This window comes from Abramis brama (genome assembly GCF_963993115.1).
Source record: "Abramis brama genome assembly, chromosome: 22".
In the NCBI taxonomy this organism is placed as follows: domain Eukaryota; kingdom Metazoa; phylum Chordata; class Actinopteri; order Cypriniformes; family Leuciscidae; genus Abramis; species Abramis brama.
The window spans coordinates 1,019,589-1,163,767 of record NC_139984.1 but is presented as its reverse complement, the minus strand read 5'-3'; the positions used below and the strand labels follow the sequence as shown (position 1 = coordinate 1,163,767).

At 40.7% G+C, this 144,179-nt stretch overlaps 4 protein-coding genes and 1 long non-coding RNA gene across 13 annotated transcripts; 2 read left to right on the top strand and 3 right to left on the bottom strand.

The window, feature by feature from the left end:
- Positions 1-25,428: 25,428 nt before the first annotated feature.
- On the bottom strand, positions 25,429-58,947 carry LOC311073329 (uncharacterized protein). Of its 4 annotated transcripts, none has more exons than XM_084098978.1 (11): positions 58,714-58,947; positions 28,410-28,480; positions 28,146-28,322; positions 27,994-28,055; positions 27,825-27,911; positions 27,696-27,737; positions 27,454-27,627; positions 27,339-27,374; positions 26,504-27,240; positions 26,296-26,407; positions 25,429-26,201 (listed from the first exon to the last, which is right to left on the bottom strand). In XM_084098978.1, the coding sequence occupies exons 2-8, from the start codon at positions 28,471-28,473 to the stop codon at positions 27,339-27,341; spliced, it is 642 nt and encodes a 213-aa protein (XP_083955104.1). In that variant the 5' UTR covers positions 28,474-28,480; positions 58,714-58,947; the 3' UTR covers positions 25,429-26,201; positions 26,296-26,407; positions 26,504-27,240. The 4 variants fall into 4 exon arrangements, with proteins under 4 accessions (XP_083955104.1, XP_083955103.1, XP_083955102.1 ...); XM_084098977.1 differs by lacking the exon at positions 58,714-58,947 and adding an exon at positions 29,391-29,741 and having other exon boundaries at positions 26,186-26,201; XM_084098976.1 differs by lacking the exon at positions 58,714-58,947 and adding an exon at positions 29,391-29,741 and having other exon boundaries at positions 26,186-26,201; positions 27,339-27,627.
- On the top strand, positions 58,139-112,827 carry LOC311073327 (uncharacterized protein). 4 transcript variants are annotated; one of them, XM_084098970.1, is made up of 3 exons: positions 58,139-58,501; positions 105,783-107,258; positions 111,634-112,827. In XM_084098970.1, the coding sequence occupies exons 2-3, from the start codon at positions 105,927-105,929 to the stop codon at positions 111,952-111,954; spliced, it is 1,653 nt and encodes a 550-aa protein (XP_083955096.1). In that variant the 5' UTR covers positions 58,139-58,501; positions 105,783-105,926; the 3' UTR covers positions 111,955-112,827. The 4 variants fall into 4 exon arrangements, with proteins under 4 accessions (XP_083955096.1, XP_083955099.1, XP_083955098.1 ...); XM_084098973.1 differs by having other exon boundaries at positions 58,231-58,375; XM_084098972.1 differs by lacking the exon at positions 58,139-58,501 and adding an exon at positions 103,287-103,428.
- On the top strand, positions 82,742-86,340 carry LOC311073632. The gene is made up of 3 exons (XR_014604183.1): positions 82,742-82,917; positions 83,100-85,533; positions 85,644-86,340. It is a non-coding gene; the product is annotated as an uncharacterized lncRNA (long non-coding RNA).
- A 1,974-nt stretch (positions 112,828-114,801) lies between the features above and the next one.
- irf10 (interferon regulatory factor 10) lies at positions 114,802-137,216 on the bottom strand. Of its 3 annotated transcripts, XM_084098895.1 has the most exons (9): positions 137,100-137,216; positions 136,760-136,937; positions 136,259-136,448; positions 136,055-136,122; positions 135,871-135,919; positions 135,691-135,780; positions 134,702-135,088; positions 134,491-134,609; positions 114,802-115,147 (listed from the first exon to the last, which is right to left on the bottom strand). In XM_084098895.1, the coding sequence occupies exons 2-9, from the start codon at positions 136,931-136,933 to the stop codon at positions 115,049-115,051; spliced, it is 1,176 nt and encodes a 391-aa protein (XP_083955021.1). In that variant the 5' UTR covers positions 136,934-136,937; positions 137,100-137,216; the 3' UTR covers positions 114,802-115,048. The 3 variants fall into 3 exon arrangements, with proteins under 3 accessions (XP_083955021.1, XP_083955020.1, XP_083955019.1); XM_084098894.1 differs by lacking the exon at positions 137,100-137,216 and having other exon boundaries at positions 135,886-135,919; positions 136,760-137,081; XM_084098893.1 differs by lacking the exon at positions 137,100-137,216 and having other exon boundaries at positions 136,760-137,079.
- A 3,483-nt stretch (positions 137,217-140,699) lies between these two features.
- LOC311073653 (piggyBac transposable element-derived protein 3-like) lies at positions 140,700-143,947 on the bottom strand. The gene is made up of 2 exons (XM_084099557.1): positions 143,878-143,947; positions 140,700-143,178 (listed from the first exon to the last, which is right to left on the bottom strand). The coding sequence occupies exon 2, from the start codon at positions 142,194-142,196 to the stop codon at positions 141,462-141,464; it is 735 nt and encodes a 244-aa protein (XP_083955683.1). The 5' UTR covers positions 142,197-143,178; positions 143,878-143,947; the 3' UTR covers positions 140,700-141,461.
- Between the last annotated feature and the right edge of the window lie 232 nt (positions 143,948-144,179).

The window sequence follows — 144,179 nt, the reverse complement described above, 5'->3', positions numbered from 1 at the left end:
AAATCTGTAGATTAACACTTGAATTGTACCTTATAGTCTATAGGCAGTCAGTTGAACGTATGTTACTTGTCAGTTGAAACAGTGTTGTTGAATGTCAACTGATGCACTGTTGACAAGCTACTGAATGGCTACTAATAACTAGTAGAGTCTCAACAAACGGACTATCAAAATAAAGTGTTACTGCTTTTGTTTCCCCGTTTGAAATGGATTGTTTAGAATTAAACAATAAAAACCAATCGCCCAACTATTATAGACATTATTATTATAGATAAAGAGTTTTTTTTTTTACTTGTATGTACAATAGGTTGCTGTAAAAAGAATCGAAATACATATATCTGCATATGCCGTTGTATCTGTGACTTCGGCTCCTGCACGAGATGAAGTCATGAATCTTCGTAAGAAATACGGGGCGGGACAATGAAGATGTTGTCAGAATAAATTTCTGCATGCAATGCGTACTCATTTTTCATCAATGGAAGTTAAAGGGAAGGTTTTGCGTATAATATGAACGCGAGTTTGCCATATAATTACCACTCCAAATGAAAGTGCAAACTCGTTGTATAGGTACATCTCTTCATGCTCTCGATCTTCTCTTCTTTCAGCAGCATCACAGAAGATCTTCAATATGTGTTCTGAGTCATATTGAAAGTTTTTTAAGATATGACAGTAAAGACATTTATAATGTTACAAAAGATTTTTGTCAAATAAATACTGTTCTTCAAACTTTATGTTCAACTAAACGAATCCTGATTTAAAATGTAATGACTGTTTAACTCCAGGGTAAAATTATATAGTATTTGCTTTCGAATTCCATTTAAATGATAATACAATAATGTTTTTATTTTTAATTTGATTCAGATTATTTTATTTAAATAATTAGTTTCTGTTCTATTTATTCAGATTATTAAAAATATCAGTGCAAGGTCAACACTACAATATCATTATTTAGTAAGATAATTATATTACTAATATTTTATTAAATTAAGAAGTACTTGCACTAGCTGCTATGTCTCTGACAACTTGGTGTTTTGAATGAATGTGAGCTCTCTGCAGGAGGTTAAACTCTTTTAGGTTGCTGTGTTCAGGGGCCAGTTGTTCAAAGGTAAACTGATCGGATTTTGGTCATCGGATTGGATCAAATCTTGAAAATGGGTTGTTCAAAAGGGAAAGAAGGAATCTGAAATCAGATTAGATCACGGAATCCAATCCTAGTTTTAATCTGGATCAAACCTTCAGTTTGTGTTGTTCAAAACTTGTCAGTAGGATTTGGATAACTTTGATCCAAAAAAACAGGATCATCCTGATCCCAACAGGGGGTAGGATTTCAAGGTGGATTCCAGGAAAAAAACATAGTCAAACTTTAAAAGTGGTCAAATAATACATTTGTATCATTTAGTGTATATACTTTTATTTATATTTTGCACTTGACTTGTGTAACCATTTTAACAGTGATAAAGTAGATAAAGTAGACATAGGCTACCAATTAAGCTATTCAGTATAGTATAGTAAAGTAAAATAAAAATTAAAATGATCTTGTCCCCATGCAATAATCCCCCAAACAGATTTCAATAACAAACAAAAATAATATATTCCATTTTTCTGGCATTCACATCACCGTATATTAATTTCAAAGAAACAATCAGAGATGAAGAAGAACCCTGAACATTCTTTATTTTGTTAACTATTGGACATTTAGCCATTTTATTTTTTTTAAGACGTTTTCAAAATATCCACAATGTGTCTGTTAATGTATGTGTGTTTTATTTGTTGTGGCTCAGATGAGGGTCATAAAAGAAATTATGAATGGAAGTGGATGTTTATGTTATTTTTGTGTTTTGTCTCAAAATAAGAAACACTTACAGTGACCCGATGTTGGCTCTTCTACCTGTTCTTTACATAGCTGGTAGCCCACATTGTGATATGTTGTCCCATTTAGAGCACTGGTAATCTGGATTTGGTAATCTTGAAAACTGTGTATCTGGATCAGGGTGATCCAGTCTAATTTTGCTTTGAAAAAACGGCATAAAAGTAAGACGGATTACCTGATCCTGAATAGGAAAAAATGGGATTTCCAAATCCGGATCATTTTGATCCAGATTAAATGTTTTGAACAACTGGCCCCAGTTGACTTGATAATGTTAAGATAAAGTTATGTAATATACCACTAGGAGGCAGTACAACCTTGAATTTATCAGAACTTCATTCTCACTGCTGAGCAGACATCATTTACACAGAACCATCATCATGCTCTTTCAGCATATCGGGCCCATAAATTCAGGACTTGGACATCCTAAGGGCCGATGAATGCAGCTCTGCTCCTGGTGTAGTGCATGCACAGTGATCGGTGTTATATAAAGTTGTTTACATTGGGGTAAAGAGGGTATCAGTGTATGTGGACCAAATGTGTCCCCTTCAAAGTTACTCAAAAGCATTGTGAGCTAAGCTGATCGTAGAGATCATTGGTGGCAATAGCTCTATTATCTACTGAACTAATCTAATGACTTTTCTTGGAAACATTACCTTGAGTAGATTTTTTTTTTTTTTCTTCTTCTTCTTATTTTTTTTTTTTTTTACAATCCATGGGTAGAATTTCAGAGAAAAATTATCTTATTTAATTTCTAAATTTCCTAAATAAATGCCGTTAATTTAGCTTGTTATTCTCAGGCTTTTGCGCACAAAAAAGGGAAAACATGACTTTAACCGCAGCAGAGTAACGGTTGTGTTTAGGGGTTGGGCTAGGCTTATGGGACACAATATACAGTTTGTATAGTGTAAATCATTACAGTATAGCATTTTATAGCATTAAGTATAAATCGTATAACAGAGTATAAGTAAAAATAACATAATCATTATGTCTACGGAAAGTCCCATTAAAACATGGAAACCCAATGTGAGTACAGGTTTGACTGTGAGATGCAAAATGGCCTCACTAATATAGTAAAACTTCAGCTGAACTTCACTAGTTAAAAGGGCTTGTTTCTTTAACCCTTGTATTTTGCACAGGGTTATGTTTAGCGGTAAGGTTAGGACATAGAAAATATCATTAACCTAAGAGAAAATCAATAGTAGACTATGAGATGTCCTTACTAATAGAGTAAAACAAGCATGCGTGAATGTGTGTGTGTGTGTGTGTGTGTGTGCACGGGCCCAGTACTTGTTTTGACAACGAAGGCTGTGACTCAGAATGAAAGTATCAAGATAGGCTGATCTAAGTATCACTTTGACTAAGATACTGACCTTGATATTCTCATGGGGAAGAGTACACACAGACACACTCTCTTTTTTCAATCTCCTTCATCAAGGAACTAGGTTTCTTCCACTGCTGTGTGCTGTATGTTTTTTTTTTTCTGTCCATTAGATGTTCTCTCTTACATTTAATGCTGGAAGTAAAACAGAAAAATCACTCTGTTACCATATTTATAAATATAGCTTGTATACGCATGACTGCTTACAGCCTATTAAAACGAGAAAGGAAAACTAAAAATAGCTGTTTCCTCGGGTATGCACACTGTGGGAAAATAAACTAGTGAGAGGATGAAAAGAGCTTTTTACAGGAGTTTATTTATCTACTAGCAATGGCCAACAGTTTAAATACATATTTTATAACCCAAAATCATCAATTTTTTCTCATTAATTCTGTGAATCCCACATGGGTTGATTTTTCAAAGGGATGAAAGTGATTCACTGTTGAACATGTTAGTAGACAAATTAAAGTTGTTGTTAGTTTGAAAAAGTATTTTAAACAAATTATTTTGAAAGTATATGCCATGTGTACAAACAAGTATGTTTACAGAAACTGGATAGAATGATAAATGGACAAAAATTAAGGAACGATTAATGGATTTAATGTTTTATTCAATGTTATCTGTCAGAATGACTCATTTTTTGTAATGACATTAAGTGCGGACTCTGCAGAAAAATCATGACAAAAAGTGAAAGCAGTAAGGCTTTTATAAGACTCTTTGACTCATAAAACAGCATGAATGAAGCATAATAACAAGAAAAGTTGATAGAAAACAAGACTTGTGGTTTGACAGTCTTAAAATATGAAATATTGGATCATGCATTACAAAGATATTAATGTGACCCAGAGAGGTGAATAATGTAAAGTAAATGGGGTGGGCACAGTCTCAGTGCTGGCAGGAGCACAGTTAGTGCTGACTGAGAGGAGCGTCGTGGTTGTCATGTACTGTAGCCTCCCACAGCCTCTTCTGCACAACGCTAACCACAAGAACTAACATTACAGAAACTCTTTGAAATGCCAATAACTGAACATTAAACACTAACAGGTATTTCCCTTAAATTAAAAAAAAAACAACACATAAAATAACACTTAATTCCAACATTTACTCTCCTGGTCTATGCAAAGCATGTTGGAAACTGAAAATCCACTGCCCAGTTTCAGTTAATTCAACACAAATGGATTAAGTAAACTTCAGTTTTACGGTTTTGTCTCGTAAGCAATATGATAACTGTCTGTCTGCCTGTTCATGTTGTTGTATCCTGATTGTATATTTGTACACTCTAAAAATGCTGGGTTATTTTTTTAACCCAAGTGCTGGGTTCTACTGAAGCCTGAACCGCAACGTAAAAAAAAAAAAATCCATAAAAAAAAAAAATTCTAGCATTTCTGTCATGGCTCGAAAGGAACAGTCAAGGATTCAATAGCAAGTGAATACTGGTGTTTATTAACACAAAAGTAATAGAGGTAGTGCAGGTCCAATACGAGGCAGGCAGAAGAAATCCAGGGGCAGGCGGATTAATGTGAGAATGAAACACAGGCTTTATTTTAGACACATGAAAGACGGGATGAATCCTCCTGTACGCTGGAGGAAGGTTGAGGCGGACTGCCACCGGACTAATGATCTTGGTGACAGTAAACGGGCCAATGAATTTGGGAGCAAGTTTATTAGAAACGGAGCGGAGAGGAATGTTCCTGGTTGAAAGCCACACCTTTTGACCAACGACGTATACGGGAGGCCTAGACCGGTGGCGATCGGCTTTAGCCTTGGTGCGCGCCCCCACCTGGAGTAGAGTCTCACGGGCTCTAGTCCAAGTGCGGTGACACCTCTGGACGAAGGCGTGAGCGGAGGAGACCGCGACTTCGGATTCCAGACTGGGAAAAATTGGTGGCTGGTAACCTACACTACACTCAAACGGAGATAGGCCCGTGGATGACACTGGCAACGTATTGTGAGCGTACTCCACCATTGAAAGTTGTTGGCTCCAAGAGGAAGGATTCTTGGAGACCAAACATCGTAACACCCTTTCCAAATCTTGGTTGGCTCTCTCGGTTTGGCCATTGCTCTGGGGGTGAAACCCTGAGGACAGACTGACAGTCGCTCCCAGTAACTTACAAAACTCTCGCCAAAATTTGGACACAAACTGGGGTCCTCTGTCAGAAACCATGTCCATCGGGAGGCCATGTAAGCGAAAGACATGATCAACAACGGTCAATGCTGTCTCCTTGGCTGAGGGTAATTTGGGCAAGGGGATGAAATGAGCCGCCTTCGAGAACCGGTCCACCACAGTCAAAACGACCGTATTGCCCTGAGAGGGTGGGAGGGTGGTGCTAAAATCTAACGCTATGTGGGACCAGGGTCTCGAAGGGACAGGCAGCGGTTGAAGTAACCCATCTGGGGGTCGATTGGAAGTCTTACCAGTGGCACAAACCGAGCAAGCCAAAACAAAACTGTGAATGTCAAAAGCCATCAGTGACCACCAGAACCGTTGCTTGACTAAAAAACTAGTGCGATTAACTCCTGGATGACAAGCCACGTTGGAACAATGCCCCTACTGAATAACGTCGGACCGTAATCCCTCCGGCACAAACAAACGATTCGGTGGGCAATCGGGCGGAGGTTTTCCCCCTTCTAAGGCTGACTTGACCTTTGACTCGACCTCCCATGTGAGTGTGGAGACAATTAGGGTCTCGGGTAAAATGCACTCGGGAGTAGACCGGCATTCGGAATGGTCAAAAATACGCGATAAAGAGTCGGGTTTGATGTTTTTGGAACCCGGGCGGTACGAGAGAGAAAAATCAAAATGACCGAAAAAAAGTGCCTACCGAGCCTGCCTGGAGTTCAATCTTTTGGCGGTTCTGATATATTCCAGGTTCTTGTGATCGGTCCAGACGAAAAAAGTACCCCCGACCCCTCTAACCAATGACGCCATTCTTCCAACGTTAACTTGACTGCCAACAACTCTCTGTTACCAATGTCGTAGTTACGTTCGGCAGGCGATAAACGACGGGACAAAAACGCGCAGGGATGCATCTTGTCGTCTGTGGGAGAACGCTGGGACAGCACTGCTCCTACCCCCACCTCTGACGCATCGACCTCCACCACGAACTGACGTGATGGATCAGGGGCTATAAGGATGGGGGCTGAAACAAAGCGGCCTTTCAGTTTGGCAAACACAGCCTCAGCTGTGTCTGACCACCTGAACGCCATTCTGGGGGAGGTCAAGGCAGTCAGAGGCACGACTAGTTGGCTGAAGTTGCAAATAAAACGCCGGTAGAAGTTGGCAAACCCCAGAAACCTCTGTAGGGCCTTACGGGAATCTGGGCTTGGCCACTCCACCACAGCCTTAACCTTCTCAGGATCCATCCGTATTCCCTCAGACGAAATGTACCCTAGGAAAGGGACAGACTGTGCATGAAAAGCGCATTTCTCCGCCTTGACAAAAAGCCCATTCTCTAGCAACCTCTGAAGCACTCGTCTGACGTGTTGAACGTGTTCCTGGAGAGATGAAGAAAAAATCAATATGTCATCCAGGTAAACATATATGAACTGATCTACCATGTCTCTCAACACATCATTGACGAGTGCCTGGAAGACCGCTGGGGAGTTGGAAAGGCCGAACGGCATAACCAAATATTCAAAGTGCCCCCTGGGGGTGTTGAACGCGGTCTTCCATTCATCCCCCTTCCTGATGCGAACCAAATGATATGCATTACGTAAATCCAATTTTGTGAAGATTGATGCTCCCTGCAACCTCTCGAAGGCTGAAGACATCAACGGCAAAGGATAAGTATTCTTTACCGTGATGCTGTTCAACCCCCGGTAATCAATACAAGGTCGCAGAGAACCGTCCTTCTTCCCCACAAAAAAGAATCCCGCCCCCGCTGGAGAAGAGGAAGAGCGGATGAACTCAGTTGCTAGAAAATCAGAAATATATTTCTCCATAGTCTCCCTTTCTGGAGCAGAAAGCGAATATAACTTGCCCTTAGGCGGAGACGTACCTGGCAGTAAATCTATAGCACAGTCATAGGGACGTTGCGGAGGAAGAGAAGCAGCCCGGGACTTACTGAACACTTCCTTCAGGTCGAGATACTCCGGTGGCACGTTAGACAGATTCACTGGCTCCTCCTGCAACACAGAACAAGAAACAGACGGAACAGCAGACAAAAGACATGAGGCATAACATAGATCACCCCAACCGGATACAGAGTTCTGACCCCACTCTATCCTGGGTCCGTGTTTCACCAACCACGGATGACCCAGGACAATGGGAGCGTGAGGTGACTGGGTGAGGTAGAGTAAGGTCCTCTCAGTGTGGTTACCCGAGGTGATAAGTGTGATGAGCCCAGTGGTGTGAGTGATGCCCGGGAGTTCCTGTCCATTGAGTGCATGGATGGTGATGGTGTGTTCCAGAGCAGTGATGGGGATATGAAGTTTGTGAGCCAATGAAAAGTCCATCAGGTTACCCTCCGCTCCCGAATCCACCAGCGCCTGGTCGTTGAAGGAGCGGCCTGCCCACTGGAGTCTCACCGGGAGGAGGGTGGCGTCCGAGGGTCTGGTCATGGAAATCCCGCCCGACAGTAGCCTCTGTCCTACCGCCGGGCTTGGCCTTTTAAAGGACAGGTGGAAATGAAGTGGCCGGCTTCCCCACAGTAGAGACACAGACCTCTCGAACGGCGGTGTTCTCTCTCCTCCCGGGAGAGCCGAGCTCGACCTACCTGCATGGGTTCAGGATCGTTCGAGGGGCTGACCGTGTTCACACCTCTGAAACCGGGAAACTCAGCTAAATCAACCACTGCAGTCTGGTACGGTCGATTCTCTCTCTGTTGTAGACGTGCATCGACCCGTAGTGGAAGTTCGACCAGTTCATCAAGAGTCTTGGGTAATTCCAACGTGTAAATCTCCCTTTGAACACGGTCAGCCAACCCATACAGGAACATGTCACACTGCGCCTCCTCGTTCCATTTGCACTCGGCGGCCAACGTCCAGAACTGGATGGAATAGTCGGAAACTGCCGCCTCGCGTCCTGCGACCGTGCGGTACGCGCCTCATCTCCTGCTCGAGTGCTTGGAACGAGGAGTAGCAGGCGTGTTGATTCTGCCACACCACTGTTCCCCACAGAGCCGCGCGTCCAGACAACAGCGTCATCACTTAGTGCCACCTTACTCTCCTCGGAAGAAAACGTCACAGGCTGAAGAGAGAAGTAAATCGAACATTTGGTTAAAAAAGCTCTGCACATATTCGGTTCTCCCGAATACCTCACGGGGGTGGGGATGCGCGGCTCCGGCCGGTTGACGTTGGGAAAATCCGGGGGAACAGGCGGGGGCGGGGCTGGCGCAGTGGGACCTCTCAGACGTTGTAATTGAGAGGTGAGCTCGGTCACCTGCGTTACCAGAGCCTGTATCGCCCGACCCGAGGCTCCGATCTGATCATCCTGACAATCCATGCGGGCGTGGTTACCGGCGAACATCTGCTCGAAGTTGGTTGCACTCGCTGAATCCATGGCGTGGTCAGATGGTTCTGTCATGGCTCGAAAAGAACAGTCAAGGATTCAATAGCAAGTGAATACTGGTGTTTATTAATACAAAAGTAATAGAGGTAGTGCAGGTCCAATACGAGGCAGGCAGAAGAAATCCAGGCTCGGCAACGCAGGGACTCAGTGGGCAGACGGCAAAATGGGAGACCAGCAAACGATCCTCAGAACAGGCAGAAATCCACAGCACGGAAAACAGGAACTGGAGTGAGGAGAAAATGATGGTGAGCTGATGTCCCGAGAACCTCCACAACCATCTGACAAAGACAAGACGAGGTGACAAACAATATATAGGACATTCTCATTCAAAACAGCTGGCGCTGATCAGCTCATCAGCAGGGATAACGAGCCGTGCCCATTCATACAACGCGCACACACATAGCGAGGGCGAGTCAATGAATCCATGAACCGTGACAATTTTGAGATTAAAGTCGAAATATTTCGAGATTAAAATCAAAATATTTATATTATAAAATACTGCGACGTTATAAAATACTGCGCCGGAATAGATTTTAGCCTACAGGCGAAAACACTTTTCAGACTGGATCAAGATATCCAGCTTTATGAATTTACTGTAGGCCTACACTTAAAAGCGCTTTACAATCATTTCAGGGAATCTCTCCTCAAACACCACCAGTGGTTATTATATTTGAGGAAATCACGGGATCCGGCCAAATGATTGGATAGGATGCACTTAAAATGTATCCAGAACGTATTTACGGTGAAGAGGGAAACAGTGCGGTTACTGTTAAGTGTTCTCGACCCAGCCTATAGACGAGCACGAAAACACGTCAAAAACACTGCCACAAAGTTTGGACCAGATTGTGAACCTACTCCGGCGGAGTCTGTGTGCTCGTCTATAGGCAACGCCATGGTAATGCATGTTGGTAGATTGGCACCTGTCGAATTTTCTTTTTGTTGAAAGCCCAGATAAGAGTAAAAAGCTACTATTTTGTGTAGATCCATGTCCGAGGCAGTTCGACTTCACAAGCGCATTTCTTTACACAGACACACACACACACACACACACACAAAAATTCAGAAATGGAAACACGCCCTATGCACCAGTGGACGCGCGCTGTTATGAATGCACACAGACGCAACTTCTACAGAAGACTTTATTGTGGTAATGTTTCGACTTTATTTTCAAAATATTTCGACTTTATTCTCTAAATATTTCTACTTTAATCTCGAAATATTTCGACTTTTATCTCGAAATATTTCGACTTTTATCTTGAAATATTTCGACTTTAATCTCGAAATACTAGAATTTTTTTTTTATTTTTTTATGTTGCGTTTCAGGGCTTCCGTAGGGTTCAGCCTGCTGGGTCAATTTATTGGGTTATTTAAAAAAAATAAAATAAATGCTGGGTAGTTTTTCTGTAACTCAGTTGCTGGGTCATCACATACCTACCCTGCACTGGCCTGGGTCAGTGCAACCCAATCTTGGGTAGTCTGCCAAACCGGTTCAAACTGGATACATTTGTCATTAGTAATTTTGTGTTCTGTTCTGGGGGATTTATTTATTTATTACTCTACAAAGAGGAAAATGACTGTAGTCTCACATTTGACCTTTTTTGTTTACATCTCAGTCACAGCTAACATCTGCTTGGAACGCTAGCCGAACAACATCCCGGTGCCGCCATGGAAGTTTCACCTCCTGCAAAACAAATGTGTGACAACAGTGCTCAATTTAATCAAATAAATTTAACAAGCAGCAAATAATTTTTACAGTGTGGATCCCCAACACCACGGTAAAGGAAATCATACCTTTCCTGAGATGTTAATGTGTCTTTGCCATGTATATTAAACGATGCAATTCAGTCATATACAGCCTGTCACAGTCATGTTTAGCTTTTGTCTCGTTTAGTTTTAATTGTCTTCATTGTCTGTTTTGCCTTAGTTCTAGTTGATTGATTAGTTGCCATAGTCCCTGATTAGTGCCGCACCGGTTTCCTGTTTCTTTGATTACCTTTCTCGAGGTAAGCAGCTTCAAAAAAAGCGCAGTCTGTCTAGGAGTCACCATGGAAACTGACGCAAAGAAAAAGCGCGCCATACGACTTCTTGCTTAATTGTTTAATGACAATTTATATTCTTAGCACATATCGCCACCTACTGGATGGTTTTGTTATTATCTTTTAATCTTTCTTTAACAGTTTTTTGTTACTGTGAACGAGAATGTATATTGTTCATCTGTTGCTAAATATATACATTTTAAAAATAGAGATGGATTGACCTAAAAAAACAGTCTGTGCTTTTAAAAGGTAATACGGTTGTATGTTCTATGTTTTTTTGTTGTTTTGTATTTAGTCATTTTACTTAATTTACATTTGTTGTGAGATATATCACATGCATTTTATAATAGAAATACTTTAAGAAGTAAAGAAGAGAATAAAACAACAAATAAATTAGTGTAAAATAACATCGCTTCGTGTTATGTTATAATTTATTACTATATATTATTGTGCGAAATCTTTTATGCTCACTGGAGCCTCATCATGCGCTGAATACCCCTGGAACGTAACCTACTCTGGAGTAATTTGCTATGGCGACGTACATACCCTGAAGGTTACCTCAGTTTTTGGAACTTAGAGTTGAGGTTATCTGCTTACTCGAGTAAACTTACCCGGGTATGACGCATAACCTGCTTTCTGGAAAACCCCCCTGGTGTTAGCTCCAGTTGATCATTTCTCCACTTGAGATCCAACTTATTGAAGACCATAGATCCATTCATGCTTTGTAGAAGTTCATCTGCTGTGTGGATGGGGTATCGTTCTCTGATGATTGCTCGGTTGGCTTTTCACAATCTGATTTCAGAATTAGCTTTTGGGACGATCACAAGTAGATGAACCCATGGGGCAGGCCCATTTACTTCAATAATGGCATTTACTTCTTTCATCTTTTCCTATACAGGACCCCTTAGATTAAATGGTATTCACCTTAGAGGCTGGGCTACTGGCTGAACCTTGGGTCTATGTATAACCTGTGGTCTGTAACTGCCGTTTGTGCCAGTCTTTAGTACTCAAAGTGTTGCAGACCTCGTCCTTGAGGTCAACAGCTGAGAATTACTCTCAACTCGTTCCCCTCCATTGACGGAAACTTCCGGCTTTCCGTGTTTTCACTGTAATATGGTAGGGGGCATTATTACGCATCTTCTGAAATAGTACTGAATCTCCTGATCAAAACACAGGCGAAGAAGAAGCAGAAACAAACGATATCATGTGTAAGCAGATGCATATGTAAAAGAATGCGATCATTCTACATGGACTCGATCTTCTCCATATATGCATTTAGCGTTGTCAGGCTTTTATTTGCGCTTAATGGATAAAACATCGGAGCTGCGCTCTCGGGTTTATGGCTGCTATAATTTTAACCTGCCACAAGATGCCACTGAAACGATCATAGAAAAGCTTCAAAGCTTTAAGAGGCTTAATTTTTCCATCCCTACCTCTAGTCATCAACTACTTAGAACTCAGATCCTACACTTGTTTTGCATTCACGGAGCAATGAGAACAAGCACAATAAAGCAAAAAGATGTTGTCTTCCTTCAAGAAAATGAATAATTTACAGCAGTCTGTTTGATCTGTTCCTCGTTGCCTCCTTGGCAAACACACTACGTATCCCTCCTGTTCTTCAGTCAGGTATTTGTGGCTGAGTCAAAGACTTTTTCAGGAGTGATCAATTACTCTGACAGTGGTGTGGTATTTATAGTACTATGATACTAAGGTAGTCCAGCCATGTGCCCAGACTCTCTCACACGCCAGGTGTTCACTCATACACTAGCTCCTGTACAGTGATACTTTTATATTTTCAATTAATTGATGAATTGTTTAATCAGTTAAAAAACAAATGTTTAGCCCTATCTTTAATCAAACACACCTGCTTATAATTTTCAAGCAATCCTAAAAATTGTGATTTTAGCATCCTGACCTTGAGATTGGGATTATGAGAATGACCCAACCACACAGTTAGTTATTCCAAAATGTTGTTTACTTGTAACTTGTAACTAAAAAGTGGTATCATGTCTAACAACAATAAACACTTTATTGTTGTAAAACCATTCCTACTGGACCGCAGGTGGTGTCATCTCTACTGTACTTGACAGAAATGTAAGCTTAGCGTTAAGTTCTGCCAGGAAGACTCAATCAGCGCGTCATGAATTAACTCCTAACCAATCATGTGTTAACACTCTCAGTATAAAAGAATGGTACTTACATCCGTCTGAATTCGCAGATACTGACGCGCCAATTACACTGTTAAAAAAAAACTGTGAAATTTACGGTAAAAAACCGGCAGCTGTGGTTGCCAGTATTTTACCGTAAAAAATAAGGTAGCAACCTTTTATGTTTTACGGGATTTAAATTTACGGGCAAAAAAACACAATGTAAAAAAAACCCTGTGAAATTTACGGTAAAAAACGTCAGCTTGGTTGCCAGTATTTTACCGTAAAAAATATGGTAGCAACCTTACTTTGAAAAAAAAAAAAAAAACATTTAAAAAGGATTTAAATGTGTGGTAAAAAAAAACATCAGCTGTGGTTCCCAGTACTTTACCATAAAAAATATAATAGGAACCTTTTAGTTTTCACGGGACAACCGTTATATTACATAAACCGATAAATGTTATCATTAAATTTCACTAAAGTATTAAAGTCTGCTTTATATCTTTGTAATATACTGATAACCATCATAATAACACAAGTGGTAAAAAAGAAAAGCACACGATGATTTAAGTATACCATTAGTTTTCCACAAACTGAGGCACATGTTAATATTTAGAAGGTGCACAGTGTCATACACACAAACACAAAACACCATCATGGTGACACACACATGACTCCAAATAATGCCATAAACATTCATTAAACAATATATGATGTAATATAAACCCCAAATGTATAAAACTGATAACAAAAACCAAGAAGAAACATAATTATTTAAATGAAATAGCATCAAATGTGAAGTGTCACACAGGGAATTCTGGGAATGTCCATTTAGAGAAACAACAGGAACAGAAAAAAGAGACGAGCAGAAACACAAGAACTACAACTGACTTCAGCCACAGCCTTAGATGAAATCAACTGAAGATAAAAAAACATTAAATCTGTGAAGATCTCAGCAGAGGAGGATTAAACAACTCCACAAACAGCATTACCAGCTTCACTTATTACTAACCAGACTGACTTTATTTCTGTCAGACGTCTACAGTTCTGTTTGAGAATTAACAGAGGTTTAGATGTTGATGATTTATTGTTTCATTTGAAGTCACCATGATGGAGATCAGTGACTGCTTTAGTTGGGCTCTTGACCCTTGACTTTCTGACATTAGTTTTTCTCTGCCTGCTGTAACTCTGTTTATAAGACATGTTGATTATGGCTAGGAAATCAGAGAGAAAATGAATCATGTGATGTTGGTTGTGTATCAGTGATGGCAATCACCATGTTTGATTCACTGAGCTCTTATAGAGTCTTATCTTTGATTATATGTGTTATTAATTTTACATTATTGATTGTAGTAGCCCTATGATTCTACAGCATGCGATCCATCATTGCTGTGATAATCAGAAGCATTTTTAAAACATTGTGTACAATAAAGGTTTGAACTGCTGTATCTTTTAGACACACACAGACATCAAGAGTCAGTGTATGAGTCTCAACAATGGTGATGATAAAAGTGCAGTGCACTTGATGGAGCCTCCAATCAAAACTCATCAGTATCTCCCAGCATGCATTGCAGCAGGAATACATTATGCTGAATTGCCTTAGTATTTTCTTTTATTATTATATCTGCTTTTATTTTTGATGTTGTTTTTGTTGCAGCTTTTTAGTAGCTTATTTTGTGATGTTCAGAGTTTTATCTGATTATTGTGTTGATTGTCACCGTTGTTGAGATTCATACGCTGAATCTTGATGTCTGTGTTGGTTTAAATTGAGCAATTGTTCAAAACCTTTTTTCTACACCATGTATTTTTAAAGTTCTTCAGATTATCTGTTGCTCACTTACAGAGATATTATATTCAATAATATGAAATATTTATTTTTAATATTATAATTAATATTATCACTTTGCTCATAAAGTGAGAGATAAGACTCTTTATGAGATCAGTGAATCAGGCCACAATATGACGATTACGTCATCATTAACCTGCCATCATCACCATAACGTTTGTGTTATTGTTTGTGTAACTGTTACCACACAGTTAAGGCAGTCAGAGTAAATCTAAAGTTAAAAAGTCAAGGGTCAAGAGCCCAACTAAAGCAAACACTCATCTCCATATTGGTAACTTCAAACTTTATTATTGTCAATAAAACATCAACGTCTGAACCTCTGGTAATTCTCAATAATTAGATTACAGGAAACCACAGCTGGCAGGTTTTTATTTTTTATTTTTTATATAAAAGTTCAGTTCAATGTTCAATGCCATAAAACCTAAAATATTACTACCGTATTTTTTACGGTAAAGCACTTGCAAGCTGCTAGTTTTTTACCGTAAACTTTAGTTCAGTGCCGTAAAAGCAAAAAAAATTCTACCGTATTTTTTACGGTAAAGTACTGGCAACCACAGCTGCCAGTTTTTTTCCGTAATATTTAGATCACTGCCGTAAAACCTAAAATATTACTACCATATTTTTTACGGTAAATCGCCTGCAACCAGCTGCCAGTTTTTTACCGTAAACTTTAGTTCAATGCCGTAAAACATAAATATTTATACCGTATTTTTTACGGTAAAGTACTGGCAACCAGCTGCCAGTTTTTCACCGTAATTTTTAGTTCGATGATGTAAAACTTTGTAAAATTAGTAAACATTTGCTACCGTATTTTTTACGGTAAGGTACGGTAAATGCAACGGTAAGTTTTTTTTTTACAGTGTACTTTTTTTACAGAAGGTAAATTCTCACACATTTCTCAGTCCCCTCTTAAGTTCAGGCGGCTGGAAATATTACTATTGCAGTAAACAAGCCTGTTTTAATACACGCACGCCTGCAAACAAACATGAGGTCGCTCTCTCTTATGCTCGCGCTAACCAAAAGCTAATGTGTTCTCCCCTGTGGTACAGTGGCAGAATCATAGGCTTTCGCGCCAGAGACCCGTGTTCGATCCTGGCTCTCGCGGCAGATAAAAATTTATGCTGCTCGCTTCTCCGAGCTCGCGGCCAGTTTTTCTTACATACAGAAAGCGAACCCGCCTCTCGCACCACTCCTACTCATGGTGCTCGAGTATTTATGAGCGTCTAAACATGAGGGAAGAAAAGACGGTTAAGTCCCGCTGCGGCTGGACCACCGTCAAAGCTTCACGCTCTGTCAGTCCCCGTTGCCACGGCTACTGCAGAAATAGCGACACTCCTGTGCAAAGGGACTATAGAACCGGTACCCCCTTCTATGAGCGAGTCGGGCTTTTACAGCCGTTATTTCCTCGTTCCCAAGAAGGACGGAGCTCTCAGACCGATTTTGGATCTGAGACATTTGAACAAAGCTCTTATGAGAAGACCTTTCAAAATGCTCACAACCAGGCAGATCCTCGCGCAGATTCGCCCGAGGGACTGGTTTATCTCTCTCGATCTAAAAGATGCGTACTTTCAGATCCAGATAATACCCCGTCACAGGCCATTCTTGAGATTCGCCTTCGACGGTCAGGTATATCAGTACACCGTCCTGCCGTTCGGCCTGTCTTTAGCACCCTGCACATTCACGAAGTGCATGGACACGGCTCTCGCTCCCCTGAGAGGTCAGGGAATGCGAATTTTGAACTATTTCGACGATTGGCTAATTCTAGCACAGTCAGAGGCAGAGCTTATCGCCCACAGAACAGTGCTTCTCAGCCACCTGGAAAGCCTGAGTGTGACTCAGAGCTGCGTTTCAGCACTGAAGCCCTGGTTAGCGGCCGACTGGTACCAGCGGGGAGTGACAATGGGAGCCGTCTCGCACCGCAAAGTTATCTCGACAGATGCTTCCACCTTAGGTTGGGGCGCTCTGTTTGAGGGCAAACCTGTCTTTGGCCTGTGGTCAGACCAGGAGAAATCCCTCCACATAAACTGTTTGGAGATGATAGTGGTCGAGAACGCGCTCAAGCGTTTCCTGACACTCATACGGGATCACCATGTGCTAGTCCGCTCGGACAACATGTCCGTGGTGTCCTATGTGAACCGACAGGGCGGTGTCAGGTCCAGGAACCTGTGCAACCTGACAGAACGCCTTCTCGTGTGGGTTCATCGCTTGTTGCGCTCGCTGAGAGCCGCGCACGTGCCGGGCCACCTGAATGTCGGCCCAGACAGACTGTCCAGTGACATCATTCCCCCGGGAGAATGGTCCCTGCACCCCCAGACAGTCCAGTTGCTCTGGCGCCTATTCGGCAGAGCGGAAGTCGACCTCTTTGCGTCGAAAGACAACGCTCACTACCCGATGTTCTTGTCAAGGAGCGAGGACGCGCTGGCCCAGACCTGGCCCAGCCTCCCGCTGTACGCTTTCCCTCCGATCTCCCTGTTACCACAGGTTATCACGAGGATCAGGGAAATGCACCACCCAGTGCTTCTTATAGCCCCGCGTTGGGAGAACCAAATCTGGTACCCAGAGCTAGTGAGGCTGTCGCACTTATCCCCATGGCCGATCCCGGTGAGAAAGGATCTCCTCTCTCAAGCCGGTGGATCGATCTGGCATCCCCATCCAGAGCGCTGGTCTCTGCATGCGTGGATAATCAACGGATACCCGTTGACCTACCAGAAGGGGTCGTAAACACGATCACGCAGTCTAGAGCTCCCTCTACGAGAAGGCTCTATGCGTCTAAATGGTCTGTGTTCGCTAAATGGTGCGCTACTAAGAGCTTTGATCCACGCACATGTGAGGTCCCGCGGGTGCTCTCCTTCCTACAGGAGCTGCTGGACAAGGGCAGGTCCCCTTCCACGCTCAAAGTGTATGTGGCGACTATTGCAGCGTTTGCTGAGACGACGCGCATAGGAAGGAACAAGCTTATTATCCGTTTCCTCAGAGGAGCCAGACGGATGAATCCCCCGTGGCCCCCCCTCGGTTCCTATTTGGGATCTGTCCTTGGTCCTGGAGGCCCTGAAGGCTTTCCCTTTGAACCACTTGAACCCGTGGATTTGAAGTACCTTTCGCTCAAAACCGTTTTTCTGATAGCTCTGTCTTCAGTAAAATGCGTGGGGGATCTGCACGCGCTATCCGTTAGCCCTGCATGTCTTGAGTTCGGACCAAATGACTCTAAAGTCATTCTCAGACCGAGACACGGTTACATCCCCAAAGCGATTGGTACCCCCTTTAGGGCGCAAATCATCTCCCTTTCGGCTCTGCCAGCATCTGATAGTGGGGACAGTGATAACCTCCTATGCCCCGTCAGGGCGCTGAGAGTTTACATTACGCGCTCCGCCGCTTTCAGGCGTTCCGAACAGCTCTTTGTCTCTTTCGGCGGACGCACCAAAGGTCTCGCCGCCTCGAAACAGAGCCTGTCCAGGTGGATAGTGGACGCGGTTGCAGCAGCTTACGCCTCCAAAAACCTGCAGTGCCCTTTGGGTATCAGAGCCCACTCCACTAGAGGCATCGCCTCTTCGTGGGTCTGGTCCAGCGGAATTTCTATCCACGATATTTGTATGGCGGCGGGTTGGGCCTCCCCAGCGACATTCGTGAGGTTTTATAACCTGGAAGTTCCCTACGCGCTTGTGTACCGGTGCTGGCCCGCGCCGCTGGCCGCCTGTCCTACACTCGGTTGCGCTGGGGATTATTCTCTCCACACATAGACCGGTGAGACCGCTCTATTTTTCCCCTAATATGTGCTTATGTACTATACCCGTGCTACTGGCCGCATTGTTTACATTGATATATATGGACCGGCTGTGCCGCTCTATTTTATATATGAAGTGAAGTGCTTTGTACATGTGCTGGCCCGTTTCTCCGACCGGCCACCTGTTTCAGCATGTTGTTTTACCCGGTCTCCCTGGGACTCATGTGCTGGATGCTCGGCGCGCACGGCGTTGACAAGGGGTTCCTGTAGCGTAAGCAACTTACGCAATACGAGAGAACCTCTCGTAAGAGAACGTACTCGGTTACCTAATGTAACCTCGGTTCTCTCTAGAAGAGGGAACGAGTATTGCGTAACCTGCCGTGACGCGCCACGAGCTTTTGCGCTTCAGACTATGAAAACCAGATTCTCAGCCCGCGAGCCCTCCTTATATACACACTGGCCACACCCATCTTGACGGTTAGAAGGGTGTGGAGGGCGCGAAGCGCCCTCATAGGGTGTGACGTCACACAGGGCTCACTGGTAGGCTGCAGCAGTTGCCGCCGGGCAACCAATGAGCACGCTTATACAGCCTGTCATGGTCTGCCGGCTGCCGCACTGCGTTGACAATGAATACAAAATTAAGGATAATTTTTTGGCTTCAGATCTCGAAGAAAGAGAACTTTCCCGTAGCGTAAGCAACTTACGCAATACTCGTTCCCTCTTCTAGAGAGAACCGAGGTTACATTAGGTAACCGAGTACGTTTTCTTGTTGTGTATGAATAATATTTTCTTTCTTTTTATCAATTGTCACTGCGAGTGATACTCGGCTTGTCCAAGGAAAGAGGGGTTGTGATTTGTAACCGGCCTGTGAAGCCTGGACAGGTTGGTGACCGTGGACTATTCACAATCACTGAATCACTAGTTACGTTGGTTATTTCGTGTTTTTGTAAACTGGGTACCCACATTTAAAGGTGCTATAAGCGATGTCGGGACACGTACATTCTTGTTGACATTCGAATTGTTGTCAAACAAAACGGAGGCTAGCTAGACCCTCCCACCTTAATCTCATCCCTAATGTCAGTCAGCAGTCACCACAAATGGAAACCAATAGTTATTTCACTGCTCACTATACATTGTTATCACATATAACTAGACCCACTGTCATTATTTAAACGTTTGTGATCATTAATTTCAATCATTTTGGATAAATAATGATTTTTAGATGATGTTGCTATCATTAGATAATTTACAGTTTCCCATAGACTATAAGGCTATATATAAAATGATAGAATATTAGGGCCACAGAGGGAAAAAAAAGACAAGTCATAATATTGTAACCAGTTGTTTTAAAGGAGGACAGTTGTTAAAATGTACTTCAGTATGGTTTCATAAACAAAGACATGCTGATGTGCCAGAATATTAAGTATCACATTGTCATAAGTATCAAAACTGTAAAAAGAATATGTAGCTTTTCTGCAGAAAGAACCAGCCTCATAAATTTATGACTATCCTTTTTCCTCAGTGTGGCCCTAGTTCCCTTTCGAAAGCTACAATCGATGCTGCGCTGCTCAGCGCATTGGGAACATATTTTATCGTGACCAGCTGTGAATAGTGTGTATAACACGTCGATGGAATTGACCCGGAGGTAATATAGCCTCGGTCGGTGACGTCATCGGCGCGCCCCCGCGACACGAGGCTATAAGTAGTTGAGCCACAGGTGCATCGTCAGGTCTTTTGTCTTCAGACCATTACTGTGCAGTGTGTGCGTTGAAACTCTCTCTACCTTCGTTCTGATACAGATCTGTTGCTAGGAGTTAGTTTACTACAGGCAGTGTGCAGAATTTTCATCTCTCTCATTTCAAAAATCTTTTTCTCTCTCGCTACATCATAGAGTTTAAAAAGTAAAAAAAGAAGTGAAATGAGTCAACAAAGCAATAAGCGCTGTGTTCCTCCATGCTCCCGCCCCATGTCTGAGCTGGATACACACGATTATTGCTTTGTTTGTTTGGGGGAAGAGCACGCGGTACTGGCGATAGAGAAGGGCGGGTGCGAGCATTGTGATCAGCTCACAGTTAAGATGCTCCGCTCCCGTCTGAACTATTTCCAGTCCGCACCCGCATTACCATCGTGGGGCTCTCGTATGGATCTGCATGACGAGCAAGAGACGGGTCCGTCCCTTTCGCTTGCTGCGTCACCAGATCCTAACATCCCTTCCCGTGATCTCGAAGCGCGCTCCGGTGCTTCTTCGGTTCACGAGGGGGATGATATATCTCTTGGTTCGTCAGATCATAACGAGCAGCCAGCCTCTGAGCATTCCTCCCGTGAAAAAAGATCTGTCGAGGAATTGCTAGAGGTGGTGACTCGCGCGGTGGCCAGGTTACAGCTTGACTGGCCACGCGACCAAGAGACCCCCAAACCCAGTAAGCTTGAGGATAGGTTTCTGTCCGGTGGCAGGGGGGAGAGAACATTACATCAGTCTCTCCCCTTTTTCGAGGACCTCCATGACGAGCTGTCTAAGTCATGGAGTAAACCATATACTTCTCGCGTTTTTGTGCCCTCGACGTCGACTTTTTCGACTATCGTGGGTGCGAAAGCGCGAGGGTATACGGAGATGCCTCGGGTTGAAGAGACGCTCGCGGGCTATCTCTCACCCGAATCGGCATCTTCAATAAAGAAACCTACCCTCCCCACTAAACCCTGTCGTATAACATCATCATTAGTGGGGAAAGCTTATCAAGCTGCAGGTCAGGCTGGTGCTGCGCTGCACACTATGGCAGTGTTACAGGCGTACCAGGCTGACCTGTTGAAGGATTTGAGTGTGGGCAGTACGATCGACGAGGAAGCGTTCACGGAGCTTCGTCGTGCCACAGATCTGTCTCTCCGTGCGACCAAGCAGACGGCCCGTGCTATCGGCCGTTCTATGTCTGCTTTAGTCAGCACGGAGAGGCATCTGTGGCTTAATCTGACAGGGATTAAGGAAAAAGATCGTTTGTTTCTTATTGACTCTCCCGTATCTCCATCTGGGCTGTTTGGTGACGCGGTTAACACCGTTGTCACACGCTTTAAGGAAGTCAAGAAACACGAGGAAGCGTTTGTGCAGTTTCTTCCTCGCCGCACTCAAGGGGAGGGGCCGTCTGCCACCCAGCCCCGCCCCGGTCCTTCAAAAGTCAGGGAGGTAAAAAAGCAGAGCGTGGCGAGTCGCGCTCCCCCTCAGAGAGACTGGAGGCAGACTCGCCAGGCTCAGCAACCTCCCAAGCCAGACCTCAGGACTATCATCAATAGAAAGAGGAAGTCCTGATGGTCTGGCGCCCAATCTAGTGGGGGTAGTCCCCCGCGGGATGGGGCGCGTTCAAAATCTATTCGTCCCTTCCCGCTACCCTCACAAAACCTCTCCATCCCCGCCACCTCTCGTGCTTCGGGGGGCAGCGGTTTCCAGCGAAATATTAGATGTTCCGTTGTTTCCGGCTATCATTCCGGACACGGAACATCTAATATCCCCTCAAAAGGAAGTATTAAAATTAATACCACTCTCAGAAAGTCTGGCAGCGTGGGAACTTCTGCCGGGCGTTTCTGCGTGGGTATTAAGCACAGTACAGTTAGGATACAGAATCCAATTTATTCGTCGTCCTCCGCGTTTCAACGGCGTGATTTTCACTACCGTGAAACCGGAGCAGATGCATGTACTGTCGCAAGAGCTGCAAACTCTTCTGAGCAAAGAGGCCATAGAACGTGTTCCTCTCCCAGAGAGGGAGTCAGGTTATTACAGCAGATACTTCCTAGTACCCAAAAAGGATGGGGGGTTGCGTCCAATCTTAGATCTTCGAGGCTTAAACCGCACAGTCAAAGCACTCAAGTTCAAGATGTTAACCGTCAAGACGGTCGTGTCGCAAATACAACATCACGATTGGTTCGTCACGATCGATCTGAAGGACGCATATTTTCACATAGAAATATTGCCACAACACAGGAAGTTCCTGAGGTTCGCTTTCGGGGGCGAAGCGTACCAATTTCGGGTTCTTCCATTCGGTCTAGCACTGTCACCCCGCACATACACAAAATGCATGGATGCAGCACTGGCTCCATTACGACTCCAGGGCATTCGCATTTTGAATTACATAGACGATTGGTTAATACTAGCACAATCACGAGAGATGGCGCTCCAACACAGAGACATCGTGTTAGCTCATCTAGTTTCTCTAGGGCTGAAACTCAACACCAAGAAAAGTGTTCTTTCTCCTGCTCAGAGAACGAATTATCTCGGGATCGTTTGGGATTCGGTTACGATGCGGGCACAAATGTCTCCCGCTCGAATCGAGACCATTCGGCAGACCATGACCAAAGTCAAGCTAGACCAAGATCGTACTGTTCGACAGTATCAAAGAATGTTAGGTCTCATGGCATCAGCCTCCACGGTGATTCCTCTGGGGCTGTTGCACATGAGACCGTTTCAGTTGTGGCTAAAAGCCAGAGGTTTTCATCCAAGAGCCAATCCTCAAAGGCTAATAAAAGTGACGCGCCGCGGGCTTCGTACACTATCTCTGTGGCTCAGACCCCGGTTCCTCGCCTTGGGTCCCACTTTAGGGGCGCCGTGTCGTCGCAAACTGCTAACGACGGACGCCTCCCTGACAGGCTGGGGAGCGGTCTTGGATGGCCGTCCAGCTCAAGGGGAATGGGAGGGTCATCAGCTCGATTGGCACATCAATTGCCTCGAGCTGATGGCCATATTTCTGGCTCTGAAATATTTTCTCCATCAATTGAGGGGCTGTCATGTCCTAGTGCGGGTGGACAACACAGCAGCAGTCTCGTATATAAATCACCAGGGAGGTCTGCGCTCACGCAATCTGAACAGAATAGCGAGGCAGATTTTTCTCTGGGCCCAGGGCAAGTTCCTGTCACTCAGGGCAGTATACATCCCAGGGCATTTGAATGTGGGAGCAGATCTATTGTCCAGACAGACACTACCGACGGGGGAGTGGAAGCTCCACCCAGAAGTAGTGAAACAGATTTGGACCAAATTTTACGAAGCGGAGGTGGACCTCTTCGCCTCACAACAGACAGCGCAATGTCCCCTTTACTTCTCTCTGAGTCACCCAGCTCCACTGGGTCTGGATGCGATGGCGCACACATGGCCCAAAATGCGCCTGTATGCGTTTCCTCCAGTTTCTCTGCTCCCGGGAGTTCTAGCCAGAGTTCGCCAACAAGGGTCTTGCCTCTTGCTGATAGCGCCACGTTGGCCGAACAGAGTGTGGTTCTCGGAGATAATAGCTCTCCTCAACGGCTCGCCGTGGGCGATTCCGGAGAGGAGGGACCTTCTGTCTCAGGCGGAGGGCACGATATTCCATCCCAGGCCCGACCTGTGGAATCTTTATGTTTGGCCCCTGATGGGAACCAATTAAGAGACACTGGGCTTTCATCGGATGTTATTGAGACCATTCTGAGTGCTAGGGCTTCCTCTACTAGAAGAAGTTATGCTATTAAGTGGGGTGTTTTTGAAAGGTGGTGCGTTGAACACAATGTAGATCCAGTTAACTGCCAGATTGCTTCAGTGCTGGACTTCATGCAAGAGAAATTATCAACAGGCACATGTCCTGCCACTCTTAAGGTTTACGTGGCCGCTCTTTCGGCTTGCCACGCCTTAGTTGACGGGGCGCCACTTGGGAGACACCCTCTGCTCTCACGCTTCCTTCGGGGAGCCAGGCGACTGAGGCCTCCAGTAAGAACCAAGGTCCCTTCATGGGATTTAGCTATAGTTCTTGAGGGTCTGGTTGACACCCCCTTTGAACCAATAGAATCAGCGTCTGATAAACTTCTGACTCTAAAAATGGTTTTTCTGATGGCAATAACTTCCTTGAAGAGAATTGGGGATATGCAGGCTCTGTCTATCTCGCCATCCTGCTTAGACTTTGCCCCAGGTATGGTGAAAGTGATTTTGCATCCACATCCTGATTACCTGCCTAAGGTTCCGTTTTCGGCTGTACATCCTGTCACTCTTGAGGCTTTCTGCTCCCCGCCGTTCTCAACGCCGGAGCAGGAGAGATCTCATAGGCTGTGTCCAGTCCGTGCTCTTCAGGCTTACGTCCACCGCACTAGCCAGTGGCGTAAGTCGGAGCAATTGTTCGTCTGTTATGGGGGCAGCAACAGAGGAGGAGCTGCTACCAAGCAGACTATGTCTCATTGGGTCAGGGATGCTATCGCTCTTGCTTATGAGGCGCGTGGGCAAACTTCGCCTATAGGTCTTAGAGCTCACTCCACCAGGGGGGTCGCCTCTTCTAGTGCTCTGGCAAGGGGGGCCCCTTTGCAACATGTTTGTGATGCGGCAGGTTGGTCCTCTCCGCACACATTCATAAGATTTTATAGTTTGGATGTTCATTCCACTCCGGGCTCTCATGTCCTTGAGTCAACATCGCAAGCTAATGTCTAGGCCTTCTTACGTTCTTGTGAAACACACCTGCACAACCGTGGGAGTCCAGACATGTTCAAGCACGGCGGCGTGGGTATTCTCGTTCCCAATGCGCTGAGCAGCGCAGCATCGATTGTAGCTTTCGAAAGGGAACGTCTCCGGTTACTTATTGTAACCTTGTTCCCTGAGAAAGCGGAACGAGATGCTGCGCTACTTTGCCGTGCTGAAGATGTCCCGGGACTGCTCTTCAGACAAAATATCCTGACGATGCACCTGTGGCTCATCTACTTATAGCCTCGTGTCGCGGGGGCGCGCCTATGACGTCACCGACCGAGGCTATATTACCTCCGGGTCAATTCCATCGACGTGTTATACACACTATTCACAGCTGGTCACGATAAAATATGTTCCCAATGCGCTGAGCAGCGCAGCATCTCGTTCCGCTTTCTCAGGGAACAAGGTTACAATAAGTAACCGGAGACGTACTCTGTCATATAAACAAATACACAAATACACATTCCATATGAATATAAAAACACAATGTGTAACATTATGTTCCTTTATTGAATAAGGACAAAACAAAGCAGGTAAACCATCAGCTCCTTTCGAAACTGAAGTCACAGTGACTCTACAAGATGGAAAGCACAGAATCAAAGCATATTATACAAAATGATACATACACATTCAAAGGTCTGTATATAACACACCCTGCATGTCTGCACACTAAAATAAATGCAGGACAAATCCATACACATCAACTGAACAGACAAATGAATGGATGCAGTAGCCTCCCTGCAGCCTTGTATTACACACAGTATACCGCACAAACATCATAAGAGGCCAAATTCGTAAAAAAACGAACCCAAAAAAACCCAAATTCCTCTGCCACCGCAGGACATATTTAACCAAAATTGAAAGCACACATACTAACTAAAATAATTCAACACATATTGGTCCCTCAGCAGCCGACCACTGTCGTCATCAGGGAAGATTGCCGGATTGTCCCAGTCCATGGCTGGTGGCACTCTGGGGGCCCTCTCCTTCCTCAGGCAGGCCACATTGTGGAGGACAGCACAAGCCACAGTAATATCACATGCCCTAACAGGGCTGACCCTTAATTTGTGAAGGCAGTGAAAGCGTGCCTTCAGGAGGCCAAAGGTCATTTCAACTCTGGCCCTGGTCCTGGCATGGGCATGGTTGTAGGCCTGCTGTGCTTCCTGGGGGTCTGTGAAAGGTGTCAGGAGAAAAGGCTGGCAGCCATACCCCCTGTCTCCCAGCAACACACCAGAGAATTCACCTGTCAACACAAAATCTCATCATTACTACCTCATAAACACAGTGATATTCTTGACACAGCCATGATGGTTATAAATAGGGGTTGTGTGGCTTACCTTGTGATAGGCACTGATAGATTTCAGAGGCCCGAAAGATTCTGGAGTCATGGACTGAGCCAGGCCATTTTGCCACAACATTGCTGATCACACAGTCAGCATTGCAGACCATCTGAAATCATAAGATGAGGAATATTACACCAATCAATGCACATCACTGGCAATGCAGAGTGTTCGTCAATGGACAATATCAAAAAGTTATGTTCACCTGAACATTAATGTTGTGAAAGGATTTCCTATTCACAAAATCGGCCTCATGGGCACCTGAGGGGGCTTTTATCCTTATGTGTGTGCAGTCCACTGCACCAATGACATTGGGGAAACCTGTCACACAAAGTAATGAAAGAATACTATGTGTTAACAGTTGTCCTGTAATTTGTAGATCCTCTTACCTGCAATCCTATAGAACTCCTTTGATGTCACAGAGTCTTCTGTGGCCAGGGAAGGAGATGAAGACATCTGCTAATGCTTTGATAGCCAGACACATACTCCTTATTGTGCGGCAAATTGTGGCCTTGTTCAGCTGTTCTGCATCCCCCACTGAGTACAGGAAGGCTCCACTAGCAAAAAAGCGCAAGGCCACACAAACCATTTGCTCCACACTCAGTGCATGGCTCCGTGCAGTGCGGTGCTTAATCCTGGGACCCAGTAGTCTGCATAGATACCTGATGCCATCTGCAGAAAACCTGTATCTTTCATATAGATGGTCATCAGGGAAGGCCAGTGGGTCCAACCAGTCCCTGAAGACCCTTTCTCGCCTGAAGGCTCTCCTCAGCACAAGTGCTTCTTCATCCACCACATCTCGCAAGAATGGGCATGCCATTGTCAGAGCAGAAAGGAACACACAATTTTGGCCCTTCATATAGGCTAGTGGCCACACCTGGTGCTGGGGGGGTGGGCAAAAGAGGCCGGTGCCTTATAACGATGACTTGGTTGTACTGATTGCTGGGAAAATAAAAAAAACCTTAGAAAGATGCCACCGTCCTGTGTGCTCACAATAAGAGCTCATATGTCATGGCTCACTTGACTTTACGAGAATATACCTAATTTTTATTTTGAGCTGTGTCATCTTCTTGGAGCTGGGGGAGGAAAGAAAAATAATGATTAATACATTTGTGTTACAGTTAGCATACAGTGTACATTGAAGGCATATCTCACCTCCCTCTCAAGTTTTTTTATTTCAAGGTCCAGTTTCCTAATTGTCCTCTTTTTTATTTCGGACTCCAGTGCAAGATTTTCCATCTTTTTCTTCTTGTACTGAATGTCTATGTCTGCCAGTTCTATTTGGCGCCGGAGGTGGTTGCCATACAACTTTCTGATAGCTTGTGAGCTCTGTGAACACAATACAATTAGCGCAGCTGGAATTTGGCAGGATGTGGTGTCCTTTTATTAATACGCACTATGTTGCCAGGCTGGTTTTCCCACTGTATAGCATCTGGGTCCTGTAAAAGAAATTAGATTTTTTGATTTTGATGAGGACTCCTCACCATTGTAGAGTAAATAGTACTTTCACAGTCTTAACATGATACCTCATGCCTTCTGGAATCCAGAGAGATGGTCTCCTCCTCATCATCGTCTCCATCATGTGCTGTTGCTGCTGCACTGGGGCTTTCACCCTATCACATTTAATCGGATTCATATTGAAGCTAGTAGACAAGACATGCCAGGCCTACAGTATGCCTTTGATGGAGTACTCACTGGATCAGCATCGTCTGGTGCTTGTGCTGGTGGCTCTAACAGGAACACAGTGCTGCCAGACACTGCAAGGCAATAGGTAAACCAAAGTCAGGCAGTCCAAATTGATTCAATATGAATGTGGTTGTATCCCATGTAGAGATGGAAGGACATACCTTGAATGAAGCGGGTGGCATCTTGGGAGGAATCTATGCTCGTCTCTTTCCCCCCAGGGATCCCCTCTAAGACGGGCCTGCCTTTATTTAGCTCCAAGGCCATGTCCTCTGCTGGGGTAAGGTCAGCCTTTGGTGACCCACCACCCGTGCCTTGTCTGTGGGTATTCTTTTTCACTGCTAAAACAGTACAGACAATGTGTGAGCAGGCACCTTCTGGGTACAATATATGCTTGTGCTTTGTTAAATATTAGTCAGGGACCATACCATTCTGCAGAATGTTCTTGTATTTGATTTTGACCTGCTGCCATGTCCGTTTTGGCCCGTTCATGTTTAATCTACATCACACGCACACACACACACACACACACACACATTCTTTATCACAAGAACATTTAATGGAGTCACACTGCAAAAAATGACTTGGTATTTTTGTCTTGTTTTCAGTAAAAATATCAACAAAAAAAAAATCTTAAATAAAGATGTATTTTCTTGATTTGCTAAATGACCTAGCAAAATAAGTATAGTTTAGACAAAAAATATAAACTTTAAGTAAATGTGTGCTTAAAACAAGCAAAAAAATAAAAAATCTGTCAATATAATAAGAAAAATTCTCTTGAAATAAGTTTACTTTTTCCATAAACACTTAATTTTAGAAAAGTTCTCTTGTTTCACTGGCAGATTTTTTTGCTTATTTTCCTAGGTAATTTTGCTCAAGAAAATGTTTAAGATTTTTTTTTTACTGAAAACAAGACAAAAATACTAAGTAAGAAAGACATTTTTGCAGTGCAGTGAGCAACCGACCTTGGGTCCTTTGAAAGGCGCTATATAAATTAAAGTGATTATTATTATAGCTCATCTATTTATTCAATTAAATTTTATTTATATAGCACTTTTCACAATTGTTTCATTCTGTCAAAGCAGCTTTACATTAATAAAAGCAGGAGAAACACACAAAAAAACGGTGGACAACATAAGAAGCAGAGTACAACGGCTAAGATTAAACCGTACTGAGCGTAGTAACGTTAAATAATAATGTAAGGCTTTAATAATAATTTATCATAGCTTTATACAGTGTGATGGAGTTACTTTACAAAATTTCACTCATATCTGCAGTGCATTTCAATTAAAAATTTAACCGTTTCATAATTACAGTACAACTGCGTTTTTGGAGATGTGAATTAAATATTTGAATTGTAATTGTGATGTTTCAGCGGAGCGGTGAGTGTGTAATTGTGCACTACTTACGCATTCAGGCGGTCTGCAATACTTTGCCACGCTTTTTCTCTTTGCTTTATCACTGTGGCGGTGTTGCCTTTCTTCTTAATTATATCTTTTACCTCCTCGTATGCCTCCATGAGGATTTGTGCTTCCGACGGGGAAAAGTACGCGGCTCTAGTTGCCATGGTAAATCAGTTAATCTGTGATCTGTGGCGGGGTCTATTTGAGTGAGCCGTGAGCGCGCACCTATCCAGGATTGGTTTCACCTGGCTTAATGAATCCGTGTCTGCTCATCCTGGCTTGGTCTTTGTGCAACCAATTAAGCCTGGACGCACATGTTTTGGCTTCATTGAGCTCAGCTGAGTCATTTATCCCGGATGTCTTAGGCCATGTCCACACTAATACGTTTTCGTTTGAAAACGCATCTTTTTCTCTCCGTTTTGGCCTTCCGTCCACACTGAGACGGCGTTTTTATTAATGAAAACGAAGCTTTTTGAAAACGCACTCCAAAGCGTATACATTTGAAAACGCCGTTTTCGCGTTGTAGTGTGGACTGTGAAACCGGAGGGATTTAAAAACGATGACGTAAATTTAGTCATGTGACGCATATTGTACCAATAGATATTCATGTTTATACCAGTATTGTGCCTGTTATGTGCTATTCACTTTCACACTGTTGCTAAAAATATTCTACATTGCACACTCTTCATATCACAGTCCTGCAAAGATGACAGAATTTACTCACATTTGCTGTCCTGCGGCGAGACATGAGAACAGTCGCGTTTTAGACCAAACATGTGGTGACTGCGTGCGACCTGGACGCATCAGTGAATGGTGAGATATTTTACTAAATAAAATTATCCTGTCAGAAGAATTGCGCGATAACTTCATTATTTATTTTTCCATCTGAATCATATCAGTGAGCTTTTGTGGGGTTTTACACATGCGCAGTAAATGTGAATTTAGCGTTTTCAGGCGTTTTTCAAAAGTTTCTCATCCACACTGAAACGTCCGAAAACGCTTGAAAACGCTAGTGTGGACGGAGAGCGTTTATAAACGAAAACGCCGTTTTCAAATGTATCCGGATTAATGTAGACGTAGCCTTAATTCTACTTTTGTGCAACAGGCCTCAGAATGCAGAAAAAGAGAAACATTATCTTAAAATCGTTTCGCCACCTATTTAGTCAAAGTTGTCAATAGCCTATAAATGAACATTCAAATTCATAACAAACAGTGGGTGAAAACAATCATTCACACAAATTGTCGCCCTACTGTGAATTTGCTTGACCATTTACAATAGAGATTGATCGCTAGCTGCTAGAAACATACATGTTGTATTCACCAAAGTTAACGCTGACTGCATAGTTCTAGCTAATTACATCCTTGAGTTGGTTTGGCGAACATGAACGTCAATTTAGAAAGAAAAATGGATTTACCTTGTCCCTCTTCTTTGCAATTTGTTCATCGGAACGTCGTCTCTTTGGTCGTGTGTCGGCCATAATTCAAACTTCCCTCTTCATGCTTCTCTCTCCTCCACACCCCCTTCATGTGTACGCGCACTAACCCCCCAAACCCCACCTTGCCAGTTATTGGCTGGAACACTGTTTGTTATGTTTCGTGGTGCGGGTGAGCCCAGTTTGTTTTTGTTGCCGTTTGTGGAGCCTGTGGTGTCTACAGAGACCGCGTTTTTTTACAGTGTGTTCAGGTGACAGGCAGCTAGCGGATAGTGAGGAGATGTTTGCTGTATGTGACAAAAAATGTTTTGGCCTAAAAAACGTGTGACATCGCTTATAGCACCTTAACCCCTTAGCTGTCACCCCCCTTTTTGAGAATGGACATTAAAATGCACTATTCAAGCTTAAATGGATGTAATTCAAGAATGCTTTGGAGTATAGACCCAAGTTCGGTTTTGTTTTAAAGGGAAAAAAAATGCAGATTTAAGATGCAAAAATTTAAGTATGAAAAAGTAATGGAAGTTTAAATTTACATTAATTATTACAATTATTTTTCTTTTCAATATGTATTTCTTGTGTTTCAGGTGCTGTGAGTCCGGAGCAGGAGGGCTAGTTGCTCTGTTTTTATGGTGGTCCTGATGAGCCACAGTGTGTGGTCTACAACCCATAGTGATTGATCTTTGGTTGACGTAAGTGTGCGTGTGAAGTGTAGTGCACGTGTGGGTGCTCCTTGACCATCGCTGACGTTACGAAGTCTGGCACTAGCTCGTCCTGCTTCTGGTAATCACGAGCCCTGTGAGTTTGTTTATTGTTACTGTGTTGTGGTTATGTTAGTGCGATTGAGCCTTTGTATGCTCGAACCTAATTGACTTGCTCTCCAGCATTTTATCTTTGTTCAATAAAGAATCTTTTTTTACTTTGTCATATCCATGTCTCCGAGTCTCTGTGTAGGGGAAAATCGAACCTGTGTGTCCTCACTAGGATATTTACCTGGCTTAGTGGCCAGGGTGGCGTAGTCGACTCTTTCTCCTTTGCTCTCTCTCTCTTCTCGCTTTGTCTCCCTCTCTTTGCCAATTTCTCTCTCTGTCATCAAACTTACCACTCGCCACACGTTCAATAACAGTGTTGATGTTGCAGATTCAGCTATAAATCAGCTTAACAGAAGACAAAAGTGTCATCAGTCAGATCAATCCATTTAGTGTTAATGTGCTCGTTCCACTTTTGTTCACCCTTCACACATATTACTGTGCTGCCCTGCACAGCTCAAATCAGATCAAACTTGCGGATGATACAACAATGGTTGGTCTTATCAGCAACAAAGATGAGACCACATACAGAGTAGAGGTCAACTGAGCTGGTGGACTGGTGCAGCGACAACAAAATGTGCTTTTAAATGTCAACAAAATTAAAGACATGTTTGACTTCAGGAGAACCTGTGTCATCCACACTTCTGGTGTGAGAATGCTAAGTGCGCTTGTGCTGCCACTTCACGCTGGTACCTGTCTGTCTGTTATTGTTGACTGTTACGTTTGTTTTTGGATATGTTTTTTCTGGGATTCGACATTCTTGGATTATTTCCTGGACTACTTTACACACTCAAAAAGTTTTGGATAACTGACCCAGCAGTCTCCGTGATCCTGTCACACAGATCGGCTGCGAGCCCTCTCCATTCCTATCCTTATATCCCTCTCAACGTCTGATACAGTGAGCCTCCACTCTCTTTATCTTTTTATGGTGTCAATCCTTGGTATGGTTGGGTAGCCTCCCCTTCTGTGGATTGTGATAAAGCATCAGTGTTGAATGACATAATCATTGACACAAACCTGGACATGCTACTTTTGACGGAAACCTGGCAGGTGCCTAATGACCTTTTCAACCTTAACCTCTTAACTCCACCTGGGTACATCTATTTCTCTCAACCGCGTCTCCATCGTAGAGGTGGAGGGCTGGCTGTAGTTTGCCGTGAGACTATTAAAATATCCAAGATCGAGTTTCATAATGTTGCAGCATTTGAATACCTAGCGCTGAAAATGACTGGCCATACGTCACTGGCTGTAATCTTAACCTGTTACCGACCTCCAAAATTTCCCTCTGACTTTTTGTCTGAGATTAGGGAGTTACTCACTCTTGTCTGTGGTAGTCATTCATCTGTTATTTTGCTTGATGATTTTAATATACATGAAAACACTGCACATGCATTGAATTGATGTCTGTGCTGGACTGTTTCAACTTAACTCAACATGTAACTTCTGCTACTCACTCCAGGGGTCATATACTGGATCTCATATGTACAATCTGGCTTGTATAATATTCTTGTTAGTGGCTCTGATTTTGCTTTCTCTTATCACAAACTCATAAACTTCAGTTTTAGTTTTCCAATATCTATATCACCACTGAAGAAAATACTCACCTATCGTAATATCAATTCTCTGAATCCATCTTCTTTCTCTGTTTCAATAAGGGCTTCAATCTTGTCAGAATGTCTACTATCTAACTGTCCGTCAGAAATCTGCTGTATTTACAATAATGCTTTTTCTCAAATACTTGAGAGGCATGCTCCTGTTAAAACTAGACTGGCTCCATCTATTCGTGCTTCACCCTGCTTCACTCCTGATCTACGAATGATGAACACTGAGGGTTGCCGCCTAGAAAGACTATACAGGAAAACTGGATTCATTGTGCCCTCTCTGGCCTTTAAAGAACATTTGCTCAACTACCGTACAGCCCTCAACGATGCAAGATCCTCTTATTTCTCCTCTACCATTAGGCATTCCACGTGCAGACCCAAATCACTCTTTGCTATGGTTAACAAACTCACTAATCCACCACAACATGTTATGGGGCTCTGGGGTGCCTGTGAATAGCTTTTCCCAATTCTTTTCAGACAAATTGAAATCAATCACTGAATCCATCACCAAAGACACCCCTCATACAAGTAACTCAAATGTTCATTTGATGTTATCTGATTCAGGTCACTCAACAAACTCTCTCTCTGCTTTTACTCTGACTACTCCTGCTGCCATAAGTGATCTAATTGTGAAGTCTGATATTGGTGATTGGCTCTGCTGCCTCAGTCAAAAGGATGGACCTGTCCTTTGATATTGATGGAGTTCATGTTAAGCCTCCGTCATCTATTCATAACCTTGGTGTCTTAATCGACTCAACTCTATATTTTGGCTCTCATATTTCTTCTCTTGTTAAAAACTATTTTTTTCCATCTTCGTAATATTGCACGTCTTTGATCTTCTCTCACTTTAGCTGATGCTGAAACCTTAACCCCCTGGGGTTGACAATCGCGCCGGCGCGATAGACTCGCTTTTTTTCTTATCAGTGCAAAAGAGACTCAAAATACTCTGTTGACTTTGATCTTGCATACAAGTTCATACATCAATCGATCTTGTTAAGTGTGTATTTTTTTTGTGTATACTCACAATAAAAACAAAGTGTTGTGCTTTTTGCCAAATAAAGAAAAATAAACATGATGTGAGTTCTGCTTTCTCTCTGTCAGTGAAGTCCATTCTGAAACGCGTCCGAAAATTAACTATAACTCAGCGAATACTCAGTCAAACAGTCACACAGGCACACAGGCATGAAGCTTGAATTTTCTTCTTTTAAATGAAGTATTTTTTATTTAAAAAAAAAAAATATTCTCAGTTTATGTAATATGTATGAAAAGAGAGAGATGTCAGTCGTTCTCATCTCAGCTCATTATGTTTTAATGTGACCCCGCCCACGGAGAGCGCGCGCTATTCAAACGCAAATGATCTGAGGCATCCACGCAAACCTGTGAACGCGCACAATCAGCTGGATAAAACACACCGCGAGTTTACTTTCAGAATCATTGTACCTTACGACGCTGTGAGGAATAATACTGTCTTAATAATAATCCTGGAAAATTTACCTCAGAAGTGCTGGAAGTTTCATTTCAAGGAGCAACGGATCCGGCTGAGGAATAGGTCAGTTCTATATTTGCTTTGTTCTAATCGCAAGTGTCTGTACACGCAAAAAGACTGTTTAAATGTGAATCGCGTTTCTGTGTGTGAATGAATGAACGCACAGATGCGCGCTGTTGTGTAGCTTCTACAGCTGGCAAAAATACTGTTTCAAAATGAATCTCGTTTCTGTGTGTGAATGAATGAACAGCTTTTAGCAAACTCTATTGCTATACTGAGATGAGTAAAAATCTTTTACTTTAAAAGTTTTTACTGTAAAATACTGCCACATCAAATAAGCTTATAATGTTGCCAATTTCTGCTCATATGTTAAATATATATATACTATGTTTTGTCAAAAATAAAGTCATCAGCTAAGATGTTATTATAGTGTTTGTTCCAATGTATGCTATATTCAAACTAATGAATCCTTAACTTTGAAATACGTATGATAAAATGTATACTTTAGTTTTTACAAAGAAAGATTACACTGGAAATATTGTTACACAATTTTAATTGTTGTTGTAATTGTATAACCTTTTTAATAAAATAGCACAAAAAAAAAAAATATATATATATATATATATATACACAAGGATAGATGTAAACAAAATCTTAAAAGGTCAATATAAGCCTTCTCTTTAAATAATTTTTATTGTGTTTTATTAGTGACACATTTGGGTAGAGAATATATTCCAAATCTGAAAATACAGTATGAGAACAATTAACTGCACAATTACTAGAAATGTTTACCTTGGATATTATACAATTTGCAAGCACAATTTGTGGGAAAAAAAACAACAACTGTGTTTCTAACTGTGAACCAATTATATATATATATATATATATATATATATATATATATATATATATATATATATATATATATATATATTTTATTTTTTTTTGTCCTTGCATTCTTTCTTGTGGCTCAGTCACACACCTGAATGAAAGGCTCATTATGTATGCAGCCCCATTATGCGGGCCATTGTCTTCTCAGGTGTGAACCACTTATTATTCATGATGGTGTTGGATCGTTCACGCCCCTGCGCATATTGCCTTTCCAAACAAAAAGTGTCTTACAAAATTTAAATCAATGTATTGTTTTATGTGAACAATTAGGCAGGATGATTTTCACATCATTTTGAAGAAAAAACTCTAGGCGACAAAATGCATTATTCAGAAGTCTTGTGGACACATATTTAGTATGTGTTTTGTGGCCTTATTTCACAAACTTTCATTTTTAGTTTTTTTCAATAACCATGCATAAACATTATTTTCTCAAAAATACAAACATGTACATACATGTTGCTCACATATTATGGTAGCCCTGTTTGTGCTAAATAGAGTGTAATTATACCTTTGCCATTAATATGTTTATAAGCAACTCAAAAGCATGTCACAACATCTCAAGGACCCCAAAAACACCTTAGGCCCCAGAGGGTTAATTCATGCATTAATCACATCACATCTGGATTATTGCAATGCTCTATTTCTAGGTCTGCCCAAAAAACTGATTGCAAGATTACAGTATTTTCAAAACTCAAAACTGGCTACCCGTGGCATCACGTATTCACTTTAAGGTATTACTTATAATGTTTAAAGCATTAAATGGTTTTGCACCCCCATATCTGTCTGATCTACTTTACTCTTACCGCCGGACTGGCCCTTAGATCAGCTGAATTTGGTTTATTATCCATCCCTCGTTTCCGGTTGTCTACTGTAGGTGGAAGGTAATTTAGTGTTAATGCTCCTAAATTATGGAATTCACTCCCCCTTACAATTTGTAATATCTCATCTGTGGTTACGTTCAAGACTCAGCTAAAAACATATCTATTTAACATGTATTTTGGATAATGTGACTATATGTGTCCTTGTGTGTAAATGTTTTGTAATGTACAATGTAAAGTGACCTTGAGCTACGGAAAGGCGCTATATAAATAAAACAACTTCTTCTTCACACTCCCTTGAACATAAACAGTTCTGTTGTGGAGAGCGTTCACAGTCTAGCCCCTTTCACACAGAGATTCCGGAAAATACACGGATAATGTGTCTCGGGATTTGTCCCGGGATCGTTTGATTTTGGTTCATTCACTGCCAGTGATTTTCCGGAATCTGTGAGTGTGTTCACACACATCTCGTAAAGATCCTGTAAAGACACGTAACGTCAGGATGTGTTGTAGAAAGGCTAGTCTAATCTTCCGCTACCGCTCTTAACATTGTAGTCGTGCACTTGGTGGATTTTTTTACGCAGCGTCTTAAATGCTGCACAAGAAACTGAAAAAGCAGGTGAGATGCTGTAGCACGCCCGCCGTCCGACTGGCGGTCCTGCAGTAAAGTTTCTGTTTGAACAAACAATGAGTCAATATAATATCAATACCAGGCCTAGCACACGACATCCGCGAATGAAACGGCATTCTCATAAACATAACACTGTCTTGTTTTGACATCTTAACGTTACTCAGGAATGGTATATTATCCTCCTCAGACAACATAAACATGTTATTAACATATTGTTTCATGTTTTAAGTCCTTGGTGATCGATTTCACCCACCTGTTTGAACAAACAATGAGTCAGACAAGATCGTGCTGCTTTCAATAACAGAGTCGCTCTCGTAATGGCGGCTTCTTCGCAGCGACTCATAGTTACCCACATAGTCTCTGATCAGCACCTTGTCTCCCCCTACTGTCCACATGAGGGTATTACGCATAACAAATGCAGCATAATGACACTAATTGAAACAATATCATCAACACAATAAAACAATCAAATACATTGAAAAAGGAAAAAAAAATTATTATTCCTGTGACTTTACATACAGGGTGTCACAATGCAACTGATGAGGAGGTTAATATTAATCGTTATTTCTAATGTACCTGAGTGTGCAATTGACTCCTCCCACATTAAACTATTTTTTATAGGCACATTTACAACATTTATTAACCCTTATTTTATTTCAGAAAGACGTGATCTCTAGTGGACTTTGTTTTCAAGCGCTAAAGTCACTTATACATGCGCTGTTGTACGTGCACCGTTTGCGCAGACACAAACATTCAAGTGCACCTGGCTGCAGCCTGCAGATCGGGGAGGGGCTGCACGTATCGACCCACCCCACACTAACTCTGATTGGCTCATTCATCTTCAATAGGCATACATCAGCCAATCAGAGTAATGTGGGGCGATCTGCAGGCAGCAGCCAGGTCCTTCTCCAAAACTTGGGCTGCACACAGAAAAAGTGCGCGTGGACCCTCCTGATGACAAAAATGATGTCACTAAGTATACTTTGGGCTTTAGAAAAACAGTATTTAACCCCCTCTATACTTGTATAAGGCTGGTGGGCTTAACTTGACAACTTTGTCTCTATTTTTATTGTATTTTATTCTTTGGATAGTGGGTTTTCTTGGTGTGATGAATTTGTGTCAGAATCTTCAGCACACCAAGAACATTTCTTTTGTTGGTTTTGAACAGTTATATTATAATAGAAACTGTACTTGAAGGGCCGGTACGGCACTTCTCTATTTTAAGCTGCAGTGTACCCTCATTTTTTCTTGCGTACCGGCACTTCTCACATTTTGCCGGTACCAGGGGCGTCACTAGGCCATTTTTCAACTTGTACATGAATTTGTGATCGCCTCATATGAAAACAGCGGCAGGATTTGGCTCCTCCCCGTCTTTCGCAGTGCATGTCCAATGTCGCGAAGCAAAGCAAGCGTTTTCATTACTATGGAAGTTGAGCTTCACACTGACGTGTGTCGGCACTATTCAGTCCATTCAGTTCAGAAGCAGAGAACAAGGTGTGTGTTTATCGATAGATTGTCATGATATCTGCATCTACAGTTCTTTGTCGAAGATGCCGTTTACATGATGCAGGAGCGATACTGTAAAGTAGGGATGTAGTACTCGAGTCCAGTCTTTTTTAGAAAAACGGTCTCGGACTTGTCTCAGACTTGTCTCAGACTCGCTGGTATTCGGACTCAGACTTGTCTCGGTCTTGGCCAATGGTCTTGCCAAATATGGCTTCTGCTCTCGACCGAGTCCAGGTGTCTTTATTATGTTCCCAGTAAGCACACATACGTTGCCGCTTGATGAAACTTTTTTCATTTGATTGGTTCAATCGCCACCCGCCCGAATTGAATTAAAATATTATTTTTCGTCACGTCATCCGCCCAATCCGCGGTTTATTCGCATCTCTAGAGTGTGTGTGTGTGTGTGTGTGTGTGTGTTGGCTCGGCCCTCCCTCATGCAGTTTAATTGGTTGACATTGCGTGTATGATTGACAGGAACAGAATGTGATGCTGATCAGACAGTCGAAACGAATGTGTGTGCGCCTTTAGGCCTATATAATTATTTTTTTTTGTTCTTTGAATTAGTCAATTATTTTCAATAAAATTAAAATCATTCATTATTTCATTATTACATAATGATTTAATTTCTATAGGCTATATTTTTAAAAATAGAGTCTTATTTGACACTGTTTTTGCTTTTAGATCAACAAATAATAGCCCAAAATGATTGTCTTGATAATGTCATGCATAATACTTTTTTTTCCTGTCCTGGACTCGGTCTTGACTCGGACTTGAACCTTTTTGGACTCGGTCTTGTCTTGGACTCAAACCTCTTTGGTCTTGGACTTGTCTTGGACTCGACAAAGGTGGTCTTGACTACAGCCCTACTGTAAAGATACTGTAAAGTTTGCTGTGTTTCCTCACCACACTAGTTTTCCTCCAGCGATAACCGAACGTGAAGACACTTTAGAAAATATTTTCATTGAAAAGTTTTATTTTTAAATTAAAACGTATTATTGTAGCCTGGGAAAACCCAGACAACTTCCGGCAAATTCAGATTTGCTCGAGTAGTAGTCTGGCAAAGAGCTCATTCAAGCCCATTTCCATGCCGTCGAAATCGCGGCACCAATCAGAAACGTTGAGGCGGGCTTTACACAATGACGATCGCTCTGATTGGTTTTAGGTCTATCCTATTGCGCCCAGAGGCATTTGAGCGACGTCCGTTCAACTTTTAAATGCATTATTATATTCAAATTGCAAACACATGAGGACAGTCTCCATAAAAGACCCACTGGCAGATGAACGTGCTACTACATTTCTCTCCGAAACGGTAGGGAATTAAATTAGATTTAATAGAGGATTTTAACTGTGACAAGATGATTGACAGGGCAGTTTAAATGACAGGATGCACGCGACAGATCCGTCCGATAAAGATGACGAAGTAGCATGTCCTAAAGCTTGCCTACTTTTTTGCTACACATTCAAAAGTAAATATCTTTTCTTCACAAAAAGAGTACATACTTTTATGGCGTAGTGTAACTTAGGCGAATTGGGAAGCAGCATATGGCTTTACACGATGACGGTCGGTCGCTCTGATTGGTTTTAGGTCTATCCAACTGCGCCCAGAGGCATTTGAGCGACGTCCGTTGGTCCCTTTGGAAATGATTTGTCTATGGAGCTTTGCCAGACCATAACTCAGTTACTACTGAGAATGGTCTGGTTTTAACCAGGCTAGTATTATTGTGAATGTGGCATTAGATTAACATCATGCACAGAAATTAAAAACATAATCACACTATAAAAATGATTTGTTGGTTTAACATAAAGTTGCCTAACCTGGTTGGGTTAAAACAAATGTGAGTTGATACAAAGAACGAGATAAGTTTATTCAACAGAAACAAATATTGTGTTTTCTGAACGTTTGTGAACCTAAGCTGAACTGACAAAAGATTTGTGAAAAATTGTGATAGCAAAGCATTACAATATTTTTATTTTTACAGTGCAATGGCAAACAGCACTCAGACAATGCACTGATTTAAACTGCTTATCAGAGAAACATCATGTAGTTATTTTGTTGTTCTAAATAATGACCCAGCAGCTGATTGTGACATTAATAGCCTTAGTGTAAAGGGTTTTGTGTTTTTTGATGTCACTTTGAATTATAGAAGTGGCGAATTGATAGATTCATGAACTGTTCTTTCTTTTTCTTTTTTCTTTTTATAGAAAACCCACCAAAAAGGGATGTTTTAATATAGGGCAGATTAAACATATTGCCAATTTAGACAATTACACTAATATAAGGTTTGTCTATATTCTAAATTAATTTGAATGAATATGACAATATATTAAATGTTTTTAAATCATTCAAGCACTAGCATCTCAGTATAATAGACATCTTAATGTACGTCTCAAATCCATGTTTCTAGTCGATTCTAGTAAATTATTGCTGAATCACACCATCTCTTTCTCTCTCTTTTTCCCCCCAGGATGAAGTGTTTTTTCTGCTATCACACAGATCATGCTGAACACGCTGTGTAACACTAGGAGCCATGAGACTGTGTCAGCACTAACACAGGTGCATTTCACATTCAACACTGTCTGCCTTTCTCAAACTCAGCATCACTGAATATAACACTGAACACATGGGTAGCTAATTATCCTTTAATTACATTTGACCATAGGAAGACATACAAACAGATTATGCACATATACTCATATCAAATCTCATTTTTTAAATATTTGCATGCATCTGTGTTTGTTTAGTTCTCTTTACAGTGTTTGTAATGTTTGAGCTTATTGAGATTTTCTTCCTCCTTCTTGCAGACTTTATCTGGGCAAGCATGAGCACACAGATATTGTTTGAATATCCTCTCAAACTCTGATGCAACACTGTTTTTTTGTTTTGTTTTTTTTGTCAGGAAAAACATCTGATGAGCTCCAATTGCTCTTTATTTAATGTCATTGCTTGCTTGGAGAAGCAATTTAAATATTTAATTGATCAGTTGTGTTTGAACTTCAGGATGTGTATAATTTATATGTGTCACCTATATCTGTACCCATACATTTGTGTGCTAATATTTCATATTCAGTGTTGTGAATGTGTTGGGATGTCTGTATGCTTCCAACAACTTGTTTTTCTCGCTCTCTTTCAGCTTGTTATCAGAGTGACATTTGTGTGCTTGCTGGAGGAGCCATCTGGAAGCTGCCCACACACATGTGAGAGCCGCTCTGAGCTTCGCTTCTGACTCACACACACACTCAGACGCACTGCCCACACATTTGCACACGCTGCAAATATTTTAGCCCCCAGGCTTCCAGAAACAGCTAATATCTGACATTTAACATGAGTTTATGTGTGTGAAGACAGTCATCATTTCTCTGTCATAAGAAGCTGAAAACATACCTCACAGTGATACTTGCACCTGCTGACTGAATCCACACACACACCATTTGATGGACTACTGCAGTCAACATAGGTATATGAGCAGATAGACAACTTTGCTATGTGTCAAAGTAACAGACAGTCAAAAAACGCCCCACCTTTGTTTATCTTTGCAAGGACTGGAATCAGGATGTAGAATCTTTAGTATTTGCAGTAAAGCTGTTTCCTGTGTTGTCAGTATTGGTGTAATAACTTAACCCAAAATGTATTGCTAACATGTGCTGTAATGAACGCAATAAAAAGGTCAGTGAATATAAAAGATGTGGGGACAGCCCCATGTGCTGCACATTTCAAAAGTGAAACATAAGTAAATTCACCCACACACGGTTTTAGACTGCTGAAAAGCTCATGATGCACTATAAAAATTAAGACAAATATGTTAGCTTAATATTACATAAATGTACATATGAGATATGAGATTATAAAGATAATAAGAAAATGGTTTAGCATGATATTTTTTTTTTGCCTAATAGCTTTCAAAAAGTTGTTATTGTCACCAAGTCAAATTCATCAATTTACACAACTTTCATGAAGCCCTATTTCATAATCAACTTTTTTTTTTTTTTTTGGCAAGCAATCAGGTTGTATGTGTAGTTTCCTGCAAAAAAAAAAAAAAAAAAAAAAAAAAAAAAATATATATATATATATATATATATAATAAAAATAAAGGCAACTGGAAAGCTTCTAAAGCTTGCATTTTTACACATGCAACACACCATTTCTGTTTGTTTGTGTCAGGGCACTTGTGAAATCCCCGCTCAGTCAGACACAAGAGATTTCCTGCCTTACCACAAACTTTTCTTTTGCTCTTATGATTCATTCATGTTCTTTCATTTTTGATTCAGTGTTTGTGTGTGTGCATGTGAGGCCTAGTGTGACATTTACGACAAATGGAGGAAATACTGCGGTGTTTGTACTACTGTATGCTGTAGCACACACACACACACACACACACACCTGCAGTATCACTGAGGAAGTTTGTTTAATTTTGCAACTAATAAAACTATGTACTGTAGAAAAGACAATGCAAAAGTAGCTTGAAGGGTTAGTTCACCCAAAAATGAAAATTCTGTCAGTAATTACTCACCCTCATGTTGTTCCAACCATGTAAGACCTTCGTTCAACTTCGGATCACAAATTAAGATATTTTTGATGATATCTGACAGCTTTCTGACTCCTCCATAGGCTTTCAGAGGGACCCAAACTCGCCGGCCCAGAATAGTTATTAAAAACATCATTAAAATAGTCCAAGTGACTACAGTGGCTCTACATTAAGTTTATCATGCGACGACAATACTTTTTGTGCGGAAAAACAACAAAAATAACGACTTTATACAACTATTAGTGTTCCTCAATGTGGGCCTCTGACGAGAGTTCACGGGAGCGCCAGGACGCATGTGCGAGAACTGAGATTACGGCATTCTTCTTCTACTCCTACTTGTTACTGGCTGCTCACTCCTATTACCGCCATCTACTGTACAAGATGACGCCCCGACATTGCCGGAAGCGCAAAACGGTCTGTTTATAAGCAGAGGAAGACGCGCGCTGTATGTAAGCTATTGAATTCGACACTTATTGTGATTTACGTCTCGATGAACATGTCGGGACTGTCAATTTCTGGTTAATATTGCGATTTTAAAATTCACTATCTATCTATCTATCTGTATATATATACACACACACACAGGTGCTGGTCATAAAATTTGAATATCATCAAAAAGTTGATTTATTTCAAGAATTCAACTTAAAGGGACAATATGTAACTTTTTTGCTTTAAAAATAGCAAAAAACACTATATCTATGTTATATATTTTTTTTAGTTGTGTACTTACATTATCCCGACTGTTTCCAACAACTTTCAAACCAGGAGAAATTTGTAATTTAATTCGAGAAACGTCCCGTTTCTTTATTTCCGTTTTGTCGCCGTCAATGGCGTCATATCCGCGTTGTCCCTGGTTTCCGCTCGTACTGTCATAGCAACCAGAGCCCTCTGATAGTAACCAAAGCGACTGACGCGGACAACTTTGTAGTTCGCAGTGTCTATTTGCACGCTGTTGTTGTTTCGTTCAAAAATTATGGACCATGGCAAGCAGACTTTGGATAAAAAAAGGAGAACTAAAACGAGAATCAATATCAGCGCGGTGTTTTCGAGATGCCGAGAGCTCCCATAGACAGTATATAAACGAGAGCTCCACGTCCGAGACTTCGACCGCTCCTACATGTACTTTATTAAACAGGTGAGCACATTTACATAAAACTAATCAATGTTATATAGTTCAACAACGATAAAATGTCATAATATGATCTATGTTATTCTAATGTTGATCTAGCTTACTGCTAGTCTCATACATTCAAATGCAGTTTAGTGTGCTAGTGTAATGTTAGACCAAGTGAAACAGCGCTGCGTTACCTCACAAGTTTAATTTGTCTAATAAACTGACCTGTGAGTAGTAATTCTGCGTGTAGTTCGGTAGAATGAAATGTCCATATTCCCTTTATATCCGCGGGACTCGCGTCGCGTGTGGAGCTGATAGCTGTCTCTTAGCAATCCCGAACTGCTTCATATCACAGTCATGATAAAAGCATCGATGTATTCAGTCATCCATAAACATTATTAGATCGGTCAGCTTGACGTTGACGACAAGATCCATAATTCTTAGCAAATGTTGCGTCATCAAACTACGCCTTTGTTTAACAGGTGAAACTAATATATTATATAGACTAATTACATGCAAAGTGAGATATTTCAAGCCTTTATTTGTTATAATTTTGATGATTATGGCTTACAGCTTATAAAAACCCACAAAATCAAAATCTCAGAAAATTAGAATATTACATGAAATCACACAGTAATACCATGGTGATTGAACCAGGTTTTGGTTCTTTTGGCAGTGTGGGCAGGTGCAAATCCTGCTTGAAAATTAAGGATATAACTGAAATAACTTCAGTGGGACCGCACTCTTACCCATGAATTGACTCAGGCAATTCAGCAGAGACTGCGCGTACTCGGCGACCGAGTCGATTTCCATACCGAGAAAAGAGATCCTCTGCACGGGGGAGAGTTTGGTCTTTTCCCAATTGACCCGAAGGCCCAGAAGGGCGAGGTGCCGGAGCACCAGGTCCCTGTGTTCGTAAACCTGCTCTCGAGAGTGCGCTAGAATCAGCCAGTCATTGAGATAGTTCAGGATGCGAACCCCATGTTGCACAGTGGCACAAGGGCTGCCTCGATGACTTTCATGAAGACGCGAGGAGACAGGGCTAACCCGAATTTGAGTACTGTGTACTGGTATGCCTGCCCCTCGAAAGCAAACTGTAGAAACGGTGTGTGTTGAGGAAGAATGGAGACATGAAAGTACACATCCTTCAGGTCAATCGCTGCAAACCAATCCGACTGACGAACGCATTCGAAAATACTTTTGGCTGTCAACATCTTGAATGGAAGCCTGTGAAGAATTCAGTTCAAGACGCGTAAGTCCAGGATTGGTCGTAACCCACTGCTCTTCTTGGGTACAATGAAGTAGGGGCTGTAGAAGCCGGACTTCATCTCGGCTGGAGGGACGGCCTCGATCGCACCCGCAAGTTATGTTATTCTATGTGTTAGTTTGTCTGTATGAGAAGCTAGATCAACATTAGAATAACATGCTGATCATATTCTAACACTTCATCATGTTGAGCTATATAACATTGATTAGTTTTATGTACATTTGCGTACATAGATAGATTTGCGCAATCATAGATTGCGTCTGTCAAGTCGAGGACACTAGCTCTTGGCATCTCGAAAACGCCACGCTGATGTTGATCCTCGTTTTAGTTCTCCTTTTGTCCTACTCTGCTTGCCATGGTCCATAATGTTTGAACGAAACAACAACAGCGCGAGCGTGCCACTAGACGTAACGCAGTTGTCCACGTCTGTCGCCATGGTTACTATGGCAGTACGAGCAGAAACCAGGGATAATACGGATATTACGTCATTGACTGGCGTCAAGTGAACAGGGACGAGCCATTATTTAAAACTGGAATTTCTCAGAAATTAAAAATCTTTGTGAACTTTTGGGATATTGTAAGTACACAACTGCAGGAAATATATCACACTGTGCAAGTGATTTTTGGATATTTTATTACAAAAATCTTTCATATTGTAGCTTTAATAATATAAGGAAACAGAACAACAAACTAGAATTCCATATAATGAAGCATAGAACCATTACAAAAGTGAAATTTATAAGCGATCCAAACTAAGAGTAAAATGTTTACTGTGGTTAAATGTTTACCAAGCTACACAAAACATTTTATTATGGGCCACTTCTTCACTTTGAAATGCGCAGCACAACTTCAATGGGTGAGGAACAGCCTTAAACACACTTGTGCTGCCACCATGAAATAATCTTACCATTACTTGTTGACATTATGGACTTTAAGATCATACAAAACTTCTGTTTAGAGTTGTCTAGTGACTCATGAAAACAATCTGTGAAGCAAAAGTGAGCATCCTCTATGGAAGAATACGCAAAGCATAATGGATAATTTGGTCTCTGTGAAAATCTTGAAAAAATAATCAATAATAATACTCTACTGGGAGAATAAGAAATACCATTCCCCCAATTAATACAAACTCTGACTATTAGTGTGGCACGTGAGTGTCGAGCAAATCACCTTTTCCATTTTGATTAGAATGCTGCTTTCGAGTTTACAGTAGATGACTTTGTGGATAGTGGACAGTGAGCACTTCACTAGGGTTTGAAACAGACCTTCTCTTATTCTTTCTCAATTAGTTGACCAGAGAATGTCCTTAAGGAACATCTATTGATGTGTCAGAGACACCGCAACCATGTCCTCTGTTCCGTTCAAATTGACCACTTCCTCACTAAGTGTGTGTATGCATAATTACAAGCTGGAAACCTTCATGATTGTCTGACTGCTGACAAGGAGTGTGTGCGTGTGTTGTGATAGCGGTCAGATAATGTCACAGTGTGACAGAAGTGAGAGTGTTAGAGACAGAGAGGAAATGAGAATAAGGCCTCAGTCTTCTGTTCTTTACTCCACAGCTCACAAGGGAACACTCACACACACACACACACACACACACACACACACACACACACACACACACACACACTCACACACACACACAGCATGTGACTGGATGACCATGTGCTAGTCACACTGAACGTGTATTTTCTCTTCCAGTGAGGTTGCATAAATCACTGAAAACTAGGTGCTACTGTCACTTAAAACTGAAAAAAAAATGTGTGTGCATGAGATAAAAAAAACTGTAAATAATATATTTATATATATGCATTGTGAAAGTATTTAGACCCCTTCATAACATATTTTGGTAAAAGGCTTAATCTTTTTTCATATCAATCAACACTCTATACCCCATAATGACAAAGCAAAAAATAGATTTGTGATAACTTTGATTTATGATTTATCCATTCAGTCAAAGCAGACTTTCAGTTTCAATTCTGGGTATGTTCATGACTGCTTTGATCAGCACCATGTTTGAAAACATTTGGTTGTGCTCCATAAAATACTTTGGCAAAGATAGTGGAGTAGTTTGCCATTGCTTTCTCCACTCCTCCTTCCCCATTCATCCAGGCTTGGGACCGACATGTAGCCATTTCCAAATACACAGCTGGGTTGGGATAACTTTGCAAATGTATAAAACAACAGAACAGAAGGATCACTTTGCATAAGTATCCAGAACCTTAAATCAGTCCTTAGTTGAAACACCTCTGGCAGCGATTACAGCCTCAAGTCTTTTGGGGTTTGATGTGACAGACTTTACACACCGGGATTTGTGGATTTTTTTGCCATTCTTCTCTGCAGATGCTCTCAACCTCTGTCAGGTTGAATGGGGACTGTCAGTGGACAACCCTTTTCAGGTCTCTCCAGAGATATTAAGCATAAGTGCAGGCTGGATCACAGCATGATGAGCAGTGCCTGGTGTCCTTCAGATATGATGCTTGAGGTTCATCAGGCCAATATTGCTTCTCACAGTCTGAGAGTCCTTTAGGTGCTTTTTTGCTCTTTTCACGCTGAGGAGAGGCTTCCATCTGGCTACTCTTCCATAAAGCTCAGATCCATGGAGTGTTGCAGTGATGGTCGTCCTTCTGTAAGTTTCTCCCCTCTCCACAAATTATCTCTGAAGCTCAACTAGAGTGGCCATTGGGATCTTGGTCATCTCTCTTGATCCCCTCCCCAAGTTGATAAGTTTGGCCTTAGTTGTTCCAAACTTCTTCCATTTAAGAATTATGAACGTATGTGCTCTTGTGAACCTTTAAAAGGGACCTATTATACAAAATTCACTTTTATATTGTTTTTGAACGTGTCTGCAGTGTGTGTACACAACCACCCTAAAAATCCAATCACCCCGTTTGTTATTTTCCCCACAAATCTGAAACAGTGTCTCAAAATGAGCCGTTCAGGAATGTACTTGCCCGCCACGACTGGCGACGAACTACACCCTATTAGCTTAGCTCCTCCCCTGAGTGAGCCGTACGCAGTCTGACATGTTTATCTCATAGTCAGAGCATTTCACAGCAGCATTCAAGTAAAAAATGTATTCTTATTAAACAGTTTAAGTGCAATAAGACGTGAAAGAGAACTTTCTTTTATAATAATATATAATATATAACTTTCTGTATTTTTATAACCGTGACTTTTTTTACGCGGTTCGGCCGTTCGTCCACACGGAAACGCAGTATCGGGTCACTGAAACCGTACATTTTTGAAAACCCCTGCCAGGGTGAGGATTTTCAGAAACGCCGGTTGTTGTCGTGTAGACAGTAAAATCTGGGTTTTTGCCTTGCGACGTCAGAGTGTGCGCTGTTATCCGCGGCTTCTGATTGGCCAACATGGCTTTACGATTAGGGTTATATCGCTGCCTGCTGGTGTGGCATGCTCTTGACAGCGCTTGATAGCGTGTTTTTGCGTTTTCATGTAGACGTAAACTGAGCATGTGTGGAGAAAAACTCCGGTTATAAAAATACCCGTGTCCGTGTGGACTAGGCCTAAGTTTAATACTCACGGGACGCTCTGTCTGACATCCAGCTTTCTGTGTGAGTGCTTCAGATGTGTGCGCTCAGAAGTTTAAACTGATATAGTGCTGCCACTAACGACTACATTTTCTAACGACTAATCTTTCAACTAGTTTTTCGATTAGTCAATTAATCTAAACGACTAATTAAAAAAAAAATCTAGTGTTTGTTATTTCGTTGTGTCCATTTTATACAGTTTTATAACTGAAGGGCCAAAATATAAAATGTCACCTGTGCCATAAACAATATAAATAACTTAAATGTTACCAAATAAAAAATTACAAGTGTAAACAATATAAATAACTTAAATATTACCAAATAAAAAAATAGGAAGTGGGATGTTTTTACACTGGTTTAAACATTACACTGTCCCAAGTGTTATTTTCCATTATATTCCAACATGTTTGGAATTGGAAGGTGCTGACATCCATGAAATAAGTCTTGCCTGACCGTCTTAGAATAAACTCAACTGTGTCTTAAACTTACAACTCTACCAACATGACAGTCACAGAATGAAGAAATAAAATGGTTTCACTCTATCACAGTGACAGAATAAATGGGTTTATTTAGCAATACACCTACAACTGAAATTCAGAGTTCAATAACTGATAACTAAGTGCAAGCATGTCGAGTGCAAGTGAGTATATTGCCCAACTGTGGCAAATTGATTCAAATCAAAATGTTGTGTTGTAGTGCAAAAATGTCAACATAAAGTGTAGATGTGGCCGGTACACATAAAAAAAGACTTTGCAAGAGATGCCAGGCAAGGAAACCTGGACTGATTGGACTTCCACCACTGCAAAGGATTTGTGTTTTTGGGTGAAGGCTGTTTCCCAATATATCTGAAAAATTATTCTCGCACTGAATGCATGTCATCAGTTTCATCATCCTCACTGTCCATTCGAGTCTGACCCCAGCAATGTCTCTGACATTGACACAGGGGCTTTTTCACTTGTGTCAGCAGAACTGCTGGATGTGACGTGCTGCTGTACAACATCAGACTTCTGCTTTTCTTCAAGTGCAAGATGTTGAATCTTCCCCTGAATTCTCAAGATGTCATCTGCAGATAAGACTTTCAGCCTGCGGAATCTGGGATCGAGAGCAGAAGCAATTAGGCTGGTATTTGGAGTGTCTTCAGTGAATTCAAGCTCATTTTGCCACTTTCAGTTATTTCATTTTCTGCAGCTTTCTGAAATGCCAGTATGTGGGGATTCTCAAATGAAGAAGTGGTCAGTGCACTTTTAAGAAGCCCTTTAATGAGTATACGCTAGAGAGTGTCACATATGACACCCCACTCAGGTACACTGCAGCACATTCGAAGGGTTTTAGAGCTCTCTCAAGCTCTTCCAGGAGGCTCCATTGTTCTAGCTTGAGGTCAAGGTAATGCTTTGATCTATTTGTGACCCCTGGGTCAGACAGACATGCCGTTACAGGTCATCTTTGCTCCAGCAGACATCAGATCATATAATACGTGCTGTTTCACCTCACCTCACACTTACATCTTGAATGAGGCTGTTTTCTGGCTGTCCCATTTGTTTTTGCTTTACCTTCAGGCTATTGTTGGCAACCTCACTCTTGTCAAAGTGCTCCACCAGGGACCTTGCAGCGCCAATGGCCTTTTGAATATGGGTATTCTTCTTCATAGCATGGTTCACAATTAGCTGCAGAGTGACCAGAGCAGTGGACGGAAGAGATCCCATGACTTTCTTCTTGGATTTTGAGGGCACATACAACGTTTGATGCATTGTCATGAACTGTGGATTTTATGCAGAGGGATTTCAAATTTGGCAACTGCAGTTTCAATCCATGTTGTGAAATTTACGGCTGTGTGCCTCTCTTCAAGTGGCATGGTGGTCAAATTAAAGATCATGAGCTCCCAGTCATCATTTATGAAGTGGCAGGTTAAGCCCAAGTATGCCTCTGTGGCCATACTTGTCCACACATCTGTTGTCAGACCTATCATGGAGCTGCAGGACAAGGCTTCTTTGGTTCGCTGAAATTCCACATCATATTTCCTCTCCATCATTTTGGTGAAACGTGCGTTTGGGTAGAATGTAGCCAGGTTGGAATGTTGCCACCATGTTCTGGAATCCTTCACCTTCAACGATGGACAGTGGTCTCATATCTCTCACAATCATTTTCAGGACTCTGTCAGTGAGTACTGCTGCAAGTTATGGCGTGCAGTCCTTCAGTCAGACTACTTTGCCTAAAACTGACAAAAAGTGGAGAAAAATACACAATTAGCCTACTGATGTAGAGAGCCCATTCCTAATATCCTGTCTGGGCGTTCACCTTAACCTTCACATCAATATCAGCCTACTTTTGTTAGAAGCTCATTAAGTAAACTGTTCAAAAACATTATGTATTAACAATCTAAGCATAAGTATCTGCATTTCCATTAGGCTATACCATATTAGTCATGAGTCCTAATCTAATCCTCTATTAACAAACATGTATGTATTCATTACTTAAATTAGCTTTTTGTTCTGCCTTAAATTAATACATTATTAGCTAACTGTAAATTTTGATATGTACATTTCTGAAATGCATAACTGATAACATCACTCTGAATTGTAAAGTAGATGCATGCATTTTCTGTAAAGCTGCTTTGAAACGATATGTATTGTGAAAAGCGCTATACAAATAAATTTGAATTGAATTTGAATTGAAAGAGTCTGGACTAGCCTACTATGCTTAGCTTAGCTCCCCCCGCTTAGCTCTGCCTAATAATGAATCGCGCTGAAAGCAGGCAGGCGTTTACACTTGCATGCATGGCGGGGTTTAAAACATAAACATTACTGCCAAAGTCTAAGTAGCCTGTTTAACATCCAAAGACAGTCATCGTACTTCTCAAGAGTTAATAAACAGTACAGACTAGCTCGCCGTTTCATTAATAATCATATACTTACGTTGTCTTTTCCTTTTCTGTGTGGGCATCTTCAACAACTCCTATGCCTTTCCTTTTTAGGTGCTCCTGCATCGTGGTTGTGCTCCCGTGATAAGCAAGTGAAGTTTGACAGAGTGTACAGACCACTCTTTTGTTACCAGTTGGCCTGAAATACTCCCATACTTTGGAAGCTTTTGGTCTAGTGCTAATTCTTGGACTTGATTCAGAGGACCTGCCATCACCATTTTTTATATCAAAGCAGTGAAGGCGGGGGGAGGGGGAAGAAAGAGGAGAGCAGATTAACCAGCAGGGCGCGCACAGCACACAGACTGGTGTGTGGAGGTGAATTACAGTGAGCCGTTTGAGGCGGGAGACCAAAAATAAATAGGCGGTCAATAGTAAAACGACATGTCGACTAAAAAAATTGCCGTCGACTAATTTTCATGGTCGATTACGTCGACTAAAGCCCTATTCGGACGGGACTAGTTTAACATGGAGAGGTGGGGTAAAGTAATTACCAGAGCTTCTCAGTGATTTTAGCCCCGTCCGAATGTGCATCGTAATCATGACGGACAATGTCAGTAAAGTTTACGGCAACCTTTACCTTCAGTAAAAAGGTCCGGAAAAACTACCTCAGGTAATACTAATCCCGTGCGAATAGACCCGCTGTAAATATGTACGTAAATATTTCGTCATTTAGTGTTTAAAAGTAGTTTCCCGCTGTTTTTCAAGCATGGATACGCTTGAAAAAGCATTCAGTTGCGTTCTAGACGCTGGGAGAAGTCTCTGGCAAAACTCAAATGTTTTCCAAATACCATTCAGATCAGAAAGAAGATCGAATGCACTTGTTAGAGGCACGAAACATCTCTTAGCGTTAGGTAAGTGCCTATTGCCAACACAATCCAATCTGAAGTTAATTAATACATAGTTCGATCGGACATAACTGTTATATATATATAAATATAAGTTACATGTGTTTGTGCACGTGAAATCAGGAAGCAACGTAATACACACATGACGACATGAGGGTGACGGCGATGCGCAAATCAAGTCTCCATTGCCAAGCAACTTCTGCTAGTTTTACTGAGATCTCTTATCCCGTGCGAAATGGCCATTAATATTACAGACGTCCTGTGGTAAAATTACATTACTCCATCTACCCTTGTAAAGTTAATCCTGGCAGCACTAAACTGATATGGCTTTAAAACGCATGCAGATAATACACTTTCATGATGATGTAGAACTGCAATGTCAAATGAGCATGATCACAATAGAGATGATAATCAAAGCCAAACATGTTCTAGTTTGTGGCAGAGTATCTGAGGCACGAGCTGTAAAGGCTCAGGAGCAGCAGTCATTTGCATTTAAAGATACATCCTCGAAAACAGCATGTTTATGCTTCCACTCAAAAATGGGCATTTACAAAATGGTGAAATAAATGATCTGTGGGGTATTTTGAGCTGAAACTTCAGACACATTCTGGGGACACCTGAGACTTGTATTACATATCGTAAAAAGCACTTTGGTTTTCTAATTAAAATATCTGGACCCTTGAAATATAATACATTTACCTGAGAATCAAAATTGTGAAAGTTAAGATTTTAAAGATTACATTTTTCCGTATACCCCATCTGATTGCCGCCTAGCATGGATTAGAGCAGGGAGAGCAGCAATAACCCCCCTTAGGGTAAACAGAACAGAACCAACATGAATGTATTGCAGATATCATTAATTCAAGATTTTAAAGTACAACATAATTCGAGAATTTATTCTGATTGAAGGGGAATCAGAATGCCAAATCCTGACTGGGCGAGAGGTGGAGCTGGGGATGGAGGAGGGTAATTAGCTCTTGAGAAACGCGATAGCTGCTGATAATACTGAGGATCTTATATATGTATACAGTGATGGGCGTCATATGCCTATAGGTAGACGTGGATAAGCTGAGAGTTAGCTGATGCGAGCGTGACTAATGGGACCTGCCAGAACTGACGCTACGCTTAATTTCTGTCAGGACCACTATTGTTCAGGATTGGTGGTATGGTTCTCTTCTGGGCAAGAACTCCCTGCGCATCCATTTTTTTTTTAAGTCCACATGAAATCAAAATTGACCATATTTACTTTGTTTGCCTAAATTGATCGTTTTGTGGTGAACAATTCATCCATGCAAGTCAATCCACACAAAAAAATTTTTTGGCTTCGTAATCTTTAATCAAAATCTGAAAATGCCCCTCCCCTCTGCATTGGAGGACCTTCCCTGATGACGTAGGTTTGAGGAGAAACCCTGCTAGAAAGCGCTAGAGTAAAACCCTGCCCTCTGTTCAATATTCCTTTTCACTGGGAAATACGTCACAACACTGGAGAAAAGTCGTTTGCAACTTCCGGTTCACGCGGACTTTAAACCTGAAAAGCTTGAGCAACAGCATGCTACCAACAATACTGGAAAGCCTTAAGCAACAAGTATGTTGCCCTTACCTGGATGACCTAAACAAGTATGTTGTCAATACCTGCATAAGCCATAGCAACAAGCATGTTGTCAATACCCGAAATGCTTAGCAGTAAACATGCATATTGCAATGAATGACATGCCGCCTGAAATGAAAATTGAGAAATGAGAATGAAACTGTGAAAATTGAGATATCAAAATGAATCAGCTGCTTGCTTGTTATATATCCGCAGTCCAGTTCCAGTTTCTTTGGTCTCGTTTACACTGTCAGTGAAATGTGAACCAATTCCGATTTTTTACTCATATGTGACACAGATCGGATGTGTTCTATGACAGTGTAAACAGGAAAAAAATGCATGCATTCGGATATTTTGAAATCGGTTTCAGGCCTCGTTCATAAGTGGAAATAAATCAGATATAAACCAGATATGTGCCACTGCGACTGTCATGTAAACAGGCAGATCGGATTTTCTGAGGCATCAAGAGCTAGCATCAAGCATATTTCGCGTTCGTCCATCAGTGCAAGAACCCCCAGTGGGACAGGTGACCCACTGTCACCTGTCAATGACGTCATAACCTTGTTATACTTGGTTGTAGTTTACTTCTGTAGAAACCAAGAAAATATATATTTTTTTAAATTGACACACTACCCCGACCACAACTGAGGCTGATAGAATGGTTACATCCTGATGTTAGCGTCATATGTTGAGCACTATAGTCCAATCTTATGGGGGAAGCATCACCCCAAGCTGGAGCAAGCAAGGACACATTGCAACAAGCGTGTTGCTGTAGCCAATTTAACAACTGTATGGGATATATTGGGGGAAGCTTAATCTAATACAACAAGCATGTTGTATAAATCACAGAACTATTGCTAAAACTAGTGTGGTTTGGCAGGGGAAGCATACACCCTACAGCAATAGCTCTGACTAGCGGCAACAAAACTGATACAACTAGCATGTTTGTATAACCATAGGACTAGTATTAAAACTAGTGTAGTCCGGTCGGAGAAGCGGCTGTGGAGGTGAAGATGACGACTCCCATGATTCCACACTCCTTCACAGGAACATCAAGCTACGATGTTGTAATACCAGACCTCTGCGGTGAATGTACTGTGTATTTTGCACAAGTATGTTTCCGATATCTAGATAGCTTTAGCCACAAGCATATGGTAACTTTAACACAGCATGTTGCAATAATCGGATAGAATAAAAAACAAGCATTTTTCCAATGCAACCAGATAGCATAACAACGCTTGATTACTACAGCATGTTGCTGAGGACAGTATGCACAAAAATACTAGAAGCCGAAGTAACAAGCATATATTCGATAACATTGCACTAGCAACCACCATACGGTACTGACAGCAATGTTGCTGAATGACAGCATATTACTGATGCCTGATAAGCTTAGCACCGCATGTGACAATGACACCAGGTATAAGCCTAAAACACAGCCATGTTCCAAATAACGAATGTTCCAAATTGCTAAATAACCTTAAAAGTAAAACAACCATGTTTTCAATAGCCACTAGATAGCCTTAGAACAAGCAGTGTTTCAATAACGTAGGTTTTTTTTTTTTTTTTTTTTTTTTAAATATACACAGCTTAAATATACAACCATGTTGAATTTCAGCTGATAAAAATGCAAGAACCTTAAAAAACAATGCATTAAAATGCAAACACGGTATACAATACACTACAGCTTTAAAAACGCAGTGTTTCCAAGAACTAGATAGACCAAGCGTGTCTGATAACGCTGAAGTGACTCAACTGAACTGTGACTGTTTACTATGTTTTTTAAAGCTGTGCCACAACAGAATTATTCCGTTTGCATCATGAATTGTTAATTCATATCAAACAGCTGCTTGAATCTGTGCTGCATAGCGCTAAAAGCACAGCGTGTGCAACGCGATCAGTTGCCAATGACAACAGATAGTAACGCACATAGACAATATGATCGTATAAGCCTAACGAGAGCATTTTAATGAAAACGACTAAGTTAGATAGTCACAGTCATAGACAGTAAAATAAATAGACACAGCGACCCCATTGGATTCAACGGAGAAAAGTGAAGTCAATTAGAAGCGCTCACTTCCTGATGGCTGAGCGACTGCGCAGACTCAAACTGAGCTTGACGACGTAGATGTGACGTGAGCAACCCGTCTGTCTTCTAGTAGCTGTGCCAAGAGAAATCTGAATCATTCCCTTCCGAAACTTGCAGAGACGGAGAGTGTGAGTAGGAGCTGTCCATGAGCTAGGAGCAGGAGCAACTTTATGACTCTCTATGGGCTTCTCCCTTGACTTTATGCCTCTACGTCCCCCCGATTGCCCGCGAGCTTCTCCTCCTGTCCATACGGTAATCTCTCTACTGTGCGACAGAGAGTCGCGTGGTTATGACACAATCGTTAGCCTATTTTTACAAAAATGGCTTCTACGGGGCCATAGCGTAAGATACAAGGTAATGGAGGCTTTTATACAGTTTCTTTAGAAATAAATAATGGACAAATGGAGTCTTTAAACGCCTCAGATGTAAAGTTATTCGCTGTCAAAGTGACGCCAAAACGAATGGGAGTCAATGGAATGCTAACAGCAGGTGATGGCTTGTTAGCCAATGGATGCCCCCATAAAAGGTACGCTTTCCGGGTGCTGGATTACCCCCTTGGATAAGCCCAAGCCACACAGATAGCATTAGCAACAAGCATGTTGCCGATACCCTGATAGCTTTTAGCATTAAAAAGGAACTTGGCTTCGTGAAGACTTTCAGAGATGAATGGAGAGATAATGCAGCGATGCGAGCAGCAATGCAGACTGAGGTCACTTCCAAATCAGGCAGCTTATAATCAATGCGGCGAATCTCATGTTCAAGTTCACGAATTTGAATGAATCTGAGGTGAAATCCTTGTGAGGAACGGATTCCTCTTGCTAAATTCCCGATTGCACGATTCCTTGTGAGATGATGTGGTTTGCCTGCCAAATTTCGCCATTTAATGAGCTCCTGAGAAACGCGATAGCTGCTGATAATACTGAAGGAGCTTATATATGTATACAGTGATGGGCGTCATATTCCTATAGGTAGACGTGGATCAACTGAGAGTTAGCTGATGCGAGCTTGACTAACGTGACCTGCCAGAACTGACGCTACGCTTGATCACAATGCTTAAAATAAAGAGGAACTAGCCTATTTGCCAATGGGGTTATTTTTTTATTTTTATTTTTTAGATTTTCTGTATTTTATAGATATAGCAACCACATAAACAAGCAGCTGTGTAGCAAAGAAACCAGTCAGAACACACTCTAGCATTGTGGTGGTACTCACATCAAAAATATATATTTTTTAAGTACTTATTGATTTGTATGATTTTTAACATGATTACATATTTCAAGCATCTTCATCTGTGGGATTAACTAAATGTCTTACCTGCTAGACAACACTTCACCATGAGCAATCAATTAAACAACGCTTTAAATAGTGGATCACAACAAAACTAGAATGTTTTTTTAACTTGTAAATGTAGTCAGATAAGTATATAAATAGTTGCTGGTTAAATGTAAAACAGAGCATGCAGACAAGCTGCAAGCTGGTGCATGTGGCACTGTAGCCAATGGTGTGAGCTGCTGGATGGAAGCATGTGGTTCAGCAGCCAATTAAAGCAGCCCTTGGCTGGGATGAGAAGGGGAAGTGGCCAATGGGGCACGGGCAGTGTCGGTACATTCCCCAGCTCTTAAGAGGTTAATGAGCAAAGCTGCTCGGCTTCCTGCCAGCACGTCCAGCAGCTCAGAGACGTTCCCACAATGAGTGAAAGCTGTATCACGACAGGACTGAGTCTAATTATACACCCACAGAGAGAGGGAGAAATAGGAGGGGGTCACAAAGGGCGAGCTGAAGTGTGTGAGTCTGTGCGTGTGTGCGTGAAGCCGAAAGAAAGCAGAGCGAGCTTTAGAGAGAGAGAGAGAGAGAGAGAGAGAGAGAGCGCTCACAGCGGGCGAGACAGAAATATACAGAAGATACAGCAAAAGAGTGACTAGGTGAGGACAAGATAAGGAAAAAGACATAGTTTACAGCATCATGCTGGATATTCCCTTCTGCTGTGCTACTGCTCCTTTCCCATGATCACTCAGTGTATTTCTCACCATAAAAAGACACCCAAAGAGGTAGGACACTTTTGCATGTGTGTGCTCGTGTTGACAAGTGTGATAGAATAAGCGTTATTGAGTGCCTTCGAGACATACGGGAGTGTGTGAGGTATGTTGTGTGGGTGTTGTGTGGATATTCAAGCAATGACAAGACAATGTGTGACTCAAAGTGTGTTCTTCAAAGTCACCAGCTTTACGTGAAACGTGCAAAGACAGGGTTTGTAACTTACCACATTTAGAGGATAGCGTTGAAACTGTTGGAAAGAGGCAGATAAAGGAAGCTGATAGGGCCTCAGCTGCTGTCAAACAAGACATGACTGATCGTCTGTTGTGTTTTACACTTCTGAACTGTCAAAGTGAAACATGCAGTTGTTATATTATGAAGCAATATCTAGCGATTTCTGACCTTTTAAATGCCTGTTATAACTTCATGTAGTAGGGCTGATTCAGACATATTTTTGATTTAAAGTCCAGAACCAACCTTTGTCAGGTATTAAAAAAAGAAACTGACAAAACATTTTTTTTTTTTTTTTACAGTAACAGCTGTTTGTAGTCATGTTTTAATTTTTTTATTACACTTGTAAGACTTTTATTGGAGATTATTTAATTGCATGGTATAACATGAATAAACATTTTTGATAGTGAATGTTTGATAGTGAAAGCCATGTGTATAGTATATATCATCAGATCTTCAAATCAGATTTTTTAAATAAAATATTCTATATATTTATATTGAGATTGTATAGTTTTGAGATATAGTAATATGAAATGCAAACCCATATTCATGATAATATATTTATGGTTTAAGATCTTCTCTGTCACTGTCAGTGATTCTCAGATGGCTGCTGCCTCTTTAAGATGTCTATTTTTACAGTAGCATTCACACACGTGTGTGTGCGTGTGTGTGTGTGTGTGTGTGTGTGTGTGTGTGTGACTGTGAGGTGGAGGCAGAGAGCAGGAGTGAGTCTGTGGGTGTGTGAATAGAGTAATTTTGCTGGTTTGTGCTTCTCCATGACAGACTTAGGCTGAGAAATGTCGGCTGGTTAGTTAATCGCTCATTCTGCTTGTTAGTTCAGTCTCTTGACTAATGTCTCACTCACAAAAGAATGCACAATGTTATTTTAATAAGTGTTTTGTCTTGTTTTCCTGTAAAAATATATAGAAACATCCTTAAAATTAGACTGTATAAAATTTGTTGATAGAGAATCTTGAATTAAATTAAAATTCAATTAAAATTAAGTTTAATTTAGTTTTGATAACTCAGTAGACTTTAAGCACAAATTTAATTCAGTTAGTAAGCTGATGAATGCAGGAATCGTATGCAATTAATCCCATATTTTTATTTTATACTGTACGTAGCTTGTTTTGAGATAATAGTCTTATCATCAGATGGACAAATGCTCTTATACAAACAAGTGTGATTGTTTTAGAATAGTGACTCATTTATCACTGATGTGAATCCTCCATATTGTTTTATTTATTTTTACTCATCCGTTCACCCGTTCATTTATTCATTCATTACCCACACATGCATTACAAGTCTACCTAATATTCACAGATTATATTAAACATGTTTTATGTATGAACAAAATGTGACGAGATTTCTCGTCGAGTGAAAAGCTGTCTCGCGATATAGCCATGACGAAGCGTGAAGGTGAAATCAGCAAATGCCACCGCTACATTCACATTACATTGGGCACCGCCTCCACTGTCATTTTGCTGTGTTTATAAATATAAAAACCATTGTAAACTATTGTAAACGTCTGCTCTGCTCATCCAGCACGAGTTGCAGTCGCTCACAGACCCAGTGCAGCAGGAATCACAGTTCACCGATTCGTTGCACAACAGCATCTGATAAACGTCTTGTTCACACAGAACGCGTTTTTCCCATTCAGTTGGCTACTTTCCTATTGTTCGCGCTAGAAGGGTGTGTATAATGTTGCACTCGTGTCTTGCATCTTTTGCAGCGTCTCTCGCATGACAGCATTCTAAAAAACGCGACGCTCAAGTTAAAATCAGTTCAACTTTTAAAAGACGCGTCTCGAGACCATGCGTTTTCTCCATTCCACTGCCGGCGTCTCGCATTAAACTACACAGCAAAAACACGTCCTGTGTGAACGGCCCCTTATCTTGTAAAGCGATCTCAGCACCGCCACTATGCAGTACACCCAATCACGAATTTGAAAGTGAAAGTAAAACCATACCTGTGAACATTGGGATTGGTGAAAATAAGGGAAATTTTCACGTTTCCCCCCCCAAACTACTTCAGCGGAAATCTGCCCTGCAGCCGATTCTAAAGATTGTATTGGTCATGTGAATCACAGTACTGATTGCCTACACCAAACACTGATCCCTAAACCTACCCGTCATTGTAACCTTAACCTTAACCAATGAAATTAGCTGCAGGGCTAAGTTGCAGTTTCCACTTAACTGGTTTGCGCCCAGTGGGATTATTATTATTTTTTTATAGCAAGGTAAAATACGGGAGAATCCCGGGAAAAACGGGAGGGTTGACAGGTATGAGTAAAACACGAGCTCCTGACGTGCGCAAATTAGGCTGCATACAATCCCTGTATCAAACCTGTCTCTGGACTGTGTAGTTGTTGCTCTGCTCTCTGTTTGCACTTACTGAGAGAGTACTTTTAATCATGGTTGCACTTATTGTTTGCACTTAGTAAGACTAAGAAAAAACTGTTACTTATTTTTGTTATTTATACTGTTTTTATTTCTGTTCAATTTGTGGAAAATAGTTCCATTAGGAGGTCCCACACAGCCTCAATCGCTCATAATTCATGAACAGTAATAGAGTATAAATATTATTGAACGGGGACGTCGACTGTAGACGAGACCCAGAGAAACTAACGTCGACTGTAGACGAGACCCAGGTAGACTTAGGTCAGGTGCGAAATAGAGAAACATCTACCACAGGTCTGAAGAGACTCATGTGAAATCATACTTGAGAGAAGCCAGTCAGTTGAGTTTGTGGCAAAACCTTTTACAGTGCTTTTATATTGTTATCTTTCAATGCGTTTGATAATTCATACTTATAAAGAAGAACTGAAATGACATTAATTAGAAGATTATTAGTTAAAACATTTCAAAATGCACCTGCAGACTGTTTTTCCAGTCATGAATTTTGTCATTGAGGATTTCTATAAACTATTTTGCAAAAATCTTGTCGTCTCGTTCTCGTGAACCCAATCTCGTGTCTCGTCTTGTGAGATAAGTGTCTCGTCACACCTCTAAAAACAACAACTAAAAGTTTTATATGAATGAAACTGTAAATAAAGTACCATATGTTGAACTACCATGTCATCAGGAGAGAATTCAAAATCACAGTAGACAAGGAAAACATTTAATCTAAAAAACAAATGAATGAATTCAGTTCATTCCAATCCAGTGGGTGCATGCAGGCAAAGGCACAAGTCTGTCTGTCTGTAATCATGTGTTCCACATGTAGCAATGCACATTATGTGTTCATCATGTTAAGAGTGTGACAGCAGCAAGGCCACAATGGCATCATGTTCCACTCTAATGTACTCATTTTGGCTAATCAAGACAGGATGTTGTGTGTGTGTGTGTGTGTGTGTGTGTGTGTGTGTGTTTAAGGCACGTGCTAGCCTCAATGATGAAGATCTGCAGAGATCAGGATTTCTGTAAGAGCATCACTGATCTTATACAGCACTGCCCAGTAATCCTGTTTGACCTGAACTTCCAGAGGTTTACACACTAAAACTCTATTCAATAATCTCACCTATATTTTACAATTTCAGTAAAAAAAAAAAGAAGAGGAAAATCCTCCACGTCACAATTAATTATACCCAATTGTTGAAAAAGTGCATCATCCATTCATCATTTAAGTACTCCATACGGCTCCAGGGGGTTAATAAAGACTTCTGAAGCAAAGCAATGAGTTTAAGAAAAATATCCATATCTAAAACTTTACAAACTAAAATAACTAGCTTCCGGCAGACGGCCTACGCAAGTCGACTTACGCCAAAAAAAGAGTAACCCTTGACCCAATGTTGGAGTAACGTAACTTTGCCGTCTCTCGCGGTTCAAGCAAATAGGGCTGTGCAACAAACTCAAGCTCCTCTTCTCTTACATCGAAATCCTTCGACATTTCTCTTAAAAAATTCTTGTTTTAAACTTCTAATTCGTGACCGGTGTTTTGTTTTGCTCAATGCGTCGGGGTCAAGGGTTACTCTGTCAGGCCTTTATTAACCCCCCGCAGAGCCGTGAGGATATCTTTTATGATGGATGGATGCACTTTCTTGGGCTTCAAAATCTCATCCTCCATTCATTCCCATTATAAAGCTTGGAAGAGCCAGGACTTTTTTTTTTATAATTTTCATTTTTGAGTGAACTATCCCTTTAAGTTTTTCATTTGCTGTCTTTCTCGTCTTTAACCAGTCGGGTTAGGGTTAGGGTTAGGGTTAGGGTTAACCCTAACCAGATACGTGTTACACATCTTTGGACATTCATAGCCGTCTTACTATCATCAGCTAATCAGATGCTGTATTACTCGTCTTCAGCTAGTTAGATGCTGTTTTACTGGTGTTCAGCCAGTCAGATGCTTGTTGCTTATCTTCACCTGCTCACCAACTATCTCGCCAGATGATGTTTTAATCAGCCAATTAGAAGCTATATTACCCGTCTTCTGCCCATCTATTTGCACATAATAAATTAAAGTTTAACATTAGAAATGAATATTTTTTTTAAATAATAAGGTCCCACACACTACTGTTACCCTGCTGCTTATTTGTTTGTTCATCTTAGTATTACAATCTCTGCTATGTGGTGATGTTGTGCTGAAAGTGTGAGTTTAAAAGCTTGGCCTTCCTCCATGTGTATGATTCCACTCGTGTGTAATCAATTCTCAACATACAGTATAAGCAACTGAAATTATCATAGCCTTCTTTTAAAAGCATCAGGAATGATGCGTGTGTGTAACCACCTCCAATTGCTGTGTTCGAAATGTCTCCCCATCTCTTATATAGTGCACTATGCAGGGTGTCGGCCATTTTGTAGTGGTGTCCAAATTGGTGTCTGAGTGAACAGCTTAGTTCCCCACATTCGTCACATCGTTTATACCCATAATACACTCGGATTATGATTGCATATGGGATGTAAACTCACTGAAGTACGATTTCCCAAAATCCAATGCTGAGAGGACTGGCGAGTTGGAAGAGAAAGCGTAGTTTAAACGAGATGATGTTTCTTATTCTTACTTTTAACATTTACTGTATCTCATGCTGGCTCCAGTTTATCTTTTTTTTTCATGAATCATTACTTGATTTTACTTAAACTTATTAATATAGAGAGAGACAATATTAAATAGATTAATTTCTAATTTAAATTAAATTATACGGATAAGGTTATAATGATTAATTTTTTTAAGGCATTATTAAACTCAGATTAATAATAATAATAATAATAATACATTTTATTTATTTGGCGCCTTTCTGGACACTCAAGGTCGCCTTACAAGAAGGTGCATTAAAACAAACTAAAAAGTAACTAGGGTAAAAACTAGTATAAAAACAGGTTAAAATACATCAGTTAAAAGCAGTACAGGAGGATAATGTAGTAGTGGTCAGAGTAAGTAGGCTTGTCTAAACAGATGAGTTTTGAGTGTGGATTTGAAGTGTGGCAGTGAGTCAGAGTTACGGAGGTCAGGGGGGAGAGTGTTCCAGAGCTGGGGAGCAGAGCGGCTGAAGGCCCTACTCCCCATGGTGACGAGGCGGGCTGGCGGGACAATGAGATGGAGAGAGGAGGAGGAGCGGAGAGAGCGGGCAGGTGTGGCAATATGAATGAGGTCAGTCAGGTATGGAGGGGCGAGGTTATGGATGGCTTTGAAAGTGAGGAGCAGGATTTTGTAGTGGATACGGTATGTGATGGGTAGCCAGTGTAGCTGTTGGAGGACTGGGGTGATGTGCTTGATGGAGGGTGTATGAGTGATGATGCGTGCAGCAGAATTCTGAACAAGTTGGAGTTTATGGAGGGTTTTTTGAGGGAGACCAAACAGGAGAGAGTTACAGTAATCGATTCGGGAAGTGACAAGGCTATGGACAAGAACGGCAGTGGAAAGAGGAGTGAGAGAAGGGCGTAGGCGGTGAATGTTCCTAAGGTGAAAGTAGGCTGAGCGGGTGATGTTACTGATGTGTGCAGTGAAGCTGAGGGTGCTGTCCAGGATGACACCCAGACTCTTTACCTGAGGGGAGGGGGAAATGGAGGAGCCGTCAATGAAAATTGAGAGATTGTTTATTTTACTTAAGGTGGATTTTGTGCCAGTGAGTAGAAGTTCAGTTTTATTGCTGTTAAGTTTGAGGAAGTTTGAGGTGAACCAGGACTTTATTTCATGAAGGCAGTTGGTTAGGGAGGAGGGTGGGAGTGTGCTGTTGGGTTTACTGGAGATGTAGAGCTGGGTGTCATCCGCATAGCAATGAAAATTAATGTTGTGTTTCCTGAAGATGTGACCAAGGGGGAGAAGATAGATCAGAAAAAGCAAGGGGCCAAGGACAGAACCCTGAGGAACACCAGAAGTGAGAGGGAAGGGATGAGAGGTGAAGGACTTTAGCTGAATAAACTGGGAGCGGTCGGAAAGGTAGGAGCGGAACCAGGTGAGGGGAATGCCAGTGATGCCGATGGAGGAGAGTCTGTCCAGAAGGATGGAATGTGAAATGGTGTCAAAGGCTGCACTGAGATCAAGCAGAAGGAGGATGGATAGTGAACCGGAGTCAGCAGAAAGGAGGAGGTCATTGGTGATTTTGATAAGAGCCGTTTCAGTACTATGGAGGGAGCGAAAGCCAGATTGAAATTGTTCATAAAGGTTATTGGAGGAAAGGTGGGTTTGGAGTTGAGCAGCGACAGTTTTTTCAAGAAGTTTGGAGATGAATGGAAGGTTTGAGATGGGGCGGAAGTTATTGAGGTCAGTGGGATCGGAACCGGGTTTCTTGAGTATGGGAGTGACAGCAGCAGTTTTCAGAGAGGGGGGTACAGTACCAGAGGTGAGGGAGGCATGAATAATATTAGTGATGAGGGGGGAAAGAGCAGGAGTGGAAGCTTTAACAAGAGAAGTGGGGAGAGGGTCTAGTTGACAGGAGGAGGTATTTGATTTCTGGATAAGAGTGGAAATTTGATTAACAGAGGGAGGGGTAAATGTTGAAAATGGATGGGTTGGAGTGAATGAGGGTGGAATGGATGGGCTTAAGACTGACGGAGTAAGTTCCTGGTGAATGTGTTGGATTTTTGTGGTGAAAAAATATGACAGTTTATTGCAAAAGTCAGAAGAATAGAGATGGGATGGAAGTGAATCAGGGGGTTTTGTGATGTTCGAGATGAGGGAGAAAAGAGCCTTGGAATTGCCTTCATTGGAGCTGATTAACCGGGAGTAGTAGGTGGATTTGGCTTTGGAGATGGAGTCTTTGTATTGGAGGATGTGAGTTGTGTACATGTCTTTGTGTATGGTGAGTCCAGTTTTCCTATGGAGTCTTTCCAGCCGGCGGCCTATTGCTTTTTGTTTTCTGAGTGTGGGAGTAAACCAGGGTGCTGTGTTAGTGAAGGTGACAGATCGAGTTTTGAGTGGAGCCAGAGTGTTGAGAGTGTTTTGGAGGTGTGTGTTGTAATGTGTGAGAAACTCATCTGTTGTAGAAAGGCTATCTGCACTGGGAAGGTTATTGATATGAGTTATGAGATTGTTCAGGTTGATGTCCTTGATTTTACGGAAATGAATAGTACGTGGTAGGTTGGATTTACTGAAAGACAGATTGACATTAAATGAAAGAAGCAGATGATCAGTATAAGGGAGGTAGTCAGTTTTGCAGTCCGTAGGTGTTATTCCTGAGCAACAGATTAAGTCCAGAATATGTCCTTTATTGTGTGTGGGAAAGTTGACAAACTGTTGAAATCCAAGGCTATCTATACAAGAGGTAAAATCTTTTGTGAAAGTGTTGTTGAGGTTGTCCATGTGGATATTGAAATCTCCCAGTAGTATGACATTAGATGAAAGTGTGGTCAGATGAGACAGAAATGCAGAAAAGTCAGAGATGAAATCCTTGTTTGGTTTTGGTGGTCTATAGAGAGTCGCAATAACAGTGGGAGTAGGTCCAGAGAGCTGACAGACAGTGGCCTCAAAGGAGAGGCAGGCAGGCACATTCACGGGAACAACTTTCCAGTTCTCACGGTATATTACCGCGAGACCGCCCCCTCTCCCAGACACAGAGGTGCAGATTGGTAAACAAACCCCGGTGGAGTGGTTTCATTTAGGGGAGCGAAGTCGTTTGGCTGCTGCCAGGTCTCAGTCAGACAAAAGATGTCAAACTTACGGTCCGTCAGGAGATCCTGGACGAGGTGGCCCTTGCCCGTGAGAGAGCGGATGTTTAAAAGGCCGATGTTGACCGCAATGCTGCAGAGACTGACAGCCGCGTTAGCATTAGCCGAGCTCGGGACACGGGCTAACAGCGAATGATCAGCACGGCGTCCTGTGTTCTTCCGAGGCCGGCGAGTGGTAGACCAGAACGACTTGATGGAGGTGGAGTTGTCGTATTGGAAATGTTGTGATCCCCGGTGAGTGCCTCTCTGCTTCTGATGTTCCTCCCAGAAACTCTCTGTGGTCTCGTCAGACATGGTCTCGTCCGCCCGGTATGTTTTTGTGCGTCGTCTGGTTTTACTGGTTTACAAGCTACAGTTGCGTCTCTAGTGTTGAACAATGAGCTGTTCTTTCTTGTTTGTAGGTTGAGGACTGATCAACAGTAAACACTCACACTGACCTGATATAAATGTGGCATGATTAATGTGTAAAGTGTTTCCTTTAATTCAGTGCAATGGCATTATTATTCATTCACAAGACTGCATTTTTTTGAGGATACAAGCATATTCGTATCTCAATTATTCTAATGTATTCATATAATCATAACAGTTGTCTGAGGGCGCTGTGCCCTTTATCATATATTACCTGAGTACAATACACTGCTTGGACAGGAGAGTTAAACATGAAATACATGCAATGTAGATGTTACCATTCAGTTCAGCTTAGTTTTTAGACTTTTTAGTTTGTTCTCATTTGTCATACGTCGTCTTTGTTCAGATTCCCACCATTTGTTTGTCTCCTTGACTCCTGTCATTATTAGTTTGTTTGTTTCATCTGTGTTTGATTAATTATCTTGTTCGAGTTTGCTATTTATAAAACACCTTCTCCTGCACTCATTGTCCGGTCACCGCTATACCTATGCGTGTGTATTCTACTACCAGTATGGATCGCTGACAGTTTGTATTATAAGTAAACTGTGTTGGAACCTTTATCTTCTGTGTCTTCGTCTGCCTGCACGCACTAGTAAAAGATGACCGGAGCACAACAATTTATTGCAGTGGCTCAGGAGAGCCGCGATTTTCTATCCTTCACTGCTGTGTTTTTCGTCTTGCTGTCACCAGCCCACTTGACGACGAGACCCTGAAGGCCTTGTTCTGGATCGGGGCGAACTTTCACCACCGCATAGACCTCCCAGACACCATAGGGTCTGGGAGGTCGTCGTTAGGTGTCTGGAGAGTGTCCGGCCCCGAATCAGAGCATAGCCAAACCCAGAGCCAGATTTACCACCTTAGACCACAGAGAATTTGTGAGAGCCCACCACAGACGTCGAGGGACCACCCGCCGCGATGAGTGAGCCAGAGCCAGAGGACAGCGCTCCCCATCGCCCCGGAAGTGAAGCCCCAGAGCGAATCTGACCAGGGGTGTGAGCCCGCGACACCAGCGGCCGAGGGATGAACTTCAGAGAGATCAACTCCCACCCTAGCCCACCCAGCATCTAATTCTTCATCGCTGTTTAACCCTCTGGGGTCTAAGGTGTTTTTGGGGTCCTTGAAGATGTTCTGACATGCCCTGACATTTGTGCTTTTTTCAGTTGCTTATAAACATATTAATGGCAAAGGTGTAATTACACTCTATTCAGCACAAACAGGGCAATCATAATATGTGAGCAACATGTGTGTACATGTTTGTATTTTTGAGAGAATAATGTTTATGCATGGTTATTCAAAAAAATAAAAATAAAAGTTTCTGAAATAAAGCCACAAAACACATACTAAATATGTGTCCACAAGGCTTCTGAATAATGGATGTTGTAGCCTAGAGTTTTCAAAATGTTCTGAAAATCATCCTGCCTAATCATTCACATAAAACAATACATTGATTTAAACTTTGTTAGACACTTTTTGTTTGGAGAGGCAATATGCGTGGGGGCGTGAATGATCATGAATAATGCTGTGATTCACACCTGAGAAGACAATGACCCGCATAATGAGCTGCATAATGAGCCTTTCATTCAGGTGTGTCACTGAGAGGGAACTACTAGAAAGAATGTGAGGACAAAAGAAATAATATATATATATTGCTTTTAATTTATTTAGAAAATAGTTAACAATATAATCCAAATCCAAATTAAATCAAAAGCACATTTTTAGTACATTGTCATACCTGGAAACAAATCCTGTTCAAATAGGCTATATGGGCAATTCTACAGAATTGGTTCAAAGTTAGATTTGGAAACATCTTTTTTTGTCTTTTTCCACAAATTTTGTATGCATGCAAATTGTATAATATCCAAGGTAAACATTTCTAGTAATTGTGCAGTTAATTCTGTCATACTGTATTTTCAGAAAGTTTTGGAATAAATCCTCTCCCCAAATGTGCCACTAATAAAAAACAATAATAAATAATTCAATGAGAAGCTATTTTTGCTATTTTATTAAAAAGTTTTCATGTCAATCAACAACAATTCCAACAATATTTCAAGTGTAATCTTTCTTTTTGAAAAGTATACATTTTATCATACGCATTTCAAAGTTAAGGATTCATTAGTTTGAATATAGCCTACATTTGAACAAACACTATAATAACATCTTAGTTGATTACTTTATTTTTGACAAAACATACTATATATGAAACATATGAGCAGAAATTCACAAAAGCTTGAGCACAAAAGCTTATTTGATGTGGCAGTAGTCTATTTTACAGTAAAAACTTTAGAATCTATCCAAAACTAGTCAACGAAATGTTGTCTTTTATATTTCGTCTGTAACATATCGTTTTTATGATATATTAGGGCATATAAATGTTAATTTGCAGTTTAATACGTTGCTTATACAAAGACATTTTATTTCAACATATTTCAGCCGATTTTTACTCATCTCAGTATAGCAATATAGTTTGGTAAAAGCTAAACTAGTAGATGTGTTCATGTAAAAATAACATGTTTACTAATGTAAGTGTGAGTGTGAATGAACGGGACAGATGCGCGCTGTTGTTTAGCCTACTACGATTCATATAAAAACAGTCTTTTTGTGGTTTACAGACACTATTCCACATCGCGATTAGAACAAAGCACTTAAGAATAAAGAACTTACTCTCTAGCACTATCCTCCGCTGGATCCATTGCTCCTCGAAGTGAAACTAAACCGCACTTCTGAGGTAAATTTTCCAGGATTATTATTGATAGTATTATTCCTCACAGCGTCGCAAGACGACGTAAAGTACATGTATCGGACTAAACTTGATGAGTTTTATCGAGCTGATGTGGGCGTTGACAGGTTTGCATGGATCGCCTCAGATCATTTGCGTTTGCCCGCGCTCTCAGTAGGCGTGTTCACATTAGCAGATAACGAGCTGTAATGAGCTGGAATGAGAATGACTGACATCTCTCTCTTTTCATACAGATTACATAAATAGAGAATATTTGTTTTCGTTTTGAATTAAATAATTTAAAAGTACACACTTTAATGATTATAAAGATATATAGCCCATGCCTGGGTGAATAGTATTCGCTGAGTTTTGTTTAAGTTTATAGACGTGCTCCAGAAAAAAAGTTCACAGAGACGGAGAGGCAGAACGCACACCCTGTTTATTTTCTTTATTTTACAAAAGCACAATGTTTTGTTTCGATTGTAAGTGGACACATAGATTAGCAAAAGTCAAGGCGCGAAATTTGAAATTGCAGTGACAGATTTGAGAAGTTGCAAGTGCCGAATTGAGGTTGCACTGTGAATATGAAGATTAAATGCAAATATATATTACAAGTTTATGTCTGTCATTGTATTTCTGTGAATGGCATTTTACACATTTGTTACTACTTATCTGCAGCTTCAAATTCAGAATACAGGTTTGTGACTACTGAAATTTGTCTGCGAGTGCAAATTTCAACATTCAACTTCAGATTTTTATTTTACAGGTTTTTACATTGGCGCTGTGAGTGTAAATGTTTGCGTAAAAGTACGAATATTTATTGTACAAGTTCTCAAATTCACATCTACGTGCTCTCGAGTTTTGCTACTCTTTTACCTTCATAGACCTCCAACAAAGCACAATATTTAGCAAAATATGCAAAAAAACCTGTTAAAGGTGGAAACACAACAAGCAAAAACACACCGTCGAGTACAACCAAACTTTCTCCGAAACGCAATTTCACAAAAAGCTTGAGTGTTCAGCGGTGTTGCCGCGTCTTCTCTCTCTCGTCTCTCAAAATGTGTTGCACAAGGCAAGCGTCAAGCTCTGCAGGCGATACCACACTCTCACTGAATTGTCACTTGCACAATCGGGCCATCAGTGCATCGTAACTGCCCAGTAAACAATTACTGTCTTTCAACATTGATATATGGTTGAAAATAAGTCAGAACTACAAGACTGTGGTGTTATTTTTAAGTAATTTAAAAAAACTTTTTTCTTTATTTGTATCTTTATTATTTTGTATACATTTTTGCTAATTTTTTTCAATTTAATTCAAAGATTGAAATCAAGCTTCCTTGTGTTGTGTAAAATCTTAACAACAAAATTTCCCCATTGTAAAAACACAAACAGTGAGCAAACATTTAAGTGAGAAATGTAATAAAAATGTGATATAATTTTGAGGCTATGTCGCCCACCCCCAAATCAAACTAATTTGATGGAATGAATACGTGAAGCCACAAGGCTGGCAAAGAGGTATGTATGATTACAATATGAAGTAATTATAATAATTATGAATATTCATTACTAAAATAAGGTACATGTAAGAAAAATGTACATTTAATGAAGCTGTTTCTGCGACATCTACAGATCTCGGATAGAATACGCCAGCGTCCAAATTCACTTCATTCACTTATTTCCCATACAGTGGACTCAAATGTAATTTGCTGTTTAGGGAATAGTGAATAAGTGAATGAGTGAGTGATTTCGGAGACAGTATATGTTTGCATGAACAGTTACTCAGAGCTCCACTTTCAGTGAATAAATAATAATAAAAAAATTCCATAAAGGCTTTTGTGTCTTAAAATGTCAGTCTTAAACATCAAACCTTAATCAGCAGCAGTCCAGGATGAAATTAGGCAACTCGTGAAAGTGGCTTAGATGCGGCAGCCCTATTTATACCATCAGGACTCAGCCAGTGCTTTGAAGAGAGCTTTACACCCAGAACTCAACTAATCCTGCTTTGGCCTCGACCATCAGAGGATTAGCAATGCTATCTCTCTCTCTATCTCTTTTCCCCTCAATGGATCATTGATTGTTTCAGTGTAGTTGGCACTCAAGTCAATTTGTTTAATACCTTACTTGTTTAAACATACTAGCAATACATTAAAATGCTCTGCCTGTACGATATTTTTCTAAGTAGTTCTTGTAAGCCAGTGGCACCTTAAAATGATCATGTTCAAAATGAAGAGCTCCAACCCATGTTCAGTGTATGCATTTACTTGTACCTGAACTTTGAAGGGGACTTGCATCTCTTTTTAGTTGTGATACGGTGTCTCAGTCTACATTACAGTCTCACTTGTGTGTTAAGAAGCCAAACAATTAAAATATAATAATAATCCTAATAATACTAATTATTATTATTCCTCCTATGACAGTAATAGCCATATATTGTAAAACAAATACACTGTAATCTAAATGAATGTTTCATAATAATTTAATGCTACAGTTAGGGCTGGGCGATATGGCCAAAAAATCATATCTCTGTATTTTTTGGTTGAATGGCGGTATTTTCTCAGGATTTTCTAAGTTTTCTACTTGGATAAAAAAAAAAAAAAAAAAAATCTGTATTTAATTTTTCATTTTTTAAATTTCACATCCTGCCCAATGTTGTCCTACAAACAATGTTCATATTGAAGGCTATGAAAACAAACATAGTGAACGTGACCATGTAGGCTCTGGTATATTATGTGCAAACTTTGTAACATTGCAATCTAAAAACAAAAATAATGATTTTATTTTGATATTCACTACACTAAAAATAAAAATAAATACAATCAAAAGCACAGACTAATTAAATACATTTGATTACATTACAGTAGTCACTTTACAGTTACTGCTGTCATAAAAATATACTTACTTGTAGGTTTAAAATTCTACATATGGCACATTTATTGTCCAGCAACAAATATTTTAGCAATATGTATATTTTAGTCCGAATTATTGAGCTCCTATTCTATTGCGCGCCGTTTCGGAGCTCATTCACGGAAATCTGTGAAGTTTAACAGAGATTCACTCACTTCCTTAAGCTTCTAACATTTACAAATGAAGAATATACCGGTGAAATGGAAGTTATGCACTGAGGAACAAGCCGCTTTAAACTATATGTGTTATATAATACCAGTTATTTTAAAGCACTTAATATAATATAATATAATATAATATAATATAATATAATTCTCATCACAAATCTAGTGAAATGTTGGAAACTATGCAAATGTGAAAATAATGCACAACTTCTGCCCACTACGTCCCCAAATGCAAACTAAACTTTCACAGTACATGCAGAGATGGATGGAGTTCACTCTGCATTCATTCACTGTGAACCGACAACCGAGACATGGAGAACATGGATCAGCTGATCAAGTGAGCACTTCATTTTGATACACTCAGAGCAAATAGACTGCATGTTTTATTAAATCACAGTCTTTTGCGATTTGATAAGGACTAAAGCCTTATCGCGCATTCTATTTTGGTTCGTTTGACAGCAATGGCGCAAAACACAACATTAAAGAGTTGTATGTTATTATGACTGGCGGGTGCCACCATGTAGGTAACGCTGCGGTAAATAAAACATATGTAGCCTCTCCAGTCCTACTCGAACCTGTGGCTCTGGCATGGGTCAGGGGACTGAGGCTTACCTGCACCGCTCTTACTAGCTGGTCACAGATCAGTCTCTCTAAAGCTGTGTCCCAATTCAGGGTCTGCATCCTCCGAAGGCCGCATTTGAAGGCCGATTCCGTCACAGCGGCGCGACGAAGGCTGTCCCAAGTTTAAGGAAGGATCCTTCTAATGCGGCCTACCGTCATTGTTGCCAAGTCCGAGGTTATCCCGCGGAATTGGAATACATTTACATTTAGTCATTTAGCAGACGCTTTTATCCAAAGCGACTTACAAATTAGGACTAAATTAAGCGAGTCATCATGAAGAGGCAGAAACAACAACAACGCAAGAAGTGCTCAAAATACGAAGTTCAGGCATTATTCAGAGTGGCATAAGCCCGATAAGTGAGGTTTTAAAGGGAAAGGGTTTTTTTTTTTTTTTAATGAGGTTAAGTACTCACAGAAGCACTTATTAAGTATTTTTAAGTTGTAGCCACGGGTAAAAAAAAATCTGCGGGTTGATTTCCACCCCCGTAAGTACGATTTCGGCGCTCCAACAGCCCCAAAACATCCCTTAGACACAAAAATCCAGTGGAGAATTCGGCCGCCCGATGGAGAAGAGCCGATGGGCTTTTTGGGCTACTTTTGTTGCACAGACCTGGCAACCCACCGTCCTTCTTTCCCCGGCCGCGAAGGACAGAACGAGGAACAGCAGCAGCAGCCGAGAGAAACGAGACCGAGAGGAGGAGCTGATCCAGATAATCAGGGAGGACATGAAGTTTCAGAGAGACAGAGATCACAGGAGATCACAGGAGATCACAGGACATCACAGGACATCACAGGAGATCACAGGACATCACAGGACATCACAGGACATCACAGGAGATCACAGGACATCACAGGACATCACAGGACATCACAGGAGATCACAGGACATCACATGAGATCACAGGACATCACAGGACATCACAGGAGATCACAGGACATCACAGGAGATCACAGGACATCACAGGACATCACAGGAGATCACAGGACATCACAGGAGATCACAGGACATCACAGGAGATCACAGGACATCACAGGACATCACAGGAGATCACAGGACATCACAGGAGATCACAGGACATCACAGGACATCACAGGAGATCACAGGAGATCACAGGACATCACAGGACATCACAGGACATCACAGGAGATCACAGGACATCACAGGACATCACAGGACATCACAGGAGATCACAGGACATCACAGGAGATCACAGGACATCACAGGAGATCACAGGAGATCACAGGACATCACAGGAGATCACAGGACATCACAGGAGATCACAGGAGATCACAGGACATCACAGGACATCACAGGAGATCACAGGACATCACAGGACATCACAGGAGATCACAGGAGATCACAGGACATCACAGGAGATCACAGGACATCACAGGACATCACAGGAGATCACAGGACATCACAGGACATCACAGGACATCACAGGAGATCACAGGAGATCACAGGAGATCACAGGACATCACAGGAGATCACAGGAGATCACAGGAGATCACAGGAGATCACAGGAGATCACAGGACATCACAGGAGATCACAGGAGATCACAGGACATCACAGGACATCACAGGACATCACAGGACATCACAGGAGATCACAGGACATCACAGGACATCACAGGACATCACAGGAGATCACAGGACATCACAGGAGATCACAGGAGATCACAGGACATCACAGGAGATCACAGGACATCACAGGAGATCACAGGAGATCACAGGACATCACAGGACATCACAGGAGATCACAGGACATCACAGGACATCACAGGAGATCACAGGACATCACAGGAGATCACAGGACATCACAGGACATCACAGGAGATCACAGGACATCACAGGAGATCACAGGAGATCACAGGACATCACAGGAGAGCAGGGAGAGAATGGACAGATTGTTTTCTCTTCTTGACAGATTAGTAGAGAAATAAACTTTTGGTTATGTGAATTAAAATTTGTAAATTAAACAATCGTATACATTATTTTTATGTAGGCCCAGATATAATTTGTAAATGAAACAAAAATAATTTCTGTGCATTGTTTATTTTTGTAATGCAAGTTATAACTTATTATTCTGTTATAAATGATTCTGTACATTTATTTTTGTCATGTCAATTAATTTGTACATTTGATACTAAATAAATTGTTCTATACATTTTCACTTACAGTAGCCTACTTTTTACAGCTATTTACAAGATAAGTTACGTTTAAGAACGATAAGAAAAACTAAATAAAAGTTCAAATTAACAGTATACATAATAATAACATTGGAATAAAACATTTTTCTGTAGACTGTTATTGAGCGGAGCAGGAGAGCCTGGATGAGACGCTGGTAAGGCCTCTGCCGGCGGGACATCATCTGGGATCAGTGCATATTTCCACTGTCCACCAACAGGTTTGCAGCGCTGACTCGGGCGTGGGCTGCCAGTCACTGAGATGTTCTCAGAAAGAGGGAAGAATAAAAGAAATTAACTCCCATAGGCTACTCAAAAATCAAACCATAAAATATTTTAACATGCAAAACTGTCCTATGAGCTAAACTCTGCAGGACAGCGGCCCTCCAGGACCAAACGTTGCCTATCCCTGATCTATAAGACATATTTTTAGTGTTTCTATTATATACTGCTCATATTTTTTTAAACAATATCTAATATCATTATTTAATATCCATGTGTAAAAAGTCATTTTTTCATAAAAAGTACAACATTTGCCTCTGAGATGAAGTGGAGTTGAATAACAATCTAAAGTACTTCAAAATTATACTTTAATCCAGAGTAAATGTATGTCGTTACATTCCAACACTGGTTATTTGGAAAATGAAACTAACAAATTGTTGCTAGCTGTGTCTCGGGAGTTGCTTAATGGGACGGTCTGGTTTTGTCGCCTAGCAACTGTGACAGCCGTTGTGACGAGCGGCAGTTACATTTGTACTGGACTTTATATAAGTTATAACTAACAAAACGGGATTCTAAAAATGTTCACCATGCTCTGATTGGTGATTAGTCTACTCTGCTCTGATTGGACAGATGGCCCAGTCTATTGTGATTAGTCTACTCTGCTCTGATTGGTCAGATGACTCAGTCTATTGTGATTAGTCTACTCTGCTCTGATTGGACAGATGGCCCAGTCTATTGTAATTAGTCTACTCTGCTCTGATTGGACAGATGACTCAGTCTATTGTGATTAGTCTACTCTGCTCTGATTGGACAGATAACCCAGTCTATTGTAATTAGTCTACTCTGCTCTGATTGGACAGATGACTCAGTCTATTGTGATTAGTCTACTCTGCTCTGATTGGACAGATGGCCCAGTCTATTGTAATTAGTCTACTCTGCTCTGATTGGACAGATGACTCAGTCTATTGTGATTAGTCTACTCTGCTCTGATTGGACAGATAACCCAGTCTATTGTGATTAGTCTACTCTGCTCTGATTGGACAGATGGCCCAGTCTATTGTGATTAGTCTACTCTGCTCTGATTGGACAGATGGCCCAGTCTATTGTGATTGGTCTACTCTGCTCTGATTGGTCAGATGACCCAGTCTATTGTGATTTGTCTACTCTGCTCTGATTGGACAGATGGCCCAGTCTATTGTGATTAGTCTACTCTGCTCTGATTGGACAGATGGCCCAGTCTATTGTGATTAGTCTACTCTGCTCTGATTGGACAGATGGCCCAGTCTATTGTGATTAGTCTACTCTGCTCTGATTGGACAGATGGCCCAGTCTATTGTGATTAGTCTACTCTGCTCTGATTGGACAGATGGCCCAGTCTATTGTGATTGGTCTACTCTGCTCTGACTGGTCAGATGACCCAGTCTATTGTGATTTGTCTACTCTGCTCTGATTGGTCAGATGACCCAGTCTATTGTGATTTGTCTACTCTGCTCTGATTGGACAGATGGCCCAGTCTATTGCACGCCATTTTGGATTTTGGATCAGCGAGTGTGCGGGTAGACACTTCCGGTTTCGCATTACGCCCGGTGCAGGGAGCCAGAGAAAGCCGAAAATTATCTTTTATAGTTGTTTATAGAATCACTTATCACTTAAAATACTACTAAGATCCATATTACTATCACACGAGCCAATGGCAATTAAGTGCACGGATGCATAGTCAGATTAATGAATGAAATACAACTGTTCACGAACAGAAGATTGTATTTGACTCATGCTGCATACACATACGCAATGACAATTATGCCTACTGTAAATATAGAGTTACAACTACGATTAAAGTTGTTTGCATGAAATGCACCATGAACATTCACATGTTTGCCCTGTGATAGGCTACAATTTATCTCCATAAATACTATTTTCTCAATTCTGCGCATATATTTTTACTTACTTACATCAATTGCTCGATCAATATTATCATCACATATTTTACATAACTGTAGGTACCACATACAATTTAATATAGGTAAGTTTGTGTATATTTTACACGTAGTACAATACTGCATGTGCTGCTTATAAACACCAGACAGATAATGATTTATGAAACAGATCTTTACTCATCTCACTTGCACAAAATAAATGCAGTAATAGAAAGCATATAAACGCACAGGTGAAATACACTGAAAATGATATGCATTTAAAAATGTGGTCGGGTTGAAGTCATCTTCTGCATCCACTCAGCCCGTACCGCAGCGTCAACGGGGAATGCATGAAAGCTGACTTCTCTGTTGTAACGTGACGAAACGGTACATAACGGCACACAACGATGTTCTGAGGCTGTCACCCCTGAAAGGCAAGTCGCCTCTCTTGAATCCTAAAATCACTCATTGTGAAAAAATATCTCTGTGGTAATGGAACTTGGTCGCTGTTGTCTCCCGCTCTCGCTGTCAGATCACCGGAAGTACTGGCCCACACACTGAAGTTCGAACGTCAACGGTCGCCATATTGTGCACAGAGCAAATTGTGATTTGTCTACTCTGCTCTGATTGGTCAGATGACCCAGTCTACTGTGATTTGTCTACTCTGCTCTGATTGGACAGATGACCCAGTCTATTGTGATTTGTCTACTCTGCTCTGATTGGACAGATGACCCAGTCTATTGTGATTTGTCTACTCTGCTCTGATTGGTCACATGATTCATGCAAGTCAGCCTTTCAATACTGCCCATCTTTTCTTTCAAATCCTTGATTTCTGCGTGTGTAGCTTTAACCATCTCTTCTAGTGCTTCGCTTCGGGTGTTAATGAGATTAGCCAGTTTAACCACAATTTAGTCAGACTTCAAATTGTCCGTACTGGTTTGGGAGAGAGTGGGTTTCCCGGCAATTGGAGGCTTACTTATGGGAAGTGGAGGAAATTCCTCTTCGTTGCCCAGGTCATGAATCATTCCGTCTTCGTAATTATGATCGGCATTATCCAACATGCCATCATTGTTCGCTGCTTTGCTAACAGCAATTTGACGTTTATGTGCAGATGTGGGCATTTTACATCGACGTTATGATGCAAGGGATTATGCCAAAATGCTGTACACTTTTGTTCAACTCGAAAAATCATTCTAAATTCTGGTCTATCCTATTTAACAAAATTTGGTGCTGAGAGCTCGAAAGTTCTGTCTGTTCACACTGCTATCTTGGTCGGGCCCCCTGCTTTCTACACCGTAAACCAAAGACAGTAACGAACAATGACGTCGATTTTACCATATCAATGCGAGCGTGAGTCCGATGATGAAACATTGGCAAGTTATTCAACCCGAACCTCCATCGCAAGGACGACTCGAGCAGGACTCAGTGTTTCTAAGTGATACACTATTCAGTTTGAGGGACATTATGAGATGTTGCAACTGTAATTCCTCACCATCAGCAAGTACATATCCATCAACAAACCCATTATTTTACTTGTACTCATTTATTTACTGAGTATTTTTCTAATATACTGCGGTGAACGTGGAAACTGTATCAATAACAGTACATGCATGCAATACATTAGCCGAGCTCTAGCGTGAATGATCTGATGTAACATAAACGTTGGTAAAAAAAAATCTTGCTCTATGCTTAATCTTTCCTCAAAGTAGTGAGAACGACAGACAATCTGCGTTAATAGACACAGTTTTAGGTAATAGTGGCCCACAGCTGATTAGCAGAAGTATTTCAGTAAGACAGTGATAACGTGAGTTAGCAGGAGATCTACACAATATAAAACTCAAATCTAAGTATTTTGAACACCATCTTTCAAGAGCAAGCGTTTTGTGAATCCTGCACTGAACTGAGATTTGAGAAGCAGTCGTCAGTGAAATAAAGGGAACACAGCAAAAGTTTAGGATTATACTGCTGTGATACCGTGGTAAAGATGAACTTTAACCTCTGATTGTCCACATGCTTGTCCTTGGGCAGTGAATAAAAACTGGCTTTACCTTCACATTGTAGAGCACAGCGTCTCCTGGACATGATGCTCTCCAGTGTCCACAGGGTTCAGCTGCTGGTTTGAGGTTCGAGTTTCCCCTGGTGTCTGCGCGCGCAATAAGTGGGCGGGCAATATGCTAATGTTTCGTCTTGACGTCACAATGAAATGGCTTATGACTCGTTTGAAAAACTATTAATTTCATTGACTCAGTCAACTCTTACTTTTGGAAGACAATAACTTTATATACGGCGCACTTTCAGATTTAAAACTTTGCAGGATGTTTTCATTCACTAGAGCTGTGTTACACACTACATGAATACACATTACATCGGCCATATTGGCGGCACTGAACGTAAACAATGCCACTGAACTGAACCGAACTCACAAATTTGGCTGATTAATGCTGCTGAAAATGGTCAATTATTGTCGTGTTTTGGGCTGTACTAATCGGTCGCACCGGGAAAAACATTTGGAGTTCTACAGACTGCCAAAAGTTATAAAAAATTAAGGAGAAGAGTGCAAAAAACTGAGGAAAGAAGGCGTTTGTGGTTAAGAAAGGCACAGCCTCAGCTCATCAACCACATGTGTAAAATGAAGTAGTTGACTGGCTAAAATGGGGTGGGGCATATCTTGTGTATATGGCCGAATTGAGTCTGGCAGTACAGCGGAGCTGCCGACCGGAGGGGGGATCCGCCCCGAGTCTATTGCTATCATGGTACTGTTGTTCTGTCACGCAATGCAGTTTTAAGAGATTATCAGGTGAGAATGTAGTTGTTTAAACCTCAAAACTGTGGTTTATTATTAAAGATAGCAGCTATTTGAAAATTTGCTGCAACTTTTTCAGTGTCACGATCCCTATCTCGTGGTCCTTTGTTGTATTTATGCACTTTTATTTTGAAGTGTATTTTCTGTTCCCTTTGTTGCAATGTTTCCCCTTTCCTGTTTGCCTTTTTTTCTGTAGATACATTAGGCTCTGGGATATATGATTTTCATATTTCAAAAAATATATAAAAGCATGTCTGTATTAAAGTAAAAATGATTGATAACCACATCTTTTGAATAGAATTAAATAACAAGGACTTTGGGTATCATTTATTTTCATATAAAAGCAACATAACTAAATTTCATCCATTTTATTAGCAACACAGCGCATGAGTGTGAATCCTGCGATATCCTTTTGATCTTGTAGGTGTCTGATCCACTACGAGAAGAGAGAACTGTTCAGCTTGCCTGCACTTTTCTCACTCCTCCCCTCACTGTAGCCGCCTGCTCTCGCCTATATTTCAGGCGCGGCGCATCTCAAACAAGCCTCTTGTTTGTTTCCATAGTGATTAATCAGTCTCAGGTGTTCCTCGTTACTGTCATGGATGCCAATCCTGAAAATCCTTCCATTCGCCACCAGAGGTCTCTCTCGCCTGAATATTAATTTTGGACTACATTTCCCAGCAACCCACATACCTGGAATGATTACACACACACCTGAAATACATTTTGCAGACTATTTAAGCTCTGAGCACCCCAAGCTCAGTGCAAATACCTCATGTGATTCTTGAATGTATCAAGAATGAACAAGAAAGAAACAATATGATAAGAGAAATGAAGAAAAATGGAATTCAAGAATTCATTTTTAAGGTTTTAATAAAATGGTCAAGTGAAATAAATAGTAAAGCATTCTTTGATTTTATTAGGGAGACAGGGATGATACATAGAATATAAAACTCTGTTCCATACTCTGGTTGCCAGCCGCCGTTAAAAAACAAGAAGAAGAAGAAGAAGCACCTCTTGTTTTGCCATGGCTTACATTTCTGAGCGTATTTCTCTTGTACTTTATCTTGCCTGGTTTTGACCATTGCCGTTTTTGGACTTGTAATGACCCTTACTGCCTGTCTTTGACTCTGCTCTGTTTTGGATTGCTGTGATTGTTTGCTGCCTGCCCTGACCGCCTGCCTGTTATGACCATGTTTGCTGCTTTATTAACGTTGCTGTTAATCCTGGTGCTTCGACCTACTCATGTTTGTTTGTTAACACTCCAGTTATATAATAAATGAGTCTCAGTTACAGAAGACTTTACCAACTACAGATCCAGCAGTCATCGTGCAATTATTCAACGAAGTGTCAGCTTAAGCTAACCTGCTCGCTGTACATCAACAACTTGCTAACGGAGGAAATGGTAAAGACATTGCAGAGCCTACGATTGACCGCCCCAGATCCCACACCTCAGACGCCTCCACCGAGTCAGGTAACCAGTCCCATACCTCTGAGCAATATAACCGTTAACCCTCGCTTGGCCTTCCCCAAATATTTGACGGAACACTAGTAAAATGTAAAGGATTTGTTTATTCAATGTTCGTAGCACATCAATCCATGTTATACCCAAATGATGAAAGCAAGATCTCCCTTGTATGCTCATTGCTCACCAGGAAGGCTTTAGAGTGGGCCACAGCGGTCTGGTCTTAACAGGGTCTGCTTACTTCATTTAGCGGTTACGGGATGTTTTCGAACACCCCGAGAGAGGAAAGAGTGCAGAAATACCGCAGCGGACTATGCTCTGACTTTTTGGACTTAAGCTGCACAGTGTTTGGGTTGATGACACTTTAAAACTCCTGTTCCACAATGGACTAAATATCGAGGTACAATCCGAGCTGGCCTATCGGGATGAGGGGAGAACATTGGATCAATTCATTGATTTAGCGATCTGTATTGACAATCTTGTTTGCTCTCGACAACCCAACAGAAACCTTACGTCGCTGCATCAAACTAGCATCTCCTCAGATGATTCTGAACCAATGCAAATCGGACGTACTCATCTTTCTATGGAGGAACGTGAATGCTGTATAAGGGAACATCTCTGTCTGTATTGTGGCCAAGCCGGTCACCTGAGAGCTAATTGTCCCACTCGACAATCACAACAGTCTGCTCAGAGGGTGAGTACTTCCTTTTTTCCCAAGTCAGTGCACATCATGCATTGAGATACCTATAACGATAAAGTTTGCCACAAATAGCTTTACTACAAAAGCCTTGATAGATTCTGGTGCAGCAGGAAACTTTATTGATGAGGAGCTAGCTCAACGATATGAGATAATTCCATGCAATTCTCCCTGGGCAGTAGCAGCGCTAGATGGACGTCCCCTAGGAACCGGATGCGTCCACTTCACCACCATCGACATTACACTGAAAGTGGGGATTCTACACTCAGAAATGACTAAGCTTTTCCTCATTCGTTCCCTTCACAACCCCATCTTTCTCAGATTACCTGGCTTCAGAAGCACAATCCTTTGATTTTTTGGCAGGAGAAACAAATCACTTCTTGGGAGACCTATTGTCACTCCAGCTGTCTGAGACCCGTAGCTCCATGTCTTATTAGAAGTGCTACCATCCATGATGACACTCACGTGCCTGACCTGCCCAACGAATATTCTGACCTTGCTGAAGTCTTTAGCAAGACCAAAGCCACACAACTACCTCCTCATCGCTCCAGTGATTGCTCCATTGAACTGTTACCTGGTATCACACCACCTAGAGGAATAATCTTTCCCCTATCTGAGCCAGAGGCCAAAGTAATAAAGGAATACATCGAAGAGGAACTGGCCAAGGGCTTCATTTGACCATTGACCTCACCAGCCTCGGCCAGATTCTTCTTTGTGAGTAAGAAAGATGGCAGCATCCGCCCTTGTATTGATTACTGGCGTCTCAATGATATAACTGTAAATTTACGATACCCATTACCGCTAGTGCTGGCAGCATTAGAACAATTAAGAACAGCCAAGTATTTCACTAAGCTCGAACTTCGCAGTGCCTTTAACCTGATCCGCATCCATAAGAGCAACGGATGAAAAAATGCTTTTTCAACCAGTATTGGGCACTATGAATACCAGGTCATGCCGTTCGGATTTTCCAACAGTCCAGCAGTCTTCCAGTCTTTCATGAATGATGTATTCAGGGACATGTTAAACCAATGGCTAATCTTTTACATTGAGGATATCTTAATTTATTCCAACACGCTGGAGGAACACATCCAGCATATCAGAACGGTCCTGAAACATCTAATCAAAAATCAATTGTATGCAAAAGAGGAAAAGTGAATTCCATCAGACATCCATTTCCTTTTTGGGTTACATCATCAGTTCTGAGGGGGTAGCCATGGATGACAATAAGATACAAGCAGTTCTGAATTGGCCACAACCCACCACAATGAAGGAACTACAGCGATTTCTGGGGTTCGCAAACTTTTACAGAAGATTCATCAGGAAATTTTAGCTCCATCGCTGCTCCTCTCACGTCCATGTTGAAGGGAAAACACCACACTGTTAGTCAACCGCATCTATCCAGTCCTTCAATGAAGCGCTTTGCCTCTGCACCCATATTACATCACCCTGATCCTTGCCTACCATTCGTGGTCGAAGTGGACGCCTCTAACACAGGAATCGGCACTATTCTGTCTCAGCTTCAAGGTACATCTCCCAAACTTTACCAGTGTGCTTTTTATTCTTGCAAACTCATGCCTGCTGAACGAAATTATGATGTTGGCAATCGTGAACTATTGGCCATGAAGGCAGATTTTGAGGAGTGGTGACACCGGTTAGTACGATGGATGTTTGGTCCCCTCTAAACAATCACCGAAAACTTGAATATCTTCAGCTAAGAGGTTAAACCCCAGGCAGGCTAGGAGGGCATTATTTTTTACTCGCTTTGATTTCACCATCACATATAACCCAAGAACATCAAAGCTGACTCACTCTCTCGCCAGCATGACACAGACATTCAAACCCTACCCCAGAACCCATCATTTCTACAGCTCTAATCCTGGCCCCAGTACAATGGAACATTATGACAGAAATCACACAGGCTCACACTCAGGACACACCTCACCCAGAATGCCCTCCGGATTTGACCTATGTGCCACGAAATCTACGAGACCCTGGTCTCATATTGCCATTGACTTCATCACAGACCTGCCAGTGTCCCTGGTTAACACAGTTATATTAACGGTTATTGACCGATTTTCCAAGGCCTGTCATCTGATACCACTACCTAAGCTTCCTACAGCCTTTGAAACAGCAGAACATCTGTGCCACTATGTGTTTGGACTGCCTTTTTTCGCCAGCTCAATGTCAATGTAAGCCTCATGTCTGGGTATCATCCACAGTCTAATTGTCAAACTGAACACTTAAATCAAGAACTTACACAATTCTTGAGAAGAACCAATCGGACTGGCATTGCTTCCTTCCCTGGGCAGATTATGCTCAAAATTCACTTCAGAAGCCCTCTACCGGCATGACCGTTCCAGTGCGTCCTGGGATTCCAACCGCCCCTTATTTCCCTGGTCAGGGGAACCTTCTGATGTACCAGTTTGTCAACAACTGGCTTCAAAGAAGTGAGAGGGTATGGGACCAAGCTCACGTCCATCTTCATCGTGCCATCAACAGACAGAAGGTACAAGCTGACCTGCGTCCCAGCCCCAATTACACTCCAGGACAATGGGTATAGCTGTCAATGCGGGAACTTTGCCTCTGCTTGCCATGCAAAAAGCTCAGTCCCAGGTATGTGGGTTCTTTCAGAATCTTGAGACAAATATCCCATGTATCTTATTGTCTTCAACTGGCCTCTATTTACCGCATCTCTCCCACTTTCCATGTATCCTTGCTGAAAGGGGGGAGGAAGTGGGCAGTCCCCTGAGCCCCCGACTAATCGTGGAAGGCGAAGAGGCATATCAAGTGCGGGAGCTTCTGGACCCCAGACGTCGGGGTCACAGATGCCAATCCTGAAAATCCTTCCATTCGCCACCGGAGGTCTCTCTCGCCTAAGTATTAGTTTCGGACTACATTTCCCAACAACATACACACCTGAACTCTATTTTGCAGACTATTTAAGCCCTGAGCACATCAAGCTCAGTGCAAAGTCTTGTTTTGCCACGGCTGAAATTTCTGACTGTTTTTCCTCTTGTACTTTATCTTGCCTGGTTTTGACCCTTACTGGTTTTGGACTTCCTGCCTTTTGACTCTGCCTTGTTTTGGATTACTCTGTGATTGTTTGCTGCCTGCCTTTGACTCTGCTCTGTTTTGGATTGCCATGATTGTTTGCTGCCTGCCCTGACTGCCTGCCTGTTATGACCACATTTGCTGCTTTATCTACGCTGCTGTTAAACCTGCTGCTTCGACCCACTCATGTTTGTTTGTTGACACTCCAGTTACATAATAAACTGCACATGGATCTCAACCCGAGTTCGTCTGAGTCTCCGTCACAATTATCCTCTTGTTATCCTGTGTTTTAGTCTTTATTTTAGTTTGTAAAGCTGTTATGTTCCTGCTTTTTGAATCATGTTTCATGGTCCTGCTCCTGGTTCTGATTTAGGCCTCAGTTTGAATACTTTGCTTTTGGTTTTTAATAAACTTTCCTACAAATGGATTCTCGCCTCTCTTCGTCCTTGCACAAATGTAACATTCAGAGTTGTGAGGTCCAGACAGTCAACGCTCATGTACCTTGGCATCAACAGCCTTATCTAGGAAAGCCCTTCTAACATTTAACACTGGCTCTGATGCCTCTGTGGTTAAGCTTTGGATGTTTAAATATACTTTAAGTGGAGCAAATTGTAACACTCCTAATGAACAAGTTTTATTTTTACTTATTCTATTTATTTTGTACTTTTATGACACAAGATGCTTTTCAGTTTAATAGCTGATTGTGAACAAATACCTTTTGTTTTTTATCAGCCCTGCAAATAAAAGCCCTGTTGTTTTCTGCTTAGTGCTTAATACACTAAAGGAGGCTGTAATGTAGCAACTACCTCAATAGTTCTAAGCATCCAAGTTAGCTAACTGGTTTCCTAATTTCTGAATACACAGGATATGGATAAACCTTCACTGAATTGGCAGTGTCGTCTTTAAAGGAATCGAAAGCAATCAAAATAATAACTCGCCTAAAAAAGACGCATATACGTGCTCTAATGTTCACAAACAGACTTTATGGCGCTGAAGCTGTATTCCTCCACTTTCTTAAAAGCTGTAAAGTTATGCAGTCTGAAACTTATGTATTTTTAAAATGCAATACGAGTGTTGTGGCCAGGTGTCAGGGACCAGTCAGGCTCCACCATCACCCAATCACAGAGATCACTATCACCTGAATACTAATCACCCGCACGTCATTCATGATCACCTGCACATCATCATCTCATCAGCACAGGCAGCATATAAGCACACACATCACTCTGTCACATTGTCTGGTCCCGTTTGAGTAAAGACTCTCATTTAACCCTCTGGAGTCTGAGCTGTTTTCTGGGCCCTGGAGGTGTTCTGACATGCTCTGACATTTGTGCTTTTTTCAGTTATTTATAAACATGTTAATGGCAAAGGTGTAAATTCACTCTATATAGCACAAACAGGGCTACCAAAATATGTGATCACCATGCATGTATATTTTTGAATTTTTAAGAGAATAATGTTTATGCGTGGTTATTGAAAAAAATAAAAATGAAAGTTGCTGAAATAAGACCACAAAACTCATAATAAATATGTGTCAATAAGACTTTTGACTAATGGATGTTGTCGCTTCGAGTTCTGGCTTCAAAATTATGTGAAAATAGTCTTGCTTTATCGTTCACATAAAACAATACATTGATTTAAATTGATGTAAAACAGGTTTTGCTTGGAAAGCCAATATGCGAGGGGGGCGTGAACGAGGAGTGGTTTACACCTGAGAATACAATGTCCCACCCACTCTGCATAATGAGCCATTCATTCAGGTGTGACACTGACTGAGCCACAATGCAAGGACAAAAGATATATTTAGAAGAAGACTTATATTGACCATTTAAGATTTTGCTTACATCTCTCTTGTAAATATGTTTTGCTATTTTATTAAAAAGGTTACAATTACAACAATAATTACAATTTCAACAATATTTCAAGTGTACTCTTTCTTTGTAAAAAAAAAAAAAATTATTATAGGCCTACATTTATCTATGTATTTATTAGTTTGAATATAGCCAACATTGGAACAGCTAACATATTAGTTGATGACTTTATTTTTGACAAAAATAGTATTTTATATAGAAATTGCTAAACAAAAGCTTATCTGATGTGGCAGTATATTCTACAGTAAAAACTGTACCCAAATCTAGTCAACAAAATGTTGTCTTTCATATTTCGCCTGACTGTAACGTTGTTTTTATGAAATATTAGGGCATATAAATATACCCGCACTTCTGAGGAATATTTTTCATTATTATTATTCCTCACAGCGCGTTTGAATAGCGCGCGCTCTCCGTGGGCGTGTCACATTACATTTGAATGAGCTGTAATGAGCTCGACTGGAATCGCTCTCTTTTAATACAGATTTCACAAGATGAGAATATTTGTTTTTTATATAAATTACTTCATTTAAAAGAAGAGAATTCAAGCTTCATGCCTGTGTGTCTGTATGCCTGTTTGACTGAGTATTCGCTGAGTTACAGTTCATTTTCGGACGCGTTTCAGAATGGACTTCACTGACAGAGAGAAGGCAGAACTCGCTTCGTGTTTATTTTTCTTTATTTGGCAAAAAGCACAACACTTTGTTTTTATTGTGAGTATACACAAAAATAATACACATTTAACAGAATCGATTGATGTATGAAACTTGTTTGTAAAATCAAAGTCAAAAGAGTATTTCGGGCCTCAATTCAACTGATAAGGAAAAAAGCGAGCAGATCACGCCGGCGTGATTGCCGACCTCAGAGGGTTAAGTTCATAACTTACCTCCAGTATAGTGTATGTTACGTTTACTGTTTCGTCTACCTGCATCCTCCGTGTCTTCATCGTCTCCCCTCTCGTACAATGGTTACTTACCCCCCTCCCATCTTCTGTGTGCACCAGCTGCCATAATCCACCTCATCCACAACCTCCTCATCCATCTACAACACAAAGGAACTGTCAGTATCTCATTCTTCATTCCTGTTTATCAACATCAGTGATACATGCCTGTTTTATGTCCGTATACCCGCCAATCTCAAATAAACTGTTTATTAACCTTATCATCCTTGTTGTGAGTCTCTGTTCCGTAACACCGGGGGGATGGCAGGGATTTGTCCATGGTGGTCACGGCCAAATTTATTTCTTCTGCTGAACACAAAAGATGATATTTAAGAATGTTGTTAACCAAACAGTTGATGGGCACCATTGACTGCCATAGTAATTTTTTTTCCATACTATGGAAGTCAATGGGGCCCATCAACAAATGGAATATCTCTTTTTGTGTTCAGCAGAAGAAAGAAATTCATACAGGTTTGGAACAACTTGAGGGTGAGTAAATGATGACTAAGTGGAGGTTACACTGGCTACGTTTATATGCAACCAAATAATCCGTTAGTAATCGGATTGGCTCAATCAGACTGAGAAGCCTTCATGTAAACACCTTAATCGATCCGATTGAGCTCGATCTGAACAAAATTTCGATCCGATTGAAAGGGGTGTTTTATTCCTTTTCTGATTCCGATCAAGAGAACACTTGACTGGATTGAAAACGGAAACTGAAAGGACTGCGCATGTGCGATGACATTGAAATAGCATAATGACCATAGACTGTAAAAAAAAAATGGACGTAGTGTCGGTGACGTCACCCATAGGTTTCTGAACAGCATTTTTGAAGCCTAAAGTGGGCGGAGCTGGCCATCGCCATCTTGGAAGCGCGTCACTCCCAGATAACAGAAAATGGGCAGAGGCGGGACGTGGGTGGAGCTGAGGTGCCCGTTGCTGAAACCACACCCCCTAGATCAACGCAATGGTGTTAGCTCAGGCTAAGGAGCTAAAGCTATATGCTACTGGCAGTACCGTTAAGTGCTGTGCCAAGTGAGCGACCACAGGGCCTTGCGCTAAAGTGACAGACTTGATGATGTAAAGCCAATAGTTAAAGTTCATGTTTTTGCCCTTAGAAATACTTTAATAGTTAAAAGACATAGCTAAAAGTGAGACTTTATTTGTCGTGATGCTGTATTATTCAGCTGGTTAAAAATGTATTATGCAGTAACTTACAATATTGATCAGAGCGTGTGTGTGTGTGTGTGTGTTACTGATTCATGCACATACATGTCAGTCAGTGCCACATCGCACGTCTTTTCGTAGAAAGCTTTATTCATATTCAGTCCATTTTAAATTCTGATTTTGTCCGCCTCTCAAATGGGTCAAACCAAAGATATTACCTCAGAAGTTCAAGTAAATGCGCTAGAAATGCGCGCTCATTCAAGGATGTGCATTTATTGCATGGACGGAGAGAAAGCACTGACACCTGCAGGATTTCATCTGACCATACTTTTTATTTAACACTAAAAAGTAATAAGCATATATAGCATATATCTGTTCAGTGAGAGCAACGGTACCGCAGAACGAGTGCAGCCTCTGTATCTATAGACGTTTTTAAATCTGAAAACTCCAAAAAGCAACGAAATTGTCAGACATACAAGACATGAGTACATGTACACAGAGGAAAACAACTGAAATACAGCGCTGGTTGTTCTCTCGATATTTGACAACGACGGAATTTAACGACGTGGGCGAAGTTATAATGCCTGTACTAAATTGTATGAAATAATCCCGAAAAAAGCACAAACAAGGCAGAGATGCCAAGTTCAGCAGCTGGAATTAGCTGAGGTGAAGTGACAGCTAACAGACAGCAGACAACGTCCCACCAGTCCTTGTTTCGGATTCTCATCCACAGACGACACGGGGAGGGGCATTTTTACTGCGTGATAAATACGGGTCATATACTCATTGTCTCCAAATTATGACCAGAAATGGATAAATATTAAGTCTGCTGTTTAAAACAAATAAATAACCAATGTATATATATATATATTTTCCAACAGTTTTGGAGGGATGCCTTGATCTTAATAGTCACTATTGTGCCATACTTTCTGTACTTGTTGATGACTGCCTTCACTGTGTTCCATGGTAAATCTAATGCCTTTTTTTAACAGGGTTGTGTAGACTGTTTATATCTAATATATTCACAGGACTCTTGATTTGGGTTTCACCTAAATTATATTCATGATGATGTTACGTGCTGTTTTAATAGCAGAAACATGTCATGAAAGTGGAGTATTGAGAAAGAAGACTGACTTGTACAACCATGGGAACAGTAAGAGTGCCTTTATAATGTGTCATGCAACTATCACAACAGGGCCAACAAGGAAAATGCATGGACCCAAATTACTGCCAGGTTGAAACAAGTGAGTAGGCTAATGCTAACAAACGTAGATCGCCCTCCATATTTTTCATTCTTAAGTTAAGTTAATTGTTACTACAAACTGAAATCGTTACTACAGTCGGCAGGTATGAGATCTGGCGGAATCTAGATTGTGCAGTTTTAAAATCGGTTAAGATAGTGTATCCCCAGGCCTTAGCTGTCGCTAGAGACCTATGTCTACCCCTGCCAAACCATAAACTGAGTCTGAGATCTATGGATGAGATCTGACGAATCAATAGTGTCATGCATCTAGGTTAGTGTTTACAAACTCTGGTCCTAGAGAATTTCCAAAACTGCGCATGTATCCGTAATCTAACATCTCAGTCACATCTCAGATGACCCTTAAGATTCCCTTAAACTTCTGCGATGTTTGGGAGCCAGGGCTGGGAAAAACGGACACAATTTGCCAAATAACTATCAGATCTCCCCTTCTTCTCATGTTTCCATCTTGCCCATCCACGTCGCTGGTCTTCTAGACAACTTGAATGAACGAGAGTCGCACCAGGATGTTTATGGAGGTTGGGGGATACAGAGCAGGAGAGATTTGCAAATTTGCGCCTTCCTGTTTCAGCAGTGCAATTGGCTGTTGGGATCTGGTGTAGATCTTATTTGCATAGTTCACAGTTTGAACAGTGTATATAAAGTTTTACCTAAGCAGTATTTAATTATAAGTTTAATTGTATGCATAGAGTACAAACATGAGTCTTGTAAGTGAAACAGGTCAATTTAGCTCAAAGGGAATTAATATTTAAAGGAATTTTGACAATCACTTTTTTTTACAGTTTGGTCAAATTAATTGTAACTATTAACTCTGTGATGGATATTAATATCCAAAGTATAGTGAAAACACAATTTATTAACACGGTAACAAGATTAAAAGACATTAACTTGTGAGCACATAACACAAGACACTTCTCTTTAAATACAAACAAGACTTTATTTAACTATTCTAATACACAAAAACGAATCTAACTCAAACACACACTCATTCACACGAGCTGCAGAAATAAAGAAAGTGAGAAAAGAATACATTTTAAGAGAGTGAAATAATGAAATCCCAAGTTTCTAGCAATGTATGCAATTTATAAGACTCTTTCTGAGGACTTTATAAAACATTTGTGTATATTTCATCCTTACAGTGTACAAAAAGATTTTGCGAAAGCACAAGTCCACTTACGCCAAAATCTATGCAAAATTCCCTTTAGAAATTCTAATCAGCGGAAGATTGTGCATACATGCATCCCCTCCCCGTCTCCTCCCCAAACTATATGGAGTTTACAATGCCTAATTTTACTAAGCATATCTTCATCTGCATACCATTTCCATATGCATATTTCCATCCATAGTCTACTGTTACGGTGTGCTGGCAGTTGGCACATAGAGAGCAAAGACTTGTATCCAGAGTAGCAATATTACTTTTATTGTACAAAACTAAACTTTTCAATAAAACAAAGGCAACGACTGAGGAAAAACTTGCGGTGCAGCCGGAGAGACCGAGGACAACGGTGGAACTCCAAGCAGGAAGGGCTCACGGAGAGCGCCTGCAGATCTCCCACTCGCTTAACTGATGCCAGAGCCAGCAGCAGAGCAGTTTTCAGCAGAAGTGGCTTAAGATCGTCCGACTGTAGCGGCTCAAATGGGGGACCCTTCAGGGCCCCAAGGACCGTGGAGAGGTCCCAAGCCGGTATAGAGGGGGGCCTGGGGGAATTCAACCTCCTGGCTCCTTTGAGAAAACGAACGACAAGGTTGTTTCTTCTCAGTGATTGTACTTTGAGCGTGGATGGAGAGCGACCCGCATCCAACAGGAAGAGCAGGGAGAGCGGTGTCGCCGTCTTTAAAGAGAACTAACCGCGTCCGCAGCGTCGAGATCGGAAAGCTCTCGCAGTGAGAGCAACCTCCGGCAGAGAGTGCAGCTTCAGCGTGGACGGCTCCCAGGCACGCGCCGCACTCTGTGTGCCCATCGGGCTCGTGCAGATGGGATCCACACGAGGTGCATGAAGAGCGAGGCATTTTGCAACAACGCCTCGCAAATTTGCTCTGTTAGAAACTGTAGTGTCGCAGCGGCGAGCACACAGTAGCAGTGAAAGGATATAGCGTTGTTCGCCGGATGGCCACAGGAGAACGGCGACAGAAGAGAAGCGGCTTCTAGGTGAGTCAAGAAGGCGCTGTCCGCTGTACGCAAGGCTCATTCTGGCTGTAAAAGACTTGTTTCCACGGCGAAGGCTTCAGAGGAGACAGAGATGTGAAGTGTCACTGAAGGAGATAAAATCTGATATTTGGTGAAATCGGAGCCTATGTATAGACATAGGTCCCGCCCATTCTGACAGGCTCTGACGCGCTGGGCACGAAGTCACCTGATTGGCCGCGCGTCAGAGGCGCTTTGCCATAGGGTGTGCAGTTGCCGCAGCACAGCCAATGGGCGAGCAAGACGCTCTGCTGTGTTCGCTGTGCAGCTGCACTGTGTTTTAAATATAGGCTTCAATATTTCTTGAGGAAAGGAGTTTCCCCACTGCGTATTAGCTACGCAATACAAAGTGACCGTTCTCAAAAGGGAACCCAACAACACAAGTAAACCGCGTTTACAAGACTTTATTCATAAATCGGGTTATTTCCCGGTGGTGATGTCAAAAAGTAATAATTTGCATATCTGACTCAGAGTATTTCATTTATGTTGGTTGTGATGTAAAATTAAGCATACATGTCAGCAGGAAACTTACGGCTCATATATTCTCCTCTCATGCAGTCACAGATGTAGCGTTTTGACTGAACCACTTCTTCTGCTTCTGCACGAGATTAGGGCACTTTTATAATTTTTTGAGTCAAGAAAGAGTCTGAGTTTGCGATATATTTCCTCTTCCCTTACTGCAAAACTCTTGCTCTGTCTGGATGACAGGCTTAAATCCATAGTAAGGACGTGTATCTGTCACATATCACATGTGCACATCATTAAGCCGACAGAAAGCAGGTTAATGCATTTACTTGCTGGGAGATATCGTGTGTAAGGGGCAGAAATCTAGCTGTGACGATCGGTTTATGCTTAAGCCGTTTATTATGACCTTACTCTGATAAAGGAAAACGGGTTAACGCGTTTACATGATCACGTGCGTTGTCGGCTTAAGGAGAACCAGGTTAAGAACATACATGCAAACATAGTTTCTGACTCCTTCACATTATCAACAGTTGTCTTCTTAGACACATGGTTCCTAATTTTCCCACTATTAAAGACTATAATTTAGTTATGATTTCTATAATGGTAATATGATATATTTTACCCAGACTTGGCTAATATCAACATTTTGGAAATTAATTATCATTCACACCCATACCAAATGTTTTAATATTGCATTAAAGGTAGAAAAATATAATATATAAATATATCATATCATGTGTAGACTTTTCATATCCACTATATTTGGTGATGTGTGTCACTGCCACTGTTAAATGACACACATAATTGACAGGGTTTTAGATTTTGGTAACATCGCCCTCCCCTAAGCAGTTTACAAGTTAATTAGTCATTAGTCAATAGTCTATTACTTACATATAACATAGTACATAATACAAAGTATATGTAGCAGTAGTGTGCATTCAGTTGAATCCATAGAATGGACTTGCATTTACTATCTTCCAAGTATCTTGCATGTAGAATTTTTTTTTTTTTTTTTTGAGTGAATTAATTCAATTGTCCTTAATAGCTGTGATAAAAAAGAAAATAGAAAACACTTTTGACACAGATTCCTTTCAATGATATCATGAAGATACATCAGATTCTGCCGCTGATACATTAGAGAGTGCAAGATTCGAAACATCATCTCTTAGTTCTCTCTCACTATGATAAAGATTAAACACACACTCACATGTAACTATTCCATACTCACCTCATCTGAGATCCCGCTCTCTCCTCCTCCTCACCTTCACCTCCTCTGGTCTTCCGGAGAGTTCTGCAGCGTCATAGAGATTTCAGAGACCAGAAACATGATCAGCCCAAAGAAGTGCTGCACACAGGAAAAATGATTCACAGCAAAGAAATGTAGCTGGACCACTAAACATTTGAAGTCATAAAACACGTCTTTCCTTTAATACGCTATTTGTTTAATTGTATTTCTCTGTATTTTATGTGCACATGTTCACAGTGAATTGTTATTTTCATTCATTGTGGGTGTGAGTGTGTACAAGAGTTATTCAAAACTTATGTTCAGTTCATTGTAAAATAATATCACATGGAAGCTTTGAGCTAAATGTAATAAAGACATAAACAAATTAAATAAAATATATTTGTCTTTTGGCAAAAATGAACCCAAGGTAATCTTGCACTTATGTTTGGCGACTGTGTGTTCCAAAAGCCTCCCACTCAAACCTGTGGTTCATTAAACTTGCACATGGCTTGGCTTGGAAATGAACATGAAATTGAACTCACAAACAGCCGTGAAAGAGAGAAAAAAGCTAGACAACCTGGACACAATGAAACAATGAACCAATGAGAAAACAGACCTGAGAAACACGTCTAAAACAACCAATCAGAACATGACACATAGACAAGGGAAGCACACGGCAAGATCACATGAGGAGCAAGACAATCACATGACAAACAGGAAACATAACTGTGAGCATACAAAATAAAAGACATGAAATCCTAAACGTGATGCCAAACCTAAAGCCAAACACGACAATATCTGATCATCATGGATTCTATCAGACATGAAGCAGTATTTTTAACTAGTATTTTTTTACTTCAGCCCAATAGCTGGGTTGTCAAGTATTCAGTGCTTTAATGTGTCTTTCTGTACAGACTTAAAACATTTGCATATGCTTCTGGGGTTTCTGAGCCCCTTGGCTAACTTCTCAGGGAGAAGGTGGGGGTTTGGAGCAGCAAATCTCCCTGTCAGTGGGGTGTGTGTGTGCTAAATATTGACATTAAAAAGTGATTGCATTTCAACATCATTTGTTTTATTTAAGGGCTAGGACAATGGAGAGAGACATTAAAGATGAACCCTGGTTTCTACTACCTTTTTTTACTTCTAAAAAGTACTTTTTTGTAACATCTAAAATTTTACAAATTAATGTAATACATGTAATCAGAAGAAACACAGCAGATCTGTTTCAGTAATTTGCAATTCAATCTTGTCCCATCCAAACAAGTGTCTATTTAAAGAGTGTGGCAGTATTCTCCTTCAGATACATGTCTTCAAAGAGAACGCTGACGCTGCATCTGCTGGACAGGAGCTGTGTGTGTGTGTGTGTGTGTGTGTGTGTGTGTGCGTGTGTGTGTGCGTGTGTGTGTGTGTAGAGAAAGAGAGATGTAGTACACAGTTTTGGTTTGACTCAGAGGTTTCTATGACACCATGGACTCTCAGAGTTAGAGGTTTTGTGTAGGATGAGTCTTCTATAATATTTTCTCTCCTACTGCTGTCTCTTTCTTTTTCTGCCCTGCCCTTTTGACATGACATATTTTTTTCTATCTTCAATCTCTTCTACTCTTTCTCTCTCTCAACAGATTCATATCTCAGTTTCTCCCACTCGTATCACTGTAAAAACTTCAGTGTGAATTTACAGTTGATTTAGCTACTAGTTGTTCTTTACAATTACTCATTAATTGCCACAGATGTAGTTCATTACGACTGTATGCTATGATATTACAGTAAACAAGGACGTGAAATGACAATATTATAGTAATGTTGTAGAATCACAATGACTAAATATGATATTCTTTTCTATATTTACAAATCACTTTTTGATTTCAACTAAATTAGTTCATCAAAATATTCCATTTTACATGCCATATAAACAACATTAAAAACTTGATTTTCAACAGAGGGGGACTTTAACAACTCTCAGTCAAACCTTTGCAGCTTTCAAAGGTACAGTATGGCCTTTGAATTGGGACAAAGCCAGAGAATGCAAAAGAGGTCTGCACTCTAAAAACATTTAGTAAGTTAAAGCAGGAGATAAAAACCAATACAAAGTTCTGATTACTGCTGCCTTCAGTGTAACAATTCACTGTTTCTCAGAGATTATATAGAAATGTATAAATATCATCAGGTGATCATAATCAAACAATCAATAATTAAAAATAACAAAAACTACACAGGTCTGGACTTCAGTGACTCCATAGCTGGCTATGGTCATGATTGAGTATTAACTTGATAGTCAGCAAGAGCGCACTAGCCACCGAGTGGAAAGGGGAGAGAATTACAGTTACAAGGTACAATCACCCTCAGTGTAATCCAGTGGCGGCTGGTGACAAACATCTTCGGTGGGGCTGTGTCATATTCAGTCGGTTTCGTCTGGTGACCATGACCATTTCGTCTGGAGTGTTTTAGCGTAGTGGCTCCGAGGTTGTGGAGTGCTCTTCCTCAAGACATCCGTCAAACATCCACCCTTCTCTCCTTCAAAAACACATTTTTTATCTGGATATAACTCTTCAGCTCACAGTCTGTAAATTCTACATTGTTACTGATATGCTATTTGTTTGAATCCCTCTTTGTTTGTATCTTTAACCTAACTTTGTAAGTGACCTCTGTATATTAGGCCTACTTTCTGCCCTTGGTGTGTGTATTGTGTTTTGATGTTGATGTTTATTTTGTTCTATTCCTCAACCCAGTCCCAGCGGTTCTCAAACGTTTTAGAGTTGTACCCCATGAGGCTTTAACATCCTTCTGCGTACCCCCACTCTTCAGTCACACCTTTCTCAGTAAGGGACAATATTTGCCCCCTTAAATCGATTTTTCCAGTGCATTTTTACCTTTACAAATACGTTTGTAAAATAAATAATGCTTTAAATAAAAAAATGTTCGATAGAGAAATATGCAATGATGGTAAAAACGAAGTGATGCTTTTAAATATTAAAACCACCAGTAGGTGGAGAGTCATCGAATCATTCATTCACTCAGTAATGAAGCAAGTGGCTGTATTTATGAATTAATCATTGAATCATTGACTCTAATGATTCGTTCACAAACACTGCTGTGCTGCAGTTCTGCTGTGGCTTTCATTAGAGCTATTAGTTTGTTGTAAAAAAATACTGACAACTGTGTTGAAAATGAACATCACTTAATATTAATATTTCGTTTGTTGAACTGTTGTATAAAATCAATGTCACATTCGCAATCGTGTGGATCTTCATATAATGTGATCATCATTAAACACAGGAACTCACACTGGGTATGTGTTTGTATCGAAGAGAGTTTGAATCTTATATCGATCTCCATGCACAGCCTGTGTCTATATTTGTTCTTCATGCTAGTAAGTGCTAAATCCCTACTTTTACAAAGGTAACGTACATTGTCGAGAACGGCAGTATAGCGTGATCTGCCGAGGCAGCAGTCTGCACGAGATCTGTCATATAGCCTATACACGCTGCTTAAATGCAGACAGTTTTGACCGCAAAAGATGAGGTAATTTGATCGGATGTCATGTATTTACAGCATTTTACCTGATAGAAATGCATGCTCAGTTTAAATCTTATTTTAAGGTGAGGTAGTATTAAATGAATGGCAAAATTCAGCATTTTGTTCCCGCACCCCCATCTGTCACCTCATGTACCCCAGTTTGAGAACCACTGCCTTTTACATATCTTTGTAAAGCGACCTTGGGTGTTGGAAAGGCACTATATAAAAATAAATAAATAAATAAATATTATTATTATTATTATTAACCACCCAAACACAATTTAACACAAACTGCATGATACCAGTGCTCTGTGAAAAAGTCTACAAATTATTTAATGCCATTTTACAATGCTGAGGCATTCTTACACAAAAACAAACAAATTGTACAAACTTTCCATTTGCATTTGAAATTGAACTCAAACTGTTTAGTTTCTTTCTCAGACAGTTGCTGCTTCCCTCACTCCGGTAACTGTCCATGCTGGATCTGTCCCTGTTGTTTTAAAAAGTAATCATGGAAAGCAAAACAAGGCATTAGCATGACCGCATCCAGCTAGCCAGACCGATAGACGCTGTCTGATAGAGATGGGCACTGAAAGAATCGCCCATAGCTGACTAGATTTGAGCTCGCTGATTGGCTACATTTTATGTCAAACATTTATATCTTAAATCAGCAATTGGCTAAGCTGCTCCACAGACCCGCCTCTCTGGGCGATTTCTCCAGCGCTGATGAGACGTGCACACAGGTGGAGGACACGTGTAGAAAAAGCAGACATTTTTAATTTCTATCATATTTTTCCACATATACTGGGTGCATTTAATATCTCAAACACACAAATACTGACAATTTGTATGATTTATGTATATATTTTCTTATTTATTTAATGAGTGTGGCTCATAAACTGTGGTCTGGCTCATGGGGGAAGAAAGGCTACAAATGAAATAAACAGTGTTTTTAGAGTTTTTCGGGTAGATCTAACAGGTACAGAGATTTGAATAAAGTAATCAAATGTGAAAAAAACATTGCATATTCTTTACTGTATAAATTAAATATAGATGGATATTTTTTAAAGGGTAGCCTATTTAGTCAAGAGCAGTGAGTAATTTCTTTGTCCTTTGTTTGATTAAAGGTGCAGTGTGTAATTTTTAGCGGCATCTAGTGGTGAGGTTTGCGAATTGCAAACAGCCAGTCACTCACGGCCTATCCCTCCCTTTGCAAACTCGAAGGAGAAGCTACGGTGGCCGACGTCAGATAAAAGATGTCGTCGTCTGAGTCTGAGTCAGCTGAGAGTAGCAAGTCAAGCAATGAGGTTTCTTTATATTATATTTTATATTAAATTATATTTACTTAATTATTCAGTAAAACCACATGTGTTACATCTTGGTAGGGTTTGCTCATCTGGCCTAATAAACTGAACATCCCAAAAACTATCACATCAAGTATGATCACCGACAGACAACATGGAAAACGTAAGCGTAACTTCGTCACTGTTTCTGTACCACAGTCCATTATAAACCACATCATGGATAAAGTTTACAAAGCCATAGTTAGGTGGATCAAGGGTCTTAATATGTAATATAATAATACTAATCAGCTGATTGTCTCACGAACGTAACCAGCATTTCTCCCCACATAGCAAACCCACAACAAATTTTTTCTAACAGGGTAGTAAAAGTTTAGCTGGCTAATATGAGCTGTTATGCTGTAGGCTAACGTTAGTGTTTTACGGTCAGTAGTACTAATCAGCTGATTGTCTCACGAACGTAACCAGCACATTTATCCCCACATAGCAAAGCCATAACACAGCGAGGGAGAAGAACTAAGTTACATGAAACAATCTAACTACATATTTTACACCACTGACAAGGGAAAAGTCACTTCTCACTGTGTCTATGGCTAGCTTCTAGGTAATGCTAACATTATGAAACAACAGTTTTCATTTGCATTGTTAAAGTTGGAATACCTTACCTGTCCAGCAGAAAACAGGCAACTTCGGCGTCGTTTTGAAAGCCTTTTTCCCTCATAATAAGACCCTTCCATCGGTGAAAAGCCACACCGATGTTGACCCGTGATTTTTGCCTACGTTTCTCCCTTATTTTTTGGCTTCATCATACTTTCTCTTCTTCGAAGAAGATTTACCCTCCGTCGGCTCTTGTCCTAAACAATACCTGTGGTCATTCATTTTCCAGAAATTCTGCTGCTTCTCATTCAAGTTAGTGACGAAGCGCGCTCTGTAGTGCTGTTTGTTCGCTGTCGGCTACGGTAGAAACATGACGTCACAATATGTCGACCTTCATAGAAGGGGGTGCCCGCGGTTATGTAGATATAAATGACTCATTCTAAGGTAATAAAAACATAACGGTTCATTAAGTAAGGTCTTTATACACCACTGAAAACATAGTTATGGATCTTATATTGCATTGCTGTCAATAGATCCTCAGAAATATCACACATTGCACCTTTAACATTAAAACACAGCAGCAGGTTTATTAGACTGCTGTCCCTTTAAGACCGAACGCACGGACCCATGTGAATAGATTGTCTACTTCACTTGAGATAACTGACTTTATTTACTGGGATACTCGCCAAGATGGGCGTTTTTACATAAACTTGTGTGAATTCATCCTTACAAGCGCAAGACGTGAATGACAATTCAATTCAGTATCCGCGCGCTGTCTATCAAGACGTTGGTTTTCGGAGCGGTCGCTTTGGATGTTTCGTTCATGGAACTTCTTGACCTGCAAACATCCTGTAAAAATGTAGGGAACCAGCCATTATACATAAAACAGGTAACAGTTCATGTTTTACTTACATATACGATTTCATTTTAATCCAAATGACACGTGTACTGAGTGAACGATCAGCAATCAACAGAAGTGCTCTCTCTCTCTCTCTCTCTCTCTCTCTCTCTCTCTCTCTCTCTCTCTCTCTCTCTCTCTCTCTCTCTCTCTCTCTCTCTGTCTCTCTCTCTCTCTCTCTCTCTCTCTCTCTCTCTCTCTGTCTCTCTCTCTCTCTCTCTCTCTCTCTCTCTCTCTCTCTCTCTCTGTCTCTCTCTCTCTCTCTCTCTCTCTCTCTCTCTACATGCCTTTTTTTTTTTACGAGTATGAGTACATGAGCTCAGTAACGGCCGATACTGGTATCGGTATTGGTGCATCCATACTTTTTATATTTGCATCTGCCCACCGCACAGCATTTATTTTCTGCGGGTATGACATTAGAAGTGTGTAGCTTAGAAGGAGCAGTGGGCGTAAGTCAGACGGGCTTTTTGTATGCTTTGGTGGTCAAAACAGAGGTTATGCGGTCTTCAGGCAGAGGATGTCTCATCGGTTGGCCTATGAGGCGTTTGGGTTGTCTTCAGTATTTACTCTTATTCTACAAGTAACGTGGCGTCTTCATTGGCGTTGGTTAAAGGTGCTTGCTTGGAAGACATTGGCTTGAGGCTGGTCCTCTCCAAACACTTTTGTCAGATTTGTATGAAGCTTTTGATTCTGGCATCATAGGTTCTTTCTGTGGGATGGAAGTAATTCATATGTGTATATATATTTTTGTTTGGCATGTTTGGTGCATCAGTGTTTGCTTGACACACAGGTTTAGTAATTTGGCTGCAACAGTTCATATGCCTTAATGTTAAATTGTTCACACAGCATTGAATTGTTACTAAAGGGAACGTTCCCTGACTGAAAATGAGACGCTGCATATCTGGCCATATTTCCCTGTTGCTGCATGGGCTCACAATCTGAGGTGATGAAGCCAAGCAGAAATGTATAAGAAGTATCACCTCAGTGGCATCGCTTTAGCACCATCAGCCAATGAACTGGTGTAATTATATAGGGCTTCAGACCATGTGAACACTGATGTGTTTCTGTCACGCAAATCTCTCATTAACACTCAGGAAACTAGGATTACATAGTAACCTAGACTTTTCTCAGCTTCTACAATCCAGTTCAATCCAGGATTTTAATTCAGTAGGTTTTGAGTGTGTGAGGCTACCCAGTATAATGCCACACACACAGAAAACCAAGCAACTAACACAACCAAATGTCTCTCACTGTTTGAAAGAAACTCATGTTAACATGCAAGAGATAGTATGTTTCTGTGGCACACCTGGTTATTAAACTTCAGTTGTGTAGTGTGGAGGCAATGCAACCAGATGTGTTCTATGGTCAGAACACACATATAAAGAAATGAACAGTAAATATATCCACATTCTCAGCCAAAAGGAACTAATCACCACAATGGTGAGTTTATGAAACAGCTAGTGATTTCACAGTGTAATGTAATTTATTTATGGTCAGAAAGTCTTCTAAAATCCTGGTAATTGTTTACAGTGTAGTGATGTGCTTGAAACCAGAGCGTATATCACTATCTATCTACATTCTTATCACGTATGTAAATGCATATGCTCAGAGCTGAGAGTGTGTGTTTGAGAGCGATAGGATGAGTAGGAGTGTGTGTAATTACCCGTCTGTTACTGCATGTGTGTGTGTTTATCCCTTTCACAGTGAGTAAGGCGAGTGGGCGACAGCAGCAACTGGTCTGCCTGTGTGTTGTTGCACAGCAGACATGCCTCACACTGCACGATATTACTCATTTCCTCAGCCTTGTGTACATGCACACACACACACACACACACACACACACACACACGCACAAACTATCGCACTTTTTCACAGTCAGCCTTGCAGCCCTTTCGACATGGTGTGACACCACAATTTGCCTGTAGATTTGTACACACCGCTGCCTGAGTGGTGTGTGTGTGTGGAAGAGATGCAGGTGTGATGGACTGCAGGAGTAAGTGGCGTCACACGGATATCTGCTCCGCACACCCCATCAAGGTCAGTCGCTTCAGGTCAGCAGTGCTTTTCATTTTGATCTCCATCTAAGTCATTAACACCATTTAGGTGTGCTCGTGACATGCTTAGTTGGTTTTTCTGTAATCTGTGGTTTTCATTCTGTTTCATTTTGTTTTGTTTTTTTGCTTTACTTAAAGTTAATAGTTTATTTTGTAATTATTTTAGGTTAGGTTTAGGTGTATTTTTTAGGTTCCCCTGGATTTTTTAGGTTTAGGTGTATTTTTTAGGTTGTTTTTAGTCAGTCATCGAAGATCACTGGTTCTCAGTTTTTCCACTAGCTTGTACTGCACAAATTACTTGCACTAGAACAGCAGAACATGAGTTAACATGAAAAGTAGTGAGACTTAAACTAGTGAAAATTAATATACTGTGACACTTCAAACATAATCAGTGTTGAGCCTCAATGTTATTTGTGACAGTGCAGTGTAATAAATGTCAGTCGCCATAAATCCAGTCTGATAAATGAGAAAGATGTCTTTGCTGTGCTGTCTGTAAGGATTGTGTATTACGCTGGCTGTTAATTAATGAAATGCTATTAGAATGCTCCTCTTAAAGACTATTTGTGTTCGTCAATTTGATTCTGTCAGTGCTTGTCCTGTTTTCTACTGTGTGATTTTTTTTTTTTTTTTCTACTGTGAAGCTTTCAAAAAAACTTTCTAAATGTATAAATTGCAGAGCATTGTACTTGATCCAAAACCATCATGTTAGAGAGAATTAATCTAACTCAACAAGCAGGGATATAAGGTGTAAAATGTATTTGTACCTGCCTTTCAAAAACTGAATGTTTATGGTAATAATCATGGCATGTTTCAGGCATGTTACAGCTGTCAACATTTATGTAATATTTATATTTTATTTTTCAACACTCCACCTAGAGATAATAAAGTTCAAGCTCGCAGAAATATCAGTTCACAGAATTCTTCTATGTCTAAGTCTTCTATTTTCCAACCTTTCCAGTTCTGTTTTGAATTAAAAGAATTGCCACAAAAATGCTTCTCAACTTTTATTATTTATTATTATATTATATTATTTATATTTAAATATCTGCTGGAGTAATATGATTATGTTTAATCCAGGATTTCTCTTCTTCATCATGAAAATGTGTTCATATGTGCAGCATTCAGAGATATAACAAATATTATGTGCGGTTTAATTGCTTTACACACTACAGTATATGACCATTGATGCACAAAACAATGTGTAAACACTATAAAAAACATAAAGCATTTGTAAGCACTTGACAGCTCAACATTTTGTCGTATGAGAAACTTACTAACACTCAGCTCTCCATTTATTATTCAAGTAAATATTTTCTCCACAAATTGCACTAGAACTTGAGAGTTCATATAAAAAAAAGTAACTTGTGACAAAAATTAGAAATGGTCTCCATCCAGTGTGAAAGCTCAGACAAACAAACTGTTCTTAAACTTGTTTTAGCAGCTTGCTCCTATGTGATGAGTTCTGAACAGTTTGGCGGCCTACATTTTCCGACAGAATCCCTATATAGTCCTCTTAGCCTTCTTTGGTCACTGAGGATGTATGGACTCAGTTTCCATGGGAACAGCAGCAGGGTATCGGGTTCAGTGCATGCAGACAGTGTGGTAGACAGAGGCGTTGAGAAAGAGACCAGATGTGCTGGCAGCGCGGCGCAGTGGAAGTGTGTGAGGAGTGCTGGACTGACTTTAGAGACACTGCCCCACAGGAAGGTGTGAATGAAACAAGCAGATTTGTCTTCTTTAAGGAGCCTGGTTTTGTGTGTGTGTCTGTGTGTATGTTCTTGTTGTTTTTTCAAATGCTGTATATCCCAAAGTGAACTTCAATAGTGAGGTAGCTTTTCCTATCACTACAGTAGCAGTTATTGAAAAATTCTGGAATAAGTCTGGAGATTCCCATCACAGTTTAATGAGCAGAGGCAACCTATTAAGAACTGGCATGTAGTCTCTTGCCATATCTGTATGTGTGTGGGTGAGAAAATGTTTCTTGAGTGTTTGTGTATCCGTATAGGTTTTGTTTGTTTGTTGGGACCACATCAGCAATATGGTGATAATCACATGGATGTTATATTTAGGTCTCAGTTGTCCAATTATTGCTCCCACTAAAAAGCCCACAAAACCGAAGTTCTACAGAATAGAAGATAGTCATATATAAAGGCCCCAGCAAGTGTATGGACAACACTTTAAACTAAATTTGAGGTTAATCTGCTAGGATATAGATTTTATACTTAAAAAATACTGTATTTAGGGCCTGCACTGATGTTTTTGTTGTGTGCATATACTGTTGTGGGCCAAGCAAGAGGTCAGTAACGTGTTTTTTTTTCTTGCACTTTCTCCTCTCAGGTGAGTGGGAGTTCTGAACGTGGCCGTGAGTGACACGTCGTGTGCGTGATGCTGATCAGCAGAAGAACATTTATCTCTCCTAGCCCCTTGTTTTCCCCAGCCCATGTAACCTAGTGTGGCCCAGAAGGCCCGGGGGATTGTCCCATGAATCCAAGCCCAGACCGCAGCAAGGAGTGTCTCCCCCCAAAAAAGCGGGAGTCCCGTCAGGGCTCATCCGATCAACCAGCTCCAGAGGATGACTTCAAACCCCCCGCCCCTTTCCGAAGCCGACGGCAGCATCACTCCACCGAGGGTCACAGAGAGAGTGGGGATCTTCTACCACCCGCTCCCCCCATGCTGCCCCCTTATCCTCTGTCCTTGCCTTGGCAGGTGTCCTATACGCCCGGCATGCACCACTCGTACCTGCCGGTCCAGGTGGGAGAGCGGCGAGGCTCATCTTCGGCGTCCTGGAGAGAAACATTGTGTGGACGGGGTATGGATGGAGGACTGGAGCCTTCCATTCCCCACCACTCTCGCTGGCTGAGCAGTGACATCCCCCCCATTAGTGTGCAACCGCTCATCTCTGTGCCCACGTTCAAGAGTGTCTACACAGCCGAGTCCAGGGAAATGTGGTCCTACGGCCCCAGTCGGCGAGACTACAGCTCGTCTCTCTTCTCCCCCAATCTCTTTCCACAGCCTACGGCTTATCCCCACGACACCCTCCCTGACAGCAGACTCAGGTACCATGGCAGACGGCCAAATGGTGTTGATAGCCCAGACAGCAGGCCTAGCAGAAGAATGCCCTCTTGCGATGACTGCGGGAACGACAATGTGAGCAGGTTGGATGGTCCACATGCCAATGGTAGAAGAAGACAGGAGAATACAACAAGACAGACCCTCGGGAGAGGCCTTCTGCCACGAGAGAACACAAGTGCACATTCCTCATGGGACAGGGACCGCCGGGGAACACCCAAAGCTCCAGTGCCCCCCTCGTCAGACACAAAGACAGGAAAGGCCATCACTTCTCAGGACCATTTTGGTGTTAGTGCCTCTCAGGCTGGAGCTCAGATCTACTATGCTCTGGGGTCCCTTTGCCCTTCTGCTCACCAGAACCCTCAAGCATATCCACAACTTAGTCCTTCTGTGTCCTGTTCCCAGAGGAATTCCCAGTACTCCCTGCAAAGCCAACAGAACAGCCATGGGTTTGAGACAGAATGGGATCCCTCTGCAGGGTCCTACCGCCCTCCCGTCGCTGTGCTCACGGGCCCCGACCCGCCCCCTTCTGCAGTCCTACCTCATTTTGCCAAAGGTTCCCTGATCGAGCTGGCCGGTGGCCATCTGAAGAGGGTGGAGGAGCTGAAGACTGAGGACTTCCTGCGCAGTGCTGACACCTTGCCTGAGTTTCACCTGAGCACCTGCACTATTCTGCTAATCTCGCCAGGACCCACTTATGGCTTCAACCACTTGCAGGTCTTACTCACAGACCGCAACACTCAGGTGAGTCACAACAAACATGTATACAGAAACCAAACGATGATGCCAAGTCAAGTGATGTTATGCTGAAATGAAAAGCGCAAAATGACAAGGAAGGGAATTTTAAAAACTACAACTAAATTAAAACTGAAAACAAAAGCACAAGTAAAACATGACAATTGTCTTGGAAGCTCTTTGCACAACTGACGAAGTATCACTATATTGCACAAACTAAATTAAAGCATGGGCCACTTTTTTCAGATCCTTTATGACAAAATTTGTTTGCGTCGTTGAAATTCGTTGATGGATGAAAAACATAAAACCAATTGTGCATGTTGAAGCAGCAACATGCCTTCCAATACTTGATGTCTTCCAGGCAACTGAAAAGGTTACTTAGAATCCTAATGAAGTCCCTTGAAAGGCACACGGTTACGATTGAATGTGTCGATGTCATTTCCACTGAAATACGAGTTCAGAGCAGGACATATCGAGCCTCTGCATCTAATAATGTAGGGAGCGGGATATTTCAGATTCTACAGAGCGTTTGATTGGACAGAAAATGTGATGAGAATCTGTGTGGTATTCCAGAAAAAAAAGGTTCGCTTACCATCACATATACCCCTGCGCTCTCGGGTGATAAGCCCAAACCTTGCTCACTCATGGTATGCAGTTTCCAACTCTGCGTTCTGGAGTACTGTAAGTTCGGTCAGCCCGGAGTGTGAAACTCAGAGTTAGCAGTGACCACACAATGACATTCACCATGGAGTCGCCATGGAAACAGATGCTAAAAAGAAGCACGCCATGCCTCTTCTTTCTTCTTTTGTTTAATGCCTTAGTGCATACCGCCACCTACTGTGCAATCATTATTTATAGTGTAATTATATTGTTTGTTTGATGCTAATTAAATTAAAGAAAGATTGAAAAAAACCTAAAAAACAGTCTGTGCTTTAATATATAATATGGTTGTATAAATTGATTTTTTTGTTTAGCCATTTTGCGTCCACATTTCTTGTAAGATGACATTTGTATTTTTATTAGAAATACATTATATAAAAAAACATCCCGTTGCAAAAAAAAGCCTTTTGAGTGAAGATTCATGATGTGTGAGATGAGAATAAAATAAAATAAATATATCAGAGTAACGTAAACATAAAATATATAACGATTTTGTCATTGTTTTGGAGCACACTATCTTATAGATAACCTTAAGGCTATCATATTCATACTAAGAGCCCAAAAAACTATGAAAATCTTTATTTAGGACTTCATTGTTCACAGGTCTCAAGGGTGGCAAGAGGATAAACACTAGCAATAGGATTTCTGAAGAGAATATATTTAGATTTTTTTTCCTTAATGATTATCCCTTAAACATAATGTTGATAACACCAAATCATTTCATAAGGAACCTTGTGTCTGTCTTTTTTCCCAGCTGCCTCTACTCTTTGCTAAGCCATTGCTCACATTCAGCCAAGGCTCAGGATCAGCAAAAAAAGTCTTTCATGAGAGGTTCAGAAGAACAGCAAATTTGGATGTTAAAATATCCCCAGAAGAAGCCAGAAATGTACAAGAATAAAAAACAAACAAACAAAACAAAAAACAAAAACGGCAGTATTAACGTTGCAAAATTTGAATACACTTTCAGCTGTAAAACAGCTCCTCAGAAGACAATAGTGCCATTTATGAGATTGAGTCTGTTCAGTGGTGAAATTAATTTGATTAATCTATAAAGCAGTTCAACAGAAAGCAGTGATGTCTTTTCTCATCCAATAGTGTCAATGCGGTCAAATCGATAATATTGCTGAATATGAAGTGTCTTTTAAACCCCAGCTAAGACAGTGAAGACAGTTCACTAAACTCAAAACATTAACAATTCTGGTTACGTAAAATGTGTCAGTTTCATAAGCTAAAAAAAGTTAGAAATACTCACCAAGGTTCAACTAATTTGAATACTTAAACTTTCCCCTGCTCAGTGCAGTTGAATACTTTGAGCATTAGAGTCTACAGTGTATGCTGGGGTATAATTCTGATATTTCGGATCATTATCATCCACCTTTGGAGTGAGAACAGTTTGGCCTTTTTAAATGGCTGTCAATTGAAGAAAATAAAGTAAGCTCACTTTATGAACTGACAGCCTGTCTGCTAATGTTAAACATTAATTTTGGCTATTGGAGTTTACAACAAAATATATGTTGTTTTATCAGAGAAGTCCCAAGAATGTTGTTTTGCAACAGGAGAGATTCAGTTTGTGGCTCCACTCTTTCCTTTTTTCTGGCATCTGCAAAACAATGATTGACTGTCGAAAAAAAGCGATTCAGTCATTGAGAATTATATTTTACAATAAACATATTTCAGTCTAATCTTTGATTTAGATAACCTTGCTTATTTCAGATGTTTTTCGTTTTGGCTAGTAGAAGTTCTTTAGCAAAGTTTTCTGTTTATTTTGATTAATTCATACATTCATTTTTGTACAATAAATATACTGTCATTAAATATGTTCATATTAAAAATACAGAAATAAAATTATTTTATAAATTAGCTCCCATAATTAGATCCCATAATAATTTAATATAGCTTTACAGTTAACAATAAATATAACATTTTATTATATTATATAATTAATATCATATTTTTTTACATATGATAGTTGCATTATAAGTGGTGATTATCTCTAAGGTGGACACCCAACTTATGTATGTTAATTATCATTTGAATCTAACCATGTCATGTCAACAAATTAAAAAGTCAGACAGCTGTTTCTTATCATGTTAATTATTGTCTGTCACCCCAAATACCATACTTTACATATTCTTCTCTTATTGAAAAACTGTAGCTTTATTTACCTTGAACAAAACAGAAAAACATTAAGGAGACTTTTGTCTCAAAACATAGACAATAATTTTATTTATTCTCATGTTGTACATAAAAAAGAAAAGAAAAAGAAAACATAAAAAAAATATCAATTTATTAGTTTAAATTAGCGTAGAATCAACTTCCGAGATCGTGTCAAGGATCAGCCAAATTCCATGTGTGTCATTGAAAGCGGTTGTCAAGAAAAGTTCTGAGCTGAATTTGAGTGCCATCTAGTGGTGTAAAGGAGCATTCACCCCTATGGGTGCAAACAACACTTCTTTCTCAAAGAGCATTTGAGCACTGGAGCTCCTGCTAGAGGTTTTGGTGCCAAATTCTGTTGTCTTTGGTTGCCAAGCGACCACACTGTTTGAGTCGGTGTGATTCAACACAGCGGCAACGTCCCGGTCTCTCTCTTGAAACCGACACGGAAGTGAATTAAACGGCAATTCATCGACTGGCCGCTTGAGGCTGGATGCAGAAGTGAGTCAAATCTGTATCTCCCCCATGTTAAAATGCTCAGCTTCACAGCAGAAAGAAACATGTTTGTTTGTGAGGGGGGTGATTTTTTTTTTATAACTCATCCGTTTAAATTATATTAAGCATTACATTTCTGCATAATTAAGGGTGTGTCCACTTTTGAGTGACCGGTGGATTCCCGCTGCTGTGGTCATTAGTCATCATTAGCCGTTTGTCTGCTGTCTGTTAGCCGTCACGTTACCTCAGCTCATTGTCTGACAGTAAAAATAAATAAATTCGTGAGTGACGCGCTGCCAAGATGGCGACGGTCGGCCACGCCCACTTTAGGCTTCAGAAACGGTCTTCAGAAACCTACGGGTGACGTCACGGACACTACGCCCATATTTTTTTACAGTATATGGTCCTAACCAGACGCGATGCGACTGCGAGATGCGTCAAAATCAATCAAAACCCACAGCCATTCAGATCAGCGTGTGGGCGGAGTCAGCCAATCAGAACAGCGTGTGGGCGGAGTCTCGCGGCACCAGACAGTAATCTTGACGGCACTCGCAAGAAAATGGATAAGCAGCTACACAATCAAATTCACAAATATTACACCATTTAAACATTATTAAAAATACACAGGCTACCGAGTAACTAAAACAATCGTTGTCAAAGAATACACTTGTTTGTTCACAGTTTGAACGTTCTTGTTTCCATTTGTTTAATTTCAAGATCTGAGGTGAATTATCCACTGTTGCTTTTACAGCCTCAAAGCTGGAGCACTAAATGATATTCAGAGTTACATGACACGCTTTTAACATTAAATAAAGCACATAAACAGTACCTGAGATTATCATTGACACACTTTGTGTTTGTTGTTCCAGCGCGACGTCGCAGAAAAATAGAAAACAAACACTCTTAACATGGAAAAGAACCTTTATCGCGCGCTGGTTGTAGTTAGCACACGGTGTTACTTAATAACAACAAATTATGTTTTCTAACAAAGAGTTTTCTTGGCAGGAATTCTCTCAAGTGTCTTTGTCTGTGAAGTGTTGTCCTCTTACCGAAGTGTGCTTTCTTGTCCCGGCAGGAGCTTCTCACAGTGTTAGCGGAGTATCCGTTCTTCGTGCGGGACCGCGGCTGGTCTTCCTGCAGTCCCCAGCGGAGCGCGCGGCTGTACGGGCTGCAGTGCCGTCAGCTCAGCACCGGGGACGTGTGTCTGGCTCTGACTCCCACACCTGCTCCGAGCGGGCCGGCGGAGATGCCCCCCCCCCGCGCACCCGTCCCAGCGCCGCAGCCGCCAGAGCCGCCGCGCACACGCAAGAGACGCTGGTCTGCCCCTGAGCTGCCGCCCGGAAGCAAGACTAGCACCCATTTACCTCAAGGCTCGAAGCTCGAGAGACGGCAGTGATGTCTCCAGTGGACTTCACTCCGCGGGAAGGTTTAGCAAATGATTATTGGTAACCTCATAGATACAGCTGAACAGCTATTACGGTCCTCTCATATTAAACGTGATTTCAGAATGTAGAACAACACATGCTAGCGAATCCCAAAATGCACAATGAGACAATCAAAAAATCACTTACTCGTGATGCCATGCACCTTTTAGTTATGCTAATCTCAAGCCTCTTTCTGCAGGGTATGTCGTTTCAATCAGTATTATAACAAGCCAATGCTACGGGATGGGAAAAAAAAGTACACAATTATAATATGAGAATATATCATTACAAGTGATCTGTGAATATGCTAAACGAAATAGTCTACTGTTATTTTGGTAATGCAGTCTTGTTTCATGCTTATGAACTGCGTTTGTACCTTCAGTCCAGCAGGCAAGCTGAATGTAAAGCAGCCTTCAGCCAAGCTTTCAGTGTGGGGACAATATGCTAGTTCACTTTAGCATTACACAGTCCAGCCTGTCTTACCCAGGGAAGAGACACTAATGATGGACTGAAACCAAACTCACACACGACCCTGGGCCTGGTGTTTTTAAAGAGCGATGGTGCTAATGACACATCAGAGAAGTCCTGTGGGGATTTGTGGGGGAAATGACAGAAATCTAGTGTTTTGAACTCAGATACGGGTATATCTACTCTTGATTAAGCACACTCTATCACTTTATTTTTCTCTGATTTATTTTTTGTTGTTGTGGTTTCTCAAATAATATTTGCTGTTAGATTTTTTTCTTTATAAATGTTCTAAATGCTCTAAAATTGTATATTTTTAAAGTTGTGAGACAGTAATACAATGTTGGCTAGAAATAAAAGAACGGCTTTCTAGATTCATATCGAAAGGATCCAATTCCATTTTTAGCATCGCAATGAAACGACAAATGAAAACAGTACCATCGACGGAATATTCTGAATTCTGAATATTCTGGTTTCATGAGGTCAGAGAGTCGAGACCTTCAGAAGCATCATACACACGTCCAATGCTACTCTATGTCAATGGAAAAGTTAAAATGTTAAATTCAAAACTCTGGCTTGGAGCAGAAATCAGGCCACAGTGAAAAGCAATACCTGGATTTGGTTTTAACCCCCCCCCCAAAAAAAAGGTTTTAAGTCAGTTATTTATATCTTTTGCTGTAGTGTGTCAGTAGGACATATCAGTTTACATGTCCAAACATTCTTTTTGCCATTAATTGTAATAATCCAGTGAGATTTGTGTATGCACAAGGAGTCTGACAACAGCCGGTATGATCTGATCTCACCATCACTGAGTCCGTCTGTGATTGCATGAAGAAACAGAAAAAGCATGTCTATGTTCCCACAGCCCTATGTTCCCACATCCCTATGTTCCCACAGCCTTATGTTCCCACAGCCCTATGTTCCATCATTTCCAAGGTTTTTTGTTATCTTTCCAAAATTAGGCCCTGTGTTCCCACATTTCCTTTATCATCAATTTGCATCAGATTTTATCCCCATTTCTCCCAATTTGGTAGTCACTTACACTAACCCTAACCCTAACCCTAACATACCTAAACCTACCCCTCACAGGAGGGAGACTTGTCTGGGATGTAATTGGGCTATCCCTGTACCAGCACAAGCACTAAAACCTACCCTTCATAGGGGACATAGTTAAATGAGAGAACATAGGACTGTGGGAACATAGGGCTGTGGGAACATATGGTTGTGGGAACATAGGGCTGTGGGAACATAGGGCTGACCCCGTGAAGGGAACTGGAACTTGTGTTAAAATGCTGTAAAGTGAGAATGCTTTATGATTTAACTTCTATTAACTAATTCAAATCAATATATGGTGTAACGACCCTTTGCGTTTAAAACGGCTTTTGTCCAGGTACACTTGCGCATAGTTTTTCAGGTTGCTTTGCAGGAATGTTTCTTCAAGCATCTCAGAGACGTTCCCGCAGTTCTTCTGGATTTAGTCTGTCTCAGTTTTTTCTGTTTACTTTTGCACAGTACTGTATATCATATGTCTTATTTAAAATAAGTGCCTCCTCAAGAGAGTACGGGATTTCGGAGCAGCCACAGTCTCTGTAAACCCCTTCTTCCCGCGAGCCTGCTCTGCTCTGATTGGTCAGATGGCCTAGTGTGTTATGATTGGTCGACTGCTTACAACGTGTGTCAGAAACATTTCAGCTCTTCCTCAGCGATTGATACACAGTGATACAAACGGTAACAATGGCACCAGTTTCTCTGTATCAATCCCAGCACAAGTCCTCATCCTTTTGTAGCACATCTAACCTGGATCTGCAGTGCAGAACACATCGTCTTCTCGACATGAACAACGACACCAAACTCCAGTCTCAGATACAACTACAGTGTTCGAGGGTCGAAGCAGACGTCGTTCGCCGGCAGCCAATGAAGATCATAGGCTTGCATTATGCAAATTTGTTTCACTGTTACTGTTTGAACAGGAAGTGAAACTGGAATTGCTGACGACTCGTTCCGGCAGTTCAGAATCAATCCTTTCTTTTAGGAAACAAAAACTTAATTTGTTGTGCACTTTGATCTTTAAAACTTTGCAGACATTTTACATTCACAAACAGCTACATTCCACACTGGATGAAAGGGAATATCTGAAAAAGCATAAAAGGGGCATTTCAAATAAAAAACAAATTCTCATTGAAAGGGTAAAATAAAGATTCTTAACTTTTATTCTTGCTGTCCTTCCTCTGACCTGTTCTCTGAAGGGTTTCAGGGTCAGACTGATAAACATTGCCCATACATGTATGTAATGTGACTACATTCTCTTCACTACAAGCTGTCTCATTTTCCTTCTGAAATAACCAAATGATACAGAAGATTAACAAAACTCTTTATTTTAATTTAATTTTCCACACATAATTTTACAAAAAGATAAATCATAATCTAATTGCATCAGTATCATGATTATTAGTAAAAAAATAAAGATTACACTAAAGATATAGAGCTTCATAATAAGAGAAAAAAGCATTTCATTCAGTTAGAGAAATATGAATGTTATCATTATTTGCAGAAATCCACCAGAGGGATGCTGAAGTGTGTGCTGCTGTGATCGAGGTGTGTCTAATCATTGGTTTTCGTGTGTGGGGGGGATTGCTTCATCTCCACATCATTAGTTGCCTGATGCCTGCGGAGACACTCCACAGCGAACAGAGGAATCACCTACACAGAGAAGGAGAGAATATTCATGTGATTACTCCACAACGCCCTCTGCTGGCAGTCAAAGAACTGCTGCTTTTACAGAACACTGCATGATTTACACTGGAACAACAACAAAAACCATCTAGATTTTAGGGGATAAACTTAAATATCAGGACATTCTATATTGTATACTTAAATAAGTCTATAAAATAGATGATAAAATAATGAATAGGTAAATTAATAAGTTAAATAGCATAAAATTATGTTTTGTTCCTGACCACAGCTCTGCCCCTTGGAAATGTTTTTGTCTCAGAATAATGAGAACATATCTCATAATTATGACTTTGTATCTCATAAGTAAAAGATACAATGTCATAATTAAGATTCATTATATCATAATACTGACTTCATAATAATGAGAACATTTCCTATAATTAAGTTCTAATGATAATGACTTATGATTTTGTTCAGTCATTGTGAGGCTGTTGAAATTCATATCTATGAGAAAATTGTGTAATTGTTATGCAATTATGTAAATTAAGTGGTGGAAACTGGTGCCCATATGTTTTGACCCACATAGCAACATTGTTTCGGCCCAGATCCGGCACATGTGGAAAGATGATCTGGCCCACATCTGGCACATGTGGAAAGATGATCTGGCCCACATCTGGCACATGTGGAAAGATGATCTGGCCCACATCTGGCACATGTGGAAAGATGATCTGGCCCTCATGCAGCGTGGAATGACGGCCCTTGGGCGGCTCACTCCTGTTTGCCAGATCTGGGCCACAAGCAGGCCATAGCAATGCCACATGTCAGCCAAGAGCAAAGAAATAAACCACAACTGGACCTGATCTGAGCCACAAAACCTGTGTAGACCCAAGTTTGGTTTGAAGATGAAAAAGGCATCAAGCACAAAGTTCTCTCATCATTCCTGATTTCTAACACACACTCACAGTGTTCGGCTGGTCTTGCTGCTGTCAGAGCAGAAAGGAAAGCTGATGATGATGTGTTTTTCCGTCGCCTCCAGTCGCATTCATATGTAACTTATTTTGTCCATTAGATCTAAAAAAGCCCATACATTTACCCGCCCATAGACCTTCCTCTCGGAGAGATCAGGACAGAAGTGGTTGAAAGTGGACAAAAGAGACGGATTAAAACACCAGTTACAAGGGGAATGTGTCTCCCTCATCCACAAGTGATCCGACCAACCAAAACACATCTCATACCAGGTGTAAACAGAGCCTTGCTCCCTCGCCAGCCCGTCCCACACTGGTTAGTCTGGAAGTGTGTGTGGACTGCATACAGGGATCCCACATAGCAACATTGTGACGGCCCAGATCCGGCCCACATCTGGCACTTGTGGAATGTGGATCTGGCCCACATGCAGTGTGGAATGATGGCACTTGGGCGGACCGCTCCTGTTTGCCAGATCTGGGCCACAAGCAGGCCATAGCAATGCCACATGTCAGCCAAGAGCAAAGAAATAAACCACAACTGGACCTGATCTGAGCCACAAAATCTGTGTATATTAAATATGGAGTCATCTCAGCCTTAATAAGCCTGTTAACAAGCAGAATCACTGAAGGAAAGAAGACAACAGAAAAAGAGACGAGCAGAAACACAAGAGCTACAACTGACACACCTAGAAATGATATACCTTTAGTTAAGTTATACCTTTAGAGTTTTTTTTGAGCGCTAAGAGTCAACATTATCAGGAAACCCAGCCCTGACTGGTTCCCTGAGAACCAAACGTTCCCCTAGGGCCATTTTCCTGGTTTATTTATTGTGGAGTAAACTGTGTTTTTTAAATGGCGGGTGCTGTTTCGAATGGCATGCGTTCGGCTAATCAGTGTACACTTAGGTCACTGGAAGTTCCTATTGTGCTGGTTTAGACCCTACTCTGAAATAGGAGCTAATTTAGTTCCCGACCAAATGCATTCCTAGAACTAAATTCATTCCCAGTTCCTGCGGTGTAAACACGCCAAAAAGTTGGTACTTCCGTTATTAGTTCTAGGAACTATGAAAAGGTTCCACCGGTGCGAAAGCACCTATTGAGACAAAGGTTGGAAACCTCTAAAACTTCAGAAATCCTTTCAGTGAACAGTTCTTAAAAGAACTGTTTTTTTCTTAGTGTGAAGAGTATTTTCTCCTTTAAACTGCAATCACTGGTGTTTCTGACGTCACAAACTACCTTGTAACCAATCAGGTCAACGTGTGATCATCAACGAGTGGATCTCTGAGCTGAGTGAGTGAGTGGAGGCGGGGCAAAAAAAAGAAAGAAAGGTACACAGCAAAAACTCCAGTGTTAAATTAACTCTCCTGGGAGTTTATTTGAGTCCACACTCATGAGTGTTAAATAAACACTGAGGAGTGTTAAAGTTAATGAGATAATTAAGTGATTAATTGAGTGATGATTGAGCATTATTGAAGACACCTGATGTTAACAAGCAGAATCACTGAAGGGGAAAAACACAAATTTTAAGTCACCATTGTGGAGATCAGTGTTTGCTCTAGTTGGGCTCATGACCCTTAAACTATTAACTTTAGATTTTGTTTGGCTTCTGTAACTGAGTTATGACTGCCAGATGAACAAAGAGAAAAAGTGATCTGGTGGTTTTGATTTGACATAATCATTATTTGACCTGAATCACTAAACTCATGTAGAGCCGTATCTCTGATTTAGATTTATATTGTTGATTACATAATCACAGATTTTTTATTTAAAAAAAATATATATATATATTTCATTTAGGCACACACAGATATCAAGAATCAGTGTATGAATCTTAACAATGTTGACAAACAGAATATTCAGTTAGGAAAAGGAAAATACTAAGACGATTCAGATCATAATTTATTCATACCGCAATGCATGATGGGAGCCATAAATGAGTTTTGATTGGTGGCACCCAGAATGCACTGCAACATGCTTTATTATTGTCACCATTGTTGAGATTCACAGGCTGATTATTGATGTCTGTGTTCATAAGAAAATACTTTTTCAAAGTCTTTTGATCAGAACAACTTTTAAGAAATATTTTTTGATTATATTGAAAATGCTGAAAATCATATGCGTTAGAATCACAGGCTGCTGAAATCAACAAGGTAAACCTAACTCTCTAAATTAGTTCAGGTCAAACGATGATTATGTCAAAACAACCAACATCATCTGATCACCTTTTATCTTTGTTCATCTGGCAGTCATAACTCAGTTAACAACAGCAATAAAAAATCTAAAGTTAATAGTTTAAGGGCCAAGAGTCCAACTAGAACAAACACTGATCACCATAATGGTGACTTACATTTGTGTGTTTTCTCCTTCAGTGATTCTGTTTGTTAACATCAGGTGTCTTCAATAATGGTCAATCATCACTCAATTAATCACTTAATTATCTCATTAACTTTAACACTCTTACTCTTAACACTCATATTTTAACACTTTAACACTCTTGAGTGTGGAGCCAAATAAACTCTAAGGAGAGTTAATTTTAACACTTGAGTTTTGCTGTGTAATTTTTAGCTGTTATCACTCAAGCAACAAGTGACAGATCTACAAGATCGCAGTAATTTCTGGCTGTTAGGGTTACCTGAAGGGGCCCGAGAAAGATGACCCAACTGGCTTTCTGAAATGGTCACTGCCGACCTGGATCCCATCACTATCGAACGTGCGCACCGAGTTTACCCCAGAGCTTCAACTGATCAGTCCAAACCGTGAGTGTTTCTTTTCAAACTGCTACGCTACAACACAGGAATCTTATTCTAAACGAAGTAAGACGCCACGGTCCTGTAAAAACAAACGAGGTTGCAATGCTGAGCTTTTTCCCTGACTTCTCTCCCGCGACGGCAAAGAACCGGAGCTCCTTCACTATAGTAAGGGAAGAACTAAAAGAGGCAGGTCTGCATAACTTTCTTCTGTTTCCAGCCACGCTGAAGACTGTCATGCAACACGGCGAGTCCAAACTACTGTACTCTCCAGAGGAAATTCCTAAGCTTGATTTCCCGACCTCACTTTTCAAGGATGAACATGGCAGACGCAGAAGAGATTAGTACTGAGGAACTCCAGACTTGATCATCTAAATCTACATGTAATGGTCATCAGGACAAGGTATCACTAATTTACAATTTCGTACGTACACAATGCAATTATTTAAGTTTGCTTCCTCTCTAAGGAGAACATAATTTTTTTAATTTTCTTCACCCCACTTCATTACTGATGTGAATTTAAAGGTTATTCTATTCTCTTATAATAGGGCTAATGGCAGTGTACTAATGTTGTACAGGCTGTCATGTTGCTGTCGCTGACAATGACAGGGGAGGGTGGCAGCCTGGGGTGTGTTCTTACCCAGACTGCAGTAGGTGGGCTCTGCTTTGTTGGGCTCTGCTTTGTTGGGCTCTGCTTTGTTGGGCTCTGCTTTGTGCTACAGGGTTGTTCGGTGAGTGAGGGATGGGTTAAAGGTAGACTTAAGATGATTATTAAGTTGCAGTGGTATTACATGTAGACCGATCCAACTTTTTTCTCTGAATTATCTACCTATCTCACTGATCTAACAGACTTTGAGATAGTAATGGGAACAGATATGAACGCTGTAATGTCCTATGACCTTGATAGGTCTGGTGGCAATTTTTCTTATTCACAGTCTGTTTCTACTGAGCAACTCAATCAATGCATAGCCTCTTTTTCATTAGTAGATACATGGCGGTTATTTAACCCTTCGCAAAATTTGTAAACAAATTTGTCACAAATCATATTCACGGATTGATTACATTTTCGCTCTCTCTACCTTGACCTCATTGATACTTGAAGTCGACCTTTCTCGCCTATCTCTTTCAGACCATAGTAGTAATTTTCTGAAACTGTCAATTACCCAGTGCCCTCCACGAGCACATAGGTGGCGTTTTAATACTAATTTATTAAAAGATGAGTTTTTTTGTGATCAATTTAGAACAAAACTATGTGGCTTAATTGGGATCAATAAAGACTCGGTAGATGACCTACGAATACTGTGCAGGGTTCTCAAGTCTCACGCATTGGCCGTGAGACACGCAATTCAACCAGTTCACACGGTCACACACCACACCGTGTATTTCTCACGCTGAAAAGGCAAAGCCAACCAAGTTGTCCTGCAAGCTTTATATATAGCGTTGTATACGAGGCGCAGGCACACAAAGTGAAGTTTCCTGCCGCCAGCACGTATCTCAGCCAGATTGCGTTCGTTACTAGGCAACATAGATGCGCGAACACACGGAAGTTGCTGGAACATTCTCGGCCACCGTACGTTCATTACTAGGTAACCAACAACATCGTGCGAACACACGTCGTGATGGAGAAGGTAAGTTGGAAGAAAGCTCATCTAACATTTTTAGGCTAGAACATTTAATATATAGCCCATCGTATACATTATTATTGATGCAGTCAAAAACTCTACAACTACTTTGCAACCAGGCCAGAAGCTTTGGCTCAGTTTGGCTAGCTTACGTTATCTGAAACTAAGGGAAATGTTAGTGGAAAACTAGAAACAGGCTGGCTCTGGACGGAACACTGTCATCCATTATGACAGTGAAAATGTCTGGCATCGAGCCACAGTGCTTCAAGTGGGAGCCCCCTACCCCTGTTATCAAGGCATCAAAATATGCAACAAACACTTACAACGCAAAAGACATTTCATAAGCTGGAGTGTGTACATACACACACACACACACACACACACTAAAGAGTATATTTGATGTGATGAATTGCTCTGTCATTTATCAGATTTACCAATTGTTATAATTTCAATTTGTGCTGGTTAATTATGAACAATGGGTAAAATTGGGGGGAGGGGGCGGGGGCGGGGCGGGGGCGGGGCTCCATTAGGGCTCCTCCCCTAACCGCATGTGATCTCACTCCAAGCTTTTGATAAAACTTGAGAACCCTGTACTATGGGAGGCGACAAAGGGCTTTATCAGGAATTTTTCAATTTCATATGCTTCTTTTTCGCCAAAAAAACTAATTGTAAGAACATTTCTGACCTGGAATCCAAACTTCGGTCTCTAGAACAGGCAAACCAACACTCTTTTTCTGATAATAATACATCTAAAATTGAAACTGTTAGGAAATAACTTAATTTATTATATAGATACAGAGCTGAATTTCTTATACAAAGATCCAGACAAAACTATTATTTTCATGGTAGCAGAACTAGCCATTTACTGGCTTTAAGATAATAGCAAAAAATTAGCAGTGAAATCTCAAGCCGGTGAGGTTCTGACTGACCAGAGGAGTATAAACGACACTTTTCGTTCCTTTTATTGTGAATTATACAGCTCTAACTCTAAATGCGACCCTAAATCCTATACTTCCTTTTTATCTACTCTTACTCTTCCGCATCTGTCAGAATCAGACTCTGAGCTCTTAGCTAGACCTATCATCGGTCAGAGGAATGAGCAAGGGTAAATCCCCAGGCCTAGATGGCATACCAGTCAAATTCTATTGAAATTGATGACAAAGGGCTCAAATCATTTCACAATATTAAGGCTCTCTTTAATTTACCAGGAACTTCCTTTTTCATGTATCTTCGCATTAGATCATATGGATTTCCCTGGGATTCACAATTACCTGAACATCCCTTGCAAAAGACAATTCTTCCAACTGATAATTCTGTTACTTCTGCCTCAGCTATTTACTCTTTTCTCCTCAAAAACTCATACACACCACTTTCCATATCAACTGTTTGGACTAAGGATATCAGTGAGGACATACATACTTTATTCACTGAGCAAATTTGGGAGACAATCTCATGATCCTCAAAAAACCCAAATCACCAGATGATCCACTGGAAACTTCTGCACAGACTCTACCTATCCCCTTTAAAACCTTTCTATATGCATTTTTCTCCTTCCCCGAATTGTAATTTATGTCCACAGAGAACACTTGGTATATATTTACATTTTTTCTGGGAATGCCCTGCACTTTTTCCTTTCTGGTCTCAGCTTGCTCATGACATATCATTCCTGTTAGATAAGGATGTGGTTTTGACTCCAGAACTTTTCTTTCTAAACAACTTCTCTGAATTGGCATTGTCTCCGCAACAGAGAAACTTACTTGTAACTGCTTTCACTGATGCAAAGAAAATGTTAGTCAGTCATTGTATTCCTCCACATACGATGAGCAGGCGTGTATGGGGCTCATCTCTGCTGGAGCTATCAACAGTTCGCATTCATGGAGCAAAGGCAAAGACTTTAAAGAATTGGAGTGCAATTTCTGACATTGTTAAATCCTTTGTTTCTTCTTTTTGATGTAAAATTTATTTTAGTGTTTATGTAAATTTTCTATTTATCTATTGATTAGGTATTTTATTTTTTACCTTTTCCACTGCAATGTCTTACATTTCCTTAGCACAGAATAAGTCTACCTAATTGGTGGTGGGTGGGGGGTATGGGTTTCACTTTAATATGTTGTATATTTTTTCTTATATTGAACTGACTGCTCAATAAAAACAATTATTCACAAAAAAGAAATGAGCTGTTTACATACAAACACATTGTACTCTGTATTTTACTTTTGTATTGCAGTTGAGTTAGGGAGATTAGGCAAGCAGCTACGCACAGAATCCAGGGAGAAACAAGAAGAAACAAGATATGCTTGCAGAATCTCTAGAAAGCATCCAGCACAAAATAAAGATAGTCTGATTAGCACTGGTGAGCAAAAACTGCTCTCGCAAATCTTGTTATCTTATCACCCACCCCAGTCCTGTTATTAAAAACCTAGAAACACCCCTGGTTAAGACTGTCAATATATATACATTTTTCTGATTTTTTAACAAAAAAATGTAAGAGATATAACCATTTAAACTAAATTGTTACACCTTTTGCGTTCGGATCCGTTTTGATCCTGAAGGTAACTGTGGCTTTACACATGATATTATGCTGTTTTTTGTTGCTGTTGTTTACATCTTTTTGTAAGATTTGTCTCAAATTACTTTTTCCTTCCCACTGGGGCTACATTTTGTTTATAAACATGCTCATTCATACACACACAATAATTCTGAAATTAAAATAAAATGACAAAAACAAATGAGTGTCTTTATGTTGTGGCAGTGCAGAATATCTGTGCCACAACATTGTTTCTGTTTTACTTTTACTTTCACTTTCCCTTTGCGTGAATGGGTGGAGTGATTCAATTAAAGGTGGGGTAAGTCGTTTTTGAAATATGCTGTTGGCCAAAATCAACCCAAACAAACACACCCCTTCTTCATTGCTCCGCCTCCAAAACTCACAACACAATCCTAACAGCCCTTCTCTGAGTCTGTCTCGAATCCGGATTCCCCCTGCAAGCGAGTCGAGTGTACTAACAATGACCCCACACACCGCATTCTAGGAGTGTGAATCTCTAGGCACCTCACGATTCGATTCGATTATGATTCAGAGGGCTGTTGATGCGATGCTAAAACGATTATCGATGCATCTTTTTTGTGTGTGACTACTTGGTACTTTTAAAGCAACTAAATAATAAAGAGTCTAAGACTTATGACCAGAGGCGGACAGAGTACACAGCTTCATTACTTGAGTAAAAGTACAGATACCCCTTGCTAAATTTTACTCAAGTACAAGTAAAAGTACTACAGTCAGATGTCTACTTAAGTAAAAGTACTGAAGTACTTGTTTTTAAAAGTACTTGAGTATCAAGAGTACAAGAGTGCATTTTCTAAATATTGCATTTCTACTGCCACAGTGCTTACATTGGTAAACACAGCAAACACTTGAAGCGAAAACTATCATTAACTTGTTCAGAAAATTGAAATAGTCTGGCGAGGTGGGGCCATGGCACATTCCCGGGAGCGATATTTTTTTTCCCAGGATGGTAGGGGAAGACTCATGAATATTCATTAGGGAAGTCATCCCTGATTGGTCTGATGACCTACCCCTAACCCCACCCCTAAACCTACCCATCACTGGGGGTCTTATGACCTCCCTAACCCCGCCCCTAAACCTACCCGTCACTGGGGTTAAGACCAATCAGGGATGACTTCCTAATGAATATTCATGAGTCTTCCCCTACCATCCTGGAAAAAAAAATATCGCTTCCCGGGATGGACCTGCTTCATCCATTGTTTCATCCATGGTTTCGTCTCTTATCTAAATCTGACCATGGAGCTGATTTTGGCGGAAAGCTGAAGGTGATTGCTGATAGGCTGTCCCAATCAGTGGTGCCTGCACAATCCAATCACGTTTGAGAGGGAAACAACAAATTGAGGGTTTCCGAGATTTTTCTTTTTTCCTTTTTTTTTTTTAGAAGAAGTAACGGGTACTCACGGTTATGGATAGAAATGTAGTGGAGTAAAGAGTACAATATTTGCCTCTCAAATGTACTTGAGTAAAGTCATGAGTACTCCCCAAAAATGATACTCGAGTAAAGTACAGATGCCTCAAAATTGTACTTAAGTACTGTACTCAAGTAAATGTACTCCGTTACTGTCCGGCTCTAATTATGACTTGAAATTGTTGCTGTATACCACATTCAAAAACAGCTTATACAAAAAAAGTAAATGAACATCTGCAGAGAGCAGTTAAAATGTAACTTTTTGTGACTGGCATTGCACTGATACACACTGTGCCTGTGGAGGGCAGTACAGTAAACCTGCGTATAACGTACGTATAACAGATCTGTTTACAGCATACTGATGTGAAAACAAAACAATACAGAAAGCAGCTCAAAAATAGAAAAGAGGCCACAATGAAATTAAGCCAATTTTCCATATGTTACCTTTTAACGAAGAAGGTGCCATTTGGATTTCGCGCTCAGCCATCATGCGTCTCTGTTCCGCGCTTCAGACTTCCACCTTTTGCGTTTCGTCAATATTACGTTATTATTATTTTATTTTTTTGAAAATTCATCATTTGTGAATCGATTCAGAATTGATTCGTCCATGTCCGCATCGCGATGCATCTAGGAATCAAATTTCCCCCCCACCCGCATTCACCAGCAGTCGTCTGCGTGACTCGCACTAGCTGTCCTCCATTACACACGCAATCCAAGAGTGGATGTCTGTTTATCATAGCAGAAGCGCAACAAAATAATGCTTCACGGAAAATAAAGTGCAGATGATGAACAAGTGATAAGGAAGCACAAAAAAATGAACGTACACTATACAATAGTCATTACAAACAAGAATTAGTTGTTAGTTGCTGTAAGACTGGAAAAACTGGAAGAACTGGAAGAGAGAGCTACTCTCTGAGAGAACAAAGGAAATTAACATTTGAACTCAGTCTTGTGAAGGTAGCATTACCATTCGAGACGCAAGTCTCGCCTCAGATTCATCCTAATGTCTTTCCCACTTCCCCCACTCTCTCTCTTTCATACTGAGATCACCTGAAATTTACCCAAAAATCTATATGGTTTAATGTGAATAATTATCATACAGTATTATACATGTTTTGTATCATTTGAAATGTCTTAGAGCGACTGGTACAAATGTCTCATTCCCAAAGAGGTAAACCAAAAGGTAATAAGTTATTAAGAATTTTAGAGATAATTTGTACATTTCATCGATTGTTATTAAGGATGTAGCACTGTCTGATCATTTCTGTATTTTCTTTGATATATTGATCTCTCCTGCCACTGAAGCTAGATCTGTGTCTGTCAAGAAGAGATGCTTAAATGAGAACACTAGTGTACTATTTATGAAGGCTATATCCTTAACACCAAGCATATCTGCAGACTCTGTTGATTTTCTCCTTGATTCTTTTAACTCAAAAGTTAAAAGTGTAATTGATGATATTGTTCCTGTTAAAGTCAGGAAGAAGAGTGGCAGGCAAAAAGCACCTTGGAGAAACTCAACAGCAGTGCAAAATATGAAAAGACAATGCAGAAAAGCACTGCGCATTGCAGTGTTACCTAGTGTTACTCACGTGTTACTCACGTGTTACTCAGTGTTACTCACGTGTTACTCAGTGTTACTCATGTGTTACTCAGTGTTACTTAGTGTTACTCACGTGTTACTCAGTGTTACTCAGTGTTACTCATGTGTTACTTAGTGTTACTCATGTGTTACCCAGTGTTACTCACGTGTTACTCAGTGTTACTCTCGTGTTACTCACGTGTTACCCAGTGTTACTCACGTGTTACCCAGTGTTACTCACGTGTTACCCAGTGTTACTCGCGTGTTACCCAGTGTTACTCACGTGTTACTCAGTGTTACTCTCGTGTTACTCACGTGTTACCCAGTGTTACTCACGTGTTACCCAGTGTTACTCACGTTACCCAGTGTTACTAACATGTTACTCAGTGTTACCCAGTGTTACTCACGTGTTACCCAGTGTTACTCGCGTGTTACCCAGTGTTACTCACGTGTTACTCATGTGTTACTTAGTGTTACTCACGTGTTACCCAGTGTTACTCACGTGTTACTCACGTGTTACCCAGTGTTACTCACGTGTTACTCACGTGTTACCCAGTGTTACTCACGTGTTACCCAGTGTTACTCACGTGTTACCCAGTGTTACTCACGTTACCCAGTGTTACTAACATGTTACTCAGTGTTACACAGTGTTACTCGCGTGTTACCCAGTGTTACTCACGTGTTACCCAGTGTTACTCACGTTACCCAGTGTTACTAACATGTTACTCAGTGTTACCCAGTGTTACTCGCGTGTTACCCAGTGTTACTCACGTGTTACTAACATGTTACTCAGTGTTACTCACGTGTTACTCACGTGTGGATCAAATCAATGCAACATCCGCGTCTGTTTTCAGGCCTTCCCGCTTCGCTCTCTCCAGTGCTGGACATCGTTTCTAATATTAAAGTGCCCCTATTATGCTATTTTAAAGTTTCCTAATGTTGTTGTGGAGTCTCCTACAACAGGTTTACATGCATCAAAGGTAAAAAAAAAAATGTTTTCCCTCATAATATACATTTGCACATCACCACATTTTTCAATGATTCTCAAACGACTCGTCAAATTAATCAATCTCTCTAAATCCCGCCTTTCCGCGAGCTACTCTGCTCTGATTGGCCAGACAGCTCAATCTGTTGTGATTGGTTTACCACGTATAACGCGTGCATCGAAAACAAAAACGCCCATTGCCATAACAATGTCAGCTGTCCTGAGGCTTCCTACACTGTAAACTAAAGACAGAACAATGACGTCGATTTTACCAGATCAATGCGAGCGCGGGTCCGATGATGAAACATTGGAAGAACTAGTTATTCAACCCGAACCTCCATCGCAAGGACGACTCGAGCAGGACTCAGTGTTTCTCAGTGATACACTACTCAGTTTGAGGAACATTATGAGATGTTGCAACTGTAATTCCTCACTATCAGCATTAACAAGTACATAACCATCAACAAACCGATTATTTTACTTGTACTCATTTATTTACTGAGTATTTTTCTAATATATTGCAGTGAACATGTGGAAACTGTATCAATAACAGTGCATGTATGCAATGTATACATTAGCTGAGCTCTAGCGTGAATGATCTGATGTAACATAAACGTTGGTAAAACATTGGAAAACAAATCTTGCTCTATGCTTAATCTTTCCTCAAAGTAGTGAGAATGACAGACAATCTGCATTAATAGACACAGTTTTAGGTAATAGTGGCCCACAGCTGATTAGCAGAAGTATTAATAATGTGAGTTAGCCAGTTAGCAGGAGACCTACACAATATAAAACTCAAAACTAAGTATTTTGAACACCATCTTCAAGGCGCGTCAGCTTCAATTTTCGTCAGGACAGAAAAGCATGACCTTTTCAACGTAATTGCATATTACGTGACGTCACGAACGCACATCACAGAACAGAGCAAGGCGAGCATTTGTGCTTATAAAACTTAAACTTTTTTATTTATTTTTTAAATGACCGATCGTTTCGCTAGATAAGACCCTTATTCATCGTCTGGTATCGTTTAAAGCCCTTTGAAGCTGCACTGAAACTGTCATTTGGACTTTGAACCGTTTGGGTCCCATTGAAGTCCATTATATGGAGAAAAATCCTGGAATGTTTTCATCAAAAACCTTAATTTCTTTTCGACTGAAGAAAGAAAGACATGGACATCTTGGATGACATGGGGGTGAGTAAATTATCAGCAAAAGTTTTTTTAAAAGTGAACTAATCCTTTAAGTATTTACCCTTAATTGCTTAAGTGTTCCGTTAAGTTCAGTTTTGCACTGACTATTTCACTCTAAACAAAACAAAGGGACGAAAACAGGTCATTTATGAACTCAAAAGCAATGATCTCCTTCCGTCTTCTTTACCACTTCATGAACTACATTCCTATAACCATTTGCCTGGACTCATCATGTTCTGATCACTGCTACATGTTTGTTAGGGGTGTGACGAGACACTTATCTCACAAGAACGAGACGAGACTTTTGCACAATATTTGTTATAAACCCTCAACGACAAAATTCATGACTGGAAAAATAGTCTGCAGGTGCATTTTGAAATGTTTTAGCTGATCATCTTGTAATGAATGTAATTTCAGTTCGACTTTATGATAATTATCAAATGCATTGAAAGACAACAATATACAAGCACTGTAAAAGGTTTTGCCGCAAACTAATCTGACTGGCTTCTCTCAAGTATGATTTCACATGAGTCTCTTCAGACCTGTGGTAGATTTATTATACTCTATTACTGTACATGAATTATGAGCTTCCAGAACTACTGATTGAGGCTGTGTGGGACCTCATAATAGAACTATTTTCCACAAATTGAACATAGAAATAAAAACACTATAAATAACAAAAATAAGTAACAGTTTTTTTCTTAGTCTTACTAAGTGCAAACAATAAGTGCAACCATGATTAAAGTACTCTCTCAGTAAGTGCAAACAGAGAGCAGAGCAACAACTACACAGTCCAGAGACAGGTTTGATACAGGGATTGTGTGCAGCCTAATTTGCGCGCATCAGGGAGCTCGTGTTTTACTTCCACTTTCAAATTCGCGATCGCATGGACTCTGTGTATCGGGAGCGGCGGTGCTGAGCGCATTCTACAAGATAAGACATTAATCAGACGCTTAGGCTCTGATGCTCAACGAATCCTCCGCCATCGTCACACGATCAGTGAGTTCCTGCTGACTGGGTCTGTGTGCGACTGCAACTCGTGCTGGATGAGCAGAGCAGACGTTTACAATAGTTTACAATGGTTTTTATTTTTATAAACACAGCAAAACGACAGTGGTGTAATGTGAATGTAGCGGTGGCATATTCTATGCTAATTTCACCCTCACGTTCCGTCATGGCGATATCGTGAGACAGCTCGTCACACTCCTACTGTTTGTCACTATCGGGTTTATGTTTGCCTATTTAAACCCTGTGTGTTCATTCACTCGTTCTGAAGTCATGTTGGTGTAACACTGCATTTCTGAGGGCTACTTCTGGTTTCTGTGTCATGGTTTTGATCTTGCCTGTGCCTTGGACTTTTGTTATTATCTGGATGGTTTACTCTGTGGTTTTGACCTTATGCCTGTTTTATGGATTATGATTATGGATTACACTCCATAAAGCTGCATTTGTCTCTGTGCAGTACGTAACAAATGGTTACATTGATGATGATTATTTTGCTAAAAATTATAATTACAACAATTGTTGTCATTTGAGAAATTTATTTTTACATTTCATCAGAATTATTGCACTTTCACCTATAAGCATAAATCAAGAGAATGTCAATCCATATGCATGGTTTATTGACCTCGTATTTGTTATATATATATAAAAAAGAAAGCAAATTACAAACAATAGGACAAACACGATAGAGATAAAAACTAAATAAACTACGTTTTTCTGGAACAGTAGGTTTATTTAACATGCATACATTTATTTAACATCTTTTGTTGTTTGATGAACATTAATGACACAGATGGGTATTTTAGGCTGCTGTCACTTTAAGGCCGAATGCTAGGATCTAACATACCGACACATATCTGGTTTTCACCGGCTGTATTTACGTGAGATTCTCCACATGACGGACATTTGGACAACTGTGTCTGTATTTGACCATTCAGGACCAAAGAGAACTGAATTGGCGGTGTCTGAGAGAACGCGTCATTCAGCGCGATTCAGCGTCATTCAACGCTTTATAACTTGATAAACTCTTTTTTAAGATCCTCGTTAAATGTACACATACACGATTTTTTGACATCTTCACATCTGAATTGATCTCTAATATCCCGCCTTCACTAATTGCAAGTTAACCGATGTTTCTCCAAAATATACTATGACGAGATTGGCTACCTTTGATTAGGCTATTCTTGCGTGACAGAAGACTGCTACTCTCTTTTATGATCATCTAGCCAAGACAATTTAGGAAAGAAGAAATACGGGACAAAACATAATTTCATAATAGGTCGGGACACTAAAAATATAAAAATAGAGCTGAAATACGGGACTGTCCCGGGGAAAACGGGACGTCTGGTCACCCCACTCAATGGAGATCACTGATCTTCAACATACGTGTTTGTCTGTGGTTTCAGATCATCCGCACCTCTTACACTGCATTATATTATAAGCATTATATTATATAGATTACTTACAGTTGTAGTCTGTTGCTGATTCCAAATTACATGACAAAAAATTTTGTTAGTAACGTAATTCATTACATTCCACATTTTAAGTAATATAATTGGACTACTTTTTGATTACTTTTAGGTTACTTTTGATCTAACTTGCCATCAGTTAGAATTGAATAGGATAATATTGCAGCATTGATATAAAAATACAAAGAGAAAGAAAATATATTCCATTCTTAGTTTTCAACAACATGAAGTGCACTAAACATTAAATTATGTCAGGGTTTCCCAGAATGGGATTCATGAAGGAACTGCAGGGGGTTTGTGAGTTTAATGAAAGAGATTTTTTTTTAATTAAAATGTGTTTGAAAGACAAAAGCCTTCTAAAGACACCACTACATTGTAAATTAAATTAAATCCAGTGGTCAAATGCTTTGTGGCCTCTCAATTATACAATAAATTTATTACATTTTCAATACATAAGCAATATAGCTTTTAGATAGGAAAATCTAAGACATGAAAAAGAACAATAAGTGAGAATCAATAAATTATAAATGGCTTACTGCTATTGTGTGAATAATATGTAATCATGTAATCAATAAAAAAAAATTGCTGTAAAAAAAAGGTCAAATTTTACAGTAACATGCTGTTTTCCATTAAAACAGCAATATACCGTAGAAAAAATGCATTCTGGATGATATTTGTCGTTTTCGAGAAAGTAGCCTACAGGAAAATACTGTGAATTAACAGCACTTAAAGTCCACACTCAGAGACTGTGTTCCCAATCACACCCTATACGCTCATTCACTATTCCCTACATTAGTTCACTAATATAGTCCACTTGACTGAGTGAATCATTTCATAGTTAATTCAGTTAATTTTCTAAGTTAATTCAGACACTGATGAACACCTGCTGTTAACAAGCAGAATCACTGAAGGAAAGAGGAACAAGAAGAACAGAAAAAAAGATTAAATCATCTGAAGATAAAATACATTAAATCTCTAAAGATCTAAGCAGAGGAGGATACAGCATTACCAGCTTCACTTATTACTTTATTTCTGTCAGACGTCTACAGAAGGTCTTATTAAAAGGTGACAGAGGTTTAGATGTCATGCTATTTTCATTTGATGTGACCATGATGGTGATCGGTGTTTGCTTTAGTTGGGCTCTTGACCCTTGACTTATGAACAATAGTTATATCTTTGGCTGCGACAGCTCTGTCTTTAAAATAGATTTGCAATGGCAAAAAAGCTGAAAGAAAACAGGATCAGATGACCATGGCTGTTTGTTAACGATCACAATCATCGTATAGTGGTCCGATTCACTGATCTCATTTACTGTCGAATGTATTTATTTGGATGATGTTTTGTTATTATTGATTATTGTATCACTGTGATTTGACATCCAGAAAATAAGAAGGATTTTAAAAAGTTTATTCTCACAACAATTTGAACTTCTAGATGAGCCAGACTCACAGAGACATCAAGAATCGGCGTATGAATCTCAACAATCATAAGTTTCATGCTGCAATGCATGTCGGGTAAAAGCATAGTACAAAACAATCGTCCATGACTCCCAGCATGCATTGCAGCATGAATAAATTATGCAGATGAATTGTCTGGTTATTTTCTTTAATTTTTACTTTTATTTTTGCTGTTGGTTTTGTGTTGACTTTAGCAGCGTGTTTTGTGATGTTCAGATTTGATATTATCTTTTTTGTTGATTGTCACCATTGTTGAGATTCATTGGCTGATTCTTGATGTCTGTGTGTGTCTCACTGAAGCCATAGTTCACTTTTCTTTTTTTTTTTTGTGAATGATGAGTTTAAAAATCCTTCATAATTGATTATGCAGCTCTGCTTGATCTTTTGTTGTAGTTTCATAGTGTAGTAATATAAAATTAAGCTGTATTAAAACAACACATTTTTGATAAGGGATTAGAAACAGGATGAGATCGGTGATCCAAACATTATGTGATGACATCATAATCAGCAACACCTGATCTCAATTTTGTTGGCTTTGTTTCTTAAAAACACAGAGTTACAGCAGCCAAAGAAAAACTAATGTTAAAGTCAAGGGTCAAGAGCCCAACTAAAGCAGTCACTGATCATCATAATGGTGACGTCAAATGAAACAAAACAACATCTAAACCTCTTTTAATTCTCAATAGGAATTTCTGTAGACGTATGAAAAAAATTAAAGTCAGTCTGGTTAGTAATAAGTGAAGCTGGTAATGCTGTTTTTTGGAGTTGTTTAATCCTCCTCTGCTGAGATCTGGAGAGATGTAATGTCTTCTGGGCTGAAGTCAGTTGTAGGTCTTGTGTTTCGCTTTTTTATCTTCTTCTTGTTCCTCTGTCCTTCAGTGATTCTGGTTCTGGACCTGATTCTACATCAGGTGTTCATCACTAATGCTCAATCATCAGTTAATTAATCACTGAATTATATTATTAACTTCAACAGTGCTTCAGTGTTAGTCCTACACTCTGTAGTGTAGACACACAAGTGTTAATTTAAAACTGAAGATTTGGGGTTAAAAGGGTTAAAAGTGTTAAATAAATAAAAAATAGAGTGAAACATAATTTAACAGTAATCAACTGTAGAAAAACAGCAATTTACTGGCAACCCAGCTGCCAGTGGATTACCGTAAAATCAATGAAAAACAGTAATATACTGTAAAATGTAACAGACAGATTTATTAAACGAAATGAGTTAATTTCACTGAAATATTAGTACAAGTTCACAGAAAAAAGTTATATGATGTCAATAACTGATAAGGAGAGTAAATATTAAACTGAAGTGTTTTATGTGTTTTTGCACAAGATGATATATGAGAGATCTGTTAGTTTAATTCATTAGTTTTGTGGGTCATCATTGAGCTGGAGAGCAGAGCCTGTGCTTCAGTCAAAGATGAGCAGAGGAACACTGATGTTACGTTGCCTGTTGCTTTATTTAAAAGCAGGAACTGTGTAGTTGCAGATGAAGTGACAAATACGCAAAATACGAACTGCAAAGATTGTAGTTAAAGTCATGTTTTTAATGAATTCTCTATTACACATTAGGTGTTTGCAGTTTTATATTAAGAGATATTAATTTTCAGTGGACTCAAATGAAGTCAGTTCACAGTACTATCAGTATAAATACTAGTTTTTTAACTCAAGCAATCGAAGCTGTAAATTAACGGTAAAGGGCTGTGAATTAACAGTACATTGCTGACAACCACAGATGCCAGTAGATTACCGTTATTTTACAGCACAATTTTTTACAAGTATTTTAAAATGTAATCTAATTAGTACTTACTGTAGTAAGAACTATGACTTTATTGTGCTACCCTTGACAAACAAGTTGTGAAATGTTGTATTTGTCAAATAAACTAAACTAGGAAGAATCATGGCTAGTGCAGGTAAATGCAGTAACAGTTCTTCCCTTGTTTACACACGTCTGCGGCGCGTTACGGCTGCGACGAGGTTTTGTCCCATCCTCCAACTCTTCAGACGCCTCACGAAGATGAGGCGAGGCCATGAGATTTGCATGTCTGACTATAGCGCTACCATGGTTAGGTTGGCTAAGAGGTTATGTTTTGTCTGGTTTATTTTTGTGTTTATTGCTATGTCCTACATCTTGTATCTATATTTCACATACAGCCTGTGAGCAGGAGGAGAACACTTGGTTTTGGACGCTGCGTCTTCAGCGAATCGAGCGCGGAGAGCTTCTGAAATGGCTGGTATAAACACAAGCGTTGACTAGAGAGGCCGCGATCAGCTCCGGTGGCCGGGTCGGAGACGTGTGAAACAGTCAATACTGCAGTACAGGTGTTTCTGAAAAACACGCCACTCGCCTCTTCAGGACTAATGCCAGGGAATACTCACTTGTGCAGTGATGAGCTTCTTGGTCTTGGGTTGGCTGGGGTCAGGGAACTCCTCTCCGAAGCACAGGTCCACTGTGTGCCGAGGCTCGGGACCGCTGCCCTGCTTGTAGTTCTGGAGCTCTGAAAGAAAACAGGGATCAGTGTGAGGACATGCTGAAGAAAGTCCAAAAAAAAGGACTGGTTTCCCAGGCTAAGCCATTCCTCTTCTTCACCTTGTATGAAGACGGTCACGTCCAGGAGTTTACAGGTTCGCTCTCGCTCCAGCTTGTTTGGTTTCTGTCTGTGCTCTGCTAGCGGGCCGTCCCAGTACACGCGGCCCTGGCAGAAGCGCTTGATGAACACGCCGTCCGGAGCCACCCACACCAGCACCCCTTTCTCCAGGTGGGGCAGGAGACGGCTCATGGCGTCAGAGATGCCCGGGGGCAGGCGCACGATGTCTGGACGGGGGAAGAACACCTTCTGGGCTTCACACGGCCCGTAGATGCGCTCGTTCCCCACCGGAGCACAGCCTTGCAGGATGAAGCAGCCGTCCGGAGACGCAGTCACGAGGTTCTGCACCAGTTTACCATGATAGAACAAGCGCACCTCCAGACGGCAGTCTACGAACACACACACATCAATACATCTGACACGTGCCCCAGTACTTTACACTGCAATACATCAACAATACCATAAAAGTTCTATACCATTTTAGTGAGTCAAGTTTTTTCTCTCAACGAGTGATTAATATTCAAAATCATAATGATGCCAAGTTTCAAGTTAGTACTTATGCCAGGTTCAGACTTTTTGTCTGTTTCGATTCTCGGACAAGAAACATAATTCCCCCTAGCAGCAGCGATACCATCGTCTCTCTTTCGTTTCGGCATGTCTGAAAGCTGTGTAAGGAAGAGCTCCTGTGCTCCTATTGGCTAATGTCACAGATGTGACGAACCGTCATGGAGGACCGGGAAAACATTAAACATGCTAGTGTTTCTGTCAGGACGCCGTGAAGCATCGCAGACGCGCCGTCAGTTGTCGTCTACTATGACACACTATACGAGACCAAATTCTGGCGTCCCGACACACATTGTTGTTTACGAATCACCACGACACCCTACGTCAAACTGAACGTGCCAAAAACGGGCTGATATCGGGTAGTCTGAACCTGCATTAAATAAACTAAAGAGACATTCAAATATGAGCTTGTTGAAAATTCTCTCACCAGATATGGGGACGTGAGATGGATATACTGGAACAGATGGAAGATTGGAGTTAATGCCTGTACTGGGACACGCAAATGACCTGCCATTCACTGCACACACACACACACACACACACACAATTTAAGTGAAAATGAAACCTTTTGTCGTTAGTTAATTCTTTCTGAAACTAAAACACTGACCACTCCATCCAGCACCTTTGTTCGAGCCACCAAGCGGACTGTCGTCCTCCTGAATGTGAAAACAAAATGTTATTGTCACACACCTCTGGAATCTGTCCAGTAGGAGGCAGATAAATCTCAAATCTAATCCCGGTTTGCAGTCAGTGCAGTGAGAGAGGGGATTTCCACAGGAGTTTCATTATACCTGATGTGTGTCTCTCAAGGCTTTGCTGCAGTCACTGTCATGTGATATCACTGGACTTCCAGCAGGTTCTGGAGGACAGAAGAAGCAGCTTACAGTTGGTTTTGAATATGATTATGCAGATATACATATATATATATATATAAATGAGGAAGTGAGATTTGGGTGTAAGGTTTGAGGAACTCAAGTGCAGATCTTTTATAATACCTATCAGTCTTCCTGTGTCGTCCAGGATCCGGTAGACCTTGTACGGCTCCGAGATGTCCAGCTGACTGCGCTCGGGAACCTCCTGGAAGTCTGTGCTCTTGTTCAGGGCACAGCGGAGACGCGTTTTCCACGTAGAGGGGTCTGCTTTGTCCCTGCCCTCCTGAAATTTACCCTTGTACATGGCCCACGCCTAAGACAAAGAGTGTGTTCAATCATGTAAACAGCTTTTTGTTGTTGTTGTTGTTGTTGTTTTTTTGCAAATTCTGTACTAAACAGGATTTAAATGGGAAAATAAATTAAATTAAAGTTGGAATGATACAAATTAAAAGCTATGTGCTTATATAAATGAAATAAATGACATTATAAGTTTTGTTCGTTTGGTCAGACATCCTAATTGTAGTAAGTATGTTACGTAATAAATGTGTGTGTGTGTGTGTGTGTGTGTGTGTGTGTGTGTGTGTGTGTGTGTGTGTGTGTGTGCGTGTGTGTGTGTGTGCTTACCTTGAAGAGCGCCGCGTCCTGGTTCTGTCTGTAGTCCTGTTTGGCGGCGTGTTTCCAGGGAATTCTGAACATGGTTTTCTCCTGATTTTCCCAGCTTAGTCCAGGGTAATTTCCGCTGTCTATCTGCGCTATGAGCCATTCTCTCAGTCGCATGTGCCTCGACCTGTCTTCCATCAATCTAAAACACAACACCATCAAATCATCTCTAGCTTCAGTCACATCTCCAAACAGCAGTTCTGCAGTAACACACCAGAAAACTTCAAACACGCTATAAAACTTCAAACAAGCTATAAAACGTGTGCTAAGGTCATAAAGAAAATGAAAATTTCGATAAACTCACAGAGGAATAATTTCATGAATTCAGACATGTGAGTGCGCTATAAAAGTGAAAGTAAAAGTATGAAGTGAAACACTTTCGGTTTCCCATGTAGTGAATGCTGCCCTGTGAACAATGACATGCTCACGAAGGACGAGACGAACTGTCACATGCATTACTGAAACTGCTCCCTGCGGAAGATTCCTTATTGTAAAGCACACCCACAACACGGACTCATTAGCCCGTGCAGAACTCACTATATTCTCATGTTTATGCTGCTCTTCTAGCGCGCTATAAAGTTAGTTTTAGGTTGGATATTCGCCGGACATTTATTTTAATACAGTCGGCTGTATTATGGAGGACGAGAAATGACTTAAGTATAAATAAATAAATTATACGTAAATGCATAAATAAATAAATAATTAAATACTGAAATACATAAGTAAATAAATGCAGAAATACATAAATGAATGAATGAATAAATAAATAAACGATTAAATTCTGAAATAATAAATAAATAAATGCAGATGTGCGTAAATGAATAATAAATAAATAAATAAATAAATAAATTTGTCAAAAGTATCATTTTTAATTGTGCTATTTTTGTATCATTTGTGTTATGCTACATTTTTTCTACATTTATGTATTTTTACATTTATTTATGCATTTCTACATGTATTTATGTATGTGTACGTATGTTAATAAGGTAGGCGGTCCTAACCTGGTTAAACAGGACCGGTATCGTCGTTACGGCTGTGCTACTGTAGTTTTGTTAAATATGGCGGGTTTTTTAAGTACCATTGCTAATGATTTGCGTTGTGAAATGAAATAGATCATGCGACTGCCTTCTGTTTCGCTGGGACCGTGTAGTCGATGATTTAGTTCAGCTCAGGGCTGATGTAAACCTTGATCCAGCTTCACATGCGCTCAGAAACGGAGAGAAACATGGGACGTCCACCTTAACCTTCGCGTGTGATCGAGGCACTCCTCCTTTAGGACACACCGCTGGAGATACAGCTCATTTATGTGGAGTGTGCGAGAGAACACTCATCGGAGGATGGCACAGCATGGGATAAGGTAATGTATAACATTCTGTCAGCTGTACGTTTTGATGACCGATTTGACACTTAAGTTTGTTTAGTGAACTTAAACCCATTTGTTGTGAATTATTGTGGTGACCTCTAGTAATTTGTAATAATTGCGGAGGTTGTCTGTGATCTTAATCCCGTGCGAATCGGCCATGTCTGTAATTTGTGGAGTAAAAATTCCCCCGCAAATGACTTACCATATTTCGCCGAACACCGAGGTCCCGTGATAATATTAGTCCCGTGCGAATCGGCATCTCTGTGATTTGGCGGGGTCGTATATCATTTTTAAAGGTTTTTGTTTCCTGTGCGCTTTTTTATCCATCTTTCGCGAATAATGGAGTGTTGGAGTGTTTTGATAGTATTTTGGGTGCTGGGTCATATCGCTATACACCATTCAACTATACACAATTTGCAGAAAGAGAAAGCTGACAACCATCAGAAGAGCAAAAAGAATGATGGAGATGAATGACACAGCAGCATGCGGTAAGGAACATTATTCTGTTTATGACGATCTCATGAAAGGCCTATACCACAAATTTAATTTCTCGTGCTATTTATACGCCAAAAATGTTTTGTTTTTTTGTTTTGTTTTTGTTTTCGTGCATATGCTAGGCACTATAAATTTTAGGATTAGGAGTGTGGAGTGCGTGCGTATTACACGCCATAAAGTGCGTATCATATGCACGCGAAAACTGTAAAAGTAACGCTTTTTGACTGCCTCAATTTGTGTAAATCTACTTATGGTTCAGAGTATTTATTTTTTCCCACATTAATTTTCCACATGTCTAGTACAATTATGTGTTTTTGTTTTATTAATACAGTATATACTTTTTTCTTGATATACCCCGAAAGAATGGAAGTGAAATGTGACAACATGCCCCATAGGTGGGGTACATTGTAACATGTGTGGGGCACATTGTAACATAACATATGACAGCTTAAAATGTTATCTGATCTAATAAAAAAAATATACAAAACAAACTAAAATATTTTCTAAATAAAATACAATTAAAAAACTTTTTCATATAAAATAATGTCAATTTTTAATAATTAAATATAAACTCATTTTTGAGTTTTGACTACGAACACATGAAAACACAGCTATACAACATAGTTCAAAAACAAATAAATAATTAGTAATTTCTGAACATTGACTCTCAGTCTTTATTCACCTTTTTCTCACGTTTTCTCAATAAAATTAATAAAAGTATAGACTATAATAGCATATTTCTAATAGGGGCACATTGTAACGCAGTGTGACAACATGCCCCCGCCTGCACAACTGGGATTTAAACCCGGCTAGTGTCTTCTGCTAGTTAGCGAAGCATTAAATAACTATCTCAACTGTTAAATAACATCTTGGAGATTAAAATAATATCAGATTTGTCTTATTTTAAATAAACACAAAAAATAGAGATGAAAAATTAACTTAAGTAAGAAATTTACTTTTGCTATGGTTTAATAAATGTCTATGGATATCTTCCAGAAATAAAATAATTTTGGCGGAATTTTTTTTCTATATAGTGTTGATATGGCAACTAGTAAATACACAAAGTTTCGTCATCCAAGCATGAGCGGAAGTATTTAAAACAAGCGTGTTACATCTAGCCCCGCGTTAGGTTGTGCCCCGCGCTCCCCTACACGCAAAAACTATTTTTGCCATATAAATAGCACGAGAAATTAAATTTGTGGTATAGATACGCACTTTCATGAGATCGGGCTGGATAAGTCCGTAAAATCAAGTAAAAATCACAGGCTTCGTTTTTCCCGTGCGAATGCGCCACACGAAAATCAGATCTGGGTGGGTAATTTCTAAATCACACGTGGTCCCCAGATAATACTAATCCAGTGCGAATAGGGCTAAAGTGACATTGATTAAATGTTGAAATTCCATCAGAATCATCATTTTGGTTGAGTTTGAAAATTCAATGCTAAATAATATTGGATCAATGTTGAAAAATCAATGTTAAAATAATATTGGATCAATGTTGATAATTCAATGTTTTTCAGTGTTGAAAAGACAAACATATCAATGTTGATTTTTGGTCAGCTTAATCTCTCCACTGGTGGCCTAGACAATCCCCTCATTTAACACTTTAAAGCAAATCCAAATCAATTGGGTACATTTCCATGAAATATAGTGAGCATATTCATGCCCCTCAAAGGATGAACCCTGTTAATTTTGTCACCTCATCATGGGTCGACCCTTCCTGACACCAGCACACCACCACCCAAAAAAACCCCTGCCAATTGAGTGTTAATATTAACCCCTTAACGCCTGAATTTATATAGCTGTATATAAAAAAAATGTTTTATGTGTGTTTTTGCCTTTAAGTAGATGGTAAATAATGTTGAGATTATCAATTTCACTTTTGCACAACAAATAAATAGAAATTTTGGTATGCTGCAAATTTGCAACAGCAGGCATAATGGTCAATAATAAGATAACAAAAAACACAGTAAAATAACAGTGAAAAAACAATGTTTTATTTATTCACCCTTTTTTTTACTTATTTATTTATATAAATCTGTAACAGCAGGTATTTAATAATAAGAATTATGACCACTTTCATGTCACCAACACAATATACACAAACGTTACTGTTAAGGCTATAGGAAACATTGCATTAATTTGAATTGTAGATTGATTTGAATTGTAAATTAAGTTTTCAAATGTATGTTGCTGAACCTGAAAGAATGAGAGGGAATGCACAGAAACAGTTCTTTGTACTATAACAATGTAACAATGTAACATAACAATGCTACTCTTTAATTATTTAAGGAGCAGGGGCCGTGAAACACCTCTTGGGTAGCCCCAGGGTTAACCTCCACACACACACACACACACACACACACGCATACATACAAACACACACATGCACGCATTCACGCACACGTGGACACACATGCATGCATACATACACACACTCAGGCATACATACACACACTCAGGCATGCACGCACGCATGCACGCACGCACAACAATGTAACATAACAATGTAACTATAACAATGTAACAATGTAACATAACAATGCTACTCCACTCTTTAATTATTTAAGGAGCAGGGGCCGTGAAACACCTCTTGGGTAGCCCCAGGGTTAACCTCCACACACACACACACACACACACACACGCATACATACATACATACACACACTCATGCACGCACACACACACATGCATACATACAAACACACACATGCACGCATTCACGCACACGTGGACACACATGCATGCATACATACACACACTCAGGCATGCACGCACGCACAACAATGTAACATAACAATGTTTTTCTCACTCGTGGAATGCACAGAAGCAGTTTTTGTTCTTGTTTAGGCACAAGTGAGCATCACATTTTGTACACTTGACGCTAGTGTGGCCCGTGCACGTAGGGAATTTGCAGCGTTGCCGCACACTGTCGATTTGCGGCCAGTGACCCACAGCATCAGCACGGACATCTTGTGTGGGAATAGCCTTAGTTGGTCCCCTGCGCTGCTTCTTCTTGAACTCTCGCTCCACGTCAGACGAAGGCCGCCCCCTCTTTTTGGCTGACAGATCTTTGCCTTGCATGCAGAGGGCCTGTGCAATGGAAAGCTTGAAAGCCAGCAAGTCCTTCTGCTTCTTCCGTGGAACATCCATACTGTCACAATCACGCCGATAGAGCAACCAGCCGTTGACAACCACCATGTCCACGAAGTGAAAGAAGAATCGGTGGTAATACTTCTTAGACCTGATGTGGATGCGGTAGTAGGTGATTAGGGCATCAAGTGCATCAACACCACCCATGAACTTATTATAGAGGGTGATGATGCTAGGACATTCCACAGACACTTTCCTCCTTTGCTTTCTGTCCCACCTCTCTATGAAGGAAACAGGCTGGGCACTTGCAAAAGTGCTGGCAACAACCACCCCTCTGTTGTCAAACCATTTGATAGCCCTAACCTCCACACGGTCAACAACAGCCTGTTGATCCTCAATGTCCCTCTTCCCTTCTTTTTGAGCTTTTTGTCTTCGCTGAAACTGCAGCATCGCAGGCGATTTTGCCGCACAGTGCCAAGGGCTGGTATCCCCCTATTTGCAAGAGCTACAAACAAATCGAGTGAGGAAAACCAATTATCAAAGTACAGTAGGTGGTTGACAGAGCCTTCAATAACTTGTGCAAGTTTTAGCACAACGTTCCCGCTTGCCCCTAAGTCTTGTGAACCTGGTGGAGGATCAGATTTCCCTGCATAAATATCAAATGAGTGCACCAGGCCTTTTGTGTCACACAAAACAAAGATTTTGTATCCCCATTTGTACGGCTTTTTGGGGATGTACTGTTTTAGAACAGATCTGCCTTTGAATGTCACCATTTGTTCGTCAATGGATAGCATCTGATATTGAGGCAGAGCTTGGAATTTTGGGAGCATGGAATCAATTAGTGGCCTAATTTTGAACAGCCCGTCACTGTTGTTGGGTGCCGAGTTGTCATTCAAATGAAGGGAATGTTTAATTTCTTCCCACCTGTCACGGGGCATCACATCAGCCACCTGCTCTACACGACATGCATTAGACCAGTAGATCCTAGAGCGAGGTAAGCGGATAACACTCATGTACAGAACAGTTCCAATGAACTGCTCCAATTCTTTCTGATCTAATTTCAAGGCATGGTTTGGATTTTCTTGTGTGCTGTACAGATTGCTCTGATTGACAATAAGATCCAAAAGTTCAGTGTCAAAAAACTGTCTGAAATAATCAACAGGCTGTTTGATTGTGTCACTGTCTGGCAGAGCACCTTGCCACACTGGCACTTTTTTTGCAGAGCTCTGAGTCTGTTTCACCGTCTTCCACACCACTTTGTCTTTGTTTTGTCTCTTTTGTGTCTTTCTTGCAGCTTGGGCACTGGTGCTATCAACCTCCTCATCACTGCTGCTCCTGTTGCTCTCTTCATCCCCTGGCTCGGGAACACATTCGCCATCGCTGCCCGCATCTTGGTCTTGAACCTCCTCCTCACTGCTGCTGCTCCTCACACCTGCAGGGGTCAAAATTAACTTTTAGAAATGTGAAAATCTATGGATAATCTATGGATAAACTGGCGAAATTCACTAGCCATTCAATAGGAAATCAGCATTTTCAGTCTAAAATCTAGTACCAGCCAACATAAAAATTAACCAGCATTTGGCTGGTGCTGGTGCTAATTTTGAATCCTGATTCACCTGGCTTGACAACATTTTCCTCATCACTGCTGCTCCTGTCGCTCTCACTGCAGCTCTCTTCATCACCTGGCTTGGGAACATATTCCTCATCGCTGCCTGCACTATCGCTGAGACAACTATCCTCACTTTCCTCTGGGGGAGCTCTGACGTGAGGTTGCGCATTTACGTACTTGCCGTAAAAAACGGAAGGTTTCATTCGGATCTGCATAAAAATAAATAGCTTTTGTATTCATATCCCAGCATGGTGTATCCCAGCATGGTGTCTGTATACAGACTATTGAAAATAACTAAGCAAAATACAAAGGATTACCTAGATAAGCCGTCACGAAACGCGTTTTTCTATATAGCGCTGGTTAGCGGTCAGCATTAGGCTTATGGCCTACTGTCGCTAATATGCTACAAAGCTAAATATTACAATAACTTCAAAAATACTTGTCACACATATTTCACCTCATTACGTCGAGTGTATAAGCACACAATAAGCAGGTGAGTATTTTTATCTTAGCACAACTTACCTTATTTACACCTCAGGATCAAACTTTTCCGACTCATATCCATAACTTCGCGACCGGAGTAATCCTCGTGCGTAAACAGGAAATAAGTCCGTCACTTTGCGGTCCCACTAGAAACAAGTGCTTGTCGAAGGTTCCTAGGTCCGTAGCGAATATGCACTAACCGGCATTGGGGGAATGCAAACGCTGTCTCGGCTGGTTGATTGAGTCAAACGGTTTGTTGCATATTTATGACAGTAGGCGTTAAGGGGTTAATGTTTTCCTATCTCCACCATCATGGAGAACGTCTCGAGCCCTCTACAGTG

Bases quoted from the DNA above. Each gene is read 5' to 3' on its own strand.
- LOC311073329 (XM_084098975.1), bottom strand. From the start codon at position 29,548: ATGGCAACTAGAGCCGCGTACTTTTCCCCGTCGGAAGCACAAATCCTC. The intron at 28,323-28,409 runs GTATGGTCCCTG...GTACTGTTTTAG, and splicing joins CAAGAACATTCTGCAGAATG to CAGTGAAAAAGAATACCCAC. The intron at 27,912-27,993 runs GTGAGTACTCCA...TAAATGTGATAG, and splicing joins CACCAGACGATGCTGATCCA to GGTGAAAGCCCCAGTGCAGC.
- LOC311073327 (XM_084098970.1), top strand. From the start codon at position 105,927: ATGAATCCAAGCCCAGACCGCAGCAAGGAGTGTCTCCCCCCAAAAAAG. The intron at 107,259-111,633 runs GTGAGTCACAAC...TTGTCCCGGCAG, and splicing joins TCACAGACCGCAACACTCAG to GAGCTTCTCACAGTGTTAGC.
- irf10 (XM_084098893.1), bottom strand. From the start codon at position 136,954: ATGGTGTTGTGTTTTAGATTGATGGAAGACAGGTCGAGGCACATGCGA. The intron at 135,781-135,870 runs GTCAGTGTTTTA...GTGTGTGTGCAG, and splicing joins CAAAGGTGCTGGATGGAGTG to TGAATGGCAGGTCATTTGCG. The intron at 134,610-134,701 runs GTGAAGAAGAGG...GTTTTCTTTCAG, and splicing joins CGTGACCGTCTTCATACAAG to AGCTCCAGAACTACAAGCAG.
- LOC311073653 (XM_084099557.1), bottom strand. From the start codon at position 142,196: ATGCTGCAGTTTCAGCGAAGACAAAAAGCTCAAAAAGAAGGGAAGAGG.